This window comes from Megascapheus bottae, chromosome 8 (genome assembly GCF_031878675.1).
Source record: "Megascapheus bottae isolate mThoBot1 chromosome 8, mThoBot2.hap1, whole genome shotgun sequence".
NCBI lineage: Eukaryota > Metazoa > Chordata > Mammalia > Rodentia > Geomyidae > Megascapheus > Megascapheus bottae.
In genome coordinates this window covers 22603564-22747742 of record NC_143516.1, presented here as the reverse complement: position 1 = coordinate 22747742, position 144179 = coordinate 22603564, and the positions used below count along the sequence as shown (strand labels likewise).

The 144179-nt window shown below is 38.3% G+C and overlaps 2 protein-coding genes across 2 annotated transcripts; both read right to left on the bottom strand.

Annotated features, from left to right (window-relative positions):
* Positions 1–25961: 25961 nt before the first annotated feature.
* Positions 25962–86027, bottom strand: Moxd1 (monooxygenase DBH like 1). The gene is made up of 12 exons (XM_090337660.1): positions 85761–86027; positions 66522–66668; positions 64448–64615; positions 64217–64300; positions 41838–42017; positions 41237–41339; positions 39289–39455; positions 38130–38321; positions 35834–35893; positions 35483–35625; positions 28038–28206; positions 25962–27083 (listed from the first exon to the last, which is right to left on the bottom strand). The coding sequence occupies exons 1-12, from the start codon at positions 86025–86027 to the stop codon at positions 26919–26921; spliced, it is 1845 nt and encodes a 614-aa protein (XP_090193786.1). The 3' UTR covers positions 25962–26918.
* Positions 86028–112822: 26795 nt separating this feature from the next.
* On the bottom strand, positions 112823–143261 carry Stx7 (syntaxin 7). The gene is made up of 10 exons (XM_090338109.1): positions 143162–143261; positions 137374–137524; positions 122558–122627; positions 120710–120803; positions 119913–120050; positions 118835–118887; positions 118257–118353; positions 116206–116278; positions 114569–114651; positions 112823–113986 (listed from the first exon to the last, which is right to left on the bottom strand). Exons 2-10 carry the CDS (start codon positions 137456–137458, stop codon positions 113894–113896), a joined length of 786 nt encoding a protein of 261 aa, XP_090194235.1. The 5' UTR covers positions 137459–137524; positions 143162–143261; the 3' UTR covers positions 112823–113893.
* Positions 143262–144179: the final 918 nt, after the last annotated feature.

Sequence of the window (144179 nt, the reverse complement as noted above, 5' to 3'; positions counted from 1 at the left end):
TGATATAGGTGCAGTTACGATGCTTTTGAATAATCTAGCAAAAATAAGGGCAAAAGCATAAAATTCTTCTTGAACTAAAGGAGGAATAAGTAAATGGTAATAGAAATGCTTGGAACACATTTTCTCAAGCTACACAGTCCTTTCTGGACAAACTCAAAAAGTCAACTCCTTGTCTTCCACGGGAGGGGCGATGCCTGCCAGTAAAAACCATTTGCCATGCACTCTGTGAAACCCTCTGCCTTCCCCAGAGGATCTGACTCTGGGCTAAGAAACATGAGGAAGAGCAAATGATTGGGAAAGGAAACTTGTTGATGTCTCTCTCCCAGAAGTACTTCAAGCAGTAAAATGAATACACAATCTGTGTTTATTTTCTCTGAAATATATTTGTGAAAATATCCTCTGCTCCAAAATATGTGTTTTCAATTTTGCTTGCTATTCCCTGGCCATGAAGTGATGTATTTTATCCATATTCATAACCATGCACAAACTTTCTATTCATAGCACATTCTGCAGTGTAAATTCTGGCTGCAGGCAGGAATTTCCTTGTGTGGCTGGCATATGGTATTCCTTTACCAGAGACCTGGCTCCAAATTGAGATTTGCATTCCTCCAATGGCTCAGATTAAACATAAAGGAATGAGGTACTTGGGTCTTCCATCAAATAATTAATTACATTTACATGTTTGGAGAGGATAGGACAGTGTGTTCATAAACTCTTGCTAGCTTCAGGAATGTCTAACCTGATTTCCTGTCATAAATATTTGATTTAAAAAAAAAGCTTTACAAATATGCCAGGGCAAACTTAGTGTAGACCCTTCCAGCATGGTTCTCCGTGGTGATGGGAAATCAACCTCCCAGTCCCCAGTGCCCAGCGCTGGGGAGGTCAGCAGCCTCTCCATGGTCCTCTTTCTTAGCACCATGTGAGGGAAAGTCATGCCACCTGGGGGTTTCTACTGGGTGGTAGAGGGAGATTTGTGGGTGGTAGCTCAGTATGTGTTTGCTAATGGGTGGCTTCAAAACTTGCATAGAGAACTTCTCTGTCCCCAGGGCTACCCTGGATGAGGAGAATAGGCCTTCAGTTCAGGTAGCAATCTTGGTTAGAGCTCCCTCTTTGAGTCAATGCTGCCAGCTCCTTCCCTTTGCCCTGTGATGAGGTGACACTGGCTAATCCCAGGTTCTTTCTGGTGCCCCACTTAAAGGGCATCCTGCACAGCCTACCTGGGGGCTGCTATCTGGCATAATCTGGAGTTGGGAGGCAATTGAAGAATGGCTAAACCAATGATGGTAAGCGGTTCACTTCTCTCGGTTCTTTACTCAGTCACATCTTTCCACTTGGCACTGGTTCCTAGGGCTGCCCGTGAACTGCAACTGAGGGCTAGGAAAATACACAAAGGACAGCGAGGCAGAGGAAGGGCATGTGTTGTTTCTCTGGGATCCAAAGTCATAACTCTTCTCCTCCCCCCTCTCTCTCTCCCTGTCTCTCTGGTTACTTGTTCTGGCCTTTCCTAATTTGGCAGTCCTGCCCTCAAATCAGATATCCTCCTGTTTCCTTTGATTTACCTCTACTGGGAATGCAGGATAAACTTTGAGGAGGAAGCAAAGGGATGTGTTTAAACCCACAAGGAAGCAAACTCACAGAGAGTGCCTTCTTTCCCACAGGAGACATTCCTGTGAGGTGAAACAGGAGAATTTGGGTGTTTTTATCGTACATTTCCCAGATGCAGTTCTCAGGTTTCCCGCAAATGCGACTCAGGAAGATCCTGTTTTTCCTATTAAACTTGGGTCCATTCATGTAGAGTTGTTGCAATCACTGTTTTGACCGTTTTCGACCCTACTGGCATAAAGTTAGGAACATCGACCAAGGTTGCCGGTGTCAACAGAAGCCAAGCAATTACTGAATGGCAAATTTTTATAATTCTTGTATAATGGTGGGTCAGTTATTACCATTACCAACAGATAGTGAAATGTTGTATATGTGAAAGGCAACATCATCAAAAGTGTCATATTTCTTAATTGGAGTGTATGTCTTTCCCCCTTCCCCCCTAAAAGAAACTAGTTTTCCTTCTTCTTCATTCAATAGTTACACCTTACTCATTTATGTAAGAAAGGATGGGTGGCATCTACATTTTTCTGAGGTCACTGTGTCATGCACAGGAGATAGAGACAGAAAGAGGTGACTTTACTCCTTTACAGTGTAGATGAAAAAACCAGCAGCTGTAATAATACAGTGCTATACATTATAGGGTTGGAGTCTGCTTAAGATACAGTAACAGTAAGAGATGTATCTAAGTCAGATTGAGAAGTGAAGGATCAGGAAAAGAATTCATTTTAGATGAGAACTTTAGCTGAATCTTCCTGAAGGATAGGATCTACCAGGCTTAGCTGGGATCGGGAGTGTGATAGGATAGTCCGAGCAAAGGCATGAATATGGACAATCAGAACACTTGTCAAATTGGAACCAAAGTCCAGTTTGAACATTTGATGATTACATATTCTCTGGCTTTCCAAGAAGGAATGGCAAGACTAAGAAATTTCTGGTAATGCAAATTAACATGGATGAATAATTCTATTTTTGATGCCTTATATGGGAATTGTAGGCCCTTCTCAATTTTTCTTACCAAAAGAAAGGAACATTAATCATTCCAATGACTGTGACTAACCACAGGGCACCCTACAAGTTAAAAGAAAGAACACTGCATTTATTATGGCCTGGAGTATGGCTTGGAGACCCCATACCTATTCTCAATTCTGTTATAGCACTGGTTTTTCTGAACTACATCACCTTGGTTACAATTGTTCATAACTTCCAAGAAAGAAGACATTTACTTGAAGCTGAGGAATGTCCAATTCATATTTGTATTTTTTTCTTATACTTTATCTGTAGTGTACTAGAAATCATTTTAGTGTAATTTTTAAAGTTTTAGAAGTTCTCCAGTCTTTCATAACATACTTCCTAAATACCATCCAATAAATAAAAAATTCACAAATCAAGTAGAATGGCTCAACAAGTTTCTGCAAAGCAAGATTTAGAAATGCTTATTTATGGGACATTTATTTCTTGGATGAACAAAGTTTCCCATCATTCTAGCCTAAAATATTAAATTACCCAAATCCATATTTTCCATCTTAAGTCATTAAAGACTTTTTGGCTTCTTTGATGAAATCACAGGTTGTTTTTAAAAGAAAACAATGACATCAGTATATTAATTTGCAGATCATGTACAATGATTTTGTTGCTCTGAATTTTAATAGTCCAATTAGCATTTGTCTTCCTGTTAACCATTTTAAAGATATGATCTATTTACATGCTGTAATGTTTTTAAGTTGCCATAGTTCACTTGGGCCCCAAGTCTTATGTCACTAAAAGCATTACAACATTACAGAATGATTTGTATTTCACAGAGAACAATCCATGGTTTTGTATAGCACCACTAACTTACATCTGAAAATCTAAGAGTTGGGGTTTTCTCAGGAAGTGCTAAGTTGATAATTTGACAGCAAAGCAAAAGACTGTTTCTTAGGTGCCCAATTAGAATAAATTAAGGTAGTACTTTATTAACACTGATATAAGAAAAAGTCTAGGTATTCAAATGGAAAAATGTACAATTTAGGTGCTTTGGAAGGTTTACATTTCAGAGTATGAATGCTCATGTTCAAATTCATGCCACATAGTTACTTGCTTTTGACTCTGAATCTTAGTTTCTGAAACTATAAAATTGCACAGAAAATAATTCAGCATTCTTGTGAGACTTGGAGATAATTTGTCGTAAATGCTTTGCATATCAAAACATTTCATGTATTGGTAAACTGCTATTGTTTTTTGTGATTGTAATATTTCTCTATACCCCTAATAATAAGACACTTTGTACCTAGCTGTTGCTGGGTCTTTTAATGAATAAGATTATGCACTGTTTTCCTTTATTTTTGACTACTATTTACTAAGAGTAACACTTGGCTGATACTCAGCTACCATTTGCCCAAAGATGATCTCATATAATTTTCAAACCAACCCTAAAGAGAAGGAGCAATTATTATTCCTACTTTACACAAAATGAGTAGAGAAGATAAGACAAACTGGCATAGGGGTTAAATAGTAACATTAGGCTTACAATCCAGGTTTGTACCCTAATTCTAAAACTAAAGATATTAACTAGTATATGGCCCTTATAACCACTGCTCTATTCTTTTCCTTTCTTCCCTACACCACCCCCAGAGTTTCTTACTTTCCTTGAATGGAGAGAAGACAAAGATTTATTTTTTAGGCAACTCTTTCACTCACACATTACCCATGATTTCCTTCTTGAGGGTTATTCCTGAAAAATCGGACTTCTATTTGAACGTCTTGGGAGAGATCATATTTATCAGGAAAATAATATTTGAGAAGTGATCTTTTTATTTTGGACTATTAAATCTCAGATCTGTAAACTAGTAATGGGAACAATACACGTCCCCAAAGAACAGCAGGGCTATCCTTTCATGCCCAGACTTTTCTGTGAGCAAAAGCAAATCAACATCCTGCAGGGGATATTCCAGGATGGTTTCCATTAGTGTTGCCCTGCTCCAGCAATATATGTTGACAGCCAGATGGAAAATATTGAAACACTAGCATGCTCTTCCACAAAGCTAGAGCCTGAGGAATAACCTTTGGATACGGGTCCTCCTTCCTATACTTTCCCAATTCTTTCCGTTCAAGAAGGGAAGAGCATGACCTCAATGTATTGAGCTGACCAGTGTCAACTAGCTTAGTTGAAATGGATCATCAAGGATAGGCTGTAACCCTCGACATTTTAGATTCCTAAATACTCATGGACTCTTTGCTATGTTTTATGGTGGAGAAGAAAAGGTGCCTGTTAGGGTGTAGTAAACTATGGGGCTGTCTTCAAGGGTACTTTAAAAAGACAAAGGGGGATTTATATCAATTAAAGGAGAGGGGGTAGGAGGAAACTATGTCTGGCTTTGAGAGAAGGAGAACTCTGGGCTTGAAAGAAAATGCTTAAAAGCATGTTCCCAGAATATCAATTTCAAAATACCCAAGCTCCTTTCCTTCACCTCTGCCCAACTCCTACTCCTTTACTGCTTTATCTTCCTGGGCTCCAATTCCCTCCTTACCTTACCTTAGTTCCTTCTCTTTTCAGCCAAGCTAGACTCTTCTTGCCACCTTGTGGCAATTCTTGAAAACGTTTTAAAAGGGCATTTCTGGCTTCTTTTAGCCCAAAGTATTCCCAAAAGAACTCCATTGTAGATCCTTCTTTTTTTTCTTTTCTAATTGAACAAACAAATGATTTTCTAGTCTTTCTCTGAAGCACTGGGGATTCAATACAAGACTTCACACATGCAAAGTAAGCTTTTCCAATGTCATATACAATTACTCAAAAAATGTGTCAAACTCTAAATTACATATATACTATACGGTACTGTATTATGTATATGTGTATATATTTAGTCTATGTATTATCCTATACTGTAACTCAGCAGCATGAATTGTTAATCATACCTTGTCATCATTTGTGCTTATACTATTAGTGTTTCTTTTCTTTCTTTCTTTCTTTCTTTCTTTCTTTCTTTCTTTCTTTCTTTCTTTCTTTCTTTCTTTCTTTCTTTCTGTTGTTGTTATTGTTGGTCATGGAGCTTGAACTCTAGGCCTGGGTACTGTCCCTGAGCTCTTCAGCTAGTGCTCTACCACTTTAAGCCACATCACCACTTCTGGTTTCCTGGTGATTAATTGGATATAAGAGTCTATGGACTTCCATGCCCCGGGCTGGCTTTCAACTGTGATCCTCAGATCTCAGCATCCTAAGTAGCTAGAATTACAAGAGAGAGCCATCAGCTCCCAGCTGTTCATTTCTTATTAACAAAATTTATTCAACTTTTCAGTTGAAAAACCATAAAATAAAACTATGAAAATAAATATGTAACATTATAATAATGTGAAATTTTTAATTCTTAAAATAATGCAGTCAGTACTCCTTTCTTATCTGTGTGTTTGCTTTCCAATTATGGTTTAGAAATAGAGTTAAGTTCAACTAACCATGAGAAAGGGAGAAATCGTATTTGCAAATGTGTAGCATAACATACTGTCTTGGTTGTTTTATTTTATCATTGGTTATTGTGGTTAATCCCCTTTGGTGTGCCTACTTTATAAATTAAATTCTAGAATAGGTATTTGTGCTTGCGAATTAAAGAGTATATAGAGAGCCTGGAACTGCCCCTAGGTCCAGCATCAACTGGCTGTCTTGGAGCAAATCATTGGCAGATGAGTGGAACTACTAGACTGGGCTTGCTGAGTTCTCCTTAGAATATGAGAATATTAGTGATGCATGCTGCCTCAGAATCTCCTGCTCACACATCACAAGGAGGCACAGAGAAATGAACTGTTCTCCCCCCTTCCTGTACGAAGATTTCTTTAAGTAGTTTGAAACAACCAGAATCTGTTGCTATACTCTGCTTCCAAGAAAAACTCTTCAAGCAATTGATAGTTCCCAGACTTCACTTTATTCCCAGAAATTAAACTAGGACACGCATAGAATGTGTCCTGGTTTGAAAAAAAAATGTCTCTTTAGAGAATGAAGAATTTTAAAGCCTTATTCCAGCACTTGGATTGCATTCAAGGGAGAAAGGAATGTGAATAAATAGGTAAAAGTGTGAAGGTAGCCATGAAGAAACAGAGGTGTCAACTTTAAAGAAACCAATACAAGAAGTTTCCAGATTTCGAAGGAAACTCCATACTCTCATTCATTAGTAGAGGCAATTAGAAGACATAAGCAAAGACCATCTATAGTTTATGGGTACCAATGAGGTACAAGAGTTGAAAAGATTTCTTATCCACAGCTCATTAGACGTTTCTACAAGGGAAATGGGAGGTATTTTAGGGTGCTGAGATCATGCCAGTGAAGCAGCATGGGAAAGCAATGGCCAGCTTCTCCTTCACAATCTAAATTCAACCAGATGTTTTGGTCTAAGTTGCATATAATGCATGGAGTTGTGTGTACAGAGAAAAGGACATGTTGCTCTAAGAGTTCCAATCATAATGGCAGATAAATCAAGCCACCTTGTCCGGCACTCCCCAGTGACTCTGTAAATAAAATAGCAAGGACTACTTTTGGATTTCTTAACAGACACATAAGCAAATTGCAATGGATTATTAGCCTATGCATTACTTATATATGAATTCTGAACCTGCTTTACTCTTGGATATACAGAAACTGCAGACTCACTTCTCTACTGGGCATGAGACACCCTGGACCAGGCTCAGAATGATATGTATAGTAGCTAATGTTCCTCTTGGCACACCACTTCTATCAACGCTGTGGCTGCTATCCATTAAAAAAAATCTCTCTCTGTCATGGATATCAGTGGCACTTCTACTTAACTTTGTAACTAGAAACACATTGGATGTGATTTTTATCATCTCATGCCAAGGAGCTTTCCCTCTTGTGTTACATATAAAGCTTTTTATTCACTCACTTGAACTTGTACCATGTTTGGTACAATATATATGCTATATTTCATACACCTGCACTTGGCTAAAAGAAAGACCCAACTGGGGCTGGGAGTTTGGCCTAGTAGTTAAAGTGCTTGCCTAGCATGCATGAAGACCTGGGTTCGATTCCTCAGTACCACATACATAGAAAAAAAAAGCTGGAAGTGGTGCTGAGCCTCAAGTGGTAGAGCTCTAGCCTCGAGAAAGTCCAAGGACAGTGCTCAGGCCCTGAGCTCAAGCCCAGGACTGGCAAAAAAAGAAAGACCCAACGCCACCTGTAATCATCACCTTTTCAGCTTATGGTACTTTGTGGACTGCAATCACTCTTGTTGAACACAATAGAGGCAGGCATGCTGGGGCATTGTTAGCGCTGTGGTGTCAAGGAAGAACTTATTGCAGGCTGAGGCTTGATTTACTTTGAAACTAGTTTCCATATTTTTAGAGACATGCTATGAATAAATGGATTCATGTTTTAGACTACCAAAATGTAATAGATGGGAGAGACAACATGAAAACTTCCTGAGCCTATATGATGGTAATTCCTATGCATTTCTAGAGTTGATATATACCCAATAGGAGTTGGATCTAATCTAGAGAAACATCGCATTATGATCTTTACAACTTTATATACTTTGGTATGTAAAGCCTAGGGAATGGAAATAGTAGTTAAGCCGAGTGCCAGTGGCTCATGCCTGTAATCCTAGCTACTGAGGAGGCTGAGATCTGAGGATCAATGTTCAAAGCCAGCCTGGGCACAAAAAGTCCGTGAGACTCTCATCTCCAATTAACCATGAGAAAACCAGAAGTGGTGTTGTCAAGCATGAGCCTTGAGCTGAAGAGCTTGGGATAATGCTCAGGCTCAGAGTTCGTGCCCCATGACTGAAGAAAATTAAAAAAGAGGAAGGAAGGAATAATAGCTAAGTATTTGGCCTTTTGAGTCATCCCTCCATAGATTTTCATTATGTAAAACTGGAATACTTGTTGTTGAGATTTGTTATAATTGTTAAATTATATAATGCAAGTAGAATATTACTCAATACAGACATAGAACATTCTTTAAACAAAAACTATTACCTACAAACAACATAACATGACTGATGCTAATCATCTGGACTTTTTAAAAAATGAGAATAAGATAACCATCTAGACTTATTGAAAAAATTGAGGATCTGAAAATAATAGAAATAATTTGTTGATTTCCTCTAATTTGGAAAAACATAAATCCTTACATTGCTTTCTCCAGATACTAAAATGCTTAAATTGCTTTCTCCAAATACTTACACTTCACTGAGGATATACAGTATGGTGAACTTCCATGTAATTCAGTAGTATAAATGTTTATATAATAAGTGAATAAACAATACAGTTTTATGCATCATATAAAAATATTTATTCTCTGAAACATCATGTAAAAAAGATACCAGTTGGGGCTGGGAGTCTGGCCTAGTGGTAGAGTGCTTGCCTAGCATGCACGAAGACCTTGGTTCAATTCCTCAGTACCACGTATATAGAAAAAAAAAAAGCCAAAGTGGTGCTGTGACTCAAGTGGAAGAGCTGTAGCCTTGAGAAAGCCCAAGGACAGTGCCCAGGCTCTGAGTTCAAGGCCCAGGACTGGGGAAAAAAAGGTACCAGTGAGTATCCTCGTCTTCCCAAGAACATGTGGGAACTGGACTTTTTTGCTTCTTTGGCTTTCATGTATATAAATGTGCTCATTCCTACTGCCAATTACATTACGCATGATGATAGTATCTTATTACTATAGTCTACCTAATAGTTTTTAAAACACTTTTCCCAGGAAATATGTCATGGGTGAAGTAGAGTTGTCATACATAAGAGAAACAGAAACAATGCTCATCTTTGTTTATACAGTGAGTTAAATGAAATAGAGAAGTGTTTACATATGACTGAAGCTCAGTCCATGCTGAACGGATGTGCTGATGGCTGGATGGAGAGCTGAATGGGTGCATGGGGAGCTGAATAAACAGCTGTATATACTCTCATTCTGTTACTTTTCCCACTACTTCAAAACAAAGAGATGAAGATTCCGTTTGTTAACTCTTTCTAGATTACAGTATTACATTTCCTGCATGCTTATATCAAATGCATCATATTTAATTATCAAATTATTCTGTGAACAAATAATTGTTTTAGGACTCCACTAGACACTAGGCATTGGCAATACAGCCGGGAGCAAGGCATTCATGTTTTCTTTAGAGTCTTGTGAGTTTAGAACATTACATCAGAAGGAAATACTTTACTCTTTTTTAGTTATTTAGAACTTATGTAAAAGATAAAATGAGGTAATGTGATCAAGAGTAGAATATAGGACATAAAAGGAAATTGGGATATTATAATAAAAAGTAGAATACAGTATATACAGGAACACTGATGCTCTGTAGGGCTATTGGGAAAGCCTTTCTGAAAAGATAAGGAAGACCACAGTTGTGAAGATGTGGAGAGAAAGTGATGATTGGGAGGGGTTGGGGGAGGGTGAGGGAGACAAAAACATGAGAAGGGGTATCAAGATCCGGAAGTAATATACTCATTACCTGACAAATGTGACTGTAACGTCTCTATACATTATCCAGACAATAAAATACAATAAAAATTATAAGTGGATATAAAATATTTGTTATGGTTTGGCTCTTAAGAGTAGCTTCTCTATTAGTGCCTTTTCATTGATGGAATAGAAAGCCTGGTATAACTTAAAGTGAGAATTATTTAACTTAGCTCATGGATGCAGAGGTTTCATTCTACAATTTGTGGTTCTGTTAATTTTAGGCTCCCAGTGAGGCAGAATTTTGTGGTTGCAGGGAGTATATGGCAGAGGCTACTTAACTCATGGTAAACTAGAAGCAGAGAGAAAAAGAGAGACAGAGAGAGAGAGACAGACAGACAGACAGACAGACAGACAGAGAAAGAGCCAACAAAATACAGACCCCAAGGACATGTCTCAGTAACCTACTTTCTCCAACTAGACTCTACAACCTAAAGTTTCCAGAACAGTCTCAAGACACCGTCAGCCATATACCCATATCAATAAAAAGGAAAGAAAATGTCACATAAAAGAGCCCATGATCAATATTTTCATTTCAAAATGCAGGAATAAGAGAACGGCCAAGAAGACTGGCCGAGGTAAAGCTAAAACCCAACGGGGAAATCTTCAATCCAAAAGTCCTCATCTGGCATGTAGAGAAAGTGGTAGCACACTGGCCCAGACAAGCCCACACCTAAGGCCTTGCCATTTACAATCCATACGGCCTCTCTCTGAAGCTGGCTTCACTTCTTGTGGCTCTACTAAGAGGCTCTGCATTTCCTGCTGTCTCCTCTACTTGTTTAATCCTCAACCTTCCAGCTTCCCACCTCACCCCATGAGGGGTTTCCTTCTGGGACTTTAATTGCTACATATACCTGCCTTTGCATGCTTTCCTTTGAAATCTGGGTAAAAGGATTCCTTATTTTTATTTTGCAAGCATTTTTCATGCTTAATTAGTATCACATTAATTTCCATCCATCACAAGGTCCGCAGGCAGCTAGTCAGACACAGTTTGTACCACTGTGACATTGGCGTCTCACTGCCTAGACAGCTGAACGTGATTAAACAAATCCTTGGGGAAATCATTTCCCAAGCAGTGTTGTAGGAGAAGCAGACACTTTAATTCCAAGGAATCATTTTCAAATAAATTTCCTTTTATACCCTGAACCTACAATAGGTAGGATAGAGCCAATTTCTGGGGTACACATCCTTCCCACTGTCCTGAGGCCATAGAAGAGCATTTCCAGCCCTGTAATAGTTATAATGTCTTTGCAAATAATGCCTTCTTTAGCTTCCATTTATACTGGCTTTTCTGACTATACTGCTGTGCTTTTTGCTTACAGGTCTCCCTATGAACCTGGATAAAAACACCTCGTAATAATCCATGCCACTGCCTAAATTCTGATTGACCGGACAATAGTTCAGATTCATTCATTAGTTTATCCTCTTTAACCTCATCTCAGAGAGTCCCATAGAATCTCAGAAAGCACAAAATATAGGTGAGTTCTCAGAATGTAGCATGAATGCTTTCTTATCCAGATCTCAACAAAATCCTGGCTCCTGTCTGAAACCTTATGAGAAGTCTACTCTGCACATTCTTTGCATTCTGATTCTATTTCTTCTGTCCACTATTTCCTCTGATACTATTTGAGACTTTACAAATATTCGCATGTTTCTAGTCACCTGAGTTGGCTCTAGTTATTTCCTTGCTTGGATAGATATTTCTGAATCCATTTTAGTAAGTTGTCTTAAAACAATGTCCACTTAGTATCTCATAGAAAAGCTCAACTAAGTTCTCTTCTGAGAGTTTCATAAAGCTGAAAGCAGATGCCAGCTGGGTTGGGTTCTTAGTCTGGAGTCTTGGGGTAGGGGTACCTACCGGTAGAAATAGCTATCAGCTTATTTCTGGTTGTTGCTGAATTTAGATGTTTAGTTTCAGGGCCAAGATCACTGAGTTCTTGCTAGATATTAGTCTTTTCCCACCTCTAGAGGCAGTCCTTAGATTACCCTCTCCATCTTTAACCAACTGTGGACAGTCCTTTCCATGGATCTGTTGGGTATTTATTCTTCAAATCTCTCTAAACTCCTCTCTTCCTACATGCAGCCAGAGATTGCTTTCAGAGCTCAGGCAATTAGACTAGAAGAACTATGTAACTCCCCCTCCTCCTTGCTATTGAATATAATATATTACAGAAGTGGAACAATAGGAGATAGAGGCATCTTAAATTGCTGCTTACTATACTTTCATCTCCATTAAACAGTCAAGATTCCCAGATTTCTCACGTTGTCTCTCTGACATGATAGTTATGTGATAATGGATGTAGTCAGTTTGTTAGGATGAGAAAGGAGGGATGAATGAACACGAGCTCCACCCAGTCAGTAATCCAGCACCTCACGAGCATTTTACAAATCTAGAGGTGAATATATATATATATACATATATATATATATCCCATTTTTGAACTCTAGCAGTATTTGTTTGGAGATACTATTTAAATCTTTTAAAAATTAAGTTATCAGGCTAATACCCATGTATTTCTAACAGCTGGACTTCCTGTGATGCCTGCTAGGCACTTAACCATTCTTAAAGTTTCCACAGGTATTCAGTGCACTAATGAGTCTATTAATCTCAGGGAAAATGACATAACCATGGATGCCATTGGTCTTTCTCACGGGAATATGATAATACCCAGACATATTTTGTCTCTGTAGATGAGTCGTTGCCACAGGTTTGAGACCATAACATGAGATGTGTTTCAGTGCTTGAGGTATGGTCTAGAAATAAAAAGCCTCAACAATATATTAAAGAAAAATATATCCCACAATTAAAACTAAGACTGTTCAAGTAAAACAAATTAGTCTTTGATAATAAGCCCACATCATTTAGAAATTTCCTCAAAGCATTTATTTGGGATATAATACCATTATTTTGTTTGTTTGTTTATTGTCAGTTGGGGCTTGAACTCTGGGCCTAAAAGCTGTCCCTAAGCTCTTTTGCTCAAAGCTAGCAGCTCTAACACTTTGAGCCACAGCTCTGCTTCCATAAATACCATTCTTAAGATTTCTACAATTCGGGGCCGGGAGTTTGGCCTAGTGGTTAAAGTGCTTGCCTAGCATGCACGAAGACCCAGGTTCGATTCCTCGGTACCACATACATAGAAAAAAGCCAGAAGTGGTGCTGAGGCTCAAGTGGTAGAGCTCTAGCCTTGAGAAAGTCCAAGGACAGTGCTCAGGCCCTGAGCTCAAGCCCAGGACTGGCAAAAAAAAAAAAAAAAAAAAAAAAAGATTTCTACAATTCCCTAAGCTATAATATTGGATAGTTTAGCACATGGTCTCTTTCTTCTATCAGAAATCTTCATCTCTTAATGTACATCATCAGTCCCTAACACCCCAAAGAATCTTCCATTCTCCTCTTTATTAGTGACACACTTGCCTGATTGTATTCAGAAATCTCTTCAAAACCTTATTTAAAATTAAATGTTTTATGCTTTCAAAAATGTATATAATACAATATAATACATAATACAATAATTAATAATGCAATCACATAATTGTATTCTTTTTTGTCGGTCACAGGGCTTGAACTCTGGGCCTGGGTGTTGCCACTAAGCTCTTCAGCTCAAGGCTATCGCCCTACCCCTTGAGCCACAGCACCAGTTCTTGTATTTTTAAAAATACTATATAGCAAGCTGGGTGCAGTGGCTCATGCCTGTAATCCTAGCTACTCAGGAGGCTAAGATCTGAGGATCTCGGTTCAAATCCAGCCTTGGCACTAAAGAATGTGAAATTCATCTTCAATTAATCACTTGAAAACCAGAAGTGGTGCTGTGGCTCATGGGTAGGGTAGTAGCCTTGAGCTGAAGAGCTCAGGGACAATGCCCAGGCCTATAGTTCAAGCCCCATGACCAAAAAAATACTATACAGCATATAAACATGATATATATATATGTAACTATACAATATAAATTTTGTAAATATATAGTGTGTATATATACTACATATATATATAGCAATGAGAATTAAGAACATAAATAATAAGTGATGAATTACTGAAAAGTGTTTTTTCAGTTGATGGTATAAATGAAAACTCCACCACATGCAACACACTTTGAATATCTGAGCTAAGCATCAGGCTCATGTCCTTGAACCCTCAGACCTACTTCTTAACAAAGCAAAGAACATGTGGTCTTGAGGATGCTCAGAAGCTCTCAACAAAGAAGGTAGAACTGCCACTTCTGCTGCTATTCTCAAAGAAAAATGTCATCCAGTGGTGTTCGTAGAGACACATCTGGGCATTTGCAGTTACAGTGTCATCATGGTATCATTGACTACTGATTGTCATTAGAGCAATCGCATCATCAATATTGTTGGAAAAAAAAGATAAAAGATATAGCCCAGAGCCTGTGTTTCATGTCTCTCCTCAGGAGGCAGAGATCTGAGGATGGTAGTTAGAACCTAGCCTGGGCAGAAAAGACCCCAGTACAGCTAAAAACAACAACAACAAAAAGATGTTAATGTTTACTATAGAAACAATAAATTCAAATTAGCATACTACTAAATCTGGATGGGTCATTAGCCATTAAGTGGCAATTATCACTTCCTCATTTGAAATCTCCAATGCTCTATGAAAAGAATGACATTTACCAACTAAAAGGAACTGAATTCTTAAAATTATAAATTTAATTCATATTTTGTAATAAGATGTCACAAATTTTATTTTGGTTATAAAACTAAATTTAGATACTTAACACTAATGTTTAATACCCCAAGCCAATTGAATTCATGCTGACTTCTCTAGAAAAAAAATGAAACAAAATGTGTTATTTAAAGGAAATAAATCTCACATCATAAAAACCAGCTGGTTTTCAAATAACATTAATTGGTTTTTTTAAATGTAATCTATTAGATTTTCCTTTACTTCCATTTGAAGATGTTTTCACTCAACTATAGTAACCAGAATCTACAGTTTGGCTCTCCTGCCTCAAGGCATCCTGAGGTCTAATTACCACTATTTTTAGCTTTAAGCAGTTGTTCCAAGAACATACCTTTTCTCAGAAAGGGAGTATTTTCTCTACCTTCAAAGAGGAAACTTAGAAAAAGTTTAGAAAATTGAGACTTTCAAAAAAAATCAATGTGGGCTGTTTCTCAGAACTGTCTTGAGTCTAGGACAAAGACAGCAGAAGAATGTGTCTCTTTGACTACGTAACCCCAGACCAGAGTCTACTAGGTTTCTGCTATTAACTAACTTACCCTGTTCTGGAACACTCTCTCCCCTTCAACTACCCTTTCTCTCTTTACAGGATGGATTTTTGCTATGTAGCCCAGGCTAGTCCTGAACCCCTGATCCACCTGCCTCTGTTTTTCAAGTGCTTGGATATAGGAATGTACCACCACACCAGCCTTTACTATGCCTTATTGTTTAGACTGCTGCTAAACATCTACAAAACATTGATCCCCGAGATTTGGCTACCTCCTCCCGTTTTCTGTTGAAGGAACCTGGGAGCTCAGCAGTAGAATCCTAACAGACCTCCTCGAGGAGGACCTGGGATTACGTGAACTGATGTTGGTGACAGTAATGACATTGATAGCTGTGAAGCTGTGATTCCGTGAGTTACAAATGAACAAGAACAAATCATTCTAGTATGAAATACCTCGCAAAGTCAGGAGTCCAGGGTTACTGACAGCAATTTTAAATAATGTCCATAATTAAAAATAAAAATGAACGAAGGTTATCTTATAGGTGTTTGGATAACTAATAGTGACAAAAAAATATTTCTGTTGTGCTGGGCAAGGGTAACAGACTGAAATTTGGATGTTCCAAAGTGCATGAAATGTCGATAAATGATTTTCTGGGCTTAACCTTGAGAGGAGTGTTAACCTGTGAGACACGCTGGAGTGCTTCCAGAGAAAGCACATGGGTGTCCCAAGCCCAGCCTTCAAATGTCATGTTTCCCAGTGATGTTCTTTGCCACTCTTCACAGAGGTTCAGAGTGAGGAACACAGAATAGGTGCTCGGAAATGAGAATCTGTTCTTACTAGGGAAAGATGCCTCACCTACAATGAACTTTCTGAGAATGAAGCTTCTGCTCCATTACCAGTACTCCAACCCCAGAGGTTTACTACAACTGCTGCTACACGTGTCTTTATCATTCTGTACATACAGTCAGACGGGAGATGCCCAGAGAAGAGAAAAGAGATCAGTATGTAATGAAAATCGAATAAGAATGGGGAATTGATTCATTTCAGGTTATTTTCAGAGTATAGCTATGAAAATGCACTGTGTCATACCTCACCTTTGGTAAAATGTGGAATAAACCCAACAGCCAATCTAAAGCTTTAATCATTTTCAAATATTCATTCAAATGTCATTGCCATGTGTAATTTCAATTGACCCACCCGTGTCTCAGGCAGTCCGTCAATGTGCGCCAGTCTTCTGCACCACGTACCCATCACACATCCAACAGAACTTCTAGAACTTAATGCCTGAATTATAATCTTGTTTTGAAAATGTATCCTGCCCATTAGACAATAATCTACTTTCAGTTGGAGGCCTTTCCTCTATATTTTTATAACCCCTAAATTCTAGTGCTTTGCCTGGCAGGTACCTAATTAGCATTCAAACAATGTTCATTAAAATGAATTAATCATAGGAGCCTTACAGGAGCAAGTAGGCTTTTAAAGAACCTCTACCACCACCACCATCACCACCACCACAAAAATCAGAGAGAATGATGGGTAGGAAAATTAATCTTATTAGAATAGCAATTAATATAGACAGTGCTTTTAGCTTATTATCCAGGGTAAGGGGTACTTTGTACATGCATCTAGTTATATGGTTGTGTGGCTATTATTTTCTGGATACCCCAATGTCATACCAAGATTATTTGTTTTTCTTGTTCTCATGCTCTGCAGCTGCCTAATAGCTTACAGTAGTGGCTAGGGAGTTTGAGAAAGGAATTAATGATACAAAAAAAGAAGTTAGATGAGTGAAAAAAATAAAACAGTAGAAATTTAAGACTGGGTTATAAAATATTTTTAAATGGGGGCGGGGAGTTTGGCCTTGTGGCAGAGTGCTTGCCTAGCATGCACAAAGACCTGGGTTCAATTCCTCAGTACCACATTTACACACACAAAAATATTTTTAAATGGGATGTGTGTGTGTGTGTGTGTGTGTGTGTGTGTGTAACTGAAATATCCAGGACAAATTATGGCTCTTAGACATATAAGTATTTCCAAGTTGACAGCAATTGATCCAAAAGAAAAAATTGTTATTTTCTTATCTCCTCCTCACTCCTCATGTACCACATAGGCGTCTGACCCACGTCAGAACAGAAATCTGGATTGCTTATACAAAAATGTTCTGGCAGGAGACTCCCATGACCTTTAAGAATCCATCACTGCCAGTGGGCACACAGTCAAGAGGAAATGACCTTCAGCTGGGCTCTTGCTCTTCTACATATGCTGGCAAAGAGGCAGACATACAAGTACAAGCACCACCATTTCTGTGTTCAAACTGCCTGCCCAGACCTTCCAGTATTTTCCATAGCTTTCCTGCAGAAAATAACACGAGCCCCAGAACTGAACAGGATGTGAAAAATTCCTTCCATGTCTCAAGACAATTTTCCCTTCTCATTTCAACCCAGTGTGATTTGCGTAAGTGATCCTAACAGCTAGATACCAAGAGCAAATATTGGCCTTTCTTCTTCCTGTGTTTTTAGTTATCCCTTTATCCAAGTCCATCTGGCAATGCACCGAAATGCAAAGATACCCACTAGCACTGTGTGGATACACTCAGCTCAGCACCCTTACTCACTGAGGTTTGTTTTTAAATCGATTCCAAGTTTAGGGCCCACCTGCCTACCTCTAGAGGCATAGAGCAGAGGATTAGAAAGTGAATGCAGAGCCTATCCAGACCTTCAAAATCAGACACAGAATGCAATTTCTAGAATAACACAGCTTTGACAATTGTCAACTTATGAAGTGTTTGCTTTTGAAGAGTTAAATGGAAATGAATAGCTTCTATTATAAAGAAGACATATATATATATAAATATATATATGCCCAAGTATACACAGATGTGCAGACACAGACACGAAAACACACACACACACACACACACACACACACACACACACACACACACACACCTGAATCTTCCCATAGAAAACAAATTTTGTTTGTGTGTATTTGGAAAATAGGAAGAAACAGGAAGAGTGAAGTTGCTTTTTATTTTTTTAGTGTATAATGATTTAGGGTTTTAAAAAATCTGGTACAGTGCTATCAGAATTATACTATAATAGGTTATGGGTCATATACGTGTGTGTGTGTGTGTGTGTGTGTGCGCGCGCGCGTGTGTAAGTTTTAAAAATGAACCTAAGCAAGTGCCTTGTCAGCGCTGTACCAGGCAGTTCTCCTGGACATAGACTTCCCCACGAGCTGATGAGATGTAGCTCTCACTGAAGAAGATGGCATAGCCGTCAGTAACAATCTACTATTGAAGATAAAATACTCCTGATCAAAACTCTACTCTGGACAAACCTGTAAAAGGTAACACATACCGTAAGCCCACTTGATTCCTAGATTTATTACATGAAGTTACGAGAAAACTTTTCCCCATAAGGTTTATCTCATATTGTTACTGTATCTGACTTTGATACTTGGTATATTGTATATGTGTTTATTTGTGTACTTGAAAAAGGGAAGGTGAGGTTAAAAACAAGATGAGTGGGAGAGGGTAGGGAGAGAGAAAGCAGGAGGAAAACATGGGAAGGGGTAACAATGTTCAAGAAATAATGCACCCACTACCTGATGAATGTAACTGCAGCTCCTCTGTATATCACCCGACAATTCAATAAAATTTTAAAAAGATTTATTACATGAAGTTTTGACCAAAATGCGAACAATTCCTACAGACACAGTAAGTAGTTCAATCACTCTCATTGGTGTCAGTTGTGTTTCTGAGACTGTGCGGCTTTCTTGAGCAGTGATCTCCTTAGAATCATGCTATGACCTTTAAAAAAAAAAAACAAAACAAAACTGATACTGGGCCAGGAGTTTGGCCTAGTGGTAGAGTGCTTACCTAGCATGCACGAAGACCCAGGTTCTATTCCTCAGTGCCACATACATAGAAAAAGGTTGGAAGTGGTGCTGTGGCTCAAGTGGTAGAGCTCCAGCTTTCAGAAGAGTCCAAGGACAGTGCTCAGGCCCTGAGTTCAAGCTCCCTAAGTGGCACAATAAAAACAAATAAAATAAATGGATACTAGCTTTTCTTTTACATGGATCATAGGTGAATAAGTTCCACAATCTCTTAACATTAGTTTGGGGTGATTTAGTGGGAGTGATTCAACTTTCCTGCCCAGGCTGCCTTCAAAAAGCAATTCCCCAAATCTCAGCTTCCTTCCTAGCTAGGATTACAGGGGTGAGCCCCTGACCCCAGGCTATCATTTGTTTCTGTTAATAAAATATGTGATTTGCGTATGATTTCAGTGTCTCCCCAAGGCTTCGTGTGATGGATGGTAACAGGGGATGGTAGACCCTTCATGAGATGGCTCTAAATGCAAGCTAATTACATTATGGAGAGAGGCCATGTACTGTGGTATGAGTGCAGAGTGAAACAAAGTCACTCACCAATGGCCAGGAAGTAAAAATGACATGGCAGGGATCCTATCTCCTTCAAGGACACGTGTCTCCAATCACGCCACTCCCTTTCAAAGTGTCACTGAGGAGACATAAGGGAATGTTCCAGACCCAAAGTATAGTCACGAGTGAGGCTAATGACTACTCTTCTATAGTTCTGTAAAGAAAGGAAAAGAAGACATCCCTTCACTTTTCCAGCCCTATGAGTCACCATGTTTTCCGGAAAGTTAATACTCTAGAAATGACCCAGGTCCTGGAACAAAATAGTGCCAGAGCTGGAGGGGTCCTACAGCCCTGGAAGAAGCACATTCTGTTCCCAGGCTTGAGAAGACAGATAGACAGACTGACAAACTAGGAAAGAGGCCTCCCATTCTGCAGGGCTACATTCCAGTGTGGACTGGAAAGGGGCCCCAGGCTGTGTGCGTTCCTTACTGGAAAATACGAAAACCCGCTGTACAGTTCCTGAAAGCTGGCGGAGTGGACACCAGTCAGCAGCACTCACCCACACCTCCACGCCCCGCTTCCTGATGACCTGGAGCTCGCTGTGAGTGCCATTTTGAAAGATTTAGCCTAACTGTGGCTTCAATGTCTAAGTCTCTAAGAATGATGGAGTAGTGGAAATCTCAATGAACAGAACTTTGCACCGTATACTCATTCCAGGGGTGGGCCACAACTAGATTCTTTCTGTGGTTTCCTGCTCCTCCTCCTCTTCTTCCTCCTCCTCTTCCTCCTCCTCTTCCCCCTTCTCCCTCTTCCTCTCCCCCCTCCCTTCTTCCTGCTCTTGCTGTGGCCTGGGAAGATGTCCCACCTTCTGCTGTTGCCTGGCCCTTATGGGCTCATGGGCTCATGGCCAGTGACTCTCCTGTTCCGTACAGACCTGTGTTCTGCTTTCCTTTTGACCCACGCCACTGAGGCTCAGTGGTCCTTACTTTCCAGTCTCTAATGTCTTTCGGGATTGTTCTTCAACAAGACTTATTACATGATGTATATACATCTTTTAGCACTGAGCCAGCAACCTGATGCTCTCTTGTGTGTTTCCTATTATGATGGCATTTATCCTCGTACATCCTGGAAAATGAGTCTTGTGATTTGCTCTACCAAACTGGGCTCAAAGTCCAAATTCGGAAATGTGGGGAATTGAAGCATACCAAGATCTCATGGAGATTAGCCATGCTCACCACCAGTTTTCCCTCAGCAAGTTAGGAAACTGCTCTGATTCCATACATAGAGCAAGGCTAATAATAGTGAATTCTTCAGTTGTTTTGAGGTACCTGTATAGCATTTTAGAAAATATCCAGCATTTCATATATGCTTAAAATATAATGTTACACTGTAATCCTATCTGTACATCACCTTTATAATAAAATAAATTTCACATAAAAATATAATGTTACAATTTCTACTTAGAATTTATGCTACTTGGAATATCTGAAATAAAAATCCCAAGGCAAAAAACATTTTTTTTTAGTGTTTCAGAGCCAAGTGTTTCCCAAACATTACTTAAGAACCATAGATTTTTCTAGAGGTCTGTGGGAAAGAGTGGCTAAGGAATTAAACCTTTTAGAGGTGTGTGTGGCTTTCAACAGGACCCTCCTGGTGACATGTTTTAATCCAAGGAAATACTTAAGATCTAGAAATTCTACCTGGACTGCTGGCATAATGGCTCATGCAGAGAAGAAGACATATTGAAGAACAGAAAGAGCAAAATCAGCATCTAGTAGAGAGTCAATAACAAATGCACACCAGAACTTCCTAATGGTATATAACTAACAAGAACCCAAGTCTTGACATTGCTTAGGAAATTTGCTATTTCTCCTTGCAGAAAAGCAGGCTGCCACAAGAGGGCACTGTACTCATGGTTCGCTCTAAATGAAAACAAAAACCATAGTCTCAGTGACAGGACAGTACTCTCCGTCCTCCTCTTCCCAGAAAAATCCCAACTGTTTGCAAAAGCAACATGTGCATATGTCTCCTGTATCTGGATGGAAGTGAAGTAGAAAACCCATTATGAGGTACCCAACTCCCAAAACATCTGTGGTAACTATTGACTATTAGTCATTATTTTTATATGCCACACGATGGCGCCTTGATCTCAACTGTGATTGCCCAGCTGGGAACTGAGCCACCTGTCAAACTTTCTTTTTTGGAATTTAGGATTTCCAGCCAGGGCTGTCATTTCAAAAATAGAGCATTTCTGATGAAAAGGTACTGTAACAAGTCACTGTTTAGTTTTCTTTTCTCAACTACTTACTGGAATGTGCTGCTTCTAAATCACATGTTCTTGTTACACAATCAAATGTTAGAATGATGCATTTTTGAGATCTTCACGAATTCAATGTAGATAAAGTTTTCAGTCCTAGATTTAAAAAAGTCTTTTAACAAGAGACAGAGAGTCTTCAATAATACATCGATACCAATTCACATATACAAACCACCATGTAAAAGATAATGCTGTGGGTTTCGTTTTGAAGAATGTGGTTTCCTTATTTGATGTTGCAGTTTGGTTTTGAACTCTTGCTGGGTGATTTTCAAACTCAGTGCCGTGCTTAGCTGGTGACGTTGGTTGTTGGCTTCTTGAGCTGAAGGCATTTCAAGGGTCTTCCCTTTCTTGTTACCCAGGTGGGGTATGTTCTCTTTTTGAGAACAGCCTGGGTGTACGAGGATATCTGTGAGAAATGTAGATTGAGACTGTAACTGTATGAATAAAAATGTGTATACACATATACACACACACATGTAAGTCTATGTGCATGTATACAAAAATTCATTGTATTGCTTTAGTTAACCAGGTGTGAGCAAACAGATGTGGTGTGGAAGCTCTTCCCCTGAGACTATGTGGTAGTAAGAATGAAGTAAGAACTTGACCTCTGTGTTTTTATATTCCAAATGTTTCCAACTCATAGCCAAGTTGGGGAGTCATTCTCAAGGAAGTGGTGGCAAAAGACCAAAGAAAAGATATTCAAGAACTTGAATTAAATACCTAACAGTGAACCATGTCACTTAAGACACAGGGAATGACAGGTTGCAAAAAAAAAACAAAAAAAAAAACAGAGAAATTAAGTGTAGCATATGAGAATTCCAATTTCAGCTTAGATAAGACTGTGGTACTGGGTGACTGATTGACTTCAAAAGGAAATAAGTAAGAATGTGGATTTATAAACGCAAAACATCATCTTGAAGTACCTGTACAAGGGGTTTCAATTCAACATGTCAGTTCGTGAGTTTAATGCATGTTGATCCATGTCACCACTCCCACTATCTCCCTCCCGTCCAGCCCCAGGCAGCCCCTGAAGCTACATGATGTCATTTTCACATAGGTACATAGGAACACGTTTGAGCTTCCCAGTGTTCATTTTGGTAGACTGTTCATTAGCTGAAGAACCTAGACTGTTTCCTTCCATGGTCTATTGTTTATCTAGGCTAATTGGAGATCTAGAATGATCAGGACACAATTTTTTAGAAGTTATATTTAATTTGTTTCTTTTGTTCTAGTGTATTTTATTGTCAGGGTACAATTCTTAATCTTGAGAAAAAGAGGAAGACCTGAGGCCTCAACACAAAGCCAGGAAGCTGCTACTACTAAAAAGAAAACAAAACAAAAACCACCGCCTTTGAATATTTTTCATCTAAAATCCCCAATCACTATCAGTGTTCCATACTTAAATCAATGAGCACTCTGTCTTTACACAGACAATACACAGGTGTATGTATGGACTCTTGGAAGGTAAATAAGGGGACTAATATCAACATCCACCATAATTCTTGTAATTATACATGATTTACAACTCAGTTGCAAGGTAATGCTGAGATAAGAGAAAATTTCCATGATAAAAATATTAACTGCTGAGACTTAGGATATAGAAAAGAACAGCCTTGAGGAGGGAGTTTGGCCTAGTGGTAGAGTGTTTGCCTAGCATGCACGAAGACCAGGATTTGATTCCTTGGTGCCACATACATAGAAAAAGCTGGAAGTGGTGCTGTGGCTCAAGTAGTAGTGTGCTAGCCTTGAGAAAACCCAAGGACAGTCCTCAGGCCTTAAGTTCAAGCCACAGGACTGGCAAAATATTAGAAAGAAAGAGAGAGAGAGAGAGAGAGAGAGAGAGAGAGAGAGAGAGAGAGAGAGAGAGAGAGAGAGAAGGAAGGAAGGAAGGAAGGAAGGAAGGAAGGAAGGAAGGAAGGAAGGAAGGAAGGAAGGAGAAAAAAAAGAAAGAAAGAAAGAAAGAAAAAAGAAAGAAAGAGAAAAGCCTTGGGCTGAGAATATGGTTTAGTGATAGAGTGCCTGCCTAAGCATGCATGAAACCCTGGGTTGGAATCCTCAGTACCACATAAACAGAAAATGGCAGAAATGGCGCTGTTGCTCAAGTGGTAGTGCATTAGTCCTGAGCGAAAGAAGCTCAGCAACAGTGCCAGGCCATGAGTTCAAGTCCCAGGACTAGCCAGAAACAAAAAAGAAAAGCCTTCATGCACAGTAATAAGGGTTTGTCTGTGTAAACAGCACAGCAAAATTGTATTCTGTTCGCAAATACCCATTTGGTTGCCCAGCCAGCTATTTGGATAAAGGTCAAAGTTCTTAAAATATCTGCCTCTGTTAACTGCACTGTGTACTGCTTCCAGGACGCCTCTGGCCCTGCCTGAGCCCCGTTCAGATACCCTCAAACCTTCATGAATATTGACAAAATGACTACATCATGCTCCCTGCTTCCTAATATGGAGCTAGGAACCAACATAGGGACCCGATTCTCTCTCAGGTCTCAGGCATTCTTGTGGAATAATCGTGGAAAGTAGATAACATTGACTCAGTACAAGTCAGCAACACAGAGTCACTGGGATAAAAGCATCTGTATGAAGTCTGGATGTTCACAAAGGTCTACTCAGTATGAGAATAAATGACTTAGAATATGGTCAGAATTCCAGAGAATTCCCAAAAAACATTCTATCCCTATTTCAATGAAAGTCAGTTCCTCAACCTTCTTCATAGTGATTTTAATGGGAACGATTTCTCTCTAACATGCTTACCGCTTTCTGTTCACCTTCCACGAACAATGGAACCAGATAGAATATTATTTTATTTCCAGTGGAAATCACTGGCCTTGACACCACAGGTTCAGACATTCTAAAACAGGAACACATATGAAATTTTAAACAGAGGCTATTGGGGGTAACTGTGTATTTCATTTAAATATTTGAATGAACAAAAAATTCACAGAATCTGAAATAGCTTTACTACAATAAAAAGAAGTAATGTTAGTTATAAGATCCATCTCGGAAATACTCCAAATGATTCAGAAATGGACAAGTAAATTCTAAATGTCAAGAAGAAAACATGTATAACATGTATTTAAAAGACAATATAGTTTATGCTGAAGCTCTTGTTTGTTTGTGGGGAAGAAAGGCTATAAGGTAGAATAAACTACACTTTTCTTATTTTTATCATTCACTATAAGTACTTTTTCATATTTTTTTCTAAATAGGAACTTTCCCACTTGAGTCATGTCTCTTGCCTTTTTTGCACTTGTTAACTTTTTGTTGGTCATGAGACTTTAACTTGGGGCCTGGTGCTGTCCCTGTGCTTTTCTGCTCACGCTAGGGTTCTACCACTTTGAGCCACAGCACCACTTCTAGTTTTGTGGTGGTTAATTGGAGATAAGAGTCCTACACTTTCCTGCCTGGGTTAGCATTGAACCATGATCCTCAAATCTTAGTTTCCTGAGAAGCTAAGATTATAGGTGTGAGCCACCAGTGTGTGGATGCATTGGTTATTTTTAAAATAGAATATCCTGGGGATGGGAGTTTGGTCTAGTGGTAGAGTGCTTGCCTAGCATGCACGAAGACCCGGGTTCGATTCCTTGGTACCACATACTTAGAAAAAGCCGGAAGTGGTGCTAAGGCTCAAGTGGTAGAGCTCTAGCCTTGAGAAAAATCCAAGGACAGTGCTCAGTCCCTGAGCTTAAGCCCAGGACTGGCAAAAAAAAAAAAAATAGAATATCCTTTATGCCCTGGGCCTGCCTGGACTCAGATCTTCCTCCTTGTGCTTCCCCTATGGCTGTGGATGGCAGGCATTAACCACCATACCCATTCATTGCTTCCCTGGTAGCTGGAATAACAGGTACGCTGAGGTGGAGAGAATACCTTTGTTGTTGTTGTTGTTGTTGTTGTTGTTGTTGTTGTTGTTGTAGTACAGGCTTACCAGGATCACAGCTTGAGCCATTGCTACCAGGTAAACATCTGCCTTCCTTAACTGATTTTATTGACAACAAACATTTGATGTTCCCCAGGAGCATAAAATACATGACACAGAACTTGGCTTTCACTCAGTTTATTAATATGATCCAAGCACACGTAGCTTAAGAAAGGAGGATAGAACCCATAATAAGATTGGGGTGGATTATACAAAGAGAGCTCAAAGAATGCCAAGATTTTCCATTGGTGGAGCTTCTGTATTGAAAGTTGTCTGTTACTAGTATGAAAATACATGTGCAATAGTAACTGTGACTGGTACTGAGTCCGGGGTGAAACACTGGTGTGAAACACCCCTGCACTTGGTGAGATGGGGCCAGCCTACGCTGGCTGCTGCGCCTGCTCACGTGTCCTTTCGATCTGGGATCTCCCTAAGGATCCTTCTCACACCAGTCAGCAACTCCCTGTTTTACATCTCTCAAATCCTTTCTCCTTTTAGATAGTGATAAGAGGTAAGAAAAATTCTCAGCAGAGGAGTAGGAGGGCACTTTGAGTTGAGCTGGGGGTAGCTGAGGAGGCAGTGTAGAATTAGGAAAGGGAGTGGAGTCGAGCAGACAGCAAAGGGCTGTAAGAGAGACATCCATGGGCAAACCCAGAAAAGACAAATGGGGACACTTGGAAGGTGATATTCAGAAATAATGAAGAAGAAAGCTAGAGTGGCATGTGTTTCCTTGTATCTCGTGAAGGTAAAATGATATATGCAAGAAACGCAGATTCTCAAGTGGAGAGTAAACATGTCCATGAAGAGGCCTGTCAAAGGAATTCACACTTCTTTCTCCTTGACAGTCCGAGTTTTACAAGTGGTCATTTCATTAGACATTTGCTCAGAACTTTCGATGAGTCTGAGGAGAAGCAGAGAATGCCAGGGACTGTCCATAGGGAGGCTGGCAAGGCAGGGCGGGGTGGGAAAGGTACATCCCCTCTAGGAGCCCAGGATCGGTGATGCACTCCCAAGTGGACTGGCTTCAACCTGCTGAAGTGGCAGGCCAGCTCTCACACACCGCCATCACCACGTAGAACTCGGGTACCATCAGCAGCAGCTGGTACTCAGCATGCTTGCGAGGAGCAGGAAGCCCATGAGCCCCTGGAGAGAGATGCTTCTGTGCAGAGAATTAGATGAAGAGGTCTTGCACACCCACGGCTCTGCTTTATATGGTCGTTCGATATCTGGTGGTAAGGCTGTCATCCCTTGAATCTGCAACGGACAGAGCAGACGGGGCATGGTCAGTGCAGCCAGCTCCAGACAGCTCTGTGGGGCTCAAAGAGACCGTGGGGTTGCTGAGCAAGCCAAACGCCTGGTGAAGTCAGACATTGAGAGTTTAGGAAGAGAGGCAGAAAAGAGGGCAGCACACTCTGAGAGAAAAGAACCACAAAGAAGGCTCTGATGAGTTTTGTCAGGGTTCTGGTTGTTTTGTTTTGATTTGTGCAGGTACTCGGGCCTCATGCTCTAGCTGGCTGTGTTTGCTTGTTTGTTTTGTTTTGCTTCCTCAACACTGGTACTTCACCACCTGAGCCATACCTTCACTTCTGGCTTTTTGCCATTTAACTAGAGATAAAAGTCTCATGAATTTGCCATCATGGGGTGGCTTTGAATCACACTTCTCACTCAGGTCTCAGCCTCGAAATAGCTAGGATAACAGGTGTGAGCTATGTGATGTTTTTCAAAGCTCTTATCCCTTCATGTCCCCACTTCAGTTTTAGGTAAAGTTTCTTCTTCAAAGAGAGTTTTCAAGAATCAGTGTTCAGTCAATTCAAGCAATCACTGAACAAATAAAATATTATATATATATATATAAGAATAAAAGTGTATTGGTGGCTAATGCCTATAATTGTAGCTACCCAAAGGCTGATAAGATCTGAGGATCATGGTTCAAAGTCATCCCAGGCAGGAAAATCTGTAAGACTCTTTATCTCCAATAAACTATTCAGAAGAAGCTGGAAATGGTACTGTGGCTCAAAGGGGTAGAGCATTAGCCTTGAACACAGGTTCAGGGACAGTGCCCAGGCCCAGAGTTCAAGTTCCAGGACTGGGGGAAAAAGGAAGGAGCTTTAGATGTATAGATAGATGTATAGATGTGTGAATCTTCTGTTTTGTTCCAGCAAGATGTGCCTGTAATGTTCTCAGATAATGAATCAAAGCAGGACTTACCAACCACTCTGCGTTGTCTGTCTTGGAGCATCTCACATTCACTGGCAGACTAAGGACCAATTTATTGAAGGAGATCCCTTCCTTCTTAGTCCATTTGAATTTATTCATTGCATCCATGAAGGAAAGATTTTTGTACTGCTTGGGGCTTTTGATAATGAAAGGCCATGTGCTGAAATTAAATAATCACAATTACATTCAGAAAACCATTACACATATCTTTTTTTGCCAGTCCTGGGCTTGAGTTCAGGGCTTGAGTACTGTCCTTGGACTTTCTCAAGGCTAGTACTCTACCACTTGAGCCTCAGCACCACTTCCGGCTTTTTGCTGTGTATGTGGGGTACCGAGGAATCGAACCCGGGTCTTCGTGCATGCTAGGCAAACACTCTACAACTAGGCCAAACTCCCGGCCTCACATATCTTTTTTTAAAAACAATTTCAACATAATAAAATACACTGAGTAATTATTCATTCTTACACCCACAGATAATTCCTTCTAAAGCATTTATGAACTCCTTACTGGATGCTAGATTAAATGAGCCTTTTTAAAGAATGCTATTTCTTGTTATAAAGAATATTATTTTTAGACAAATGCTTTTGCCTTATAAAGCTTTAACTGAGTATCATAGTTCTAGTTGAACATTCATCTGATAAGTATTTCTTCTAGTGGAACATTCAACTGATAAGTATTCCTTTCTGAAGAGTAAATGCAAAAGATGGAATAAGGAAACATGTAGATCCTTGAAAGCGAACTTAACAGATGTTAATCCAGAGCCTTTAGTGGAAAAGACTGACCCCCACTGGTAGCTCTGTTCTGCTCATCTATGTGAAAAGATACAAACTATTTGAATTTGAATCAGTTATTTGAAAGTAACTGTGCCAGACATAGTCTTCTTTCACTTGTCCCTCTTATAGAAGCATGTTAAATCTCCAAGGAGGACAGAAGAGGACAAAGCCTGCTCAGCAGCTACCACTCATTAAATGTTTCATGCCTTGGGCTTCAAGAAAAAGAAAAGCACAATTACTGACACATTAAAAATGGAAACAAAGCAATCCACAGATGTCACAGGAGATTATCATGGGTGCCTAAAATGTGGTTCTAGTCTTTTCCAGCACCCAAAATATACCTCGAGCCTGGGAGTCTTCATTTAAAATATTTCATTGTCATTATTTATTTGTGTCTTTATTTTCTCTCTTGTATGCATAAAGGTTCTCAAGGAGACTGTACATGATCTTTCTCAGTAAGTGCTTTGAGTTGTATAAATGAAACTTAATGTCAGCACTGAAACGTAGATCTTCTGTGCTAGATGAGAAAGGTAGTGAGCAAAGTGTGAAGGTCTCTATATTCTGCAGTTTTTCAGATGATGTCAATATGCCTTTGTTGAGTTTTAAATGCATTATTTTATACAGATTCTAAAATTAAATAATGAATAAAGAACAATGACATTCACATTATATTAAACTTATGTAGCAATTGCCTAAAATCTGTGACATTTCCTGATTACATTACAGTGAGATACAGAGATAGTATCTAAAATTAGTACAGAACAAGAAAATAATTTAAAAGAAGTCTAGTGTACATGCCTGCAATGGTACTTTCAAATGTTCTGCTAGATTTTATTAAATATAATTAATTTAAAATATTAAAATAATATTTACTTTTCCAAGATAACATGCTTATTTTGAAAAGTCTATAAAATGAAATGAAATAAAATGAACTAGAAAATGATCAAAGGAAGGGAAAGAGAAATTTTCCATCTGCAGACACCTATTACACCACGAGGTGGCGAATGAGTTTCACTGATTTTTAAGGATGAACCCAAACCTTTCTTTCTTTTTTTCTGCCTTTCTTCCTTCCTTCCTTTCTGTTGGGAGCCAGAGTGGAATCAAACTGTACTTTGATTTGCATCAGATAATTGCTTGGTTGTCTTATTGTTTTTTGGCCTTCTCCTGTTCAATTGATCTGAGATTTACCATATGAATGTAACCCCCAACAGTTCCCTGATTAACCATCTGGATGTAACACCTGGCAGTACCCTGGTCTCAAGAAGGGATATAAGCTTTGAGATGATAATAAACGGGGCTGCAGTTTTTGCCTGGGCTGCAGACCTCCCGGACCCGATGTGTTTGTCTCTCTTCTATTTTTTCCAGTCCCTGCCCCCTATTTCAAGAACCCCAATTTGCTGCCGGTAGGCCCCGGCACCTTCCTTCCTTCCTTCCTTCCTTCCTTCCTTCCTTCCTTCCTTCCTTCCTGCCTGCCTGCCTGCCTGCCTGCCTGCCTGCCTGCCTGCCTTCCTTCCTTCCTTCCTTCCTTCCTTCCTTCCTTCCTTCCTTCCTTTCTTTCTTTTTTTTATTTTTTTGGGGGGGCAGTGGGTCATGGGGCTTGAAATGGGCCTGGGCACTGTCCTTGAGCTCTTCAGCTCAAGGCTTCCTCCCTACCATTGAGTCAAGCCCCACTTCCCATTTTCTAGAGGTTAATTAGAGATGAGAGTCTCAGCTCCTTTTGTGCCTGGGTTGGCTTTGAACCTTGATCCTCAGATCTCAGCACTATAGCTCCCGGCAACCCAAACTTTTCTTATTTGTCTGATAAGAATGAACACTGTAACCATGTACAGTGATGAAATAAATCAACAAACTAGTGTTTATTAAGACTTCACAGCACAAATAACCTGTTAATTTGTAGTCTTTGGGAAAGCTCATGGTTCATTTAACTGAACTCTGTCTGAGGATGGGGAACCTGAAAATGGACTCTACAATAGACTTTGTCTAATATTTTTGTTCTTTTCTACTCTTACTAATAAATTTTCTGTTTTTCACCTTTGAATTTTCCAGCTAATTTAGCACCACACTTTTGGATTAACTCCTGGTGAACACAAAACAAAAGACAGTAAGAAGAGGAATCTTTCAAAATAAATAAATAAATATGCTGTTTAGTTGTCTTAATGTTAAGCAAAATAAACTCTAGGATATGGAAACAAAAGGCTTTTCTTTGTGGTTGTTGTTTTTAATGTACTACGTGAAGTTATTTCTTTCTTCTTTTGTTTTTCCCCCCCTATGGTTTTTTATCCCTGTTTCACTGTATCTGATTTTGTTACCTGGTGAATTGTATATATGTTTATTGGAACTGGGGAAAGGAAAGGGAACAACAAAATAGTGAGACAAAGGACAAAGGGCAAGCCAATGTAACAGCAACATACACATGGTGCTGTGCTGGAAATGAACTTTACAACTTGGGGAGTGGTATTGGGAGGGGAGGGAAAGTGAGAGAAAAACATGGCAGGGGGAATGACGTCCAACAAGAAATGTACTCACTACCTTAGGTAAGTAACTATGATCCTTATGTACATCACCTTGACAATAAAATTAGTTTTTTAAAATCTGAACTTTAGACCAGAACCAAGGAATTGCTATTGCTGCAAGCAGATAGTTTCATCTTAATTTGCTCTCTATTAGCCTTCCCTCTTATGCTTTGCTAGACTTAGGGAAGGCAGGAGAAAATGGCATCCTCCCCAGATAAACAATCAAGATGAGACAAGATGGTATTGTATTTGTTTTTCTACTGACCCACTCTCTGCATCCTGTCATTAGTACAGAATGTTTAAACTTAAATGTAGCACCTAAGAATTATTTTAATGTATTTTTATTGTAATTAATAGAAGGGTTACATTGTATTCACCAGTTAGAAGGTGTATTACTTCACAAACATTGCTACCCTTTTTCATGTTTGTGTCCCCATTTCCCTCTCCCCACCCACGCCCCCATCTTGTTTCCCCCCTTCCCTATCCTTTTTCTTTTTTTTTTTCTTTTTTTTTTTTTTTGCCAGTCCTGGGCTTGAGCTTAGGGCTTGAGCACTCTCCTTGGACTTTCTCAAGGCTAGAGCTCTACCACTTGAGCCTCAGCACCACTTCTGGCTTTTATCTATGTATGTGGTACCGAGGAATTGAACCTGGGTCTTTGTGCATGCTAGGCAAGCACTTTAACCACTAGGCCAAACTCCCGGCCCGATCCCTATCCTTTTTCAAATAACCAAATAAACATATATACAATATATCAATCAGATAACAAGGTGAGATACTGTAACAATATAAGATAACCAAGGGACAACAAAAGAGATGAGAAATACAGTCATACATTAAGAACATCAATGACATATTATATGGCTCTTGTTTCTATATCCTGGAAGTCCTTTCAGTTAGCCTCATCCTATATGGCCTTATTTTAAAAGCTTATTATTTTCAAAGCTCAGAATAGAAGATTTGGGATCATTTATAGTGTTCTGTTTCTTAAAGAACAATTAAAAGAAAAACAAAACCTAATCCAGTGTGTCTTCCAAGACTTGAAGCCAAGACCTCCCTGGCTTGGCTTCCTCTATCATTTATGTCACTGTGATGACAAACTGGATTTGGAAATCTGATTTCAAATCTAAACATGTTTATTTTGTTTTTTAAATAGAGAGGTTGTCTCTATTTTTGAAGAATTAATTTAACCCTGAAATTAAATAGTTTTTTTCTGGGCCATGACAGCTCAAAGCAGGCCTTGTTCTGTGTGGTGATTCTCCTGTCTTTCCATGTGATGGAAACTCGACTCCAGCATCTCCTGGAGGAAGACATAAGAGAAGCACCCTGGCAGAGTTCACCACGAAATGAGAGACAGGTCCTTTCAGAGAAAAAGCCACTCAACTCCAGCACAAAAAGTGAGCCACAGAACATCTTTCCTTCTACAGTTTTGAATGTCTGTTGTCATGTTCTCTCCAATAAATCCATGCTGAGGAAAATTGCCTATTCAATAGATAAATTCTATATGAAGAAAAGCTTTCTCAGGCTAAATAAGGAACAATATAAGATCCATCAAGTAGCACTTGCTGAAATGTGCCAGACCGAAGGTTTGATCCCCAGCATTACAACACAAATCAAAATTAAACAAAGAAAAAATCCCCAGCATAGTTTTAAGACACTAAATGCCATTTTATGTGCTGTTTTGATTTCTGTCAATAGTTTATTCATTAGATGTGAATACTTTAATCTAATTACATCAGTCCCTTTCATATTGCAAAATCCTTATTACCAGAATCTTCTTCCACGGAAGGAAGTAGAACACACTCCTATCTTTCCCATTTGTTATACTCTGTGCCATATTGAATTATGAGTCAGCTTCTTTACTTTATTAGCTGCTGTTTTCTCTGTAGAAGTATGGTTGTGGGCTGCAAGCATGGCCTACTGGTAGAGTGCTTGCCTAGCATGCACAAAGCCCTGGGTTTGATTGCTTGGTACTACATACACAGGAAAAGCCAGAAGTGGTGCTGTGGCTCAAGTGGTAGAGCACTGGCCTTGAGGAAGCCAAGAACAGTGCTCAGACCCTGCGTTCAAGCCCCAGAAACTGGCAAAAAGTGGGGTTTGTGTGTCTTGATATACCATTATGTTATGTAGAAACAGATTCATGGTATTGAAACAGATTAAACTAAAACATGCATGGGAAAATTCGTTGTACTACAACCAAATTTACCAAATATTTTGTTGCTTGTGCTGTATTAATAACAGACTTCTATTCTGCTGATCATTGAGTGTTTAGAAATGAACCAAGTAAAATTCATTTATGGATAATTAAATTATAAAAAGGAATGTTTTTAGTATACAATGTATAATCCTTGTACATTTATAAGCAAAATTAGGTTCTATTTATAACCATATCCTCTATGTTTTTACCTCACTCTTAAAAATAGTCTCCTAAAAATCTGAGTATATTTGTGTCTAATGACACAAGTCCTTACATTTTTTTCCTTCTTTTATTTTGCCAGTCATGGGGCTTGAACTCAGGGCCTGGGCACTGTCCTTGGACACTTTTTGCTCAAGGCTAACACTCTACCACTCGAGCCACAGCTCCACTTCTGGCTTTTTCTATGTGGTACCAAGGAATCCAACCCAGGGCTTCATGCATGCTAGGCAAGCACTCTACCATTAGGCTATGCTCCCAGCCCCAAGCCCTTACATTTTTTAAAAGTCTTAATTATTGGGAAGTTCTTCTGTGCCAAGATAAACTTTCCATATCAACATTTCTATCAGCCATTTTAGTTCTTCATATTGATATCTGTTTATACTGATATCTGTAAAAACTAGTAAAACCTTTTTCACACACACACACACACACACACACATACACACACACAAAGGACTGTATAAAGAGGTTTCAGTTCACATGGCAGTTTATAACTACTGGCATCTACTTTAATTGTCTTCTTCTCTTGATACCATGTATAGAGTTTTCTTTCTCTCTTTGCCTTCACTGAGATACAAACACTCAATATATCCTATGGGAGCTACTTTCAAATGATGACAAAATGTAATCATCTAGCCTCAGCTCTGAGCTTGATCATAGTACCCTCATTTCTCACCTGGATAGGTGGCAGTTTCCTGACCAGAAGTATTTTTTTCTTACTTTGCCCTCTCATAGCCCTTTCTCAGCAAAGTGATTTTTTGTCACACGATATGGTGGTTCCTCTTTGCACTTCTCCTAACGTTTTCCATGTTCTACTCCTTCTTGGTCTTCTCTCCTGAACTTCACCCTTCTCCAGACAAAGGCACCCTTTCACTGTCCCTTAAGCACGCTGGATTAGTACCCACCCTATGCTCACCACACATGTGCAGATCTTGTTTACAGGCTCTTCAGCATAGGAAAGCCTAACTAGAAATAACTATACAGTTCCTTCATTGTTTTTGTAACAAGTGCTGCTTTTGAAAATTCTATACCCATCAACTCATTTTCTTTCTCCAACTCCAGAATAAAACCTCAAGAGAAAAAGAATATTTACCTTATGTATCATTGTAGTTCAGGCGGCTTCTGCGATAGGCATTTGTGCAGAGCTTATATGACAGGCATGGATACACTGTTCTAATAAAGACCTGCTTCCAAGCTTGAATCCTGGCTGTTGTCCAGGAGTATAAAAAGCCAATGATTTCCTATACTACTATCACATAATCTCCAAATGTTTGAAATGACTCAGTATGTCTATAGGGTTTTGTACAATCCGTGTGCATTTTTCGAAACATCTGCTTTCTTAATATCAAAGTATGGAATTTTGGTGAATATTAAGCATAGAACATGTATATCTCTGATTTTTAAAAAAAAGTGAGTAGTGAGACTCAAATGAATTGATAGTAGCCAATATTTCATACAATCACAGTTCCAAGTCAGTGGAATTCAGTGCATTTAGCCATAAGCACAACTAAGCACTAAGCCCTTCAGGTCCTCATAGCAAATCATGGATCCTGCAGATAATCTGCTGTTCCCTAGACACAGCAATCAAGAACTTTACTACATCTCCCCAGTGACAAGTAATGAAACAGAACAGCCTATAAAATTATCCCATCACACAATAATGACACATCAATCTGGAAATCAAGCCCACCCTATTTTAGTGTATAACCCAACCACAAAATCCTTTGACCACTTACGTGACTGGTCTATAAATCTCCTTCACACCAATGAACTGCAGCTGTTCCATAATGTCTGGAATACTGGCACATCGGGTAAGATTAATTCTTGGGTAATAAAGCAGGTATGAGAGACACATTTCATTCCTGGTACTTAGTCCTCCCTGAAAATGGAGATATTTAATTCAAACAAGTTTATGTTCTACCAGTACTGGTACATAGATCATAAAAGCCACCAATATCCTGGAGTTCCTTCTAATTCTGAGGTGACTTAAAGCTGAAAAGTAATAAAGTGAATGATTGCTTCTCTTGTCCTTCAAATTAAAAGTTCCTTTCATTAATGAACTTTAATAATGAGAAAAATGTTCTTACCCAAGTCATCCCGACTCTATCTTTTGTGTTGTAGCGACACTCAGTGATTAGATTGTCTCCCTGAAACATAAAAGTAAAGGTTTTCAGGTGGAAGTTTTATTTTCATATTTATAGCCCAATGATTCATGCATTTGATTCAGGATAAGACCTTTGATCTCTTATAATCTAGGCTAGCTAATGTAACTAGCAAGCAAACTAACAAATACAGCTCTCTATGTCAAGCCAGATTTAATATACTTTGTTCAGCTAAAAAAATACAAGGATTTATCATCAGGTACCAGTGACTTCTGTAATTCTAACTACAGAAGGTTGAGAGCTGAAGATCACAGTTCCATACCAGCTGGGCAAGAAAGTGTGTGAGACCTTTACCCTCAAGTAGCCACCAGAGATAAAGACTCAGGAGTGAAGTTGTCACTCAAGTGATTGAACATAACCTTGAACAAAAAAGTTCAGGAACAGTACTCAGGCTCTGAGTTCAAGGCCTGGGACTTGCATAAAAATAAAGAAACAAGCAAATACAAATACCACTTATCTCTTAACAGCTTTTGTAAAAACGTCAAATAACACAATACATATTTAGTCCTTAGAGATTAGATGTTAATGTGGTTACAGATTCTTTTATATTATTTCCTTTAAAGCTCTTTATTTTCTTAGAACTGAATTATGAAGCAAATTAAAAATAATTTATTATTCTAATGCTTTCCAAGTTTGGATCTTTACAACTCATGGGAAAATATTGATAGTTTTATGGTTCTCATGCAGATAAATGGATGGAACAACAGATCAGGTACCATTTCTGGCAGCAGTCCTAGACTTTCCCTCCTTGTATGGCTTCTCAGAGGGGCCAGACATCAGAATCTCAGCATGTTTCTATGCTCTAATCATGGCAGACCAGTGAGGAAGTGCTAAGATCACACAAGCAAGCTCATTAGAAAGCTCATCATATTAGAAATATAGCCCTTCAGTGTTATGTTTCTCCAATTTCATAATTTTGCTAGTCTCAGTGTATAGCCAAGAGTTTCTAGGTGGTATACAGATTCCAAGCTGTGAATATAAAAAAGGACAATCCTTAGAAAGAAGATGTCTCTCTCATCTACCCAAAGTACTTTGTGTGTGTGTGGGGGGGTGTTTTACAATTTTGCTTACACCCTCTTACACTAGGCTTTCTCCTGAACTGTCACCACACCTAAAAAACGATTCCCAGAATCATGTCAAGAATACACTACTGCTAATGTCATTGCTGTTTCATATCCTGTATAAGAATATATAGCGTTAGAGAGTTGATTAGAGGTAGGAAATTCTGTGACTATTGAGTTTGATGTCTATAGAATAAAATGTTGAGAAAAAATGAAACATCATAAAACTGATGATAAAAATGGCCTTATTACTGTAAAAGATAAGGTCCTCTTCTGTGATAACCCTAAGTGTTACAGAATGATGAAGAATTAATGTTCAAATACCTTTTGTTTTTATGACATCTTATTAGTATATTTTAGTTGCACAAAAATGTATAGAATGTATCCCAGTCAAACTCACCTATTCTCATTTCCCTTCACCTTTCTTCTGAGCTCTTCAGCTGAAAACTACGGCCCTACCCCTTGAGCCACAGCACCACTTCCAGTTTTCTGGAGGTTAATTGGAGATAAGAGTCTCATGGACTTTAGTGCCCGGGCTGGCTTTGAACCATGATCCTCAGATCTCAGCCTCCTAAGTAGCTAGGATTACAGGCGTGAGCTACCATGCCCAGTTCCTCCCCACTTCTTAACCCAAGTTCAATGGGATTCATTGCTCTGTGTGCATATATGCAGATAACTACCTTCAACCATATATCTTTTCTAATGAAAGAATTATTCTCAAGTTCTTTTTTTAACTGAAATGAAACAGCTAAAACATGTCCTATCAAAGGGACAGAAAGAAATCTCTGATTTTATCTTATTAGAATCGAAAGCCAACGAATCATCAACTATTGAAACAAGCTTTCTTTAAATTAAGAAGAAAAAGAAAACAATCACATATGTGTACTGATTGGAACCTAAAGTTGGTTTGATTTTATTTATTCTTTTTTTTAAATAGAGAGTTTGTCTTGCCCCTGGCAATAGTAAGAATGGTAAGTTTACATATTGGGAAGCAGATGAAACACATTCCATCAGCATTGTGCAACATCTGTGGTGGGCGTCTTTAAGAATACAGCCTTGGTGATATTCGTGTCACTGATAGAAACCTTACTATATCTTGGCAGATATAGCTCATGACTCTTATAACATTTTTCAGTGAATGAGAATAAACAAGTACATACTGGTAAGATCGTTTGCTCTTCCTTTAGATACTGAAACTCCTGGAAATTGAAGTCGAAGTCGTCATCATAAGCCAGTAATTTCATTTCCTGCCCCCTGCGAAAATGACGCAGCCTGATGCCTCTGCCAGCCAGGTGTGCGTGGAGGAGAACTGCAAACACATGAATCCCACTCGGCTTTTCAGCTTCCAGAGCCTTCAGGGAACAGCAAGGGAAGAGCCAATCAACCCCAACAAGTGCCTGTCCAGACAATTCATGTTCACACATGCTGGGAGGAACCATTTAGAAGAAAATCCTAAAGCAATTTAAGCAAACAGTTGATCTGCCAAACCTGTTGAATTGAAAATGTTGAATGTTCACTTGGGGAAGCAAAAATTTCCAGGACACAAGAAAGGAAGCCTACCAGATCACTCCTAAATTTATCTTTCCTTTGTCCTCTTTTAGGAGGCAAAGGCAGTCATCAATACTCCTAGAAAGCTGACTGTTAGCAACTTGAAAAGCAAACTCCTTATAGGAGAATTTCCCCTGCTTTTCCAAATAAGGAAGCCAAAATGGTTAATAGAATTGATGAATTATCCACGGTTCCTATCATTATCAAATGTTCTCATGGCAATTGGAATCAAGGTCAAAATCACTCAGCAGCATGTCACTTCACCTGACTACCACCATCTTCTAATTCCCAAAGGGATATGGTCCATGTTGAAACACTCTGACTCAAAGGAGAAATTATCCATGGAAATTGTTATTAAATGTCTATCCTTTGCTTTCTCATGTACAATATGTATTTTACATTCGTTATTTACTTATAATTGATTAGTAAAAAGGAGAAAGTTTTAAAGTAAGGAAAAGAAACAATAAGTAACAAAGGGGAACACAAATGCAAATAAAAGGTAAAGTACATGAGAAGAAGCTAAACAAAGGTACAAAAATTGAATAGAATAATGTGTCCAATATAGGAAAGGAAGAAAATCACTGAACAAGTTTTCTTTCTAGAATTCCACTCCCGTAGTGTTCAGGATTTAAAAATTCAGCCATGTCTTGATAAAGTGACAATCACAGCTTTAAAGGAGCCATCAAGAAGAGAAGAAATGGTTAACATCGGGAATGGGGTCTAGGAACATGGGCTAACTGATAGGAGCGCCCAAACTTCAATATTGCATACCTCCTCTAGGCATTCCAGAGTGCAGTGACCCTCAGAGTGGAACTCCCGCAAGCCTGGAGGGATGGTGTGGAAGAGGCTCACCCAGAGGCCAGCCTCGATCACGCCAGCATCATACTTCCTTATGTCTGTCGTATGAAATAACCTCAGCCCAGAGCTATCGATTAAGCCTGGAACAGAAACATCTAAGAATCAGTTTGAATTCTTAGAAAAGAAAAAGAAAAGCTTTCACATTCAGTTGACTCGCTCATATTCCTTAAAAGTTCTCCAGAAAAAGAAAACAGAGATGATTTGTTAACAGAAATGAAAGCTGAATCCTCCTCATATTGTCTGCAATCATTGTAGATGCCTGTGGCATGTGCTGGGGGATTAGGCCAACAAGAGCCTGGCCCCAAGATCCCTACCTGATATATAGTTCACAACTAGTTAACGTGAAGAATGAATGAGAATTTGAAGTTATTAGATGATAGAATAATCCCTCCCAACAGTATGCTATAGTGTTTTCAAAAAAACTTCAATAAAATTCTTCCATTTAGAAACCATCTACTAACAGAGAAAACTGCCAAAGGTTAAATTTCTTTCTATTAACATTTCTTATCCTTTCAACAAATAGTCATTTGATCAACAAATCTTTATTAATGATCTATGTGGTAACCAGTAGTACATTAGCATTGTGGGTATAAAAGATAAGATAGATTCCTTGCTATGATACAAGTGATACAAGTATAAGAAGAAAGAATACAGACCCTAAAACCTTATAAATCTATTACACCAACTTTGCAATTCATTGACTTCTAGGAGTAAGGAAACCTGACATTATACTTGCAGCCCTGAAAAAGTTGCTTTTCCAGGGAAGATTCTTTAACCTACCCACCATGCACCCCCATTTACAACAGGTCACCAATGAACTGCTCCCATAGCATCAGGTATGTTTTCCTTGTGCCAATCGGAAATCATATAATACAAAGTAATATTTTAGTATCATTTTATGTGCTAGTTTTGTATTATTGGGAGGATTATTTGATTGCATCTCTTTCCCACTGGGTGATTTCCACTTGCAAAGACAAGAGTGTATAATCTTTCATCTGTCTTAAATCCTCAAGTTTAGGTATGGCACATTGTGCTCTAGTGCTCCTGCTTGGTATTTGCTGCACAATTACACAAAGCCAAATACTATGTTTATTTGGAATTCCATCTGTTAAGGAGTTGAATCTGTTGGTTTTCATTTGGGACTATTATGTAAATAGACTCAGAAATCAAAGGCATCGCCTTATACCTGCTCTTCAAATCAAAATCATATTACACAGACATATTTATGGAGTGTTTATTATACAACAAAATGCTTGATAGTTTTTACTTATTTGCTTGTCTGACTGTTTGGGTTGGTTCTTGGATTTGAACTTAGGGTCTTGCACTTACTTGCTAGGCAGATGTTCTAGTATCTGAACTGTAATGATCTCAGCCCTATTTTGCGTTAGTAATTTTTTTCCTTTTTTTACCCAAGACTGGCCTCTGACTGCAATCTGGCCTACACTTCTAGTGGTGATGGGATCACAAATGTGCAGCATCATACTCAGCTGGTACGTTGAGATGGGGCTGAACAAACTTTTTGCCTGGGCTGCTCATAAGTCACTTTCTGCCCATCTCCTAAATAGCTGGGATTCCAGGCCTCTTCATGCAGTTTTTAGTATAACAAGTGATAGGTAACTTTTTCTGATCTACAGTTAGAAAGAAAATGTTTGATAAGCACTATGTACTTAGGGAAAATACATAACAAAAAGGAAACAACTCTATCGATGCCATTTTTCTGATTAGCATGGACGTGGCTTATAAGATGAGAAACTCTGTGCCCATTTGGCCAGTTAAAGCCTATTATTATCCCAGTGAGATTCTGAATAGAACTCTTCTCTAAAACACAAAATAGTAACAAATGTGTAGAGAATGAACTCACCTTTCTTGTGCATCGGGTTATCATAATGGACTTCCAGAAGCACATACTGGGGGTCTAATGGAGTGCCCAGAGATAATCCAACATGAGGTGGGTAAGAAAAACCCTAAATACAGGAAATTCTGTGAGACGACGTTCTATGAAAATGCCTAAAGGGTCTACTCCATGCCCTGAAACATTCCACCCCGGTACTCAGAATTCAATATCTCAACCTTCTTGGATTCCATCAGTCAACTATCAGTCAAATATCATCACTTGAGAAAAGAGCCCTTTCCAATAAAAAGAGAAATATATTACACTCCTATCAAAAATAATACATAAGAACTTTATGGGAAGAGTGGCCTAGTGGTAAAGTGCTTGCCTAGTATGCACGAAACCCTGGGTTCGATTTCCCGGTACCACATACACAGAAAAAGCCAGAAGTGGTGCTGTGGCTCAAGTGGTAGAGAGTTAGCCTTGAGAAACCTCAAAGACTATGTTCAGGCCCTGAGTTCAAGCCCCAGGACTGGGGGAGGAGGAGGAGGAGGAGAAAACTTTATGTATATGTATCAATACCATATTTGTGGGGGAATTGTGATCTGTTCATTGTTCTTCACCATCTCACCTCTCCCCCAATGGCCCAGGCAAAAATCACTGTCTCGCAGGTGAGGAAGGCATCAGGCATGTTTGGGTGGTAGCATTCATGGCCATGGTCCAGAACGCTGTCGTTGAAGCTGCTGCTGCACTGATAGAGCAGGATGTGGTGCACCATGCTCTCATGGCCTCTCTGTATCACCGGCTCAACCTGCAGAAGCACATGGGAGAGGAAGGGTGGTGATGAGAATGTCCTATAGTGTCCTACCATGCGAGCAACTGTAGTTCCCAGGATTATGGAATCTCCAAATGCCTTTTCTTTTCAATTATGAAAAGAATATGTAGTTCAAATAGAAGTTGTTCTGGAGTTCACTGCTGGTAGATGGAAGAGGTGATGATGATGATGATGATGATGATGATGATGATGATGATGATGACGACGATGATGATGGAACCACAAAAAAATGAGATGACTATTTACTTCCAGATTCACAGGACATCACCAATCTTTTGTCTTCAACTCACCTTTGTGGCTTTTAGCATTCTGCAGAGCAACTACTTCAAAATGTGTTTCCTCCCTCTCCCAAGCCTCATCTTGTGATTTTTCCACCCCTTTCTTACTTATTTTGCCACATAAAAAAGAAGTCAAGGTTACAGGCATAACAAGGGGTTCAGTCTTTCTCTTTACCTCAAATTGTTATCTTTCCACAACCCAACCTAAGGTGACAGAGGATGTCTTACTCATCCTTGTGTGTGCGTGGCTTATGAGGAAGTAGGGCTTGGAGACAGATATACTAACTTTAGTGGTAAAGATCCTATTCTCGTAAATGTTATTGTTAGAATATAAAGTGGGGAAATATTGTTAGTGATGGGTTTCACTGATACTAATGGAACTGGAAGACTGGAAGGAAAGACCAGGTATTATCTAATCAGCATGCAGGAAGCACTGGTGTTGGAAACATGATCCAATTCATTTCTTCCTTCCCCTTGTCTCTCTGTAGGCAGCCTTCCTAACAGCTGTCTGCTTCATCACACTGAACTGAGCACACCTCCCAGCCTCCCATCATCAAGATGAAATGGAAGCCTGGGCATAGCCTTGCTGGACCACTTCTCTGGCCAGGAGTTACTGAAACACTTGATAATAGATCTCCAAGAGTTTAGTTGTCTTGGAGCTTAACAGCACAGACCCTAAAAGCAATCAACTTGAAACTGCTTGCTCTATTTAGATTGCATAGTTAGACAAAGTGTTTAAAGTATATTTTCCCAAGGCCTAATTTCTTATTTTCCATAGATTTTCTATTTTCTTTCCATGGAACATTAGCAAACAAGACTTCCTATACTTCAAAAAGGAAGTACTCTGGAAAAAATCATATCAATGGAAGTAAGCCAGACCCAAAGGAACATAGGCTCCATGCTTTCCCTCATTTGTAATAATTATTATACGTCTAGGATTCATCTAGCAGAGGATCAGAATAGCTCAAAAGCATGTACATATGACCATGTAGAATTAGGCTAAGATAAATGAACTGTAGGATATGGAAACAAGAGGTTTGTCTTTGTGATTGTTGTTCTTAATGTACTATGTGAAGTTATTTCTTTTCTCTTTTTTATCCCCTTATGGTTTATTTCCTGTTGTTACTGTATCTGACTTTGGTACCTGGTATATTATATATGTATTTTCGTTTGTTTATTTGAAATAGGGAAGGGAAGGGAAAAACCAAGATGACTGGAAAGGGGTGGGAAGAGGGAAAGTGGGAGAAAAACATGGAAAGGGGTATCAATGTTCAAGAAGTAATGTACTCACTACCTGACACATGTTCGTGTAATCCTCCTCTACCTCCCCAGACAATAAAATACAAAAAAGAAAGTATTCTAATTAAGCTTCAAATAGCCAATTACTTTACCATTGGCATCTAAGAAAAAACAACTCTCATTTGTATTTAATTCTCCTGTGTTATGCCCACTTAAAATCAAGAATATGACCTTTTTTGGAAATAAGGTCTTTGCAGGTGTAATTAGTTATGATGAAATTGTACTGGATAAAGATGGATTCTAAGTTGAATGATTGCTGTCTTTAAGAGAAATGTAAAAGAGATTTGGACACACACACACACACACACACACTAGACTTAGGCTCATGGAGATAACTTAAAATCCTAATGACCCAAGCCAAAAGAATTACCAATAGCATAATGAGCAAGGAACTGTTCTTTTCTAGAAGTTTCAAAGAATCTCCGGTCCTGTTCTTGCCTCAACTTCAGATGCCCATCCTCCAGCACTGGGAAAGGATAGGTATCTACTATTGCAAGATGTCCAGCTGCGGTCAGCATTTATGATAGCACCTGTCCACAGTTTTCACTTGTACATGATTTTCAGTCTATGTATTTATATCTTGGCCACGATTGTATCTGTGATTATGGTACATACTTACAAAAATTTGTCCTTTAATGATTACTAATTACCTTTATCTATAGCTAAACACACATCTTCCTCTAGATTTTAATTTGTGCAACAGGAGAAGTATCTTATTCATAAAAGCTAAGCTCCATGCAGGAAACATAATACTCTTTTAAGCAATGTTCCTATACTCACTCTTCTGAGTCTATCCATTTAACCTGTTGAAACATGAGTGGAAAAGAGGAATATCGCTCTCCAAAAACAACTTGCAACTCAGTACATTAAAATTTAAAATAAATGGGAAGAGGTAATGAGAAGATATGCTAATGAGCTGGAATTTTTTAATCCCTATCATTTTTCTTCTTGCTTATTCTTGCTCCTGGCACATTACTTTACATAAACACCCTAAAGGCCCAAGTTTCTGTCTACATAAAAACCCATAAACTCTCTCTGACAAAGGGCATCCAGAGGGTAGCAGGCTCGTAGTGTGGTGCTGCCTAAGAGATTTCAGATAGAACTGGCAGTATAAGAGGGTCTCTACAGTCAAGAATGAAGAAACAGAGGGACAAAGAGAGGAGCCATGTGGGAAATAATTCACTCCTTATAGCAGTTCCAAATTCCATGGGAACAATCCTGTACACACACACACACACACACCCCTCTGCCCTGCAGTCACACAAGCCAAGGGAAGGGAACTCAAACTTTAGTCTCTTTCTTGGTTTTTTTTTTTTTAAATGTAGAAAAGAATCCATCCTTTTGTAGATGCTGCATGTTGTGGGTTTCAACAAGCCCAATTTCTAGCACTTAAGCCAGTATGCATTGATACACAATATTATCCAACTATCTACCTATCTCACAGCGTTGTTAGTAAATAGAATCTCTAATGATATCTGTACAATTGGTGTTTATAATGTAGGGTTTCTTTTTTTGCTAGTCCTGGGGATTGAATTCAGGGCTGGAGCACTGTCCTTGGGCTTTCTCAAGGCTTGTGCTCTACCACTTGAGCCACAGCACCCCTTCCAGCCTTTTCTGTGTAGGTGATACTGAGGAATTGAACCCAGGGTTCCATGCATATTAGGCAGGCACACTACCTACCACTAGACCACACTCCTGGCCTAAATGCAGTTTTTAAGCACACATTTTGTCCCTTAAGACTCAGTGTTTTCATGTAGAAAACAAATTGGATCCTTATCTGTCTCCCTGCACCAGAATCGACTCCAAATGGATCAAAGATCTGGTCAGACATCCTGAAAATTTTACAGGAAGAAATAGGAGACCCACTTGGGCTCCTTGGCATGGGTCAAAACTTTCTTAATAAAGACTCAGAGGGCTGGGAGTTTGGTGTAGGGGTAGAGTGCTTGCCTAGTATGCACAAAGACCTGCGTTCGATTCCTCCGTATCACATGCATAGCTCTAGCCTTGAGAAAGTCCAAGGACAGTGCTCAGTCCCTGAGTTCAAGCCCAGGACTGGCAAAAATAAATAAGTAAATAAATAAAAACAAAGACTCAGAAACACAAAAAAAAAATCAAAAGAAGTTTGGACAAATGGGACTGCATTAAGCTGTAGAGCTTGTGTATGGCAAAGGACATAGTCAGCAAGATAAATAGAAAACCCACAGAGTGGGAAAAGATCTTCACTTATCATACAACAAATACAGGACTTATATCTAAAATATCCTACAGTTCAAGAAATTAAATCTTCCAAAAACAAACCCTCAAAGAAACAACCATCCATTGAGAGGTGGGCTAAAGACATAAAGAAAGACTTCTCTGAAGAGTAAATAAAAATGGCCAATGGACACATGAAGAAACGCTCCACATCTCTGGCCATAAAAGAAATGCAAATCAAAACAACTCTAAGATTCCACCTCACTCCAGTTAGAATGGCCAGGATCAAGAAATCTAAAACAACAAATGCTGACGGAGATGTGGCCAGAAAGGATCTCTTCTGCATTGTAAACTTGTTCAACTACTCTGGAAAGCTGTATGGCACTGTAACCTTATCCAACCACTCTCGAAAGCAGAAGGATGATTCCTCAAAAGACTCAACATAGAGCTCCCCTATGACCCAGCAATCTCACTCCTGGGCATTTACCCAAATGTCCAGAAACAAAGACATAGTAAATCTACCAGGAAAGCCATGTTCATTGCAGTATTATTCACCATAGCTAAGATATGGCACCAACCCAGATGCCCTCAGTAGATGAATGGATCAAGAAGATGTGATATATTTACACCATGGAATTCTATGATGCCACCAGAAAGAATGACATTGCCCCATTTGTAAGGAAATACAAAGACTTGGAAAAAATCATATTAAGTAAGCCAGACCCAAAGAAACTTAGACTACATGGGTTCCCTGATTTGTAACAATTAGTATACATTTAGCATTCTCCTAATAGAATATCAAAATAGCTCAAAAGTTATGTACATATGTCCATATAGGATGAGGCTAAGCAAAACTAACTCCAGGACATGGAAACAAGAGGTGTATCTTTGTGATTGTTGTTCTTAATGTATTATGTGAAACTATTTTTTCTTCTTTTCCCCTTAAGGTTTATCTCATATTGTTACTGTATCTGACTTTAGTGCCTGGTATATTGTATATACATTTATTTGTTTATTTGAAAATGGGAAGGTAAGGGAAAACAAGATGAGTGGGAGGGCTGGGGGAAGGGAAAGTGGGAGAAAAACATGGGAAGGGTTTACAATGTTCAAGAAGTAATGTACCCACTACCTGATGAATGTAACTGTAACCCCTCTATCCACCCCAACAATAAAGTTAACTTTAAAAAGAAGAACTCTGTTTTTTACTTCTTTCTGATTCATTGTCTAGAACAGACATTTCCAAGACTTTTATTACTTCTGTCTGTGAGAATATATGATTAAAAAACATTGTCCACGAAGATAAGAGCATGCTGTCCTCTTGACATACTGTTACAAGTGTTTTTGTAAATATGAGCTTTTTTTTAAATGCTAAAATGAATTTTTAAGTTACATTGCAGTTTAAATTGTGGGAATTCAAAGAATCAAATGTACATGCTATTCACAGAAAGTAATTATATATGCATATAGTTTTTCTGCTCATATAAATTATACATATATAATTTTACTATTTCATACTATAAAAATGGTTCCATGACCCATTTTCTAACAACTCATTTTGTTTATTTTTTTCCAATGTATGCTTTTCAAAGCAGTATGTCAAAGGGATGAATGCTTGTCAGTCCTACACAGAATGGGTAGATACACATAGAAAAATGAATTTTACAGACTATAAACTGCAGATATAGACACCTTCTTACATAAACATAGTTCCGCATCCCAAAAGGAGAAAGGAGAGAATGAGGGAAATGCATGGCAATGACAGCTTTACGTGGCCCATCCTCCTGTGCCAGGTTACTGAGCTGAAGGTAACAGAAGAGCTAGAATCTTCCAAGCAGCCCTACTGCTAGCCACCAGTCCACACTGCTTCCCCCTGGACACATCTCCTGCAAGAAGGACAAGATCTCTTTATGCTGCCATTTGCATTTCTCTAGACTGTTGTCTGCTTTTAGACCTCCATGAAGATGTAGTCACTGGGCTGTTTCTTGTTGATTTGGGGAGTATATTTACTGTAGTTTATGATTTCAAGTCCTAATAATTCCCTCCACAAAAGGACCAAATTTAATCACTAATCACAAACAGATGATTCTCATGATAAAATACCACAACACCAAATGAGGGGGGGGAAGCAAAATTTTTCATTTAGTCCAGCAAATTAAACAGTTAAGCACCTCAATTTAATTCTGCAGGTTTTAAAACTAACTTCTTATATAAAAAGCTGTTATTTCCAGTACTGGGGGCTCTTGCCTGTAATTCTACTACTCAGGAGGCTGGGATCTAAGGATCATGCCTCAAACCCAGCCCAGACATCAAAATCCATGAAACTCTTATCTCCAATTAACCACCAGAAAACTGGAAGTGGTGGTAGACCACTAGCCTTGAGCTGAAGAGCTTAGGAACAACACCTAGGCCTAGAGTTCAAGCCCCCTGGCCAACAATAACAACAACAAAAAAGCTGTTATTGCATCCTGAACCTCCTAATACTTGCATTTATACATACTTCATCATAATTTTATCAGTGTTAATAAGCCATACTATTTTAGCACCTATTCATCACAATTTAAAAGTTTTATTTCCTGGAGAAATCTAATTAATGAGGCATCTTTTGTTCTTCTCCCAGGAGAAGGGACCTAATTTGTATTCCTTTGGGTATAGTCTAAATATTAGATCTAATTGAAAATAATATAAATAAATAACATTGCATCAGGAAGAACTCTATGCTGAGTTTTACTCAAAAGCCCAGAATCTATTGCTCTTTCAGATGCTTGCAAGGAAAACTTTTATTCACAGCAAAGAAACTAAAACAAAAAAATAGAAGTAACTAATGTCAAATGCATTTATTTCTGGTTAAAAAAGTTCTTTTTGAACTGATCATTGTCTAGATCTCCAAACCATACTATATTGCATTACTGCACGTAATTTCTATAAGTCGTGCAGCAGAACAGTTGTGCTTAGCCCTTCAACTTATTTCTATACAATCCACAGTGTCACTCTTTTTTTCTGGAGGTAGTAGAGCACACATGCTCTACTACTGAGCTAGGCTCCCATCCATTTTCTGCACTAGTCTTTCTTTCCTGTGTCTGTGTGTTTGTGAATGTGAGTGTGTGTGTTTGTGTTTGTGTGTATAATTAACAAGCATACACAACCATGCCCAGCCACCTGCTATTTAGGAGTCTTGTGGATTTTCCGACTGGGACTGATATAAAACTTTAATCCTTTCAATCTCAGCCTCCTACATAATTTAGCTTGCTGTAGTACTAAGCTATTGGGTGAGAAGGAGTCTTGGGAGAAAAAAGTAAAAGATTTTTGTCATTCTGCTTCTTCTTTGTTTTTCTCTTATTCTTGACTTGTTTAAAAATAGAACCCCATTATTTTTTTTAAAAAGCTCTTTGTAGGACAATTCCTTGGGGGAAATAAAAGAAAAATAACAACAGAACCATGTATATCTAAGTCTATGGCTGAGCTAAGTGTGATGTCCATGTCAGTAAGTGAATTTCCACTCTCATGTATGATTTCTACTCCACAGAGTCTGTTTTTCTTAGCAAACTTGCCTTTCCAGACCTTTAAGGTTCCTGCTCCCTTCCAGCTGTTTGAAAAATAACTCTCCCATAGATGTCAGTTTTTTGAAAGCAGGGAAATTTTCTTATTAATATCCAGATTGCCTGCACTTGATTTTGTTAAGTTAATACATTAAGAAAATAATACGTTTGCTCATATAACCATCACCCAGAATTCATTAACATATTGCCATGCTTGCATTATTATTTGTTGTGTTTCTCAGTCCAGCACATTTTAGTGTTCTCAGCAGGTATTCAAATGGTAAATTCAACCTCCAAGTTCTTATATCAAGGCGAATGTCAAGAATAAACTCAGTGATCCATCAGGATTCATTACCTGATCTGTTTATCTTCCTAATTGCATTGGCTACCTCCATTAAATTAAGTCTAAAATAACTTACAGGTCTTCAGCCTATAATAACGTTTTTAAACAGATCCATTTATGGGGAAAATATGAGTATGAGTAACTCATTCCATATTTCCTCGGTCATAAAAACAAATTCCATATACGCTTCACAGGTCACAATCTACATAGGCACTAAAAAGAAAAAATTACAGTTTTCAAAACGTAGCTAATCTCTTTTCTTCACAGATGAAAAGAGGCTCAAGATCAATCAGTCAAGTTATGATCATGGTTCCATAAAAGAACTCATTGTCTTCTCTCTCCTGCAAATAATCATTACTTTTTAGATTTTTTTTACTACCAGTCTTAACTTCTAACATCAAATTTGTACTCCAACCCTGGGAGAGCGGGGGGCATTCACTCATTTCCAAGACCACTTTTTCAGTCTTTCCTCTCACCACACATAAAACCAAACACCTGACTCTAATTATCTAAAATCTCTGTAAAACATCACACCATTCCTTCACCCTTGACTAAGACAAACTTATTTGTTGGCCTAGTTTCCATGTTCTCTGATGAGCCTAACATCAGGTACTAGCAGGAGTATCTTTTTGCAGTGTCTTTGGGTATAATGCTCAAGCATTCTAAATCCCAAGACTAGAAGAATAAATCTCTACTCGGGAAAAAAAATACTAAGACTAGATGAATTCACTGCATTACATTATATCACAACTTTAAAAGAACAACTAAACACAGTGCTCCTGAAACTACTCCACAAAATAGAGGATCCAGGCATCAGTTATTCATACCTGCAATCCTAGCTACTCAGGATGAGCATCTCATCTCAAAGTCAACCAATGCAAGAAAGTCTGTGAGATTCTTGTCTACAATTAACTACCAAGAAAGAGCTAAAAGTGAAGCGTTGGTTCAAGTGCTAGAGTACTAGCCTTGAGCAAAGAAGCTCAGAGACAGCAACCAGGCCTTGAGTTCAAACCACAGGACCTGCATGCACAGATGTGCGTGTATGCGTGCACACAAGCACACACACATGCACACACAAATTCACAAAATGAAAAATAGAAAGAGGAGAAATATTACTTATCTCAACCCATGAGACCTTCTTTCCAAGCTAAATAAGGGCATAAGAAAACAAAGACTCTAATGTTCCTGATGTACATACATGCAAAAATTTTCACTAAAATACTCTCAAATAAAATTTAACAACATAGCTTTATAAATTCATAATCCATGGTCAACTTTGTTTCATTCCAGGGATGCAAGGATAAGTCAACATATACATGTTAATAATTGTAACACAGCACATAAATAGATTCAAAGATGAAACACAACATGCCCTTGAGAAAAATTCAATCTCCTTTCATAATAAAAGCTCTAAAGAAATTAGGAGTAAAGGAATGTGCTTCAACAGAATGAAGACTATAGATGGGCACTTGTAAGCAACATGATACTAATTGGGAAGAAAATACAAAATTACTTCCTCTAGAATGAGGAACAAGGCAAAAGTGTCCAATCACCTCACTCTTATTTAATATAGTGCTTGAAATCGTAGCCAAAGCAATAAGACAAGACAAAGAAATAATAAGCTATAAATATGAAAGGAATAAATTAAGCTATTATTACTTGCAGATGGTATGATCCTATATCTAAAAGACCCTAAAGATGCCACCAAAAAATATAATACATGCTAAACATTTCCAGCAAAGTAACAAGATTCAAAATCAAAATACAAAAAAAAATGGTAGCATTTCTGCAAACCAACTATGAGCAAATTGATAAATCAGGAAAAAGTCCTATTCACACTAGCTTCAGAGGAAAAAAATATCTGGAAATAAAGTGAACTATGGAAATATAAGATAACTACAATAAAACATGTAAAATATTGAAAAAAGAAACTGAACAAGACATCAGAAGCTAGAAAAACCTTCCATGTTCATGGATCCACAGAATTAATTTTTAAAAAGTGACTAGACTACTGAAAGTATTCAGTGAAATTCTCATCAAAATCAGTCTCATTCCTTCTACATACAAAAAAATCACCGAAAAAAAGTGAGTTGAAACAGTCCTAAGTGTTATAGTATTCGCCCCCCAGAGTAAATGAATTTAATCAACAAAATGCCCACTGCTTAAAATACAGTGAATAAAGATCCACACAATGCTAGTATATGCATTTAGAAAGTAATGGATAACATATCATAATTTCTAATGTGCATATCCTTGACTCAATACATTCAGTGCATTTAGCAATATGTCCTAGAGAAATGTTACCCAAGAACATTCATTGAAATACTATTTATAATAGCAGAAAAACCTTAAAATCACTATCCATCTGCATCAATGATAGATAGCTGCAGAAATGATAGTTGGCATTTAATAAACAATATAAATATGAGGTTAATGAGTTATTATACTTTTACAAATAAGATAGTCATTTGATAAGGGTGATAATTACAAAAATCAAATTTCTCTTTAGACACTATGTTGAAATTAATTAAACTCTACAACTTGTGGGAGGGGGCAGGAGGGAAAACAAGGGAATGGGTAACTGCTTAAAAAGAAATGTATTGTTTATCTGATTTATATAACTCAACCCTCTGTATATCACCTTTATAATAACAATAAAAATGCATGAAGAAAAAGAAATTTCAACATAACATATTATATTGATCCCAAATTTGTCTTTTCAAGAAGGAATATTAACATAACTAACACCCAGATTTCACTGTGAGTATGTTCTTGAGCAGAAAGTTATAGGATGGAAATAAATGTGTTAACATGGTTTAAATAATGTGAAATCTTGAGAAAATAAGACATCAGTAATTTTCCTTCCTAAAAATATTTTCATACTAGAAAAATTAGGTATTGTCCTCTGTTGAGAAACAAAATTCAGAACAAATCTGTAATCTTCAAATGATAAGGACTAAAAATGTAATAACTGTGGCCCCTTGCCATTTTTAAAGGCTAATCAAGGACTATATAATATCACATATGACCTTTATATCAGTCATGCCATATGATTACTAATTCATATGATTATTAACTTAAGTGGTTGAAAAAGATTATTGTATAAGGTAAATTTTGGAATAAGTACAGTCTAAACTAATGTGGCCAAACCAACAATCCTGTGGAAATTTTTAATGGTCATATGAGTGAAAAATATTATTCAAGATACTGATATTTCCTGTTTATCATTTAAAAAATGAGAACCCTGACCTTGTAAATTTGATTTGATTGTAAATCTTACAAAACCTTACAATGAAAGACTGGCTTATATGACAAAGTTGCCTTTGGCAATCTCATTCTGAAAAGAGCGCAACATTATCTTAAAAGTGAACACAGAAATAAAAATTAAAGATAGTGAAAGCAATAAACTCCAAGATAGAACTGATATCATATAAAATTCAATTCTATCTAAATAAACATATTTCAATTTTCTTCTGCTCTTTAAATGCATTGAAAATGTCAATGAAATCAAAGTGAATTTCCAACTAAATTATTAGATAATTATATCCAAGTAATTTAGTTTTTTCAGATGCTCTGAAATTACTTAATTATAGATTATTAAAATATGATAGTACAAAAGGATATAAATCTTAGATATATTTCTTAACTTGAAATTCTTTTATATTTCAAAGGTTGAATGAGAGACATAGATAAGAAATAGGAACTTATGGCCAAAATTTAAATCCCAGCTTCAATTAACACTGTTAAAAAAGGAATTTTGCTCACTACACTTCATTTTCAGCAACCAAGAAATAAAACATTGATGAGAACAAACAGATGTTTTAGATTGCTAGGAGAATTACGTATACAGGAAAATGACAGTATTACATTTATCATACCTCAGCTGTTTTCTCTATGTTTTTAAATAATCTTCCCAGTAATGTTATGAAGAGATAGTATCTCTTTAGGCAAGAGGAAATTATGATTCAGACAACTTCTGTAAGTTCCTTCAGGTCTCTGAGCTCTGACTGGTAGAGCCAGTATTTGGAAATAGATCCACATGGCCTTTGAAAGATTCCCCTCCCAGTAAACTAATATAATTTAAATACACTGTTCAAGTTCACGGTACTCCTAACCTCTATGTACAACACCAAGAGAATTCAGGCATCGGGGTCTGACCAGGCTAGGATTCTATTCCACAATGGCATTAGAGAAGGAAGCTCAGTTTGCCTGCTCCTCAGTTTACCCATCTGAAAAATGGCACAATTAGGAAGTATAGTATCTATGCAAATATCAATAGATATTTGTTTGTTAAGATCCAACATTTAAAAACACTTTTAGTGTACTTTTAAATTATGAATTATTTCCACCTTAAATATGAGTAGGTACCGACTCCATGATCTAAAATGTTAAGGAAATCAAAGTTGCATTCACTCCTGAGCCATGCTATTGCTTATTGTAATGAGAAACCATTGTGAGTATTCATCCCAAAGCAGATCCTAAGGTTGCAATCCTAAGGCCTCCCATAGTGTAGAAAGTATTTAAAAATCACTAATAAAAGTCATTCTAGAAGACTTTTCTCTCGAAAACCAGAGAAAGAAATGTGCACTTGTTAGAAGATGCCTTTAAGGCAGTATTTATTCAAGTGCTGGAAAATAAATACATCACTCAAGACCTTTTCAGTCAATAAAGGGAAGAGCTGAGTGATGCACAATTCTTCTAGCCAAAGGTCTAAATGCATTATAGACATTTTAACTACGAAAAAACCAGGATTAACCTTGACAGTCCACGGGGACGTCACTCCAACAAACCCATGTCACCAGCCAGAAGGAAGGTCCCTTCATTTCCACAAGACCACCCTCTTAAGAATTGCCTGCAGCTTGATAGTAAACAGTTATGTACACACATGTGTATGCTTGCACATGTGCACATGCAGGCACACATGCTTGCAGGTAAACAGTAGCCATGATTCCTACTTTGGAAAGTGTGATGCCATGTACCAGAGTTTTAACCCTAAGCAAACATGTTAAAGCGACACAATGGTAGCATTCAAGATAAAGACCACAGGCTGTGGTCGGCAGATCCTTGGACTATTTCACACATACACTAGGGGCTTCTGTGTGGGTAAGGTGATTGTGGATCAAACACAGGCAGGTCCCCTGACAATAAGTAACTGTCTAATTTGACATACTAGAGCCATGGATTTAAGGTTGAGCCCACAGCTGCTCATTAGCTGCAGTATAAGCTGATGCGCATGGTAACATCAGCTATCATTCACCACAGATGGAACCAAATGGACCTTCCTTCTAGAACACTTCAGAAAGGTAAAGATGGACTAAAGCTCCTGGGTTTCATTCAATAGGTGCTGCTTTTCCCAGATCTAAATGTCAGGTTGTGAGACTAATGTATAGAAAGTGATTGTGTGCATTCACATTGTAAATACACTCTCTTCCTCAAGAAAGGATGCCAACTGGAGAATTGTTGGCCATGGAAAAGTCACTTAGTCTCGGGGCTTCAGTTTATTATAGTTATAGTTTATTATGTTAATGAGGATTGAATGTTGGCTCTTATGTGATTTAAGTCCATGGACAGAGCTTGCCTTCTGGCCATCCTTATCAGGTCAGCACATCCTCTTAACCCCAAGTCTTCTCCTTTGCACTCCCTCCGCCCAAGTTACCTTGACTATGGCATGGAAATAGGTCCAACTGTGACAATTCACCTGTCCTGCCTTTACTGTGGATGTGGAGTTTGACACAAATGCTCATTTGCTAACTGTGAGGCTTCTCTATTATTGGCATATGTATCTTTCTCTCTCTCTCTCTCTCTCTCTCTCTCTCTCTCTCTCTCTCTCTCTCTCTCTCTCTCTCTCTCTCTCTCTCTCTCTCTCTCGTTGTTGCTGTTTCTGTTCATTGCGTCTGGGTGCTGTCCCTGAGCTCTTCAGCTCAAAGCAAAAGTCCTCTACCACTTTGAGCCACAGCACCACTTCTGGTTTTTTGGTGGTTAATTAGAGATAAGAGTCTCATAGACTTTCATGTCCAGGCTGGCTTTGAACCAAAATCCTCAGATCTCAGCCTTCTGAATAGCTAGGATGACAACTGTGAGCCCCCAGCCCCCAGGAAGGCACATTCATCCTTTCTCCTCATCTACTCAGTGTGAAGGTCCACCTGACTATTCTGTATCATCTCTCTCTGACAAAAGACATAGCATGAAATGCTGCCTGAATCAGACATTCACCCAAACATTAGTTCTTCATGATTTAGAGCTGTACAGTGAAAAGATGTTTCTGGCTAATTAAGACATGTAGTGGACATATTGAGTACATTTCTAGATCATGCCTGAGGACTTCCTCAGGTAAATCTAAAAGATGAAATATTAGAGGCAGTGTGTAAATGCCTACTAACAGTTATTTACAAGGTCTTGCCTTTGCTTTATATTGAAATTCAGTGGGATTTCTCCTTGTCGATAATGGATTTCATTTTTAAGACAAAGATGACCCAATGTACACAGTTTCTAAACTGATTCCACTATATTAGAAACATTAATGTGCAGATTTAACTCAAGCCAGCAGAATGCAAATCATTTTGCCTTCATAGAAGGAAGTGTCCCTGATATCTGAATCACGCTAAATTTTAAAATGGAAGGCAGCTGTGACTTCAGGAAACAGCTGGTCTTTTTGCCTCTCTACTTCCACAAAGGAAAATGCAATGCACTCAAGAATAAGCTAAAGCCACAAATACTTAATTCTTCCTCATGTGCAGACAAAATTTATCCAGGTCATTTTGGTAGTATAATCTTTGCAATGCGGGCAAACTAAAATAATTTGTAATTATAAAAGTATGGTAAAATAATATTTAATATGAATACTATATCTTGCTGGGTACAGCACAATAAAACAGTAAATATAGTGACTTTAGGAATTTTAATAACTATACAACCTTCTAACATTTTACTGTGGTGAGGAGGGGTTATGAGGACGAATGAGAGGAGAGTATGATCAAGGTTTGTGGTATGCATCTGAGGACATGTCAAAGTAAAACTTAACTGTACAAAGAATTGATTCTAATGAGAAATGAAAAAGAATTCACTGAGAAAAAGGCAAGAGTGATTCTCATAAAAAGGCTTGGTATGCGGTCACTTGAAAATTTTCAAATGATAGCAATGCCCAACATTCTAAAAGTCTAGACTCCATCCTAAAGCTGACTCAGGGGATCCTAATGTAAAGTCTAGATATGAATCGAGGAAAGAAGTAAAATGACTCAAAGAAGCAAGAGGTAACCACAATATCCTGGATATTAGTGTGATATTTTTAAAAAAGGAGTTATGTTGCCAAACTCTGAACTGTTTATATAGAAATACCTTCTCAGTAACTAGACCCAGAAAGCCTTGATAGCTTAATGATGGAGGGTTTTATGATTTGTCTTGTTACAAGCAACTGTCCTCTAATTTGAGTTTCTCAAGCATGAATTTGAAATATCTCATTTGCTAAAAGTGAGTTTTCCCACTGTAGAAGTAGATATTTTTCCAACTCATTACTAAAAGCTCATCACAAAAGCTACAACTCATTGCATCAATGGAATAATAGATATAATTTTCTTACTGAATAGGGACTGAAAGGTATCTGAATTCCTTTTATAATTGTTGTTGTTGTTGTTGTTGTTGTTTTAAATTGTCAAGAGGTTTGAATTCTGGGCCTACGTGTTGTCCCTGAGCTCTTCAGCTCAAGGCTACCACCCTACCCCTGTAACCACAGAACCACTTCCGGTTTTCTAGTGTTTAACTGAAGATAAGAGACATGGACTTTAGTGTCCCAACTGGCTTTGAGCTTCAATCCTCAGATCTCAGCCTCCTTAGTAGCTAGGATTACAGGCTTGAGCTACTGTGCCCGGCTCTCTTCATAGTTTTTAAGACAACTTAATACAGTTTATTTTACCATATACATTTATGATCATGTAAATGTTCATTCGTATATTTATAAATTTATATATTACAAATTTACAGCTTTGTCAGTTCTACTCTTTAGTGGAAAAAGTCACCTTAATTTTGTTTTTTTTGTGGGTCATGGGGTATGAACTCTGGGCCTGGGCACTGTCCCTGAGCTCTTCAGCTCAAGGCTACCACCCTACTCCTGAGCCATAGCCCCATTTCTCATTTTCTAGTGATTAACTGGAGATAAGAATCTCTCAGTCTTTAGTGCCCGGGTTGGCTTTGAACCTTGATCTTCAGATCTTAGGCTTCTGAGTAGCTAGGATTACAGGCATGAGCCATTGGCCCTTAGTTTTTTTTAGGGATTCCATTTCACTTGAAACAAGCTCTGAGTTATATGAAATTATATTCTTTGAAAGGTATTGAATTTAATCTCCTGACAGACACAGTGACACAATCACCCTGCTTTTCAGATGACCAGTGGTCCTCTAGGATTAGAACCTGGGATCTCAGCCTGGTTGTAGGACAACGCTGAGATGCTGGCACATATAGATTTTGTCACAAGGATGTGTCCCTTGTGATTTTAGGGCATTGTAGCAATTTTACCATAAACTTAAGTGTCAAATGAATGATGATGTTAGTATTTTTCCTCTCAGGGGTGGCTTTTTATAGACTGCTACGACGAAGAGAAGTAAAACAGTCCATTACTATTACTTTCATGACCAAGAGCATTTTATATCCGCTTTGCCAAAGCTATGCTGGCTTTTCCCCCTAAGGATCCTTATGTTACAAAATGCATCCATTAAGATTAACAGATTCACGACCTCCTTTCCACTGAAACTATCGCTAATTCTTTTCTCACTAACATCATCTCCGAGATTTAACATTCTGTCCCTGTTTGCAGCCATATGCACAATCATTAGTCTAATCATCTTAACTCTAATCTTAATCACAAGTGAAACCTGATCTGTGTCATCTATTGTTAGTGAGTTTTCAATCCCTAGGGATGAAAACATCAGGCTTCTTGTACTGTTTGCACTCAGTAGTAAGTCTGTCAGTAGTGCGCTCTGCTCAGGTAGCCTAGGAAATATGCACAAGACCTTATAGGTGTTAAAAAAGAACCACACACAATATAGAATTCAGCACTTCAACATTTATTTGGAGACTAAACATGTTAAGATACCAAAAAAAAAAAAAAACTACAGGGGAAAATTTGCATGGCTATGAATATGACTGGCCACTCTGATTTGGGGCAGGGATTCATGGGTGTTTACCTGTGCCCAAATGTATCAAATTTGCACATCGTTCTTTACATACCAATTATGCTTCCATAAGCTGTCAAAAATTAATTAGTACTATGGACTCTGAGAAATTGACTGCAAAGACACTCAGAGCTAGACAGAAGATCTTTCACACAAATTGTTGTTTATTGTAGCCTACAAATCTTAATAAAATATCACAAGGAGAGAGCTAGTAAAACTGTGCAAAGAAAGGTCACAAGTTTTGCTGGGGAGATCCATGTTGACGTCATGGCTCTGCTTCACACCATTTGCACAATGTTGAACAAGTTACTTAGGTGTACACATTTGGGAATTCAACTTACCTAGTTAGAGACATTAAAATTCTAGTAGATGATGCATATAAAGTAGCAAAAACAAAAGCATTCAGGTAAGGATTTTATATAAAGGTTTTCCTGTGTGTTCATATCTTACTCTTATGCCATGATATTCCTATTGAGAATTCAACACAAATATCTTGGCATTCATTCAATAAACTGCTGCTAATTAATCATTACCATTTCTATAGCCAATAAATTCTATTAACTGGGCTTATACTTCCTAATTTTGTTATCCAACCCTTTATCCTACTTGGAAAAGATTTGCCATGTTTGGAGTTTGAGTTGGGTGGTAGGGGAAAAACTATGGAAAAGAAATATCTTTTTTACATCCGTTGAAAATGGCATTATTTAAGGTCAGAGAATGGAAGGTTAATGGGTAACCTAAGAATGTGAATGAATATTTCCCAGAGGATAATCACCAGTTGGTTTTTATCCTTTCTTAGACAAGAACAGGAGGAAATTAGCTTAAATTTCATTTGGGTTAAAGTAATGGAAACAAGCTATGAAATCTAATTCTCAAGGAATCTTTTCTTCAAAATAAAAGAAACTTATTGCCCTCCAAGCTTTCAGTACAGCCTTGACTCTAAGTATGAGAAAAGAGTAAAGTTTTAGTCATTCATCTTTATAATCCTTTTCAAGGGAAAAAACCCAAGCAATTACCAGACTATTATGCAACAGGTGTTTTCACTTGTATTCATTTAATCTTCCCTGAAAGTTATTTTTCCTACTTTGCAAGTGAAGATGTTTAGTTTAGTTTGCCCAAAGGCATTGAGCTAATGAAAAGCAGAATCAAAAGACATTGTGAGCTGTACCAACCAATTTCAGTAAGTCTTTTCTTCTTAGAACTTTTTTCCTAAGGTTTAAATGACATTAACTTCAAGATTTAATGTTTTTGAAGAAACAAAGTAAATGGATTATTATGACTATCACTTATTGAGCTAAAATATATCAAATAAATAAGCATTCTACAGTCTTATTTAATTATGATAGATTCTATTTGAGGCAAGTGTTTTATCAGTCCTTTTTGAAAAAGGAAACCTGAAACTCAAAGTTAAACTGCTTGCTTGATATCACAGTGTGAGGGACTGTGGAGCCAAGATTCAAACCATGTGCTCTGACCCTAGCTCAGGCCAGGGCATAGCAAATAGATATTAGGAACATCGTAAAGACTTGTGGTTTCCTAGTTTGATTTAATGAGAATTTCTTATATTTTCATTATCATTATATACCTAAAATCAGATGCTGCAGAAATATAATAGTCATTAAATAAACATCAGTAACAAATTTTGGTAAGAGTCTGTGTATTTCAAGATTTTAAAAAATATTACTGTATCTGACTTTGTTACCTGATATACTGTATATACTTTTATTTGTTTATTTGAAATAGGGAAGAAAACAAGATGATTGGGAGGGGTGGGAGGAAATGGGGACAAAAACATGAGAAGGTGTGTCAATGTGTGAGAAGTAATGCATCCACTACCTGACAAATGTAACTGTAACCCTGCTATACATTACCCCGACAATAAATTATTTTAAAAAGATGTAATGTACCCACTACCTGATGAATGTAACTGTAACCCCTTAATATATCACTCCAACAATGAAAGAAAGAAAGAAAGAAAGAAAGAAAGAAAGAAAGAAAGAAAAGAAAGAAAAAAAAGTGGTTTCTAGCTTAGAAATAAAGTTTCAGGGCCTGTTTTCTGTTTTGTTTTTAAGTCAAGCACTTTTGTTAATAGACCAAGTAACCACAGATTCTTCTGGTTTGTGGTATATCTTGGCATGCACTAGAAAAGATTGAGATGCACCAAAATATATGCTAAGAAGCCCATGCCTGAAGGGCTAATGAAGAGGATTTTTTAACTCCAAGGGAAGCATTTTTCCCCTATGTTGCCAAGGGCCTGAGAAAAGCAAGTATGTATGGAAGTCAGACCAGAGGCCACCCAATCCCAGCACAGACTTCAGTTTTGTTTCAAGTCACAGATATTTAGAAGTAGAAAGAACCAATTGAGATCATGTGGACCAATCTCTTTATCTGACAGACAAGGAATTTGAGGAGCAGGCTAGGGTAAGTAGTTTCTCTAGGGTCAAAAAGCTAATTAGTGACAGAGTTAGCAATAAATCCTTTCCATGAATAGACATGCTTTCAAAGTGAATTCAATTACCTTGTACTCTAAGTGACTATTAGGAACACCCAGGTAGCTAGACATACTCAGATGTTTTCATAAGGTAGATGTAAGTCAAGAAGGGCTGCAATGAATCTCAATGTTGACCTGTGCAAATCAACCATCTCTAAAATATCCCACTTTGATTTAAATCATTACCACTTGATCTGGTGTTCCAACTAATTTTTCGCGTCTTAAATTATAGTTTTGGCCACAGGAAATGCTCAAGTATTTCAAACTCTTTAGTAAATAAAAGATATATAAAAATTCAGATAAAGTTCAGATAAATATGGGCATAAGGGATAAAATTATTTCATATTTGTAAACTGTAACAAAATTCCAAAAGACAATTTTTCCCTACAATCTGTATCAAGGGTCATATCTCTTTCAATTTGATTCCTTAAAAAAAAAACTACAGGCTATAATGGTAATCCATTAGCATTAGTATTAAAAACTTAATGACTAAATGAAGAATCACAAAGTACTTAAAGGAAGTGAAAGTGATTTTATATGTGGTATATTATGAATGTTAATTTGTCTCAACTTGCTCAATGGATCTAAGTGTCAAAGATATGCCTTTGGGGAACATAGTTAAAATTAGTAAAGGATAAAAGGGAAACATCAGTGAGCAAAAATAAAAATAAAATTTGAGGTTGAAATACATTTGGGGAAAACAACCAATTACTGAGTCTACAGTTAATAACAAACACCTGCCAGTCTGCCCAGACTAAAACCCAAGATATGAACCCATGAAAATAGGCCTGATAACAGGACAAGAAGCTGTTTTCATCAAGGCGGAGGAATCCTGATCAAGTTAAACATGTGGAATATCAATGTGCATGGGGGGGGAGGACCAGAGAAGAGATTACTTACAGAACTAGTTCTGATAATTGTAAAATCATATAGTTTGACACAGAATAATTAAATTGCCATGTTATAAGAATTAAGCCTGAATAGAAATAGAAACTCTTGTTCACACTTCACATTTGTGAAATCTGTGCATAAAGTTCTCTCTTAAACAGGCCCTTTTGTTTCAGTGGAGATAACACAGTGGGGAAAATGGATAAGATGTCTGTAACATAGCATATAATGGCAAACATTCAGGTTCTGTGTCTGAAATAAGACACCATTTTTCAAAAAAAAATTATGTCATGGCTATCCAGTATTCAAGCTTCAAGAACATTCCACAGCTATTCAATATTAATCATGCTTGGATTTTCTTGTTCTAGGAAACATTCTCAAAGTAAATCATTGAGATTTATGAATGCCACCAACAGAAGAACACAGCAGTGTGTCTAATTCCATAGAAAGATATTCTGCTCAGTCACAAATAATCAAACATAGTATTTTCCTACCTGAGTCTGTTAAGCATGCTAGTGTCATATTTTTTGCTTTTATTTTTATTATAAAATTTATTAATATTGATTTTTACATCATATTTCAAATGATGTACTTAACAAACAAGTATTCAAGAAGGGAATCTCTATATACAGTCTAGTATTGTATTTTTGTTTTGTTTTGCTTCTTTTTTTTTTAACCTTAACTTCGCAATCTCCAAAGCAGAAAAAATTTTAAGGTGACTTTCCTAAATGGAATGATAATAATCTAGTGTTTATTTAAAATCTATTTCTATAAAGGTCTGATACAGAATACTTGAGGAACCCAGAAACCCAATAATAATATGATCAACAAATTAGCTAACGTACAGTGGGATAGATGTATTAATTTAATTTTATTTGATAGACATTATAAGCCAGGCACAGTTCTAATACCTTACCAATATCAAACACATTTAGTCCATTTGGTACTCAATAACAGCCCTGTTGAGTCTGAACTTTCACTACCCCATTTCTAGAGGGAGAAAATGCAGCAGAGGAAAATAAATAATTTATTCCTAGTAAAATTAGCCTATTTTAGAACTTGGCGTTGATAAAGCTTCTATTAGCATGCTTTATTCTCTTCTGAATGTCCACAATGAAAAACAGTTCTTAGTAAAAAGTCATGGGGTTTATTAAGCATTTTCTGTATCAGGTAATGTGATGACTGAATAAAAATATTCTCTGGTTTAATCTTTAGTCTAAGCAACCTCTTAAGAAAGGTAGTGTTTCCGTTTTGATGATGACTAGTCTGGGGCAGTGACCTGAGGAACAGTCAACATGTAGGGTTGGGAAACGGCTAATCCACTGAATCCAGGGTTGAGGCTGTGTATTGCATTCATAAAATTAGAATTTACATTCCCCTCTCTCATGCATGAAGTACAAAGTAACTTTATACACAAAGGGCACACTACAACAATGATTTTTTTTTGTTGCACTACCATAAATGTTTAATGAAATAGGAACTCACTAAAAAATGTTGGCAAATGTCACTTTCCTGAATTTATCAATATTAAGTGTATTATTTTATAAATAATGACTTTTTTTTAAAAGGTGTGTGTGTTCAGCAAGCCAGTTATTTCTCCTTTAAATCATTTTGTGTGTGAGTGCACACATACACAGTGCCATTCCTAAAATTTGAAATCAGGCTGTGGTGCTGATTTCCTGAGTCCCTGAGCTCTTGTGCTAAGGCCTTACCACTTTAAGCCACAGCTCTGCTTCTGGCTTTTGAGTGGTTAATGAGATAAGTGTCTCACAGGGACTTTTCTGCCTATGCTGGCTTTGAACATGATTCCCATATCTCAGCCTTCTGAAAAGCTAGGATTACAGGCATGAACCACTGACCCTCACATAAAATACAGTTTTTATCATTAAAAACTGTTTCTATATTGTTTTCATTATTTTATTTTAAGGACAGCCGTTTCTTTTTCCATTCTACCTGAAAAGTTTAGCCAAGTGAGTCACCTACCTTTATGACATGATGCTTTTCCTGGAACGGAGGAATCTTAAACATTTGGCACCAATACGTTGTGCCTTTGTTTGGGATGGGAACCTGTCTTAATAAAAAGGGGAGAAAGACACAATGTCACGTTCTGTTGACATGGTATTAAGTGTAATTTCTGGAAGCAAAATCTCTCTGCGACACTTTCCGTAAAATAGTAAAACTATCCACACAGTCATAAAACCTAAAGTAACTTACGTCCTGATTTACGAGGTCAAAAGATGACAAGACTGTAGGCAATGTGCTGGTTTTCTGAGGATTCAGCAGACGTAGACTCTTGGTGCCTCGATGGGAGTCGTGGTACTTGGGACCATCGTCCGCCACATCTTCCTGATGGTAGGCCCAGATCACTCTCACTGTGCTATCCTGATGAGCAGACATGGATAAGTTATGTCTCAGAAGAGTATCTACTCTTGAGTCGAGTATAATGAGCTCTAATGAAAGTAGGATATGAACATGGAGAAAAGAAAATGATGACATTTGAAGTTCTCAACATGGTCCCTGATTTCACAAACCAGTGGTCAATTGTTAAGGTTTCAACCAGAGGAGATACTGTGCCTCTTGACAGGCAAGGCATGTGTCCCAAAAAAGACCAAAGAAAACCCGACTCTGAAATTACTTCTTTCATAAATGCGACAGTAGTAAATCTGTCACCTTCAAAATTCTAAAGTAGCAGCAAATAGTTACTAAGCAAATATTATTGTTAATCAGCAGCAACTTTAGGAAATTGAAACTTGTTAGAATGTGATGGGACATGTTAGACAAAGTATGAAATTAAAGTTACCAACGACTTCGTAAGAGGCTAATTTTCCAAGGCACTAGGCTAGTCGTGTATATGAATTTACAAATATGGAAGGGATTTTTGATTCTGGGTTTATTACATTGAAGTCAACTTCAAATCTCTTTCTGAATCCTGGGAATTTCCAAGGGGCAAAGGTACTCCCACTGAGGAAAACACTGTCAACTGAAACTGGTTTCAACCACCAAGAGAGATTGCCTAGAGGGTTGTGCGGTGGGAAACGTTTGCTGGAGTGTGGAGAAATTGCTGGCCCTCCCCCAGACCGAGGTGCTTTTGCCAGGTGCTTGTAATAAGAACTCTGAAAATAAACACACAGGACAAGCTCCTGATCTTAAGTGTTCTCTTTGCTATATTCTTTCTTAATAAGTCGGATGACTATAATTATTATTCCAATTAAAACATAATTGCACTGTGTATTACCTATGTCTTGGCAAGTGTTTTTATTCCTCTTTTACTCCTTACATGAAATGTTAATTAGAATTACCTGAGGTTTCTTTCATATTCTTTTTTAAAGCTGTAATGTGTTAAACAAAAAAGAGAATTTTATTGGCCTATACAAAATGAAAATAGTGCAACTTGTGGAAAATGTTACATTTGCACATGGCTTACATCCTGCAAATATTTGATAATTTAATTTTATTGTCCATAAGTTATTTTCTTTTTTTCCAATCCTGGGACTTGAACTCAGGGCCTGGGGACTGTCTATGGGCACTGTCCATGGGCTTTCTCAAGGCTAGCACTCGAGCCATAGCACCACTGCCGTAGTTTTTTTTTTTTTCTTTCTGTGTATGTGGTACTGAGGAATCGAACCCTGGGCTTCCTGTATGCTAGATGAGCATTCTATTACTAGGCTACACTCCAGGCCCCCATAAATTATCTTCAGTGTGAAATCTAAAAATAAGAAATCTCATAGAATATGGCAATGAGGGGTTGTAACCAGATTTTTTAAAATCATTTTTGCTTTGGAAATTCACAAGAGTGAATCAGCTAGAAATCACATGAATTACCTCTTAATCAATATCATAAATCTCCCTGAACAAAACATTTCTTCCAACCTTTATCCATTGTCTATTTACAAATTTGATAGAGAAGCAAAAGTTCACTCATAACTATTATTATAAAAACTTTAATGAGCTTTTCAAAAATGTCAAATTCACACATTAATACATTTATTGAAATTTACAATCTTAGATTGTCTTTGGGTTCTGAACCCGGAGCCTGGCTCTGTACTCAATGCTAGCTCTCTACCACTTGGAGCTAAAACTCCACATTGGACTTTCTTTGGTACTTAATAGGACATAAGAGTTTCATGGACTTTGAGTTGGTGATCCTCAGATCTCAGCCTCCTAAGTAGGTAGGGTTGCAGGTGTGAGCCACCAGCGCCTGGCTTTAAAGGTAACGTCTACGCATTTATCTGTTTTACTTGGCAAAGTGCCTCACAAGTCCATATCCTGTCCATCCCACCTGTCTTACCGTTATGATCTTGTCATGGATGTCACAGGTATGCAACTCTCTGGTGAACTCAATTACGGTGTGTGTGCTGTTTTCCATGGCATATTCTAGCTGGTAATCTTGCTGAGAGTCTTTCTTCAACGCTTTGTTTGTATTTGTAAAATAGTCCTGTGGAAAACATGAAAATGAAAAATCAGAACGGTCTAAATAATGAGTGGAAAAGAATTGAAGTCAAGTCATAGGATGTAAAACCCCCATTCGGGGTTTGCTTATTATGAAATCCTTTATCCAGACTAATTCAATAAATCCTGGGGCTTTCTAAAGGACTGCAGTCTTTCAACAGAACAGTCATTTATTTAGGACTCTGGTGTACATTTTAATTCAGGAAAAGACAATCAGATTTATAAATCTTCACAGATTAGCAAAAAAATGGATACTCAAGCTCATCAAATACTTTACTGCATTTGAAAAGCTGGACAACTGCAGCACCTGTGAAATGTTCTGCCACATAAGGAAACCACTAGTGAGCAGCTAAGACAGAACCAGCCATATGACCATCACTCTTTTCCTACCTTGCCTGGTGGAACAACTCCATCTTTCACAAAACCCAAAACCTGTGGGAAGGGCTTTAATGACACAGGCTTATGAGGATTGGATGTAATTAAAAATATGTAAAGAAATGAAACTAGTTAAGGATTGGAAGTGTGGTCTCGTGGTAGAGTGCTCACCTAGCATGTACAAAGCTTTGGGTTTGATTCCACAGTACCACATACACAGAAAAAGTCAGAAGTGGTGCTGTGGCTCAAGAGGCAGAACGCTAGCCTTGAAGAGTCCAAGGACAGTGCCCAGGCCCTGAATTCAAGCCCCAGGACTGGCGAAAAAGGAAAGAAAGAAAGAAAGAAAGAAAGAAAGAAAGAAAGAAAGAAAGAAAGAAAGAAAGAAAGAAAGAAGGAAGGAAGGAAGGAAGGAAGGAAGGAAGGCAGGCAGGCAGGCAGGCAGGCAGGCAGGCAGGCAGGCAGGCAGGCAGGCAGGCAGACAGGCAAGACTTAGAATGTAAGATACTGAAATGGTAGGAAAGTTGTGTTTCTGTGGCTCCTCTATAATTGTTGCACTACACTTGTCAGGTGGTATACACAACACTCTAGGGGGCACACGTGTGAACCAAAGCAAGCACAGGCTTTGAAATAATAACCCAGATCGAATCTCTGGCTGTAGAAAACTAGGGAGGGGGTAACAATGTTCAACAAGGATTGTACTCGTTTCCTTATGTAACTGTAACCCCCTCTGTAAAGATGATGTCACCTTTACAGTAAAATAAAACACAAAATAACCTCTGGCTCTCCTCTGAAAAAGCCTTTCTGGATTGTTGTATCAAACCGTGAGAGCTCTACTTGAACAGTAAAATAGGAGTTTTTTTTAAATTTTGAAAGAAAATTAACTGAAATGGTATGGGAGCTATCAAACATTGAGGGGGTTGTGTCCACTCAAAGTTAATTTCCTCCCTTCTTTTGCAACATATTTATGGATCTCCCTCCCGTAGCTGTTTTGGCATTAGCTTACTATAATGAGACTTACCAATGTCATGATATTCATTTTCATCACTTATAAAGGACAAAAATATACATATGTTACATCATTTTATTCAGTACCTATTTTATTGTTGAAAAATAATCTTCTGAAATGTAATTGTAGTTACTTTTACTAACATTACAATTGCATTTGAACAGTCAGTTGCTCTGCTTGACTGGAAAATGCGCGTAAAAAACCTTAAACTTTCTGTGAAAGTCACACTGAACTAGGTGGCAATTTTTGTTCCCTAAGATAATTACCAAATATGTGGACAGTTAGCATCTACATTCTAGATATTTCTACTGGGTAAAACCCCAGCGTTATTCACATTACACAGTCTAACCAACCCATCTTCACTGTGTAAACAATAACTGCCACTTTACACTATACACCAGATTCTGTTTCTACATGATACACATAGTAACTCACTTAATCTTCATAGCAAATCTTGGGGATTAAACTTGTTTTTTATTTACAGAGACACTGAGGATTAGCTAACAGGTAAATGTTACAGACAATATTCAAGCCCCAGCAGTCTGAATCCCATACTAGCATCCTTTCATAAGCTCGTGGTCACTGCTGAAATGAGATGAGTCCATTTCCTTCTCTTTATCTGTCTACTCACATCTGAATTTTACCTAAAATGTTATTTAAATACAGCTAAACTTGAGGTTTGAAAAAAAACTATCATTCTGAGAACCAGGCTGCAATTGAGAAAACAATTTAAAAAAAAAAAACACTCATGTTACAATGATCTGCTTATATTTATTATGCAGACATTCAATATACAAATGAAATAATGATGCTTATGGACAAAAAGAAGAATTAAATCTTCACTGTAGCTTTACACTGAACTTCCATTTAATTCCATTATTCATGCAATCAGTTTCTACAAACAAATATAATACAAGTCATAATCAGTTTGCAAAGCCAAATAATTTACCCCAGTCAGGCAAATGTTCTTCCAAAACCATTATTTCCACAAATATCCAGTGTGCTTGCCAATTTTTCATTCATCTTATTTCCACTCAACAGCACCAACTCTTTCCGGCTTTTTCTCTGACTTAACTGAATAAAAAAGAAAACTTCCCTTGACTTTTATTGAAGATCCCTTCAGCTCATCTGCCCTGTGTGAGCCAGTGAACAGTGATTATTTTGAGGAAAAAAAAAAAACCAGAGCTTGAAATGGTGGCATAATCCTGTGATCCCAGTGTTTGGGACAGTAAGGGGTATCTCTTGAAAGACCAGAACAACATAGCAAGACCTCAGCTCAAAAGAAATAAATACATGACTGAATAAAAATAAGCAATTAGGATCAAAAGAAGAAGTTAAAATGGCAGAAAAAATATGAGAAAATGCTCATTATCCATGGTCATAAAGGAAATGCAAATAAAAACAACTCTAAGATACCACCTTACCCCAATTAGAATGACCAATATTCTGAACTCAGACAATGACAAATGCTGGCGGGGTTGTGGAGAAAGAGGAACCCTACTGCACTGCTGGTGGGAATGTAAGCAAGTTCAGCCACTCTGGAAAGGTTTCTTAAAGAACTGAAAATAGACCTTCCCTACAATCCCACCATACCATTTCTGGGCATCTATCCTGAACATCATGACCCAAGATATGATAAGGACACCTGCTCAGCTATGTTCATCTTTGCACTATTCACAATAGCCAGGCGATGGAAACAATCCAGATGCCCTACTGCAGATGAATGGATACAGAAAATGTGATACACACACACACACACACACACACACACACACACACACACACACATACAATGGAATTCTACAGAGTCAACAGACAAGATAAAATAATGGCATTCACTGGGAAGTGGAGGAAGCTAGAGTGAATCAGGTTGAGTGAGATAAGTCAAGACAAAAGGAACAAAAGGTGCATGGTATCCTTAATTTGTGGACATTAGACCCAAACAGTACAAGAGGGATGACTCAATATTTGTGTATCCGATGCTATGGACACGGTATTGAAGATAAAAACATAACTACTGGCCGGGAGTTTGGCCTAGTGGTTAAAGTGCTTGCCTAGCATGCACGAAGACCCAGGTTCGATTCCTTGGTACCACATATATAGAAAAAAGATGGAAGTGGTGCTGAGGCTCAAGTGGCAGAGTTCTAGCCTTGAGAAAGTCCAAAGACAGTGCTCAGGCCCTGAGCTCAAGCCCAGGACTGGCAAAAAAAAAAACAACAACAACAACAAAAAACACAAAAAAAACATAACTACACAGACATAAAAATGTATGACTCTGTAGACATAATATTTTATTACATAGAATAATATGTATCTACGACATATAAACCCTCAGCTTAACTTTAATTATGTTCTAAAATCTAAGTGCTAGTGATTGTATATAGAGACTCCCTTCTTGATACTTGTTTGTTAAACATGACATTTGAAATATGATGTGAAAAACCAATGTTAATAAATTCTTTAAAAAAACAATACTAATCATACAGAATAACATCTCAAAAAATAAGAAATTAGGAAAAATACAACTGATTCTTTCAAAGTTCTGAGTTCCCAGGAAAATGTAATCATCTAAATGATATTTTTAAGCTTGATGTAGAAAAGTATCTTAACAAATGGAAATGTGGACTATTCATGTCTTGAAATTTCTAAGGCCTGTTTTGAGATTTGTCTTCAGTTTGAATCATGGTGTACCATACTATTCACATATTTCTCTCTGTTGGATCCTCATTAACAGAAATCCATACCTTAATCACATTGTTTTTCTGTGATTTCCCAAAAGTCTCGAACTCTTCTGTGTATAAGATGCCAATACTTCTTCACTCTTGGCTTATGATATCATAGCTTACTTTACTGAGAGGATTTTAGCTATTATACAGAGAGAAAACATCATGCCTTCTTTGTATCCTAGAAAATACCCACTATATTGAATCATAAAACTTACTCAATTTAGAAGCAGGAAAAATTGAACTGAAGGGGAAAAATACACATAAAGGAGTGAAAAGAGAAAAATATTCCATGAGACCATACATTGAAACTTTTAATTTTAACATTCAAAGGTGTCCACACTATGGACAATTCAGATGAAATATGAGTGTGTGTGTGTGTGTGTGTGTGTGTCTGTATGTCTGTGTGTGTGTGTGTGTGTGTGTGTGTGTGTGTGTGTGTGTGTGTGCTGGTTTGGGGGCTTGAGGTCAACGTCTGGGTGCTGTCCAAAGTAATAGTTGGTTGTGTGTAATTCATTCTGCAAAGTGAACTGTGAAGTACTGTTAACTGATGTGAATGTCTTAATGCTGTGAGTCTCAAAACCAGTTCTGACTCAAATACCATCATCTGAAATCTTCAGGCAGTTGACATCACTTAGGCTGTTACCATGAGTCTGTCACTTTCTTTTTGTTTTGTTTTGTTTTGTTTTGCCAGTCCTGGGGCTTGAACTCAGGACCTGAGCATTGTCCATTGGCATTCTCAAGGCTAGTGCTCTACCACTGAAGCCACAGCACCATTTCTGGCTTTTTCTGTGTATGTGATACTGAAGAATCAAATGCAGGACTTTGTGCCTGCTAAGCAAACACTCTACCACTAGGCCACGCTCCCAGGATCCCCACTTTCTTTAAAAAAGAAAAAATAAACCTCTAAATAGTTGCACAAGGAGTTGCCATTTAACAAAGCAGTTTATGAATACATTTTGATCCATGTCAACCTTTCCAACATTCTCACCCACCCCTCCCAATACACCCCTTCCCTTACTGTCTTGAGTTTGTAGTATATATTGCATTCTTGACTGCATTCACTTTCATTCCTCTACCTCTCTCCTCTTGGCTCCACTCCTACTTCTTACAAGTACCCATTTGCTGGTACTTATTTTGTGGAGTTTTGATTTTGCCTTTCTAAGGGATTATTACGCTCTTTGATTCCTCCCTTCAGTCTACCATATTGCAGCTAACGCGTTTGTAACCTAATACGTTTACTTATAAGTTTATAGGGCTAATTTTAACTTTTGCACATTATCAGGGAAACAATACAACTCTTACATCTCTGGCCCTGACTTGCTTCATCTAATATAATGACTTAGAGACTTCTCCAAAGTAAAAATAGCTAATAGAGATATGAAGAAATGCTCAACATCTCTTGCCATAAATGAAATGCAATTCAACACTGAGATTTTACCTCATTCCTGTTAGAATGGCCATTATTAAAAACAAACAAACAAAAACAGGGCTGGGAGTTTGGCCTAGTGTTAAGAGTGCTTGCCTAGCATGCACATAGACCAAGTCCTCCGTACCACATACATGGAAAAAAGCCAGAAGTGGTACTGTGGTTCAAGTGGTAGAGCACTAGCCTTGAGAAAACCCAAGGACTGTGCCCAGGCCCTGAGCGCAAGGCCCAGGACTGGCAAAACAACAACAACAACAACAACAGCAGATGCTGAGGAGAATCTAGTCTAGTTTCATCTGTGGTGGAAATGTAAGCTCAAAGAAATCAAACATACAGCTACCCTATGATCCAGCAAGTCTACTCTGGAGCATTTATTTGGACTAAAGTCAAGTCACCAATATAAAACCATGTTCACTGCAGCACTATTCACAATAGCCAAGATTCTGAATTCATCCCAGATATCCCTCTAATGAAAAAGTGATCAAGAAAATGTGCTATATACACAATGAGATTGTACTCATCCATTAGAAAGAATGATACTGTACTACATGTAAAAAAGTGTCACTTTCAAATTAAAATAACAAACCAAAAAGCTATCTTTGAACCTTTTGTGCAAAAACCTGATTACACAGATGTTAAATTGGTTCTCACTTATTGTTAGTATTTCTTCCTTCTTGCTGCTACAGAATCGAGCTGTGGCAAGCACTGTCTGTTACTCAGGGTGAAGTGAAAACTCTTGTGGGTGTAATAAACAACATGAATAGACTGGTTCAGCGTGGCGCCGTGCATGTAAGCCAAGCACAGCTGCAGGGAGCTCCTTGAGGACAATGTTAGCATCTGTCATCATTTCTCTCAACAGGTGCCTGCAGTTCTTCTTTTTCTAATTTTCAAAAGTCTTGTTTCTGCAAACACTTTGGTTTGTAATATCCATTTCTATAAGAAGTGTGATGATGGTTTCATATTATTCTTAGTACAATAACAAAATTTTTTGTTAAGGAAAAAGTTCCTATAAAATCACCAAGCTATATAAACAAACACAATCTTTAGATAGCAATAACTTTTAAAACATTTTAGAATATTTGCTTCATTTCAAAATAGAAGATGATGGGGCATTTAGAAGACAAGTAAGATGAAACCAAGTCTCTAAGTGTAAATAGAGATCTGTGAAATTCTTACTAGGATTCAAACACACAGGCAGGTAGCTTTCATTTTAACAAGAGAGGCCACTGGAAGTCTATTTTTTATGTTACCTTCTGCTACAAACATCCTATATCTTATTTTAATTCCATGTGGAATAATTAAAGTTTTACTATGACAATATAATAACTGCAGAAATAATAATAAAGCTAAAATTAATAATAAAATTAAAATCTTAATCCTTCAATCTCTAACCACTTCATCTGAGAAAATACCAGCTTTTGCTATTCAAATAGTATTATTTTATTTTTACCATGTCCCATCATTCTGACAATATTTAGATCACTTCTCTTAACTTTCCATGACCACTTTTTACATGGAATATTTTTTTGTGTGTGTGGATCATGGGGCTTGATCTCGGCCTGGGCATTTTCCCTGAGCTCTTCAGCTCAAGGCTACTTCCCTACCCTTGAGCCAAGCCCCATATCCCATTTTCTAGAGGTCAATTTGAGATAAGAGTCTCAGATTCTTTTGTGCCAGGGTTGGCTTTGAACTTTTATCCTCAGATCTCAGCCTCCTGAGTAGCTAGGATTACCCGTGTGAGCCACCACGCCCAGCTTACATGGAATTAATTTTGAGAAGTAAGTTGGCTTCTTCCATCTTTCCTTTCCAGTCTACCACCTTTCCTTCCTTTCTTTAGATCTCCCTTTTTCCTTCTTCTTGTGCTACTGTGTGTGTGTGTGTGTGTGTGTGTGTGTGTGTGTGTGTGTGTGTGTGTGATATGCTATAGAGGCTCCCCTAAAGAATAAGAGAAAAATAAGGGGTCATGAGGATTTTCACCCAGGAGTCTCACAGGAGTCCCAATGGTTTTAGACAAACAAGAAGTAGAAAAGCTGGACATAAGAGGAAATATTTTTAGATTCTACTAGAAGGAGTCAATAGAACCTAAAGATGGGCTTTAGATGCCACTAAAAATGGCTACATTTTTTTACTACAAAGAAGAAATGTTGGACTGGGAGTGTTGCTTAATCTTGCCTAGAATGCATGAAGCCCTGGGTTAGATTCCTCAGTACCACATACACAGAAAAACTCAGAAGTGGCACTGTGGCTCAAGTGATAGAGCACTAGTCATGAGCACAGAGACATTCAGACTCACAGAGAGAGCTCAAGGCCTGAGTTCAAACCCCAGCCCAGAATCAGCAAATATATATATATATATATATATATATATATATATGCCATTTACTGAGATAGGGGAGGTTGACAAGTAGACAAGACAGAGGAAAATCCAATAAGTTTGAGGACTTCATTTAAATGCTCAAATGGGCAGGTTAGAAGATAGATAAAAGTGGTCAATGGTAAAAAGAGTATGATTAAGAAACATTTATTTATAGTCTGCTTTGCTCTTAACATTTTCTAAACTCTTGCCTTTGAATATATATATATACATATATATAGTTAACTTTTCCTTAACTTTTCATACTTCAAATGTGTCCATATTCATTGTACATAATTTAAATACACTGAAATTGACAGAAAAAGAGATCCAATACTCTCATGACATTGTAACAGCTTAAAGTACATCTACCCAGGTGAATTTCTTGAGGCAATTTTTAAACAAAACAGGAAGTTTAACAGTGCTGTGTACATACAATATCAGAGTTAAGACATCTATTCATGTCTCAAATAATCTGGAAGCAGAAGTGTTTTCTTTTTTCAAAATCAAATGCTAATTGGAAGTTAATCTGAAGAAAATCTAATCTTGATCCCCACCAAGGAGGATTTTGCTAAAAACTATGAAGAGATGTTCACATAGTGTTTAACATGATGACAAACCTTATAGCCTTATAATCTCTAAGGGCAATCATTCTATTTTAATGTGTCTGTCAGAAATGTGTTTGTTATACTAAGCTAAAAATCTTCTACTTTTAATATATTGGATCTTTTCCCTTTCTCTGGGGCCTAATAGGTAGAATCTAATCGATATTTCTTTACAAATACTATCCACTATTTTATCTATAATAATTGTAACTTTCTTTCTACTTGGCAAAATTTCGCCAAAGATTTCTCAATCCTTAGGTATCCAGATTGAACCATCCTTGCAATCTTCCCCTGTAAATTTTCTTCTTTTTGTTTGTCTGCTTGTTCTTTAAAAGTTCTATTTGAAAGTTCAATTTCTATACAGGACATTCTGGTATAATCAGTGTAAGACAGACAGATCTGCCAGTATTACATCACTTGTGGACAGTAAATGTTATTGGCTAATATTATTCTTTTATTTAGTAGCTACATCATAATGAACTGTAAATAAAATAAGCTAACATCTTTTCATATGAACTCTTATTTAGAATAATTGTACACATTTTGTTCATATACATCTAATTTTTCTTTTATCAATGGATTATTAGTAAATAATCTATTAGTAATGAATTAGTAATTAATCATATCACTCACTATCTTTTAAGTACTCATTCTGTCACCTAGGATAGTCAGTCTGTTAATCTGTTTGGGTACTATAACTACTTCACTTTATTAATTCATCTACTACAATGGCATTCTTAAAAACTGCAATATTCATTACTATTTATTTAATCAACCTAAGGTGCAACAAAGTAAATACAAAAGAAAATGAAGTATTGGCTTACATGCTATATGCAGTAGTCAGTGCATGTCAATAGTGTTAAGCGTTCACCAACTAAATCAAAGTTTGCACTCAGATTTTCTGTTTGCTATATGTCTCCCCTCTATGTCTCCCCTCTATACATTTTTCCAACTGGGACATTTGTCTTCATGTTGTCTTCTAACCATTCTCAGAGTTCACTATTAATTCTTTACGATGAATCTCCTGTTTATTGAGTGCATTTAGCATGTTACATACTTGCTTAATAGCTTTGCATGCCTCTTTTGCTTAATCCTCATTGAAAACATGAATTACAGATGATGATCACCCTTTTGTACAAAAGGATATTTATACTGAAGAGAGATAAAAAGTTTGCAAAAGGTCAGAAAGAAGAAAGTAGCATCCATGATGGCTTTCACACCCAGCCTAAGAGACTTCTTGCTCTTCAGTGCATGGGAATTTAAGCCTTCCTTTCTTGAGGATCTGCCAAACACATAGAATTGTTCCTGGTACCTTGGGAAGACTGTTCTGCATTGACACAGTCACAAACCTGCGAATGTTTCATCCATGCCCTAATAGGATACTTATTATCTACCACTCCTATTTCTCTTTTATCTCTATCTCACTTGTGTGACTAGAGCTTAGAGGCTTATTAGTAACCTAGAAAAACAGAGTGGGAAGGAACAATAGATTTATTTATATCATAAAAGACACTGAGAACTTTCCAAATACAAAAGGAGTCTATTTGTTAATTCTAATCAAAGATGATCAATCAACATGCTTTTCTTGAAATTATCTGGGAATTCATTTATTTAAAAAAATGAAATAACATTTCTTTGCTATACTGTGACCCTCACATGGCTGATAAATTTTAGACTCTATGTGGGTGGACAGTCCGGTTGCTTAGAAATACAGCAACAGCTGGTACTAGTCAGAAAAAATTAAAATTAAAAAAAAACCTGTAGTTATGACAGAGGGCTGGGGGAGGAGAGAGAGTCTACTCAGCATATTCTGAATCATAATTTTATTCTCATGTTAATAAATGCTGATTTTTAAAACTCTTACTACCTAAGTTTTCAAAAAATATAATTATGGATAAACTCATTAAACTAAAATCAAAATCATTTCTATGCCAGGAAAAAAGAGCTATTTTTCTTTTTAAAATAATGTTAGATAGAGCACTGGTAGCTTATATCTGTGATCCTAGCTATGTAGCAGGCTAAGATCTGAGGACCTTGGTTCAAAGTCAACCCAGACAGAGAAAGTTTGTGAGATTCTTATCACCAATTAACTCCCAGAAAAATGTAAGTAGTACTGTGGCTCAAAGTGGCAAATCTCTAGCCTTGAGCAAAGATGCTCAAGGACAGTGCTTAGCCTTGAGTTCAAGCCCCATGACTATCTATGATGATGATGATGATGATGATGGTGGTGGTTGTGACGCAAATGGTAGAGCATTTGTCCTGCATAAAAACTCAGAGATCACACTCACGTAAAATAATAATGATAATAATGATAGTAATAATAATAATGTTAGATGTAGAAGCACAGGCTAATCCTTGCTTCTCCCATCAGATGGTCACCCTGAATGGTTCTGTATGGAATCCTGTTTCATATTCCATACCATTTACTTGGAATCTTCCAAACTGCTACAGAATGACTCCAATGATTTCCCCCAAAATCCTGAGTACATAGAATAAGCAGGTACCACACCTGCCTATCCTTTGGAATCAAGTGAGAAACCTCATCTCTGCTTGCACTTGTGTCCATTTAGGTGACACTACACTTTCATTAGCTTCAAGGAACAAATGTACACTGGTGTTTCACAAAGATACCCAAATCGTTGTAATGGGTAGATGACTGAGAACTTCTGACATGGAAATAGAAAGTATCTTTTCACTTATCAATTCTTGATGAACTCTTATGTGCTTACCACCAGAATGCAATGAGCCATAACACAAACCCACTCGGCCCTGGCTATTGATACAAAGGACCTGGGTGTCCAAAATTCTGAGAAGCCTACAATCCACATGGTTGCAGATACCAGGTATTCCTTTAATGTGGATATGAGTTCAGTGCATTCTGGGCAGACATTTTATTTTAAAAAGCAGCAATTTAGGGATTTTTTAAATGAAACTGATGTCTTAAAGCCTTCATTTAAAAACTGCATAAAAGGGCCAGGTGCCAGTGGCTCACGTCTGTAATCCTAGCTACTCAGGAGGCTGAGATCTGAGGATCACAGTTCAAAGCCAGCCTGGGCATGGAAGTCTGTGAGACTCTTATTTCCAATTAGCCACCAAAGACTGGAAGTAGCACTGTGGAACAACGTAGTAGAGCAGTAGCCTTGAGCTGAATAGCTCAGGGACAGCACCCAGGCCCATAGTTCAAGCCACACGACAGATCAAAAAAAAAAAAAAAAAAACAACAAAACCTGCATGAAAGATGCAAATCTTGCTCAGATACACAATTGTCTTGTTGATCTAGTTTCTCAAAGGCTTTAGCTCTCTATTATTATTGAGGATGAGAAACCATGTCGAATATAAGAGTAAAACACTTGACTGAGTTCTAAGAATGATACTTCTACACAACTCACATTCTAGAGTGAAAGACTCTGATTGCCCCGACCTGCAGGGTAGTCAACTAGAGCTCGAGGAGGAGTAGACCTGAATGAGAGACAAACCAGACACAAGGAGGGAGACCAAGACAGTATTCTGATCAAGGTTTCAAACTTTATTTTTACACAGCTGCTTATATATGCTTTAATGAGAAGGCAGTTAACACGAGTGGGCTGCTTAGTAACTATCATCATGTGCTTGAGTCAGGTTTGGGACCTAAGAGAGGGTCAGGCTGCTCTACCAAACAGGATATTAGTCAAGTTCTTTCTGCCAGACAAGATATCGTGGTTGGGCCATCGTGGGAGGTATAGAACAGATAGTATTTTCAATCAAAGTTTTACAGTTAACAGCTATTTGGTTCCCAGCATCTGATCAAACTGTTATTCTAGAAAATCTGTATGACAATGCCACAGAAATAATAAAAAAAAGAGCTCATGTAGTTTAAATGTTTCTGAAAAAAGCAGAACTGTATTGCATTCACCAAGTAGTTTCCTATGTTCAAGACTCTTATCTTCAATTAATTACTAGAAAACTGGAAGCAGCGCTGTGGCTCAAGGGGTAGGGCAATAGCCTTGAGCTGAAGAGCTCAGGGACAATGCCCAGTCCAGAGTTCAAGCCCCATTACCAACCCCCCCCCCAAATAAGAGTATATTTGTGACATTGGTAGTGGTGCAAGAATAATAAGAGAAATGGTATAATTTCGTGTAGCAGTCTATTGTTCTTTCATTCTTGAAGAAGAAAACTTGAATTTGCCTTTATAGAAATCTTTTGTAGAAGAAGGGTCCTAAATCAGGACTGAGAGGAAATAACTCCAGGATATTGAACTGCATGGTCTCCAACAAGCCATTGCCCCATGATTAGCCTTGGTTTCCTCATTTATAAAATTAGGGGTGAGGGGCCAGGAATTCGGCCTGGTGGAGTACTTGACCAGCATGCACGAAGACCCAGACTCAATTCCTCAGTACCACATACACAGAAAAAAGACGGAAGTTGTGCTGAGACTCAAGTAGTAGAAAGTCCAAGAGAAAGTCCTTGAAAGGGTCCAAGGACAGTGCTCAGGCCCTGAGCTCAAGCCCAGGAATGGCAAAAAAAATAAATTAAAAAAAAAATAAGGGTAGGAAAGTGGGGGAGGAGAGCAGAGGGAACCTCCCAAACAGTGGATTCATGAGCCATGGCAAATAAATATATAAAGGTCGACAGTTAACCTATAGGAGCAAAAATAGACTTTTCTCTATTTTTAGCTACATTAGATGAACAAGGGAAAGCCTTTCTAGTGACTTACATAACTCTTGGATACATAGTATCAGTCTTTCAGTCACTAGAAATTAACCATGAACAACTATTTTTACAGAAACCTTCACCATCTACTGTCCTTATCAGATTTTTGTCTACTCTAAAATTTAATGAAAAAAATGAAATAAATGAGTTACAGATAAAATATGAAAATGCAGCTTCTTAAAGAAATGTTTTCTGCTAGTTCTTTGCTAGTTATTTGCAGCTACAATAAAGAGCACTGTGAAGCGTCCGTGGGCAGATTTTTTTTCCTCATTACATATGGGTCAAACAGTTCCAGAAATATGATGATATATAATGAATGCATTGCTTTTGCCAGCAACGTTATTTTAATAGGGTTTCATTGCAGATGATGAATCAATAAACCACCATTCTGTTGCTTTGAAGCAGACTCTTGCAAGTGGTTGGTTGCCTGAAGCCTGGAGCTCTGTTTGTCCATTCAGGTGCATTGTTTGCTCGGTTGTGAGGCTGGCTTCTTTCCTTAGGCCAGTTATGAAATCCTCCACAGCTAAAGAGTATCGTTATATATTTGAACACTGGAGCGTATATCCTATCACTAATGCACCAAGCATGAAGCTTGCAAAGGTCTGGATTTCAGGGGACGTGATCCACAGACTCCTAAGTGATTCAGATGTATAAGGCTCCCGCTCAGATGCATCAGGAGTACACACTCCTCTCATCTTTCCCTTTAAAGCTTTCAATCTGCTTTCTAAACATTACTTTGTTTCAGTTGGCTGGTGTGTGTGTAAAAGAAGCACATCATTAACCACAAAGATCGCTCTCTCTTTTCTGTGATTTCACATCATTTCCAAATGCACTTCCTCCGAGGAGGAGCTGAGCAGCAATTACTCTGCCACTGAAGACGTTTCTGGACACAGAAAGGCTTCAGTTTTTGAGACGGCCCGCAAGCAAGCCTACAGCAAATGATGACATATGTGTCAGCATCCATTCACTAGCGATGTGTCCCCCATAGGAAGGGTGAATCCATTTTGGTGCAAATTCAACAGACACATCCAACAATACCTCTCTGTTCTGTCATTCACACAAACTGGGTATTCATCACCGGATTACTGGCCTCAAATGGACACTCAGAGTTGCTAAATGGTTTGGATGGGGGTGGAGTTGCTCTGTGTCAAAAAGGGGCAAAGAACAAGGAAGGGCCACAAATCCATCAGGGAAATGAAAGTTGAACTTATTCACTGAGACAAAACAGTGAGGGTCTGAAAAACCCCTGCAAAGAGATAGACTGTTTCCCCCAGCCCTGGCCCTTCTGCCAGAGACAGTGCAGGAAGTGACCCAGATGCTTCTACAAGTACACACCACTCCAGAGGAATCGTTCTAGCAAATGCACAGAGACCGGCTTCCCCTCCAAGCACAGCATTCATTTTGATTGTTCCTGATCTATAATTCACTTGAAGGAAAAGGTCTTCAGGCAGGGTCAAAAAGCACAAAATGAGCAGAGAAAAGTTCCATAACTGGACAGCCTCCAGGTTGAGATTGTTTGTTTACATTGAAACTGAGTCTTGCTATGGAACCAGGCTCTCATGGAGCTCCTACTTGTCATGCTTCAGCCTGCAAAGTGCTGAGATTACAGGCATGTACTACCATGTCTAGCCTCAGGTACAGTTTTAAGAGTGGTTAAACCTGATGCCTTTTCTTTTAAGCTCAGCAAGAATGCAAGCAAATATACTGCAGTCTTCAGATAATCTCACTGGGCTTAACCCAGAATTAGTGATCAGTAATCACTGGAAAATATGAGGTTGCCAAAGTTCCAAGATCTCTTATAAGGGAGAAGCCTAAGAGGAGGTGACAAGGAGGGTATGCAATAGAACATTGCAAAGGTTACCAAGTGTTCACTAGTAGAGTGGTGGAATGTGTCAGAGAGGGAGGAGAAGAAGGGAGCATGAAGAGAGTGGATCCATGTGGATAGGTGTTGGGAAGGAGACTGTGCCAATCCAATATGGTGGAACTAATGCTGTCCTAATGCAATCCATTCCTATGATGGTAAGTAGAGTCTAGGATTCCTCCTGAATCTGTGAGCCTATACCAACAGTTAAATATTCTACACACTGACTCAAAGGCTGGGTGCTCACATGTGGTACCAGCCACAAGGTTGTGAGGAAGCTAAGCAGACATGTGGACAGACCATAGTCCCACTATAGAACGTCCCAGGGCCATGCCCACAGCCAATACCAGCCACCAAGAAGACATTCAGGAGAGTTCAGATATTTCCACCCACCTTTGAGAAAAAGAGGCAAAGCAGAGCAGAACCCACCAATCCCTGTTCAAAATCCAAGTTTGTGAGCAATCCCAGAGTCATTGTGTTGCACTACTATGATTTAGGGGGGGTTGTTAAGTAAGAATCAATAGTGGAAACAACAGCCTTCAATACTAGTGTCATCTCCTGACTTGGAATAAACCCAGTGTAAAATGCAGCAGTGACACTCACTAGACACCATGTTGAAAATGAGCTGTACTTCTGAGGGAGGGAGGGAAAACTGTGGAGAAAATGAGGGAAGAGGCGACAGTGTTCAAAAAGGAACGTACTCATTACCTGACCTAATCACTGTAACCTCTCTATACATCACTTTTACGATACAAACTGTAAATATACATTTAACAAAGAAAAAAGAAAGGAAATGAGTCTTGCCTCTGCCTTTCATGGATTTTTATAATTTGGATTGATTTTTATATTGATTTTAGCTCTTAACTAATCTGGTACCAGATTGCTTCCACTACAGGATATATTATTCTACCCAAAAGTGTGTATGTGGACTCATGTTTTGTACATAGTTGCGTTGTACAAACTTGAAGTGTTGCCAGTATTTAGTAACCCTATGATTTACACAAACACACACACACACACACACACACACACACACGCAATGTTTATCTTCCCTCTGAAACAAGGCAAACAGAAGATCTGGAAATACAGAATTTTATTCCCCTATAACAGTAACGCAAGCACACAAACTTATTTCCCCAAGGCCTTCCACTGTCTATTGTACACTGACTTCTCAGTGAAGTTCCTGTACTTCCTCTATTTCTTCCCTGACACTTAGATTTGTGGCCTCTCTTTAGACAACCATTTTTACTTGCTTAGGTATAGACTGTCCACTTCTATAGTCATAGATAAGTTAGCACCATTTCAAAAGAAGAACTTAAGGTAATTAGAAGTGAAAAATAATAAAATGTACAGTTCAAGTCTAAATAAGAGGATGACCGACAAAAAAACAACAACAATAAGATATGCTGGGAACAGTGGCCTGTAATCCTAGCTACTCAGAAGGCTGAGATCAGAGGACTGAGGCTCAAAGCCATTCTGGGCACTAAAGTCCTTGAGACTCTTATCTCCAATTAACCACCAGAAAACCACAAGTGGTGCTGTGGCTCAAGGAGTAGGACCGTAGCCTTTAGCTGAAGAGCTCAGGGACAGTGCCCAGTCCCAGAGTTCATGTCCAATAAGAACAATAACAACAACAAAAAAACCCCACAAGATGCAGTGATGGGGGTGTCAGCTTAGGCTCCATCAAACAGCGTAATGCCATGCTTATTATCTGGCAGGTACACATCCACAGATACTGGAGGAGCCAGAGCCTTTTGTTCCATTGTTCCTGGAAAAGTCTGTGTTCACTGGGATCACAGTCTACTAATAATCCACATACATATAGTGCATCTAAAAACCTGACTTTTCTGGTGACAGTATTTTAAGACACTTATCGAACTAGTGTATGAAAATCCTTAAATAAATAGTTCATAGAGTGAAAATTCAATTTTGAAACTGGAAAATGGAATCTCTTAGTCTGGACCTATCTGGAAGTAAACACTTACTATTACATGTCTTATTTTTTTTGTATCTTTCATCTTTCCAAAGACGCGTGCGTGTGCACGTGCAATTTTCATCAAAGTTTGAGTGCTGTTCCTGGGCTTTTTTGTTCGAAGTTAGCATTCTGCCACTTGAGTGACAGCTTCATTTCTGGCATTTTTTTGGGGGGGGAGGTGGTAAATTGGAGATAAGAGTCTCATGGGTTTTCCTGCCTGGAGCTGGCTTCAAATCGCAATCCTCCTATTTCAGCTTCTTAGGTAAATAGTGATTGAAGCATGCATTACCAGCTCCTGGCTTCTTAATGAAGTTTTAAATAATCTCTCTTCCCAGTTAACTGATTAATATAATTTTACATGTCCTAAAATCAATGAGATACTTAAGAACATGAGATGCTAAGGAGTATCAGACAAGTGAGAAAATGAGGAGAAGTAAATAGCAAATAGAAAATCCTATTTCTTACTCATTCCATGAACAGGAAAATGTCCACATGGAATCTGTCACACAGTGCACATATTCACTACTTTAAGAGAAATTCCTGTTTCAATTTAAAAAGCACATAAATCTTACACAGGCTTGATGAAATACCAACAACCAGCAATGTAAAAACATTCTGTAGCTATCTGGCAAAATCTATGTGTGGTCAGCTGGTCATCTATGGACTCCACATTCTACTCTACCATTTGATATCAAATTTGATAGAAATTGGCCTCTTTTGACAAAAATAATATCAAGCTAACTTGTAAGGTTTACTCGGATGTATAAGATGACCACATTAATACTTCTCCCCCCTTTGCACTGAACACATAAAGACAGTTGAGGGGCACAGTACTTTCATCGATTTACAAAGCAAATTTAAAAAAAAATGATGGCTGAATTAGGCATTTATCACACACAGTCTGCTAGTGAGTGTTTGTATCAAATCCTTGGTTAAGAAATTTAATGTCTAAGAGCTTGCAGGAGAAAATGTATAGGCATCATGACGTCAGTATAGTGTATTCCTCATAAAACTTTATTTTATTGAGGTTGCATAGTACTGATTTGGGGAGGAAATGATTCATTTGTTTAAAAAAAAAGCAGACAATAGGACGGCTTTGAACTTTTTATTACTGTCACTTTGCTTTTAGCTCAGTGCCCAAATCGGAGATCAAATGCCAAATCAAAGTTAGAACTCAGGAGTAACACTGCTAAGAAATACACCCCGGAATCCCTGGAGAACGTTTTCATTCTACCCAAGCTGGAAGAAGATACACCAGAACAAGTGACGTTTCCATCTCGAGTTTTAGGAGAGGGTTTCCGGTGTGGGACAGATGGTGATAGATGACAGAGCGTGTGCCTTCATCTCTACCCAAATGTATGTGGGTCAGGATCAAAGATGTCCAGGAAACCTAGGCATCTGGTTAAGTATTCTACCCACTGCATGATGTTTGTTTGTTTGTTTGTTCTAAGCATAAAGACACCTATGAACAGGCAACTTTTCTATTCCAGCTGCCTGGTAGCAAGCAAATCGAATTCATTTTGCTGCTTATTAAAATAAGTTGCTACTGAATGAAAGATTCTGCCTGGGCGAGGGACGGCTCTCTTCACAAGGCTTCCCACACAAACTTGCTTAAGAAATTCATCAGGTCCTTCCTTCCCAGCCCGGGATTCAAAGGAGCCCTGGACTGGGCTTTTGAGACTCCCAGCCCTCCACCTCAAGGCTGCCCGCTGCCCGGAGCTACCTTCTCCAGGTCCCCAAGCTTCTCCGGGCCCTGAGCTGTCACCTTCCCGCCCTACATGGTGGCAGGTCATCCAGAGATGGAGGGGACCAGGCGAGATGGGTGTGTTCCTGGGGGTAGGGGGTGCAGTGGGGACTGGAAGGTGACCAGACAAGGAATTCCGGGGGGCTCAGGGGACTTGGTTTCCCGGGGGCGAAACCCCCTCCTCGCACAGCGCTCGAGGTGCTGTGGGGAGCGGACTGCAGGGCCACCCAGCCTGGTCGCCCAGGGAGGGGTGCGCAGGCCGGGATCCCCAGCCCGTGGTCCCCAGGACGCCTCGCACCCGCGTCTTGCAGCGCTTACCTGGAGGTAGGGTCTCCCGTGGGCCACTCCGGCCACGACGATGTCCGCGGAGCCCATGGTGCCGGTGGGCGAGAAGCCGAAGCCCACGTAGCCGGCGGTGCGCACCTCGAGGCGCACGGCGAGCCGGCTGCCCTGCTGGCCCCAGCCCAGCCAGTAGCGGCCCTCCGCGTCGAGGGCCGTGCGGTGCGGCCAGGAGCGGCCCGAGCCCCCCGCCGGCACCCCGGGGAGCAGCCCCCACAGCAGCAGCAGCCGCCACCAGCCGCGCATCCTCGGCGCCTCCGGCCCGCCGCCGCCGCCACCGCCACCTGGGCTCCTGGCACTGGGGGAGCGCGGGGCGGCAGGCAGAGCGGGCGGCGGCGGGGCGAGCCCGAGGTCTGGGACCGCCTCTGGGGCGGCCGCGCCCGCCCCCCTGCCCGCCCTCCTGCGCTTCCCGCCCGGGGCCCTGCGCGCCCCGTCTGGTTGTATCTTGTTGGCTCCCCTCTCCCCACAACACTTGGCCTTTCCCGGGATCCACCTGCCCCGCCCACCCTTGACTTGATCCTGAAGTTTTTGAGGAGCAGGAAAGGGGGGTGGAGGGTTTAGAGGGGGCTTCTTCCACGTCGGAGGAGGAACAAGCAGCAGGGGGAAAAGGGGGGCTAGAGAGTTCTAGAGAAAGGGAAGAGATTCCAGGGGATGGAATGGGAAGTGGCTGGGCTGGAACGTGTTTGGCCCTGGAGAACTATGCATCCATAAGAGGGATGCTCCACCCTGGGACGAGGGGCAAAGACAGCAGCTTCCCAGGATAACCTTGGAAGTCTGCATCCTTGTAGAATTTCAAGATCCCCTGGCACCCAGCGTCGCTGTACCCAAGCCCCTCCAGTTCACTTCCCTAAGTCTTTTGCCCTGGGGCCACCAAATCTTACAACAGGAATCAACCCGAGGCTGGGGTTTGGCTTGGTTTGGTTTGGTGGTGTGGTAATAAATGTTCAAATCCTGACCATGGGCATGTTTTGTTGTTCGTCTTGTTTCCTGACACATGGCACTGTCTTCGGAAAGCTCCGTTTGACAACTCTAAATGACCTACACTATTCATTATGGATACCCAGCCATCGTTCAAACAGAAAGTTCTAAGGTAGCTTGTAAAATACAACACAGGCAAATGAAGGTATCCGGTGAAAACTATGGCTCCACAAAGGCCACCTGCATTGGTGTTCTCATAGTCCAGCCTGCTTGTTTTCTTACTCCTGTTTTCTCCCTCCACATCTTGTCCCCTATCTACACCGAAGATAATCAGCAGGAATCTAAATTTGGTTCTTCTCGGGATTAAGCATGAATGGCCATGTGAAGGGGATAACTTGGGGCAAGGGTCTCCCTCAGGGACTTACCTGAAATGACTAAGATGCATAGACTTAACCAGGGGCAATAGGTCAGCTTTGGAGAAGAGTGGCATTGAACCCTTGAGTGCAGGTGAGAAATCACAGGCTCTGTGATACTTCTAAAGGAAGGAAAGATTGAGAGGATAGGTTCCTCCAGATTCTTCCACTCCAAAAGGACCCACTGGAGAGGTATCAAGGACACCGGGGTTCTGCTATCCAGAGACAGCAATCTAGGGGTGGCAGGCTTAGAACTGTGCTGCTACAAACAACAGGGCTTGGCTGTTGCTAATGGTTGAGCCATGAAGAAGAGGGGAATGTGGAAAACAGAACAAAATGGTGGACACCAAGGTAAAGAGAAGTCACCTGTGACACCACAGGAAGGACAATGATGTTACTGAGTAGCCTCTCAGTCTACTGGGCAGTTGGGGATATGTAAAGTATTTCCAATTATCAAAGCCTCTTCTTGTATTCCTAGCATGGATGAACCTGGAAGTCAATGCATCACTGCCATCTGCTTCTCTAGGGTCCCCTATATAAACACCCAAATCATATTTATCAGTACATGTTCTAGTTCCTTAAGAAAATGAAATGGCATCATACCTTCTAGAATTTGATCCTCACTTACTATTCTGAATTCACTTCCCATTACTTTCCTGTCCCTCATCGAATGGCCTGGAGATGCATGAACACTACCTCCAGACCCTCAGTGGAGAGTCCCATCACAATCCTATTTGAGAGTGCTTGATTTATAGGGTTTATCCTTCCTCCAATCTTTGAACCTTTTTTTTAATGATGGTGGTGGTGGTGGTGGTGGTGGTCATGGGGCTTGAACTTTGGGCCTGGGTGCTGTTCCTGAGCTCTTCAGCTCAAGGCTAACCCCCTAGTCTTTGAACCCCAGCCTCACTTCCCATTTTCTAGTGGTTAATTGGAGATAAGAGTCTCACATTCTTTAGTGCCTGGCCTGGCTTTGAACAGAGATCCTCAGATCTTAGCTTTCTGAGTAGCTAGGATTACAGGCATGAGCCACTGCACCCGGCTATAACCTTTGAACCTTTAAAATGTCTTCTGATCCTCTTTTCACACTGCACAGTCTGTTGATCCTCAGTAGTGCAGTAGTGCAGAGAATATTCTGTCCAGATGTTCCACCACACCAGGATGCCTCAGTGCACTATTTGGCTCAGCACTTGTTTTTCTTCAGAACTCTTTTTGGGTCAGGAGCCACATCTGGTGCCTGGTTTTAACTCCCTGTCTAGAATGCAGAAAGAACACACAGTAGGTGCCTGTCGGTATTTGTTGGAAAATACCCTGATAGTCACAGAAGCATTCTCTGTGTTCCAAGTTGGAACACAGAAGAAAAAATTGGACCCCAGATGCAAACCTTCTGCTCTGCGTTAGTGTTGAGGCGAAAATAGAAAAGACCACCCACAACTACATAAAAGAGACAGTTTTAAACTGTTTTCATTAATTCATTAAGATCACTGAATGTGAAGTTATTGTCTTTTGTTGTGACCACATTAAATCGAGATGCCCTGAATACTCAAGAAACATTAGAACTAATGTATTTATCTCAAGATTACATCAACAAACAACATTATTAGTGTAATGGAGACTCAAAAGGCCCACTCTGTTTTGGCTTGGAGTAACCCAGTAATTTAAGACAAAAAATGTAAATATGTATCTTGTGTGCTTTGTAAACTGCCTAAGTTCCCTGGATCAAACCAATTCTATACTTTAAAGGCACACAGGACTCAGTTTTCCTTCTTGGAAATCAATGACTGAATTGTTATTTGTCTTTAGTTTGTTAGGCAAGCAGGAAGAAGGCTGGAGGTGCGCCTCTATAGAACAGTACATATAAGGCCTTGGGTTCAGTGTTCAACGCTGGCAAAAGGAAAAAAAAGAAATCATTGGAAGGGAAATGGGACGGGGAGGAGGGTTGTGTTTTAGAGGAGAAGGAGAAATTCAGTGAAGGCAAAGACCCATGGAAAGCTCGGGGTATGTGACAGAGAATAAATAAAATCAAGGGCAAGGCTTTGAAATTTCTTTTTTTTACTTACTGCTTTTGTAAAAATGAAGTATGCTTATTTAAAGAGAAAAAGCCAGGAAAATTTTTTAAGTCAGTATGAATAAGAAAGTGAACTAATAAGATTTCATCTCTTGGGCCCTCACTCCTTTTGAATATTATGATACATAAGTTTTAAGAGTGACTTTCAGGTCATCTAAACTTTCTTTCTGCTTCTGGGGGTAAAGTAAGTAATAAATAATAACCTAGAGAAAAAAAAAGAAAGTAAACTAAAACAAAACAAAAAAATCTTAAAACCTACTGGCCAAAAATAACCCTTGTATGCATTCCTGGAACGTCATTCCAGAACTTCATTCCATTAAAGCCTTGGAGAAAGTGGCCTGCTGGGCAAAAATTTACAAAGAAACAAATGAATCAGATTTTTAAGTTCCACTGGAAATAAACAGAGTTACTGAAAACACTAGCTATAATCTTGTTGGTGATGGACTAGGGACTTTTGACACATGAATACAAAAACAAATAAACAATAAACAAACTTACCAATTCAGTGGGATCCTACAAAGGGATTCAACCAAATTACTCATTGTTTTTGTTAATTTTATTGTAGTTAATAGAAGGGTTACATAATATTCGTCAGATAGAAGCTGCATCACTTCACAAAACCTTCTAATGGTTTTGTCCCCATTTCCCAAATTATTCATTCTGAAGGTCAACCATTTCCTCACACTTCTCAATCAGGGATTTCAAATGTGGTATTTATTTTGATACCATATCCATCCTGATACACAACTTGCAATCAGGTGGTGTGACTACATCAAAGCTTAGATTTCTCATCTCAACCCCTGTGTCACTAAGGTTTATTTATATTTCTCCATTAGTCAACTGTGAGGGGCTGGCAGAAAGAGGGCAGGGAAAAAACAAAGCCCTGCAGACAGTCAGATGGGAGCAAGCCAGTGCAAAGTAGGAACTATGATGGTTTGAAATGGGTTATTTCTTCCTGTCTGCTTGTACCTAAGGTGCAACGATAATACTAAATATTTATAAAGTTCCTGTGTTCTTAGGAGGGCAAAGAAAAATATTTAAGTAAGTGATCTCAGCAGTCCTCCAACATTCAAATAGGAAATCTAAAGCATTTTTCTCACTTTATAAACTAAGCTACTTTTGTGGATAGGTGACTAGTTCAAGAACTACTATGAGTCAGTGGCAGAAAAAGATAAAAATAGAACTTGGGTTTTTCTCTCTCCATTATAAAACTCCATACTTTCTCTTAGCTCCCACCACATTGCCAATAAAATAGTAATCACTATTTTTTAAGCCACCAGGTCTTCATAAAACATTTTATCATGGTGGCTAATATTTTGCTCATAAACAAGAGGCTATCTATGAACTACTATTTTAGCGAATGTTATCCTCCTCAATTTAATAAAGGATTTCATTACTGATATCAGGGTTGTGGATATGAAGGAGAAGAGATAGTCTTATTAAGATAACCTTTGAAATGATGTGCCAGGTAGCACTTGCTCTTGCTCTGATGTGAGTAAATCACTCTTAAGCTCTTTCTTCCTTTAAGTAATCTCTGCAGGGAAAAGAGCTGCACTTTTAGTATTATCTATAAACTATACTGTGAAATAAAACTGTTTTGAATGCAAAAAGTCTGTAAAAGTAAAAAAAGCAAGCCTCATTAAAAAAAATCACTGAGATCTGTTAGAATTATATAGAAGCTCAGTGGGTATCAGAGCTGATTTATCAGACCTATATTACTGTGAAGTCATGTTTAAAAAGTTATCTGAGAGGTGTGCTGTGAGCCTAACGATTCTTAAGAAAATATAAATAACTTCACGTGTGCTCCTATCAGAGTGATCTCTAAAATAAGAAAAATTTCCAGCCGTATATCTTGGGAAATTTCATTTCTAGAGGGAATGAAGCAACTGAAGCTTCCAGTGTCTATAGGAGAAGAGATGTTGAGTAATAAAAACGTGAAGGATTATTTATAGGACTGTCAGCATTGCAAAAACTTGAGATCTTCCAAGATCTTACCTTATAGATACACAAGCAAGTCCTAGAGAACAGTGAATTATTACAGGCTATCATTTCTCAAACATACATGACAGAGTTGCCACCAACCCATAGCTCTTCCACGCCCTCTACTTAGAGGAAACTCCTTTGGGTATCTTTGGGTCTTGCTTCAAGTAGACATGTTTGGAGAAAGAACAAAGAGGAATGGAGTATCATGAACAGAGCCTTATGCTTCAAGCTCAGGACTCCTTAGAATTCATTCTTTTTGTTCTACAGTAGATATGACACTTGTTAACTTTGCCACTTTTATACTTCTAGGGTCATCAGTCAAAAGAACCCATGCTTATTTGAAATGAACAACCTGCACAGATTCAAAACCAAAAATGAATCTAACTCCACCCTAAAAATGATGAGAAGAATCAGCACAATGGGCTGAGAACCTGGCCTATAGTGGTAGAGTGCTTGCCTAGTATGCATGAAGACCTGGGTTCGATTTCTCCCTACCACATACATAGAAAAAAAAGCCAGAAATGGTGCTGTGGCTCAAGTGGTAGAGCTCTAGCCTTGAGAAAGCCAAGGACAGTTCTCAGGCTCTGAGCTCAAGCCCAGGACTGGGAAAAAAAAGAATCAGCACAACCCACTCCATTCCAAAATTTTACGTAGGTTTGGACATTTTAAAGAAATCTAAATGCAATAATGTAGAGAATATAAATATAAAATTTTAATTATCCCAAAAGGTTATCAAAGTCACACCACTACTACTAAGCATAATAAACAAGTCAGTCTGGAATAAGGAGTAATTATTTTCAAATAACTTCTGTCAAAGCATCGAAGTTCTCTAGCTTCAATGGATAAAAGAGAAGAATATGTATGCTTACCTCCTAAGCTGCAAGTTTTTCTTTCATCTCATCTTTATATCTAAGCACTGCCCTCCATTGTTTGGGCATTTCGACATCTGAAGTTCCAAATTAGGTACATATTGTCACATAAATTCAATTTCATCTGCAAAAAGAAGCCCTTTTTTTTTTTTTACTAATATTATTGAGTATATCACCACTTTCACTTGACTGCAGCAATTTTGTCCAGATGGAGTAAATCCAAACTTCAGAGCATTACAAGATTAGCCCTAATAGTAAAACCATCCATATTGATGATAATATTGGAAGTAACCAGATAGGACAATTTATCATGAGGCCTAGCTTGCATTTACAATATCTACTTCATAACATGCTTATGCAAGTTAATAGTTCGTGAAACAAACACACAAACAAAAAATCCATGCAATAGTAAACTTGAGACATCTGAAGAATGAAGAAGTACTTAGAACAGGATGTGAAAGGAGTCAGCCACTGTTAACATTAGTAGTAAAATAGTTACCATTAATATTACTAATAATACTGAGTGCTGCAGGCATGATGCATGTCTTATGTCATTTAAACCTCAAACTCTACAAGGTCTGTGCATCTCTTTTTCCCCATTGGAGGAAACATAAGAAGAAAATTGTATTTCAGGTTCTGTAAGAGCAAAGACAACAGGATCATTTCATAGTTGGGAAAGAAGCATTTTCTTAAGGAATTAAGTATCTGTACACTGAACCCCCCTAATTTTAGCACACTTTTATATCTTTTCCCAAATAATTCTCTGAACACCTCCAGCAGTGGTAGTGGTTTTTGTTGGCTATAAATAAATAAGCAACAGAGATTAAATCTACTATAGATATCTGGAGCTTTCCTTGACACAAGTTTCTAAAATTTTTATATGATTGCTGAGTCCCCAGAGCGGGGACCATGAAGAGTTGCTATATGCTAAACGTGGTTATGTGACCATGAACTTTAACCTGAATAAGGTTATAAAAGGAAAATTGCAAGAAGAAAGGAAATGATTTGGAGTGAAACTGAAACAAGACAGTCATTTTTTTTCTCCCTAAGTATCTTTCTATCTCTATTTCTCTCAGTGTTTCTGCCTCTTTATGTATATGTACACACACACACACACACACACACACACACACACACACACACACACGAAGTTTAGTTACCTTTGTTAAAGGGAATAGTTCTGACCTATCCACTCTTCTCCTCTTATTTTACAACATAGGGAAAGGGTAACTAGACATTTTGAAAGTTTAAGTTTTGAACAACAGAAAATGAGGGAGGATATGTTGTAAGAAACAAAGTTTTAACAAAAAAACCAATCTAGCATGCTTTCTTCAAGTATATAATCAGTGCTTAGAATTTACTGTAGCAAAAAAAGTTATGGAGAAAATTGCCATGATCATATATTTTTTAAATTGTAGGTTTATCTTGTAACATCAGAGAGGAAAGGCATTTAGATAACTCAGACCATAGATGCAGACATAGCATTAACTCATCAGTGGGTACAAAATATTTTGAAATCCTATTTCCATTATAATTATTTGATCATATTAGTTGTGCAAATTAGTAAGTTTCACTTCATATAACATTTTCATGAATGTCTTGACTGTGTTCATACTTCTTACTAGCTTCTCTTTTCCTCTCCTGTTTCCTCCCTCTCTCTTTCATCCTCTCTTAAAACCAAATTTTTAAGAAGAAAATTTGCCTTCTTTTAGTAAACCCTGACAAATAATGTTTTATTATTGATATTTATATGGTGGGAGCATTAAGTCAGAAAAACTTGATCCTATGCAGCCAAAAAATTACCCTTGTGCCAGGCGCAGTGACTCACCCCTGTAATCCTAGCTACTCAGGAGGCTGAGATCTGAGGATCGAAGTTCAAAGCCAGCCAGGGCAATAAAGTCCCAAAGACTCTTATCTCCAATTAACCACCAGCAAACTGGAAATGGCGCTGTAGCTCAGTGGGTAGGGCAGTAGCCTTGAGCTGAAGAGCTCAGGGTCATTGCCCAGGCCCAGAGATCAAGACAAAAAAAATTGGGATATAATCCACACAAATGCCAACATTGTTTTTGTTTCTTCAATACTGTTAAACAACAACAATGACAATTTTTCTTACTGACAAATAGAACTCATGCATTGACTTGAAAGATAGGTACTTTTGTAAGGTGTGTTGATCCCTGCAAATAGTATTTAGGAGGCCTAAATATTCAAGGAAAGGGGCTTTGAACTGACCTGTGGGAATTGCTTTGATCTGAAAGAGGAAGCCTCTTGACCTGCCAAAACAGACAGACACCTCCTGCTCCATTCTTCCTAGCCCTGACAGTGATCTTAAGTCAGTCTTGTAGCTCTTCCTAGATCAGTTTAGGTCCTAGGGAAATCCTAAACCCCATGGAGGAAAGGATGTTCACTTGCATTCTTTAACTTATGGTGAGCAAGACAAAATGACATGCAATAATTTTCAAGTTACTTGATGATGGCAAAGTTAGAGTAAGGCAGCCTATGGTAATTGCTATTAAAACACATTTACTGTCAATCCTGGACTACCTCGTGAAGCAAATGACACATTTAAGATAAAGAAGTTACCTGAGACAAATAACTATTTCGTGTGTTTCTCTGGTGGCTCAGAACAGGAAAGGAAAGAAATAGAAAGAGCAGAAGGATACCAGTAGCTCACCCCTGTAACCCTTGCTACACAGGAGACAGAGGTGGGTGTCGGGGGGGGGAGGAAAGGGGCACTCAGGCAAAAAGTTGCTGAGGGCAGGAGTTTGGCCTAGTGGTAGAATGCTTGTCTAGTATGCACGAAGACCCAGGTTCGATTCCTCGGAACCACATACATAGAAAAAAGCTGGAAGTGGTGCTGAGGCTCAAGTGGCAGAGCTTGAGAAAACCCAAGGATTAGTGCTCAGGCTCTGAGCCCAAGCCCAGGACTGGCAAAAAAAAAAAAAAAGAAGAAAAGAAAAGAAAAAAAGGAACACTACTACATTGTTGGTGGGAGTGTAAACTTGTTCTACCACTATGGAAAGCAGTATGGCAGTTCCTCAAAAGATTAAACATAGAGCTCCCCTATGACCCAGCAATTCCACTACTTGGTATTTACCCAATCATCCAGAAACAAGGACATACTAAAGCCACTAGCACAACGATGTTCATTGAAGCACTATTTACCACAGCAAAGATATGGAACCAACCCAGATGCCCCTCAGTTGATGATTGGATCAATGAGATGTAGTATTTATACACAATGGAATTCTATGTTGCCATCAGAAAGAACGATATTGCCTCATTTATAAGGAAATGGAAAGACCTGGAAAAAGTCGTATTAAGTGAAGTAAGCCTGACTCAAAGGAACATAGGCTCAATGGTTTCCCTCATTTGTAATAAGTAGTAGAAACCTTGGACTCTCCTAGCAGAGGATTACAATAGAGCAAAATGTAGGTACAAAAGGTAATATAGGATGAGGCTAAGTGAAAGGACCTCCAGGATATGGAAACAAGAGCTTTATAATGTGTGATTCTTGTTCTTAATGTACTATGTTATTTCTATTTTGTTGTCCCTTAGTTATTCTCATATTCTTATAATATCTTATCCTTTTATCTGGTATATTGTATATGTGTTTGTTTATTTGAAATAGAAAAGGGAAGGAAGAAAACCAGATGAGGGGGAGGGGTGAGGGGAGGGAAATGAGGACAAAACATGAGAAGGGGTAGCAAGGTATGTGAACTTATGTACCTTTTATCTGGCAAATATAATGGTATCCCTTCTATTAATTACAATAAAAAGTTGCTGAGACTCCTCATCGTATAGCTTGGCATAGTGATGCATGCCTGTTATTCTGCCTGTCAAGTCAGCAGCATGATAATAAGTAAGTGGATGGCTGAGGGCCAGTGGCTCACATCTGTAATTCTAGCTAGTCAGGAGGCTGAGCTCTGAGGATGGACGTTCAAAGCCAGCTGAGATAGAAAACTGCAGGAGACTTGTATCTCCAATACACTACTCAGAAAAAGCTTAAATGGAGCTTCAGCTCAAGTGGTAGAACACTAGCCTTGAGCACAGAGAGGAGAAACAGCATCCAGGCCCAGAGTTCAAGCCCCCAGGACAGTTCAGTCACCAGAGGAGGATGGCAGTGCAGGCTGGTTACACAAAAAGTGAGACTCTATCTTAAAAATAACCAGAGCAGGGCCAGGAGTTTGGCCTAGTGGTAGAGTGCTTGCCTAGCATGCACGAAGACCCGGGTTTGATTCTTTGGTACCACATACTTAGAAAAAGCCGGAAGTGGTGCTGAGGCTCAAGTGGTGAAGCTATAGCCTTGAGAAAAATCCAAGCACAATGCTCAGGCCCTGAGCTTAAGCCCAGGACTGGAAAAAGAAAAAAGAAAAAAATAACCAGAGCAAGGGCTGAAAGTGTACGTTAGTGGAAGAGTGCTTGCTTAGCCTGCATGAAGCCCTGAGTTGATTTCTCAGTATCACATTCACAGAAAAAATCAGAAGTAAGGAAATAATTCTGTGGCTCAAGTGCTAGAGCACTAGCCTTGAGCACAGAGAGGCTCAGCGACAGACCTCAGGCCTTGAGTTCAAGCCCTAGGATCAATAATAATAATAAAATAATAATAACAACAATAACAATGATAATAATAACCAAAACAAAAGGGACTGGAGATGTGGCTCAAGAGGTAAAGTACTTGCACAATAAGCATTGAATTCCTGACTTCAAAACCTAGGAATTGTTTTTAAGCAGATTAAATATATCTTAACAAATTGGAGGAGTGAAAATAGAAGGGCCAGGTGAATGTGCCACTCTGGAGTCCTGCCAGTATCTAGTGGCCACAGCTCACATGAACTCCACTTTGCACTGGTGTTTCATTGCAAGGTTTTGCCCCCTTGGCCACAGCCTAAATTTTGCTACTTGATGGTATTTCACCATAGAGCTTAGAAGCTGAAGAGCAGGGCCTTGAGTTGGTGATTACAACAGAAAATAGAACTTACCCTAACCAGATATCCCCCGACAGCTCTGTCCATGGATGAGTGGAAGAAGAGTAGATGCAAAAAGACAGTAGCAACAGAAAAGATTATCTACATTGGAAAGTTGAAGATTAAAATAAAACTTAAGAATGATAAGGGGGAGAAACCAGTTAAGTAGTTCTTAGTCATGGATAAAAATAGACTAATGAAACTGTTCATTTGTTTATATAAGGAAAAAAGGGAATGTAAGAGAACAATAAAGGGGATGAAGTTTGTCAATGTCCATTGTATAAATGCATGTAATAGCCCAATAAAAGCCCTGTGTATAATTGACATAAACTAATAAAAGTAAAGATACAGCCAATCATGGTGGCTCATGCCTGCCTGTAATTCTAGTTACTCAGGAGGCTGAGATCTGAGGATAAAGTTCAAGGCCAGCTCTGGCACAAAAGGACCTGCGACTCTTATCTCCAATTAACTTCTAGGAAACAGGAAGTGGAGTTTGGCTCAAGGGTTGGGTGGTAGCTTTGAGCTTGAGGAGCTCAGATACAACCCCCAGACCCAGGGGTACGGTGGTAGCTTTGAGCTGAAGAGCTCAGGGACAGCACCCAGGTCAAACTCAAGCACCATGACAAATTAATTAATTAATTAATTAATTAATTAAATACATATGAATGTGTGGGATTTGTGGAGCATTTTCTCTATGGTTCTGATCAGAAAATTCTCTATTTAAAGAAATTTCTGTCTGGGAGGTTCCTAAAGTTTAAAATCAGAAGTCTAGGGAAATCATAATTTATATGGAAAGAAATTTTCAAGCACTCAGATATTTAATTCAAGAAAATATTTACAGTATATATATATATATATCTATATATATTCAGATAGTAAAGATTTTTTTTAAAAACCTTTAGGGAAAAAATCTAGTCTATTTAAATAGTTACCAGGATTTTAAATTCTATGTTTTGAAAATCCTGGATTTTCACATAACTAGAGAACTTCTAAATAAGCAAACAATAAATAATATAAGTGGAAAAAAACCTTCTTAGAAAGCATATTGACACCATGCTGCAAAATAACATTTCCTCTACTCATTAGAATTAGCCCTGCCATATATTTTGTTCACTTAAAATTCATGAATTCTTCATTTAGATTGCATTCCAGGTTGTTAACTTTATTCATTTATTCACAAAAACATCTGAGACTCTCTTGTGCACCTACAGGTTTCCAAATATTGGAGATAGAATGCTAAACAAAGCCATTTTGTTCCCTTGTGGAGGTTAAGCATTAGAAACAGAAGCAAATAATAGGTAGTTACAAACCTGACAGTGCTTTTCCTTTCCTGAATTGGATATGGTACACATTTCTTCTTCAAAAGAAATGATTTTCTGAAATATTACCCACTTTCTTATTCTGAGCTCCATCAAAAGAAAGTACAAAATAAGGGCCTCCCTTCTCCTAAATAAATAAAGTGCTCAAGCATTTGCTCCATGTGGTAAGAATTATCGGAACATAGACAGTAACTAAAACAAAGCAAAAATTTGGGGGAAGACTATTTACATAAGAGAGAACTACATCAAGATACTCTTCACAGAGCCAAAAGGCAAAGTTTAAACCAGCATAAAGAAGTAATGCACTCAGGCGCTAATGAAACCAATGGAATTGTGCCATTCGAAGCCCCGCCTAACTATAATGTTCACTGTAGTATGAAAATGCCAGTGTGTTTTGTTACATGCTACCACAAACATAGATGTTTACACTTACTAGATTAATTTATTAGCAAGCTAGTTCAATCAAATAAATGTTTGCATACGTGGGCCACAAAATCACTAGCTTTGTTGCCTCACATTGAGTCAAATGGGTACACACATTCACCATCTTTCTTTGAGGTTCACTTTCCAGCTGCAGAATCCAGCCTTAGTTTCTCTGTAGAAAACCACAAAGTTGAAATGCATCTCCAATCTTCTAACACAGGGTACAACCATCCCAAGACATGGCTGCATACATCTAGGAACATCTTGCTAATTAGTTATTGGGCCTAGTTTTTCAGAAATTGAAACTCAGTCATTGAATGTGCATTTTAAAATAGAATATAACTTTTTAGGAATAGCAGAAACTGAAACAGTCTCTTTTTTCCTTAGTAAGCTAAGGAGATGCTTCAAAATATCTTTTAAAAATATGAGGAAATAACTCTATTCTTTTATAATCATAGCCTATTCAACAAAGTAAAATGTTTGATTTGAAGTAGATTCAAATTTTAATGAGTCATTTCACTGCTTTCAAGTACAGACACATTTTGCATTGTAGAAAATATGAGATAATGCTGGAAGATTTTTCATATGGTATTTTAAATATAACCTATTGCAATAACATGTAACTTGTAATGATGGTAAAATGAAAGTGACTACTCCCTGCCCTCCCCAACACACACTTCTTATTGCATACATACTTTATTTCTGTTTTTCCTTTCTTCCTCCTTTCTTCTCTCCATTTCTTTCTTCCATGTACATTTTCTAACGCAGAATATACCTACTGGTAACAAGATATGGTACCAACTTCATTTTTTTTAAGACAGGAAAAACAAGAACTTTGGCATAGAGGCCATCTGGAACAAGTCTCAACCCTGCCACTTACAAGGTCTACAGCTTCAGGGGAACTTCATTAACTTCTCTGTGCCTTACTCTTATCATTTAAAAATTGTGGATAAAATTAGTACATATCTAACAAAACTAATAGAAACAAGTAGTTTTTAGAGCCTAGAACTAGAAAGCACGACATAAATATAAGTAGAATGAACAGCCTAAAGACAAAATTCCTCATGCACCTAGAAATCCTTTGTCCTGAACAGAAAGATAGAGTTAGTGAAATGCCATCCATGGTATTACTGTTCTTGCATAACACCCATATTCTAGCTCAAGGTTACTCATTTTTGCCTATCAAGCTCATGTTTATAATAAAAGAGAAGTATACAAAAAGATAAATCAAAGATCATTCCATAAGTCACTACTAAAGAATAACAGGATAATACTTTATCTTCTTATTTTAAAAATTATCTTTAAGTAGTTGTATGAAGGAGTTTCGATTATGACAGGAGAGTTCTGAAATTAGATGACCTTAAAGAGGTAGGGTCGAAAGAAAGACAAATGCAGCAAAACTGATCAAGGATGAGGCTCGGGTTAACAGAAGAGAACATCTGTGAACCCTGTAATTAAAAGCAGAGTATTCGGCTAACCTCGGCTGACTCCTAGAACATGGTTACAAGAGAAATAATCCATTTGGGAGTGTTATTTGCCATAAATACAGAGGTGAAGAGTTCCAGGGAAAATAACATCAAAGGCAAAATGAATGTGTGATGGACCAAAAGGCCCCACCCATTTCCCCTGAATGAGTTGAGTTAGACACAATTTTCCAGAATATTAACCAAACCAGCAAGTAGTTTAAGTGTGAGTTTTATGCAATCTCTGCCTTGTGAGCCTACAATTGATATTATAGAATTACAACCAGACCATTTATTCCCCTGTCTTTTGAGAATTTATTGTGTGGGACCCTTAAATTTGACTTGAATGAATAAAGCTCCCTCAGACTTGTAGATTCACCCTAAGGGTTTTGACATCATTCTCAAAACACTCCCCCTCTGTGAACTATATCATGTTGACCTCTGACCAAACGGGAAAGCCCTCTCTCATTCCTGAAAGAGTTCTGAGATAGCTATTCATTTGTAAGAAATTAAGAAATTGAAATTACAAGTCTAAGGGCCTAGAGAATCTGCTAGAACTAGTCATTAATTATTGGAACTTAAAATGTGACAGCTATTTTTACTTCTCCATAATTGCTATTTTTTTCAAAATCACTGTTTAATAACTACTCTCTAAAAACAGATAAATATAGTAATGTGAAAAATATAGAGCAAGGGAAAAGCCAAGGAAATGTTTCCATTTACATTTATCAAGAAAGGAGTAATGATTTGTTGTGATCAGAAGAAACTTCTCAGAATGGTAGATGAAAGTGGTTTTCAAGGGCTATGCTGATGATACAGGGCCATTCTTGAAAAATGTAATCCTTATTTTCAACAAATAATCACCAATCTTGCCCTGAATGTACCTATTTCTGAACATGAAATTTTCCAAGAAATTAAACTATGAAAACTTTTCTGACAAACAAAAAAAGGTATAAGAAATCTAATAACACACTTTCAAATAGACGTGGTGATTGAACCATCTTTGTACTTCACTTGCCTGGACTCTCTCAAGAAGTTCAGCAACAGGGTTACAGGGCCCTAAATCCATGAAGAAAAAAGACGTTAAGATGAAAACCACAGCTAACATTGGCAGGTATAATGTACATATTATATAAGATGTCTGTGCTGAGTAATACCAAAGCAGTAAAGTTTTCTTATCCAAAACATTAATTTGGGAAGATAGAAAGAGCTATCAATCCCAGAAACTCTCCCAGAAGTATGGAAGATAATCCACTGGGCCAACAACAAAAATAAACCTACAGCAAAAGATATCATCATGAAATTGTGCACACAACTGGTAATTATCTAAAATGTTTCCAGAGAAGGAAAAGATTTGAATGAAGAAATAAATATAGGATGGCTTCTCAATAGCTCATCATGAACCTGAAATCCCTGGAACAAAGCCATTACATTTCATACAATTTTGTTTTTGTTTCTAAACTTTATACTCAATTTTCAGTGAAAGATGGAAGGGAAACATAAAATGTTTAGATTTAGAAAATCTCAGAACTTGATGCTGAAGCATCCATTCTAGAGAACCTGCTGGAATAAGAAAGAGAATGATCATGGATAGATGGATTAAAGTTTCAAGATAGGAGAGACTAAATGGTAAGCCTCCAAAAGCTGAATAGAGAGAGATTCAAAGCAGACTATTTAGAAATTGAAAGAAACTGATCTATACTGACATAGAATCAAAGGTACCAAGGCAACTTTTAAAACAACAAAACTAACAGCATACTTGATATATTTGAGGACCTTTACATTTCTGAGAGTTCTTAAAGCCAGATACATGCCAAATACTTAGAAAATTTTAGCAACAGCACAGAGCAATATTAAGATTTTTAACTCATATCTAGGATCTGTCTCAGTTGTTTTGTGTATGGTATGAAATGGACTCTACATCTCTCTTTTTGTATGTATCATTTCTAAACATTCCATGCATAAAAGACTACTCTTTTTCCACACATTTATTCTTCTGTACTCAGAATTTAAAGTTATTTCATGAGGCAAAGAAAGTTCATGATATTTTTATCCAGTAAAAGAAATAAATTATTGAGCATGAAGTAAACACATCCAATATATACTTGCCTCAAGTTTCTGTGTGTGTGTGTGTGTGTGAGAGAGAGAGAGAGAGAGAGAGAGAGAGAGAGAGAGAGAGAGAGAGAGAGAGAGAGAGAGAGAGAGAGAGAATCAGAATCATGCATGTATGCACAATCCTTGACCTTGACCTCAGGATCTGGGCACTGTCCCTGAACTGTTTTGCTCATGGCTAGCACTCTGCCACTTGAGTCACTGCTCCACTTCTGACTTTTTAGTATCTAACTGGAGATAAGAATCTCACACTTTCCTTCCCAGGCTGGTTTCAAACTGCAGTCCTCTGATTGCAGCCTCCTGAGTGACTGGGATTACAGAGTTGAGCATCAAGTTTTATTTGCTTGGTCCCTTGCTTGGCCATCCTATCTATAATTTAATCCTCTGTTTATACTTCCCTACCTCCTTCCTTGTTTGCCCTTACTACTAACCACTACTAAACACACTAGTAATTTTATTTGTTTAAATGTCTACATTCCAACTAGAATGTGTCTGTTTATTAGAACAAGAATTTTATCTCACTGTCATGACTTAGAAGAACAATACCTGGCAAATGAATAAAGGAACAGGTGAAATTTTAGCATGAGCTACAGTCCGATTATCATGGTAAAACATTATGCTCTCCCAATATTTTCAATTCTCAGAACCATCAAATGTGAGGCCTCAAGTCTCCAGATTAAGAGTAAAATGTTCATTTCTAATGTTCTTTCATCTGACTCTTAATCATTGAGAATGTTTGGCTATTCAAATTTCCCCAATTTCTAATTTTTCTAGACAAGATTTAATTTGACTCAAGTTTTATGAATCTTCTCTGCTTCTTGAATTTTATTTAGACACAGGAATTGCTCTATATTGAAAAAAAATTTCTGAAACTCTAGCAGTTGAAAAGCAGGTAGATTCCTTAACTACTTTCACTTACATGGGTTTAACATTTCTCCCATCCCTTTACTTCATTTTTAAACTTAGGAAATATGAATCTGGTTTTTTATAATATTAGATTTAAAAAAACTATGAATCTACACGAAGTAACATCAAAAAACTTCAGGAAGGAAAACAAATATAAAGTTCTGAAGAGTTTTATTCCCTACCCTTGCATACTAGTTATTCTAGTCTTTTCACAAATGCCACAAAAGAGTGTGCTTATTTGGTTGTTATTCACAAAAAGAAATACGAAGAAGAAAAAGAAACAAAAGAAAGTTGTGTTTGTTATTATAAATATTAGAGAAGAACGCTGGTTTCCAAAGAATAAGGATGGGACCTAATTAGACTTAGTCCTCCCTCTCTTCTTACAGATTTTTGTCATGCCAGCAGAACCCTGATCAAAGCCTGGCCATTTGGTGTAGTAGAAGGAATACAAAGGAACCGTTGTTTTAATTGAAGCAATACTGCCTCAAGAATACAACTAGGCAATATTTGCTTGGACAGAACATGGGAGGGAGAGGTTATTTCTGGTTCTTGGAGCATGTGAATGTGTTACATATGCCATGAGACTGTCATATGGATGACTAAAGTCAGATCTCCACATGGAAAATGAACTCAGCCAATTACCCAGAAAGTGTTCCTTGTCTTGAGTTTAATTCAGCTTGTCAGGGTGATAGAGCACAGAGGATCAAGAAATAGTCAAAATTAACTGTCTATCAAAATCATACACCTTTTTTGTAGTTCTCACACGACAATATGAAAATGTAAAGAGAAAACATGGATTTGTTTCCTATCGTGTTTTCATTTGATCGTTTCTATGAAATGCAGACCTAAAATCTCTCAAATTCTTTCTTTGAGATAATCATAATGTATTGTTTTAGAGACCAACTCTGAAAGGAGCTGGGACAGTCATCAGTTTCACAGGGAGAAAGATCCCCCACAGTGTTCATGGAATAAGATATCGGGGTGCATTGGAACACTCTTGGAGGCAGGGAGAGAATGCAGCTTGGTATTTCTTTCCTCCATTACTCTTCCTGCAATGCTGAAGTTAAACCATCAAGCTCCTATGCAGTGCATATAACAGCTTTGGCTGAGATTCACAAAACCTATGTGCATGTGATTTTTCTAGCAAAAAGTTCTCAGTGCAGTGGTGACTGTATGTTCTTCTAGCAGGCATTTAGGCTATTGTCTCCAAAGAAATGTGAGCTAGGTTAATTTAATAGGAGGCAATGGGAGAATTGATATAGAGATACTAATATATGATAGCTGGTCCTACAGATGGCAGTTGTTGAGAAGACAAAGAGACTTTCATTTCAATGGAAGGCAAATGGGAAAAGACACAGAGACCTAACTCTTAAAGTGGAGTAAGGAAGATGAACTTGAGTTGACATTTTCTCTCCTACTTTCTAGTATGTAACATTAAAGACCAATACTTTGGAAGGGAGAGACTAAATGCAATGGAAGTGGAAAGGCTGTCAAATAGGAAAAGAAAACAAGTAGGACCCCATCTTCATAAGTGAAAATACCTGAGTATTGATGGTACCAGACTTTTGCATGCTGCTTTCACCAAACATAAGCCTGGGAGATCAAGATGTTTTCTTCTTGGGATATCTTTTGAAGTACAGGATAAGGTTTGGGAGTCCTTTATGTCCACCCATATCTGCATTCAATACTACTTATTCCTAGCTCTGCATCTTGTTCTATAATGGGAGGATGGAACAGGAATGCTAAGGCATTGTGTCTACTCAACTACTCTCTCAAAACTGAAAATAATCTATCAACTGACTACATACTACTCACTAAATGTTTGGGTACTTGAGGAGTATAAAGGATCAAACTATAAGCAAAAAACCTAATCTCTGACGAAACATATTCATTACAGTTTAATTTTTTAATTGCAGTTCCGCACTGGTAAAACATTATATATTGTCATACATAAGATTGGTTATCATATTCCACATTAGAAATTTAATAGATTAACCAAATAAGAAGTTTATTTTCTCTCTTTGACTATCCACCATATGAATTTACCTCCTTTATAATCTATCAACTGGTTATGGTTCTGTTGATTTTTAAAAATCCTTTCTGAATGAGGAAACGCTTCAGGCTTAAGTATAATGTGAATGAGGATTGTGATTGTTGTTTGTTTTGGAAAGTGTTTATAATCATTGAACTTTAGGACAAAATATAAATGAAGGGAATATGAATATAAACAAAGTTCACTTGTTTGTAAATCTTTTTAAATTTAATAAAGACAACCTATAGTGAATTTCCTTAAATGTAAACAGTGCTCATTTTCAAATGTCAAAAGTTGCTCATTCACGCATATTTTTCTGCACATGGCACCAAATGGTATAGCAATCACTATTGTATAAAATTGGTTTAAATAAAATATTAAGGTACAGTCACGTATCTTTATTTATACTGTGATTTATAAGTTAAATGTTCTAAGGTTTAGGAAACAAGTTTAGTACTTAATATTTTATCCTATTTTATGTATATGTGTGAAAATGGAGCAATGAAGTTTGAGATTGTTCGGGACAAGGGTTGGGAGAATGAGGGCACAAGAGGGAGGAGATAAGTCTGATGAAGGTACACTGTGTGCACATATGGACACATCATAACAAAATAGCCTTGGTACAAACAATAATTAAAATGTGAAAAAATATTTTAATAATCAGTATCTCTTGGTTTAAACTATGCTTTTCAATATCAGGATATGTTATTTGCTTAACAAATCTTGCCTGTTTGCTTATTTTTCCCTTGAAATGTCTTCATTATCATTATTTTATGTGAATAAGAATTTCTTTTGTAGGTGCTCAGCTGTGAAGTACCTGCCTGGCAAGACTGAGTTAACACCCCCCAAACCACTAAAAAACAAAGAAAAGACATTTCAAACTTTTGTTAGTACTGGGTTTGAACTTTGGTCCTCACTCATTTACTCACTTGCTTTTCTTGTTTATGTCTGGTATTTACCATTTGAGTCACATTTCCAGTGTTACCAGTGATTTGGGGGATGCTGTGTGATGTACTTTTGTGTATAGGTTGGCTTGGAACTGTCATCCTCTAGAACTCAGCCACTTGGGTCACTAGAATTAAAGTCATGAACCATTGGTACTCAGCACATGTGAGACATTGAATGAATAGTTTTGAATGGAAACACACAAACATGTCATTTGATGTTTCAAGATCCAATTTACAGAAACTATATTGTATATTAGGTTAGTGTTAGGGATACTCCTTTTACTCTGATGGTATTGATTTTTGAGACATAAATGTATTCAAAAAAGTACCACAGGTTGTACCTCCAGCTGTTTCAGTTGAGAACCTGAAGTCAATACCCACTGGAAAGAAACTAAATATACTTGAATCCTTTTTGCTGATATGCATGCCTTTATTTCTTTGTCAGAAATTCATGTTCCAGTGAAAAGGGGTAATGCTTTATATATATTAACATTATAAAAAAGACAATTTTTGCTAATGGATTTAGATAGTTTATAAATAATCCTAAGGAGAGAAATAAAAATTAGATTTAAAAAACCTGAACTGTCACTCAGTGACAGTACTATTTATATTTAATAACTTGATATGACAAATGTTTTCCAGTTAATGATTCACCAAGATTGAATGAAAGAAAGAGAAATCCAACATTTCTTTGTTTCAGAGAGCTCAGTTTCTAGATTAAAAACTAATCATCAAATGTCAGATTTGAATCATTCAGCAGAAGCTGTGAGTCCTTTAATTTGCTCTTAATGCCATGATAAAAAATAAGGAACAAAATCAAATCAAAAGAAAAATCTTGACAAATCATAGACAGCTTTGAGAATGAAGAAACAGTAGACTTTCAAGCATTGTTCTGTATTTAGTCATAAACCCCTGTTGAATCTCACCCTCCTCTGTAAGGCACATTCTACCAAGCCTTGGTGACTAAACTAGAACAGAGCAAACACCTGGCCTTTTGAATCAGCTCTTCTCACCTAGACGTTTTCTCAGAGCATGATTAATTGAAACAAAGCAGTCATGGAGATTAAGACCTAATGTTGGGATTGGGATGTTAAAAGTCCCTCTAAAATGCATATGTTGAAGGCTTAGTCCTCAAATGATAGCACTACTGGGAGGTAGAGGAAACCTGGACCAAGTTGGAGTAGTTAATGGAAGGTGTGTCCTTGAAGAATGCCTTTAGTTCCTTTCTCTCTTCTTTTTTCCTAGCTTCCTAGCAGCTTTTCTCTCCCTTGTTTGATCATGCTTCAAGCCCAGAGTCAAGCAATCCTGGGCTAAAAACCACTGAAATCATGAACTAAACTAAGCCCTTTCTCCTTTATCCCAGGTATTTTGAAACTGATGGAAAGTTAACACATCTGCACTGCTTTTCTAAAAATATGAATCACTTTCTCATTGTACAGCTCCATATCAGACCAGTTCAAGAAGAAAATAAGCCTAGAAGAGCCCAAGTCAAAGCAAACTGCTGTAAGTGATTCAATCCCTCCCTAAATAACATTCTTCCTCTCCATGTGTATTTTGGAAAATTACAGAAACATTAGTAGATACTTGCAATGCAATCAATGCTGAACTATGCATACACAGAAATGACTAAGAAAACCTGAAGTTTGATGCATTTATTCAGGTTATTACAGAAAACTCAGCTGAATTCCAGGATTCTTGCAAAAAAAAAAAACCTAAATCTCATTTTAAATTATAGTTGGTTTTCATCATTACCTTTCAGTGTTCAACATAATCTTTTCAGTGTTCAAGACTTCTAAAATTCTCAACTCAGCTCTGAACACAACACTAAAGCACATAAAGTTAAGGCACCAACTCTACCCTATAACTATTTATATTTCAAAAGCTTTGCCATTCTGCCAGAACATGAAGTTTCCCAAACATTAACCTCTCTTTACAAAGTTATGCTTATTAGCTGGGATTTGTAGCTCAATAGCAACACTGTTCATGCTAGGTTCAATTCAGATTATAATTTCTCTTTAAACTACCTGACCCTTATAATCACATGGTGAGTAGGTCTGCTCATTCATCTTCCTGGTCTGAACACAGAGCCATTTGTGTTTCTGAGTCCTCTCAGGATCAGGATGATTGGGGTTAAAAAAAAAAAAGTCTTGATTGAGGAGAGTTAGAATCTTTTTTTTTTGTACAATGTTTTTATTGTCTTGTTCATTTATTGTATTTTTTTCCTGGAAGTAAAACTCCTGATTGGTAAAATGAAAACCTTCCTATATGGTATTTTATGAAATCATCTTTGTATCTAATTAAACATGGGAACCATTAGCAATTTTATTGTTGCCAGTATCAGAATATGTTGAGATTTTTGCTTCCTCTAGGGCACAACATTCATTACACATTCAGTAAATACTAATGAATGGAAGAATGACTCTAGTATCCTAAGGTAGTTGTCTCGAAGATATGTCTTCCCTGATAGGATTAAAAATATAGGACAGAAGGAGTGGCTCAACTGATAGCAATTGTGAAGCCTTGAGTACCCAGTACCACAAATGACGTTGTAAATATAATAATAATAATAATTCGTTTTAATGTGAAAAATTGTTCATTAAAGCTGGCTTCACTTCCACAGCACCCATTCTACACATTGCCCTAATTGGATTAGAGATTGGGGACAAATCATTATGATTAGACTGGAATTTGGGCCAATTCTAAACCAATATCCAAGGCAAAACAAATAATAGTGCACACCACATCTAAAGACAGCATGGTGTCGGGTGTCTCTATGGCATCATGGCATTCCACCTAGGCAATACTGAAGTGGTAAAGTGCCTACCTAGCAAGTGTGAAGCCATGAGTTCAAACACCAAGATCTTCAATGACAATATTAACATAATATTTAATTACTATACATTTTAGCATATAGTAAGTATAAATCTGTACCATATATCAGCATTACATATTTGCATATAACATATATAATACTTATATAATACAGTGGCAATTGATGAAAATATCTCATATCAGGTGAACACTTTAACTTTGGCTCATTTATCCATAATATGTAACATGATTCTCACTCAAAAATAAATATTGCGGGACATCAAACAAACAACTGGGATAAATCTCTGAAGCAGGGAAATTTATGATTTCAGCTATGTAACAGATTAGGTTTGACAAAGATTGAGGAGGGGTGAAGGGGGATGAGGAGATCTGTAATAGAAAATGCTCAACATGGGGCCGGGAGTTTGGCCTAGTGGTAGAGCGCTTGCCTAGCATGCACAAAGACCTGGGTTCGATTCCTCTGTACCACATACATAGCAAAAAGCCAGAAGTGGTGCTGTGGCTCAAGTGGTAGAGCCCTAGCCTTGAGAAAGTCCAGGGACAGTGCTCAGGCCCTGAGCTCAAGCCCAGGACTGGCAAAAAAAAGAAAAAAAGAAAAAAAGAAAATGCTCAACATGGAAAAGTGCTATTTCTTTCTCTTGATTGAACTCAGCATCTTGGCTGTGACACTGTATTATAATTTCCAAGATATTCACTTTGGAGAAAACTGGGTCAAAAGATGTAAGAGATCTCTGTATTTCTTATGGCTGTATGTGAACCTAGTCACTGTAAGTGAAAACTTAATGTGAAATATTAGCATTAAATATATTTCATACATTAAGGAGAATGAGTTATTTCAGATGCAATATTTTAAGGAAAGCACAGTGATTTCACCTGTATCCTAGGCATAAAAGAAACTTACAACTTAGAAAATTTCTAAATTACTAAGAAAAATCTTCGGCTATACATCATAAAAAAGGATGCTATAATTTTGAACAAAAAGTATACCAATGCACTAATGATAGACTTAATAGGAATGATATAGAAAAACAATTATTCCATGAAATTCTGGTTTATGCTCTCTACCAAAAATAGTAATTAAATATTAAAGCCGTAGGATTTGGAGCATTCAGTTTGACTCAAGAAAGATATCAGGCACAAAGTAACTGCCTTAAAACATTCTCAAAATGATCATAGCACTTAGGTCTGTTTTGTTTTTTTTTTTTTTTTTTTTTAAATTTCAACTGGGCCAGGAATTTGGCCTAAGGTAGAGGACTAGACTAGCATGCATGAAAAGCTGGGTTCAATTCCTGAGTAACACAAACATAGGAAAGCTGGAAGTGGTGCTGTGCCTAAAGTGGTATAGCACTAGCCTGAAGGAAAGCTCAAAGACAGTGCCCAGGCCCTGAGTTCAGTCCCCAAGACTGGCAAAAAAAAAGCAACTGTATTTTCTCCACTGAAGTTTGGCTTTATGTTTCTAGAATCACTACTGACAAAAAAGAGCTGCGATCTGAAAATTTTTCACCATCAAGTCTTGAGTCTTCCTTGGGTTAAATTCCTAATTTCTAGGAAAGATGTTTTCTTTTTCCTACTCTGAGTTCAGCTTTTCTTGCCATTAAACTTCTGGTATAAATCCCAGCAGGTACTAGAAAGTAACTAGGTGTCAGTAAGACTCAGTTGAGGCGAAATAACTACACTGCTAAGTTTCCCATCAACCCAAGGTTTGGGGAGTCAGAAGCTACTATCTGTCAGTACTTACAGTAAACACTTAAAAATTTGTACTTTGGGTTGACCAAAATGGGTGTTAAAGTCCTTTCAACTTTATTTAAAGACTGTTCAGTTCTAGAAGACTCCCTTTGAAACAGGCTGGGGTGTTATGCATGTGAGGACAGTGCAGGAAATTGGGGTTTTGCCTTTCACCACTTACAATTTCAACAGGAATGCCCTCCTTCACAGAGCTTATAGGAATCAGGTTCTGAGCAGTTACATGACCGGCCTCTTACAAGGGAGTCAGGAGCAAGAGTGTCTATGAAAAGCTACTTAGTGTATTTTGTCCTATTTCTGCATTTGAGAATTAGGATTTGGAGAAAACATAATTTTCATGTTAACCAAATGATTACCAAAACAATAAACAGCACTGAAACAGCATTTGAATTATGAAAAAAATGCACTATCATGAACCATTAAGAAGGCTTTCCTCTCTATGTATGGTTTTTTTCATTAAGAAGAATTTCTAACTAAGAATTTCTAATTTCTAATTACAAAAAACATAATGCAATAGAAATAATTAAATAACACTGTCACCATTTTCTACAGCACCCTCTGCAGCTCAGAGAAACAAATACATTTCCTAAATTTCCTTTATTGTCTAGTTTTCAGTAAGAGATGACCAATCAGATTTTCCTCTGAGATCTGGGGAGGCCATCTCTCCTGAGAGGCTGTTGCAGGCAGATGTGAGGAGAAGCAGTGGACTTTAGCATCACAAAGTTTCAGAGTCAGTACTTCACCAGTAAAAAGCCAGAAGTGGAGGTGCGACTCAAATAGAGCATGAGCCTTAAGTGGAAAGAGCCAATGTGAGTATGAGGCCCTGGTAACAGCTGCGAGAGACGGACAAGTCTGCATATCACACCAGAAAAATAGGGCTAGTCAGGAAGAGCTTCAGGATGTTTTGAAGATTCACAGGGATTCCTTGGCCTGGACTCCAGAGACACTAAAGTGCTACGGACACCTTTCATCCATACCTCCCATACTACAAGCCTCCAACTCCCTACATGGAAAAAAAAACAACAACAACAGAAAACTTTCTGGGAAAGAATCATATTAAGTGAAGTAAGCCAGACTCAAAGAACATAGACTCAATGGTTTCCCTCATTTGTCATAATTAGTACAAACCTTGGACTTTCCTAGCAGAGGATTACAAAAAAACCTAGATACATAAGGCCATATAGAATAAGGCTAAATGAAAGGACCTCTAGGATATGGAACAAGAGCCATGTAATGTGTGATTGTTGTTCTTAATGTACTATGCTATTTCTCATCTCTTTTGATGTCCCTTGGTTATTTTCTTATCTTACCCTGTTATCTGGGATATTGTATATACGTTTATTTGTTTATTTGAAATAGGATAAGGGGAGAAAACAAGATGAGGGAAGGGGGTGGGGGAGGGAAATGGGGACAAAAACATGAGAAGTGGTATCAATGTGTGTGAAGTAATGCACCTTCTATCTGGCAAATATAACTCTAACCCTCCTATTAATTACAATAAAAAATGTGCAGAAAAAAAAACTTTCTGCTTTCAGTGTATTAGGTAAATTTTTTTTCCATAATGAAAATAAAAGTGGATATTGGGCCGGGAGTTTGGCCTAGTGGTTAAAGTGCTTGCCTAGCATGCATGAAGACCCGGGTTCGATTCCTCGGTACCACATACATAGAAAAAAGCCGAAAATAGTGCTGAGGCTCACGTGGTAGAGCTCTAGCCTTGAGAAAGGCCAAGGACAGTGCTCAGGCCCTGAGCTCAAGCCCAGGACTGGCAAAAAAAAAAAAAAAAAAAAAAAAAAAGGAAGTATACATTATCATTAAGGAGGAAAAGTTTCCCGATTCTGCAAAATCACCTGAAGGAAAATCATCTTTGTTTAGCATCCAGGAAGAGTCCTCAAACAAAAAAGTCTGTGCAAACCAGATCTAAAAAGCTGCAGTCTAGGTGACCACAGAGGATGGGGCTGTAACTCCAGTACTCAGATTTCAAGTTCAAAAGTGTGAGAGGAAGTTTAATCCATCCCTGAGAAGCAGAGTCCTCATGAAACAGTCCTACCCATACACCTTTTAAATCATCTTTATTTTGGTTTCAAATGTACAATTTAATAGTTAATATTTCATTTGTTCCCATTTAAGGTCTCAAAGTTCACATGAAACACTGACTTCAATATCCGACTGCTATAAGAACATTATAAAATTCAAATGGTAAGCTAAGATCATCTTTCCTTCATGCATTCAAACAATATTGATTTAGAAAGTGAGTCAGTTGGTAAACATTCATTTCCTGATGAAGGATGGTACAAAATGGTACTCAGTATAAACACTAAATTGTAAGTGTTAAATGCTGAAAAAGTATCGTTGTAGAACTATTTCCTTTAAGTAAGTCACACCCAAAGATATGTTTGTGTAACCATTACTCTACAGAACATAAGGGAAACTAAACAATGGCCCACAAATCCAGACAGTATTGTTAAAATTAGTGAGAAAACAGGTTGGGATCTTTAGAATCTGACTTCCAAACTACTTTATCATCCCTAGTAAACATCAGGCTGTAAATAGACCACATGCGATGTAAGCAGTCAAAGCAGTGTTGTACAGGTCTGGGAGATATGCTGGGAAATTATTCATTGATTCTTATTTTATTCAAAGAAATTCAACAGTAAAAGTTAAACAATGTAGGCTATTACAAACCAGAGGAAATACACATACAGACATGTTAGCTTTTAAGTTATTGAGAATATTTTTTCTGCTGGCCAAATAAAAATTAAATCTGAGAGTCTAAATCAAAGTAACACAAAAATCTGGTTGCATGTTAAACCATGACGGAGACACAGAACACATACACTTTTAAATTGACTAACTTCAAAAAACTAAGTAAAATAGGAGAAATAAATTATAAGTGAACATTATATACAGTTGGGCAAAATACTAAGAGCTACTAAATCAAAAAGCATGGAAGTTATGCCAGCAATGATATTTAGAAAAACTTTCAGTATTAGAAAATACTGTATTTCTCCAAAGGAACCTCACCAATAAAAAGAACAAAGTATGGGAACCATCCATTAAGCAACAGCTTTAGAACAGTAATAGTAAAAACATGATTGCAGGAGTCTCCTACATAGTGCAACAGTTTCAGTTTCTCAATCCCCATATGAGGGCACCAATAATCACGGCTCCAATGACAAGGATAAGAATAATGATGCACAAGGTTTTTCTGGACTTGCGCTGCAAATGCAAAAACAAAAACAGGTTCATATCTCTACAGCAAATGAAAATAATCTGATTCATTTCTAGCCTGACATAAACAGTAACTTACTGACATCAACATTTCTGGTTTTTTTTTTTTTTTGCTTTACAAAATTCTCTAACACCAATATTAAATTGGATAGTATGTTTTTGACCCTTCTTCTATGGGGCTCCAAAGTGAACATGTATGGCTACTTTAAAGGGATAACACCCCTCCACACATACTTTAAGTCTATAGGTTATATAAAAAAAATGTAGCCAGGCACAGTGGCTCACACCTGTAATCCTAGCTACTCAGGAGGGTGAGATCTGAGGATCAAGGTTCAAAGCCAGCCTGGGCACAGAAGAACCCGAGACTCTTATCTCCAATTAGCCCTTAGAAAACAGGATGTAGGACTTGGCTCAAGGATAGAGCAGTAGCCTTGAGCTGAAGAGCTCAGGGACAATGCCCAGGCCCAGGGGTAGGGTGGTAGCCTTGAAATGAAGAGCTCAGGGACAGCACCCAGGCTGAGTCCAAGCCCCATGACCCACAAAAAGAAAATGTACTAGTGTTTGCGTTACCTGATAATCTGCTGCTCTTGACAGCTGCTGATTTGCCTGCTGAACGTGCACCTCTGCATTTTCTACGTTAGCTTCTATGCTATCTTTAAAAGAAAACACACTCACACATAGAAAACTGTTCAATGTAAAGTGAAGCTCTGGTAACATATCATCAGTTTCATTTGAGGTTGGTTGCATATGTTCATTACGCAAAGCTTAACAGTAACATATCACAAAGTTTACTGCTGGGTATAATCCTTCCTTATACCACTTCTTTTTTTTCTTAATTTCACTGTAATGGTGATATACAGAGGGGTTACACTTACACAAGTAAGTTTATGAGTTCATTTCTTTTGAACAGTGTTACTCTCTCCCTCATTTTCTCTGCCCACCTCAGGACTCCCCTCGCTGCAACAAATTGTAAAGTTCTTTTTCCAACACAGTGTCTAGTGGTGCATTGCTTTACCCTTTGTCCCGCCATTTCTGTGATTCCCCTTCCTGTCTCCAAATCAGATAAACTTACATGCAAGACAAAAAACAATCAATGTGTGAGAAGTAATGCACCTACTATCTGGTGAATGTAACTGTAACATTACCCTGACAATAAAAAATTGAAAAAAAAAACAGGAATAAAAGAAAGAGGGGGAATGCAGGAAGACAGAAAAAAACTTGTGCAAACAGTACACTATAAAAACCTCTTATTTCCATTTCTTGGAATTCATTTCGATATGAGCCTAGCTGTTGAGCTATTGTGGCCCTCTGCTAAGACTATCCTAACCAGCCTAGCGATTACACTTCTCAACCGAAACTGCACACAAGCAAAAAGGATAACGCTAGTCATCACCAAAGTAGATATACAGAGACTCAGCACCAGTCCGTAACTGCTCAGCTTCTTCTTATCCAGGCTAATGTGCAAACCAGAGATCAACCCCTTTCCTTTCTGCTACCAGAAGCTTTTTTCATCACCATCAGGAAAAATCTGTGCACCATATTTCAAAATGATAAAAAAAAAAATAATACACACACACACACACACACACACACACACACGGAGTGATCAGGCAAATAGCGGTCTACTTCCCAGTCCCCAAAGACAAGATACTATGTGAAACTAGAAATGTAAGTTCCATTCAGGGGCCGGGAGTTTGGTCTAGTGGTAGAGTGCTTGCCTAGCGTGCATGAAGACCGGGTTCGACTCCTCGGTACCACATACGTAGCAAAAAGCCAGAACTGGTGCTTGGCTCAAGTGGTAGAGCCCTAGCCTTGAGAAAATCCAGGGACAGTGCTCAGGCCCTGAGCCCAAGCCCAGGACTGGAAAAAAAAGTTCCATTCAAAGTCCTCAACAGGATGAGAATTAAAGCAGGGTAAGAAGGAAACCCAAGGCCCTGGACTTGAGCTTTCTAGTGTCTGAGCAGCAACAGACCTTGACTAGAGTATGGGTTGTGAAGTACAAGAAGCTGTGAAGTGCTTGAGTTAACCAGCAGGCTCCCAATTAGGGTTTTAGAAACCGCCTAGGAAGAGAGGCTGTTGTAAACACTATACTTTTTATACCAGAGAGCCCAATATGGCAGGGGGGAGGGGAACTATTACTGTTGCTTAAGGAAGCTGCTGCAAATAACTCCCTCCCACCTTATGCAATAAAAAACCACAGGACTCACCAATCACATCTCCTTGTTCATGAATCATCATTCCTAAGTCTTTAAATATTTCATTAATGTCCATAATATCAGCCTAAAAAAAAGGCACATATTTATTAACAGAAATCCACTCTCCACAATACAGAAAGAGAAATGTTGAAAAAGGCAAAAATCCTCCCACTCAGTAACTTTGTACTTTAGAAAACTAGAAGATTAATGAGATAAAGTAATTCACTTAACCCATTTGTTACAAGAGCTTAGAATACAGTAGGTACTTACTAAACATTATTCAGTCACAGCATTAGCACATTCCTTTTTTGTGTGGGTCATAGAGCTTGATCTCTGCCTGGGCACTGTCCCTGAGCCCTTCAGCTCAAGGCTACAACCCTACCCTTGAGTCAAGCCCCATTTCCCGTTTTCTAGAGGTTAATTGGAGGTAAGAGTCTCAGGTCCTTTTGTGCCTGGGCTGGCTTTGAACCTTGATCCTCAGATCTCAGCTTCCTGAATAGCTAGGATTACAGGCGTGAGCCACCGCACCTGGCATGACTAGGACATTCTTATGGCACATTTCTTTCTCTTTTCTTATTGTAATGTATAGAGGGGTTACAATTACGTTTGCCAGACAGAGGGTACATCGCTTCTCACACATTGACACCCCCTCTCATGTTTTTGTCCCTATTTCCCAGCTCCACCACCTCCCAATCATCTTGTTTTCCCCCCTTACCTTTCCTATTTCAAATAAACAAATAAGCATATATACAATATACCAGGTAACAAAATCAGATACTGTAACAATATGAGATTAACCACCAGGCAACAAAAAAGAAGAGAAATAACATAGTACATTAAGAACAACAATCACATAATATAAATATATCCTGGAGATCCTTTCATTTAGCCTCAACCTATATGGCCTTCCCATTTCTATGTAAAAATGTATATATTTGATAAGTTAAAAATAAAACACCAGCTAAAAATTTAAGTCCTACATCAATAAATTAGTACAATGAATTAATAAAGTTATAAGCATCACTACTAGATAAACAGCAAATATATTTGATTTTATAATGTTTTAAATTTCATTTAATCAAAGACTATTAGTTTAAAATGTTTTAATTACATCAGCAGTAAAGTTTTGTGTTTTTTTTGTTTTATTTGTTTGCCAGTCCTGGGCTTGGGCTCAGGGCCTGAGCACTATCCTTGGGTTTTCTCAAGGCTAGAACTCTGCCACTTGAGCCTCAGCACCATTTCTGGCTTTTTCCTATGTATGTATACTAAGGAATTGAACCTGGGTCTTTGTACATGCTAGGCAAGCACTCTACCACTAGGCCAAACTCCCAGCCCATACATCAGCAATGAAGTTTATGTATTCATACTGACTTTATTTTCCTCACCTAGGAAATAATTAGGTTAACTATTTCACAGAGTTTTTATATGAACTAACTGAAATAATTAACATAAAGAATGAATCACTTCACGCCTGTCTTATAGAAGACCCTCCAGAGATTATAGCCATTCTTAGTAATTAGTGGTTTACATTCTGGGAACTAGCAGGATTCCCCAGGAAATGAGACTTAATAAATTCTTAGACCTCTCTGATATTGAAAACATACCAAAGAGAAATAAAATGTTGCAAAGTCATTTTAAAAGGCTTAATTATGTATGTAAGATGTTTTTATGTGCCATGAGATGTCATTCAGTTTCCTTCAACAGACCAGACTCTCTGGAGGGTCCTAAGGTGACCTGTAGACAACAGAGTTAAAAAACAGGAAGTTGAGTTGTGGCTCAAGGGGTGGGGTGGGGGGGGTATCCTTGGGCTGAAGAGCTCAGGGATAGCACCCAAGCCCAGAGTTCAAGCCCCATAACTGAGCAACAAAACAAAACAAAACAGCTGGGAAAAGGGAGTGTGTGCTCATGTCTTAGAATCAACACTATCATTATTTTATTATTACAATGTATACAGGATGAAAAGTTAGTTTTCTTCCTCCATCCCTTCCAAGCATTATCTAAGCGTTTCAAGCGCAGACTCACTACGAGCAGAACAGCAGCGGAGATCTACAAAGAGGGCTTACTTCAAGTTGCCTGATGGAAGACTCTCTTTCGTGGATGAGGCGCAGGTCATCCTCTGTGATCTCTTCATCCTGCACCTGCACCTGAGGTTGTGCTGGGCTAATAAAAAATGGGAAGCAAAAGACTGATTTCCCACTTACGACACAGTCATTAACTAAATATTTTGGTCTTAAAGTGGATACTGCTTATCTTGAAAAGTACTACGAATATAATGCATATATTGCCCAAATTTTATTCAGTTTGTAGTCTCATTTAAACTTATTTAATTCTAATTTAAGAGAATAATCGATATGAAAAATTAAGTCAGTACATATGTAGATAATTTACTTTTCTATTTTATAAAAGCCATTATATTTTATAAAAGTATTCTTTATATAAAATATAGCTAATATATTTTATACAAAATGTATGTTTATATTTTATATTACATTTTTATAAAAACTATGTTTCACAGTTATTTCAAATAATTTTTAGAATATTCACTCTGCAATGTATGAAATGCTTTAATTTTACTCTAGGGACAATACTGGTAAAAACTGAAAAGTTATTTCTGATCTTTAATATGTTTTACATTTCTTACCTTTCCCAAGATACAAGATTCTTTTCTTTCAAACTGTCTTCAGGAAAACTGCCCTAAATAATTTAGTAACAAGATGGATTAAGAAGGAACAAATAAAATAGGAACAGTAAAAAATACTTACATTTTCCCTTAAAATCATCAAAATTTATATATATACTTATATGTATATATACATATATAACATGTGTGCATGTGTGACAGAGTGTGCATGTGTATATGTGTCCATGTTCTAATTTTCTAAGATAACTGCTTCAAGTAATTACATCCTAAGCTGACAAAGAAGGGATTCATTAAATGTTGACACGGGCCAAACAGTAAGTCTTATTTGGCTAAAATGTAATAACTGTAAAATTTCAATATGAAAAAAACAAGGAACAATTTATGATAGTCTCTGAGGGAATCTATAATTAGATTAACTTAAAATTCCACTTTAAATCCTCCTTTCACTTATTTTCTCAAGGCTCATGTTCATTCTCAGTATTCCCATATTTTATTCATTTGGTTTGTCTTCATTTTCATGGAATGGGAGTGGGCTGTTTGCTCTAGTGTGCCCGCATATGTAAAGCCTCAGTACTAAGTCTATGTAAGAACACCACCAGGTCTGACTTCTACTCATTCCATTCTTAACAATATGGGTTTCTATGTTTTTATATTATCTGTGATCTGTTCTAGACATGGACCAGATAACTACAGTGATATATAACCATCATCCTTTTAAAATTTTTCAGCAGAAAAATAAGAAAGAAGCATGACTCTATGACTTAAAAAAAAATCACTCCCACAGCTAAGCATGGTGGCTCCTGCCTGTACACATAGCTATTCAGGAGGCTGAGACCTGGAGGAGCACAGTTCAAAGCCAGCAAGCACAGAAAAGTCTGTGAGGCTGACATCAACTAACCAGCAACATGCCAGACTGGATATATGGCTTAATTGTGAGTGAAAAAGCTGAGGAGTAAGGGAATGAAGCCCTGAACTCAAGTCCTCATACCTGCGTGCATACAGTCATGATGATGTAGGCTTCTACAGGCTCCTTAGAAAGTGTCAAGTTTATCTTTACAATGCTGTTTAAAATACTTACAGATACTCTAGAACTGGCTCTCACTCGAGCAACAAATTCTTTTTCTCTCTCAGCAGCTTGCCTCTGGACCTTTTGAAAGTTTGTCAGTGCTGTTGTAAATTCAGCCACTAAGCGATCCTTCTGTATTTTCCTCTGACGCTGGAGGAAAGGGAGAAAAAGGCCTACTAGAATCAAGCTGAGAAGTTCTATACACTTGGTAATAGTTCTTTCATCACTAGCCAGTTCTTTAATCCTGAATTCCACACTCATTCTCAAGTACAGAAATTTACTGATTGAAATCTCACTAACAGATAGTATGTTCAAATACTGTACACATTTATTTTGAGGCAAAAGGTTCACCCTGAGGAATTTATCACCACATATTTTCAAAGCTGCTAAGAGAAACAGGTCATAATTTTGAGGTCACTTTAAAGCAGTTCTTTGAGAAAAAAAAAAAAAGCAAATAGAACCATACACTTTTACCTAAGTAGCAGCCATTAAGTAGGCAAGAAGATAAGTGCATGCCCTCAGGCACACCAAGTGTACATATGTGCATGCTGCATAGAATCAGCCCGCAAGGCTGGAAGTATTTACTCAGGAAGCATTTTCTCAGCACTCACTTAATTATGGGTCAGGGTAACTGCATGGAAATAATGTGTGCTTTATTGAACTCTACTACCTGAGTAACTAAATATAGTTTTACGTTCTGGAAACTAATCTCAAATACTATTCTTTCATTCCCTAATTTCCTTCCTAGCTTCACAGTTCAAAGAACCTACACATTCAATATATCAACTATGTGTCTTAAAGCTTAATACCTGTTCACTGGGGGTGGTGGGCAGAGATCCAAACTCTTTAATGTACTTATCTGTTTCTTTGGCAAGCTGGTTAGTATACTGCTGCTTCTGTTGCCTAAAGTGAAAAAACATGCATTACAGCCAAAGAACTAATATGTTTTCTTAAACTACAACTCTGCCACTTAGATTCAACTCTGATAGCTCTAGAAAAATCACTTTTTAAGCTGAGCATGGTGGCTCTCCACCCATAACCCTATCTACTCAGGAAATGGAAATCAAGAGGACAGTGGTTCAAGGTCAACTCAGGCAAGAAGCCTACAAAACCCACTTTGACCAGATGATGGGAGGTTGAGGGGGAGGATCCTTGTTCCAAGCCAGCCTGGACAGATCCCATCCCAACAGAAAAGGATGGTATGGTGGTACACACCTCTCATCCCAGCCTGGTTCTCACTGTACAAAACTGAGATCCAGGCCAGCTGAGGGCATGAGATGCCATCTCAAAAATTACCAGAGTAGAATGGGCTGAAGACAGGACCCAAGTAGCAAAGTGCCTACCTAGCAAGCATGAAGTCTTAGTTCAAATCCAAGTGCCAACATCATCACACATACCCCACATACACACAAATGACTTTTTAATCAAAGTATTTATAGTTTGAAGCTGCAATTATAAAACTACCTGTATGTTTTTTATAAACTGGTCCTAAATTTCTTCTACCAAACTGAAATTTTCAGACCTTATTTTTGGATAAACACTAAGTATAATATGATATGGAAAAATCTTCATTGATACAAGATAACCAAGCATACAGAAATAAAGACCAACAACCACTTAGAACTGCAGATGACTCAAGCCAGAGAGAATCTAACTTAGAGACTGTTGGCTGTCTGGTCCTTTGGTCTGAGATATGAGAAGTGAAGAAGCTTTTTATCTGTATCCCAGTTCTGGGAGGTCACTTGAATAAGTAAAGATCGACCAAGGTTTATGGACACCTGGTCTCCATTTCTCTATGTGGATATTTATATCCCATAGATATAAATGTTTTTATAGATATAAAACCTGGAGAGAGGTGATATTAGTATGCACACAATAACATAAATAATAATTAACAATTACAACAGTATTATTTGATAGTAACAATTATTCAATTAATATAGTATACAATAAAATTATATAGCACAAGTAACATCATTATATATAATATGGCATATTATATACTATATACTATGTACTCTATAGAGCATGGTTCTATAACAATTATAAATAATTATTATTGTCTCATTCAATGAGGCAAGTTCTTACTACGTAGCACAGGCTGGCCTTGAGCTTAATGATACTTTTGCTTCAACCTCCCAAGTACAGAGATTACAGGTATAAACCACTCATAAAAATATGAATTGCTCCTACTTATTTTGTCATTTCTTCTGTACAATTTACTCCTATAGCTAATGTTGTTTGAAGATGTGTAGCTACTATAGCACCAACGTTTTTAAAGTAAGGTTGCAAATCAGCAAACTCCCAAGAGTCAGGTTTTTCTTATGAGCAAATTGAAAATGTACTAGATCAAGAAAAAAATCGAGTGGTAAATTATATAAATTGAGGTTAGAGGTTTAGTATTTCAAAAGCTGTTTTTATAAAACCCTGTTTAAAATATACAAGATATGCTAACTTAAGATGATTTTCTTTGTTATTCAGTACTTTAAAAAAAAGAATAATACCTACTGTAAAAAATTACATAAAACCCAGCTACAAAAGCTTTGAATGAGAAATAACCTTATTATCTTTTCATTGTTTTCTCTAATAAACACACTCATGGAAGGCAACACAATCATAGCATTAGGCTTCCTTTCTTATTTTTTGTTGTTACTTACAGTTGTTGCCTCAATTCAGGTGAATCTTGAGGTGTTCCAAGTTGATTCAGAGTCCTTTGTATCTCCGCAGCTGTTATAATGGAAAATTAATATATAATTGTTAGAAATGTTAGGGCTACAGAAATCATTAAGTTCAAAGCAGTGAGAGTAATTAGCTTTAAATGACAAAAAAAGCAGAGATAAAAAAAAAGTGGTTCATTTAAATCCAATTGGCAACAAAATGATTTTATTTTCCAAAGAAAATCCGAATGTGAGCATTAACATGAAAAACTGCATTGACCATCCAAAAGTATTATCTTCCCTATTCTGTCAGAAGGCAAATAAATCTGTATGATCTACACAATCTATAATTTATATAAAACTATTTCAGGTAAGAGTAAATAAAAGATGCTAAGACCAAAGGACATTGACACAACCTCAAAGCATTAGAAACAGTTGACTCTAGGGAATAACATTATAGAGAAAACGGTTGCTTAGAACATATGAACAAATTTAGCACTGAATGAGATAACTGGACAGCATGACTCTCCTGATGTAAATAAGGAAGTCATGTCTTTTTTGTTGGCAAAATGTCTAAGCTGAATTCAATTATGAGGAAGAAATCAGACTAATCTAGCTGGTGAGATAATCGACAAGACAACAGGCTTAGACTTAAAATGTGAGTAACAAAAAGGCAAAGGGGGGGAAAAAAAAGCGAAGCCAAGCAAACCATGACTGCTAAGGCACAGTGCTTTCTAAGTGAAAGAATTAAGGTTCCCAAGAACTAATCACCTCATCCCCCAACCCAGTGAACTCTATGATCATCTTTGCTGGATTCTCAAGCAAGAAAATGTCTGAAGAGTTAGTGGAAATAATGAATAGAATTTTGAAGATGTGTGTGTATACGTATAAGCAAAAGTTTGAAATCGTCTGTATTCAAGCGAAGGAATAGGAAAATTTTATCTTTCTGTAGGCTTTATTTAGAAAATTTAAGATGAAAATTCACGATTCTAAGATCATGCTAAGCTCATCAATGCAGAAGTCTATGACTATTTTAATTAAAAATATGTAATAATTTCATGCACATGTATACATACATAAAATGTCAAATGGAAATAAGCAGAAAACCGATCTCACAGAACTTTTACATTTCCAAGTACTTTGAGGGAAAAAGAAACTCATCCAATCTTTTTATTTAAAGTTAAGTGTTTTTTTTTTTAAAAAAAATTATTGTCTGGGTAATGTATAGAGGGGTTCTAGTTATATTCTCCAGGTAGTAGGTGCATTACTTCTCACACATGGATACCCCTTCTCATGGTTTTTGTTCCCATTTCCCTCTCCCACTCCCAATCATCTTGTTTTCCCCCTTCCCTTTCCTATCATAGCTAAGCTTTCTTTACTTTTCGATTTAATCTCACCACACATTTGAGCTAATGCGTGTAAATCTGTGCCAGGAAAAGTTAGATGAATTAGGATGTCCTGTTTCCTTGCTCAGAACTCTTGAGACGTAACATGAGATTCTGCTCCCTGTGTGGGGTAGCAGGCAAGGAGAAGGGGAAATGTACTTCGTACGGTGTATAATTTTATTCCTGTCAGCAGTCAAATGTAGTCATTCTACCATACACCACAGGGGAGGTCACAGGCGGGGCTTGGGATGTTTGCTACCCAGTCCCTTCCATATGCGTTTCCTCATGACCCATATCTGGCTGACCTCAGGGCCCTTGCACTTGCTGTTTCCTTTACCCAGAAATCCCACCTTACTCCCTCTGACTTTGTGGCTACTCAATCTCGTGACTTGTATACTGGTAGTTACCACAGGGAGAGCCTGGGAAGTGCTCAGAAACCACCAAGAGAATGAACTGCGGTGAAAAGGAAAGCAACCATAACTCTAGGGCCATGATAAGTGTGCAAAGAACTTGTGGGACTGGAGGGGGAAAGGATGCTGTCTGCCTTTGACCTGTGGTGACAGGAGTGTAGGAGTACAGCCTTGGAGGGAGGAGGGCGTTCTCCTTAGCCATGCAAGGAACAGCATTTAGTTAAGTGGGTTTTTAAATAGTCCTGAAATGCTTTCTTAAAAGTGGCCACTATTTATTTATGAGATCAAGGGAATGATGAAAGCTTTCAAAATATAGTTCAACTTACTGCAGATTATCCACTGAAACATCTTAGGAAAGAAAACTGAAAGATATGAGTACTGAACAGAAAAGAACAGCAACTACTATCAATCAGTTAGCATCTGAGAATTACTTTCAGCTTTTTGGTAGTGGTCAAGGTAGGGAGACATTCTGTTAGCTCTATTTTATCTATGGTTGATACATTTCTCTCTCAACCTCAAAAGATATTCATTGGACTGTTGTATACAGGTCTACCCATTTTTTTTGCCAGTCTTGGGGCTTGAACTGAGGCCTGGGCATTTTTTTCTCAAGGCTAGTGTTCTGCCACTTGAGCCACAGTGCCACTTCTGGGTTTTCTTTTTTTTTGATGTATGTGGTACTGAGGAATCAAACCCAGGGCTTCATGCATGCTAGGCAAGCACTCTACCACTAGGCCAAACTCCTGGCCCAGATTGTCGGTTTTCATATGGATAGTTCAAACTGTCCTGTTGGTCTTTATGATAGGGATGATAGTTCTGTTAATTCTAGAGTGTCCTACATGTAATATATGTACAAATTTTATTATTAAATTTCTAACTGATTCAGATTTCCAATGTTGTTTTTTTTTTTTTTTGCCAGTCCCGGGGCTTGAGCTCAGGGCCTGAGCACTGTCCTTGGGCTTTCTCAAGGCTAGAGCTCTACCACTTGAGCCACAGCACCATTTCCAGCTTTTTCTGTGTCTATGGCACTGAGAATCAAACCCAAATCTTTATGTATGCTAGGCAAGCACTGTACCACTAGGCCAAACTCCTGGCCCCTGCTTTTCTATTTTCACCTGTTTTCCTACATTCTTATCAGCATGAATTAATTTTCACATATTTAATCAGCATTAATTAGTAATTAGAATTAAGGCGCCTTCACTGGCAATAGCTGTAGGAAAAAAGGCACACGTAAATTCACTGATACTCAGAGGAAGATGAACACTGTCACCACCTTGAGCCAACCTACAGCAACAGCAGTCACAATCACACCCGACTGAGTGTGGTGGGGAAGTTCACGAGCACTGAGTCGGGAGGTCAAGAGTTCAATGCCGGCCGGGCCTAGGAACTGAGCTAAACTGTGTGCTCCTATCTCACACAAGCAAACAAGTACGTGTACATTTCTGCTACGGTATCATCCTTGGCCAGACTATCTGTCAATCTCCACAAGCAGAAAATAAACCCTAAAAAAAAAAAAAAAGAAAGAAAAAACAGAAAGTAAACCCTAAAAGCAAGACCTAGGACTAGATTATATTAATTTTTCTGTTTCTCCAATTTATCATGCTGTTGATACAAAGAATATTTTAATAACAGGACTATAAAAGAGCACTAAAAAGTTCAAAATTTATGTAAGATGTAATACACATCTTTAAAGAATAAGGCATAAACAAGTAAGAGATGAGTTATAAAAGCATGACGTGTACTGCTATTATTCATTAATTGATTGAAGACTTATTAGATGTCCAGTTTGTACCAGGGGAAAATTCTGGACATAAGCATTAATTTGACAATGTTCTTTTGCTTAGAACACTGAGGATCAACTAGAGGCAACATTTGGTAGTTATGAAAGCTCTATGGAAACATAAACTATCAAATGCAATTTGAAAAGATTAACAAGTATCACTTCAATTGTGTTTTACAAACTAAGAAACTGCAAGCCAAACAGAATAAATGATTTATCTAAGAAGCTGCGGCTATGTACTAAAACAGAATTAGAGTATAGATTTCTCAGTTTTTCAAAAGAGTATTTTCAGTGCTACAAGAACTGAAAGGAAGCCTTTTAAAAACATTATTTCATGATGCAGGTGTGTGACAGCTGCCAGACAGAAGGCAGAAAAAGAGACCTAAATGTGTCTAGCTGAAAGAAGTAACTTCAAGTTGAGCTGCCAAGCTTAGATGCTTCCAACTGTGTTTCATGTATGCGTCCCCGCCCATGAGAGGTAGCAAGGTTATTTCTTGTCCAGCTGAAAGCAATGAAAACATGCATCACTGCCTTTGAACTGGCAATTGACCAAGCAAGTTGCAGAGGTACTGTTTTAGTTTCGACTGGCATTGCTCTCTAACATGTGGGTCAGAAAGTGATAGCCTATAGCTTGGTTTCTATATAGCCCTTCAAGCCAAGAAAAAAAAAAGTTTAAAGTACTCAGTGTTGAAACTCAATGTTCTTGCAATTTTCAAAAAGAACATGCTATCAGAACATCATAGATGCTATCTTGAATATGTTATTTTCATCTGTTGCTCACTTTATAAACAAAATTATAGTTACTGTACATTGTATTCAATAAACATCTTGGTATTTTACTGTCCTATTATTGTGTTGCTCTCTAGTTTGGGATTCAGCAATTTTTCTTTTGGAAGGTAAGAAAGTTAGAAACGTGGTTCAAAGGATATTTTGACACGACACAGCTGACCATGTAAAAATGGCTTAAAAACAAACCACCAGAAGACAGGAGGTTCCAAGGCAGATGGAAAGCAGGAAAAGTGGGAATCCTCATAGTTACTCCCGTCTTGTCTTTTAAAAAAAACAAAAACAAAAAAAAATTCTTTTCTAGTCTTGGGGGTTGGTAGTCTATTGGGAGTCATATGCCATTTCAATTGACACAAGTTCAATTACAGGGAAAAAAAACTATAAAACATGAAAACTAAGGAACAGTTTCAAATTATAAAAACAATTATTTGGCCATAAACAGGTTTTTGATGTATTTATTGAGTGTGTAGAGGAAGGATTAAAGGAGCAAAGCGTGCTTCTGCAAAAATAAAATTATTTTTGCATTATCCACACTTCTTTATTATTTGCACAATTACTTTCAGGAAGGCAGGTTTTAAAGAACACACTTTGTTTTTTCATAACAAAAAGATAATACTAATTCAAGACACATTCAAGAAAGGTATATCATTGGTTCATCCAAAACAAGTCTTGTTCGTGGTCAGTCGGCATTGAAGACCCAACCTGCTCTGTAGGAGTTTGCTGCCATCTAGTGGAATTCTTAAGAAACAATACTTTCTATGACAAACGGGTTTTTTGGGGGGGGAAATGGTGATAGAACTGCAGGCCTGTTGGGATCTGGTGCTACAGAAACCTGAAGCATGTCCTAGATGACAAGAGAGAGTGCTGGGTTGCAGAAGCACTGCAAACTGACACCACATCCTGGGCTGGGAGTCTGGCTTAGTGGTTAAAGTGCTTGCCTAGCATGCATGAAGAACGGGTTCGATTCTTCGGTACCACATACATAGAAAAAAACCGGAAGTGGTGCTGAGGCTCAAGTGGTAGAGCTCTAGCCTTGAGAAAGTCCAAGGACATTGCTCAGGCCCTGAGCTCAAGCCCAGGATTGGGGAAAAATAAAAAAAGTAAAGCAAAAAGGGACGTTAAGCGCAAACTGACACCGCATCCTTAAATAGCCAAGCTACCTTTTTGTTTAGCAGAAAACACCTCTATTCAATACAAAAATAACGGAGTCATTTACAGCAATCTCAGAACTGCAATGGTAATTAAAAAAAAATTCTAGCTCTGTCTGACATTATTCATAGAGGAAGAATAGTTTGAAACTGACTACCAAGCCATCTTAAGAAGGAGTAGGACTCAGAAATTCGATTTCCTTCCCTGCTGCTGATATGGGACAACTTACCTAATCTCTCCAAGCTATAACCGCTTCAACAGTCACACACACACAGAACCTACTTATTTCAGTCATGAACTCAGAGAACAATGTAATAAGCATCTTGTACTGGATACCATAAGAGCTTGATAAAAAAAGAAAAGAAAAAAACAGTAGGAAGTTTATGGTTTTTCTTCTGAAAGTCAGAAATGAGCAGTAAGAATATTCTTACTGTATCTTAATAGCCTCAAGGTTGGGAATAAAAGAACTTATTCCACAATATGCTGTCAGAATTATAGAGATGATGATAATAATAGTAGCAGCTGGAATAAGATAATTATATCTCACCATTAGGAAAGTCAGCTACTGGCAGTGACATGTACCCAATAGGTGCACATCAGAGACACAGCGCAATGAACTCACAGTAGTAGTAGTAGTAGTAGTAGTAGTAGTAGTAGTAGTAGTAGAAGAAGAAGAAGAAGAGGAGGAGGAAGGGGGGGAGGAGGAGGATGGAGGAAGAGGACGAGGAGGGAGAAGGAAGTGGAGGAAGAAGAGAAGGAGGAGGAGGAGGAGGAAGTAGAGGTGGCAGCAGCAGAGGAGAAGACTAAAGAAAGAGAAAGCCTTCAATGTCAAAAGGAACAAACATTTCTTAACTTCTCTAACGATATTAAAGTTTTAGAGTATTAAACAGGATGATATATGTGAAAATATTTGGTAAGTGGTATTAATCTCTGTGAGAATAAAAGGTTTTATGATTAGGAAGTTTAGAGTTGGACTAGAGCTTTAAGGTTCACAGGAAAATGTAACACTTAAAGTGTCCGTCAGTTGATAATTATGTAAATTATCAACAAAACCAGTTCTAAGAAAAGACCATGAGAATTTGGTCTATTTAGTATATGAACAGAAATGTGCTGCAACTCTACAAAGCCTATCACAAGAGGAAACATTTCCTGGGGTATCTATCTGAAAGAGCCACTGAAATCATTGTGGCTATTTTTCAATGTGCTCTCTTGTCTCCTGCTCCGTCTTGTGATTGAACAGGAAGCAGGTTATCATCTTGGTGGTCAAAGCACTGATGCAAGGTGTGGAATTTCTACAGTCTAGAGGGGAGAAGCTTAGTTTCCAGAAGCCAAGTCTGTGGGCTTCTAAGTGCATTCTGCTTCCCAACACAGAATTCCTGCAAGGCAGGCCCACTTGTGCAAACCAGGCACAAGCACAAAATACGTTCAAGTTCTTCGTGTTCTTCCAAGAGACTTCAAAGGCAGAAAGGCATACAGGTAAACAAAGTAGAAAATTAGGGCAGATTAACAAAGGGTTAACTTTGTGGACATGGTGCTAAACAGTAAAACATAAAACAAGTCATTTGAAGACTTATACATAAACAATAAGTTGGATCCAAATGCCCCAAATATCCCAAACTATCCCTCTTGGTAAAGATATTCAGTGCTCATATTATACTACCGGGACCTTCTGAGTTCACCTGCTCCAAGGCAGATTGGAAACAAAAGCAAGGAAGGCCTGGCCTTGCAGAGCGTGGCTTCTGCTCTCTGACTCATCTAGGAATGTTGATCTTGCTGTCAGTACAACGCTTGACCTATACACAACTCAGAAGATTCATTTGTGAAGAAAACATATAGCAACAAGATCCCAACTTACTACACTCAGTCTTAGAATAAAATGTCCATTAACAAAGGATTGGTTACAAGACATATATTATATCCATACAATAAAAAAAATCCAGCCGATATAAAGAAATACAAACCAGCAATAAAAAGATACACATTGCATGAGCTCATTTCCACCCAAAATTATGTGTAAATACTTTTGTGGCTAAGATATATCAAAACATTTCCCTTAACGATTGGCATTTCAGTAGAGAACATACAAAAAAAGTAACAATAATAAGATTTCAATCAAGGCATTATATAAAAGCAAGCCAATGAGAAAACAACTAAAAAACACAAAATGGTCAGGGAAGTCATTCCTAAGAAGCTGATTTTGTGCTGATAAGTGTCATGCTTAAAAGAAGCCCTCCATAGGACCGACTGCAAACACATCTGAAGCAGAGCAGAACAAGTGCAAAGGCCTTGCCGGGGGAATGTCACTTCAAGAAGCAGGAAGGCCTGGTGTGTGTCAGGAAGAAAAGGATCTGACTAGAAAGTGTTGTGGGGCACACCGGGTATTCACACCTGACTACAAGTGCCATGTTGTTGAGTTTTAAGATGTAGGATGACATGATTTAATTTATAGTTTTACAAGTTCTTCTCAGATACTTTGTGAAGACTGTGGACAGGCCAGTAGGGAAGCAGGGCAAATAATTCACAGGCTGCAGCTACCTAAGGAAACAAGCTAGATGAAGAGAAATGGACAAGCTGGCATACAATAGGACTGGCGCTTAAATGGAGGGAAGTCATCCACTACCAAAATATACAGGTAAAAACCAAGGTTAAGGAAGTTGGTGCTTGGGACTGAACCATGGGGAAAAGCTGCCTGAAGCACTCTGGCTGGAGTCATGGGATAAATATGTTAAATATTTAATTCATAAAACAAATAAGCATTCACCCACATTCCTTCACAAACAGCCCTCTGTTCAGTCACGCACAAGTCACTGAAGGAAAACTTGTCACTCACCAGCAAAACTCCACTGGATAAGAAGTGAGTTTCATATCTATCATGTAGATCGTATCAACAACTTGAGAATGAGAAAATTACAGTAAAGCAAAGCAAAGCTAGCTACTGCGGTTTTCTCCTCCAGGGAGAAAAATAATCAGACATTTTCAGATTGTGACATTAGAAGTAGATCTTGCAGACAGTGTCTTAGGTGGGAGGGATGATGTACTATACTTATTTTTCTTATAAATTGCCTTATTTCCTAGGACCAATCCAGTGTGGAGGAAACATTTCTCAATCCCGAGGAAAATTAGTTAACAACTGAGGCTGCTTTTAAAAGAAAAGTTTGTAGTAACATAAAAAAAGAAAAGAAAAGCCAAGACATCAGCTTCTCTTTAGTGTGGTCATGTGTCAAGGTACAAGTGTTCTATGCCTACTCAGATAGGGAAGAAAAAAGGACATGGAGGGTATGATAGTGAGGTCATCAGATCATAATGCTCTATTTCTTCATGTGTGTGGTGGTGTGATGGAAAATTCACTGAACTATATTCTAATAACGTGTGCTACTTGATTATAGGTATTTCTATTTTTAAAGAATTGTAAAGCACTTCATTTCATTATGTTTTAAATTTCAATGTATTTCTTTTTTCACAAGCACAACTTTTCTCCTTACACAATGGTTCCTATTTGAACAAGGATGGAAGATCCATGCAAAAGTATCCGGGTCTGGTTTATCCCAGTGATAGGCTCTGACACTACATATCACAAAAACTCTTTATCCTTATACTGTGCATCATAGGTAAGATTTTACCTCAAATAATAAACTGAGGGCTGACACAGAAGGTAGATGTTGGTTATCGCTAATAAAAATGTTACTTCTAAACATCAAAGTTTCAAACTAATTAAATAAGGCATTTCTTAGTTTCACAATTATCTTCTACACCTGGGATAACCAATTTACTGGCATGCCAACTCTAGTCTGAGAACAGTTGCCTGGAAGCCCAGATTATAATGACGAGTTGTGGAGTGAGGCCAGGGAGCAAGAATAATCTGCGTGCTGCAGTTACAGGATGGAGCACTAAGAGCACAAATGTCTTACTGAATATGTCAATACTACAGAGGTTAAAAATATTTGTTTAATTATGTAAATGCACACAGAAATCAGAAAGAAAGTTCTCAATTTTTACACCAATTTATTTTTTCTTTAAAAGTCACATTGTAGAATAGAATATATAATATTTATACATATTATTGATGTAGACAATATAACTAAATATTCTGTTTCCTATAAATTATATCACTGAATGTGTTTTAAAGGCTTTATTGAGGCAAATTCCTGATACTATAAATTATCTTTAATATGATTTTACTACAACAAAGATTACATTTAAGTTTTAAAATATTTTCCTTCATCTACCCTGTTTATAAAATGAGACTGTCAGGATATAACACTAACAAAATAAAATAAAATTCTAATCTATTTGTTATTCTTGGGTTGCTCTTAAGAATCAAACTCTTTCTTGGTGGATATTCTCTGTTTTTTTGTTGTTTTTCATATATTTTTATTGTAATTAATAGAAGGGTTACATTATATTCACCAGATAGAAGGTGCATTACTTCATATTCTCTTCTTTGATATGGACTAATTTATATGACCAATAAATTTTCATCTGGTGATGCCCAGCACAAAAATAATTTTTTCTAGTAACTACACTCAGTCCTTAACCTTCAGAGTCTTTTGCAGAATGAGATAATTTGCACTGACACAAATTCAAAACTGGAAACGCTAGCCCCTAAGTGTGGTGCACCATACCTTTATTCAATCACATCCACCCTGTATTAATAGCATAACCAGACAAAGGTGAAAAGCGAACTGAAACTTTACGCTTCTGCCTTTCACTTCCGCATGACTTCTGCACAATCTTTATCAGGAGAGTAAACTAGATTTGAACAGAGCACCCTGTCTAAGTCCAAACTCCTTTTTATGTAGATATTGAGCCCCCGAATCAGAAAAAAAGATAACAAGAGTAACAGGTTCCATTAAATGCATAACCAAGTCTTAAGACAGTACTCGGCCTGCCAAACTCTCCTCAGCTTAACCCTGGTCTGCCCCCATCCTCCACTGCCCTAACTGTACGTAGTCCACTCTTCCTTCCATGAGCTTGGATCTCCCAGCCTTTGCCTCACAGTTTCCTTAAAAACAGTCACTCACAAAAGAGCTCTGTCGTCTTTTTCCACCATGTTTCTACCCACCCCCACATGACACCTCCTACAGGGACCCAGGGGCACACCACTCACCCCCTCCCAGTTCCTTGCCATTTCTTCTGCAATTCTACTCTCCTTAGAATCTGGCTTTTCTTGGTAGAAAAATGCAGTCGACTGCTGTTCTGACCCATTCTCCTTCCAAGACTGTCATGGAAGTTAGTGTTAGTTACCTACTAAATGCTGCTGTTACCCGTTGTTCCTCAAATGGAGCAATCCCTATCTGGCAGGACACATGGTTTCCATTCTCCTTAGCGGAAAAGATGTAGCCATGACGTCCACAGCATGAGAAGAATTCTGTGAAGACTTTTCAAATGGACAAAATAATTCCTGCTTCCTCTGTACTTGCAATATGGACAGGAAACTATTCGGTTCAATGTTAAGAATTTTGTGGAATTCAATTCTCTGCTTTTATCCTAGCCCTTCAGCAGCATTAGATACAGAAGATGTCTCAACATTCCTGAAACACTTACTAATCCAATATATCTTGCTTTTGTTTTTATCTCGCTTATACCTTCTTAGATAGCTACCTATTTTCCTTCCTTCCTTCTTTCCTCCTTTCTTTGCTCCCTTCTCTTACTTTCATTTCTCCCATTTCCTTTCTTTCTTTTCTTTCTCTCCCTTTCCCCCTCCCTCTCTCCTTGCTTTTTTCCTTCTTTATTTTAGAGGTATCAGATTTGAATTCAGGCCCTTCCACTTGCTAGGCTGGCATAATACCACTGAGCTGCACTTTCAATCCTGCTTTTCACTTCAAGCTTCCCATCATTTCTCAGATTATAGATATGTACTACCATGCCTAGCTTCTATCTACAGAGACAAGAATCTCAAGGACTTTTCTGCCCATCAACTTAGCTACTCAGTGCAAAAAACTCACAGTTACGATTCTTTCATCAGTAGTCCTACCAGCTCTAAAATACATCCTTCACTTCTCTCCATCCTGATTGCTATTAAAGGTGACAAGCCAATATCTTCTCAATGGATTTCTGCAGCCACCAGTATATGCCCCATTCATCGAGTCTATTTTTTTAAGTAGTTAACCAATACAATCTCTGCAAAATAGACTAGTGTGTCTCCCTCCCTGCTTAAAAGCTTCCAGTGTTCTCCACTGCCTTTTAGAATGAAATCTGAACTCCTAAACAGGTCAATCTAAACAGCCCACACAGCCCAAGGTGACTCAGTCAACCTCCTCTCACATTTCCTCTGTCCGCTCTCACTTCAGGTGCTGGACTTTGAACACACTGCCTTGTTCTTTTTCCTACCTTCTGGGCTGCTTGAAGGTTTCTACTGCTAGCAATACCCTGGATCTGAAACGCTCTTCCCTGTATCTTCTCAGCACCAGCATGTCTCAAGTCCATGAGGGTCCTCTAAGCTCGAATAGCAGCCCCATTACTTGATCTCTTATCACTTTCACTCTACTGAACTGTCTTCAAAAAGGATGCTGCATTGCGTATTCATCTTAACATCGCTGGTCACCCCTGACGCTGTTCTAAATTACATGATGTCAGGGTTTTAGATTTTGTTTATTACTGGATGTCTACTGTGTATAAATATATCTAGCACATAAGAAGTGTCCAAGGAATCATTTATTTGTGTAATAAATCAAGATGGAATTACCAAAAGCAACGGTCAGTCTGAACCATTATTCCAAGGTTCAAAACTCTGAATAACAGACCTGAAAAGTACCTGAATGGTTTCTGGTCACTCGCAGTAACCACGCTCTTATTCCTCCTGGGGGAGGCAATGCCAGCCCCTAATGACCTAGGTTCTCCAAAATCCCTTCCTCTTTCTCAAACTGAGCATGGAACACAGGTACAGATCCCAGTGTTCACAAAGAACTCGTGGCTTCTGTCTTCCACATGGCAGCTTTCTCTTGACTTCATGGTCCCTTCCCTATCTTCTTAATAGCTATAAACATAGAGTGGTTAGGGGGTACTTCTACATAATCAAAAATTTCCCTAGATTACAATGTAATTCTATCAACCATGCTAAGAACATTCAATTCTGGCCCAATTACCATTTCTGATCTGTCAGATCAACTGAGTTTTTGTTTTGAGAGTAATACCTCACTGAAGTTCACCAGCATCTCTTTCCACTTCAGGTCTATATACAATGTCTACCTCATGGCACCTACAATAAGTGCCTTGCCAAGATTCTTCTTCATCCTCTTCCTAAAACTCCTGACAGCATTTAGCACTGCAAGCACAGGAGGCATATCTCATTCCTAGTCTCAGGAGGAAGGCTATCTTAAAAGAGATACTTATTTTTCACATGTGTAAATTAAGATTATTATAAGTGCTCTTATTTTCACACAAGTGGGTAGAGTCACATGACACACACCTGCATTATGTCTAACTAGAAGCAGGAGAATCACAAAAAGGAGAGGCTCCTCTGAGGTCAACCTCAGAACGTAACTACAGCTAGAAAAGCAAGGCAGGGAGAGCGTGTTTGTCCTGCGACAAACTCAATCAGTCCCTCAGTCCTTCCTTCCCTCCCTCCCTTTCTCATTCTCTCTCCCATTTCCTCTTCCTCTCCACACTGCCACTTCCAGCTTTTTGCTGGATAATTAGAAATAAGAGTCTCAGACTTTTCTGCCCAGTCTGGTTGTGAACCATATCCTCAGATCTCAGCCTCCTGAATAGCTAGGATTACGGGCGTGAGCCACCAATGTGTAACCGACTGGAAGTCTTGATGAAACATTCTTAAACTGCCTGCTGTAGAAGACGTTACAAAAAAAAATAGAAGTTAACTTCAATTCTGAATAAAGGTTATTTCAAGAGACTGGGTAAATTAGTACCATTCTAAAAGGATCTACAATCTAATGTTGTATCATTTGCTTCCAAAACATATTGGCATCTCATTTAAGCCATTTGGGTAGACTCATAACCATTAGGAGGTTAGTAATTACAAAGCACTATGTATGTGAAGACATTCTGTATTTTAGCATGATGTTAATATGTTTGTAAAATTGAGGAATAAACTGTATTTACATATTCTCAAAAACTGCTGGCAATGTCCTAATGGATCAACACTGACAAGTAAGATGACTAGAATAACCTGTGGTATGTGATAAAGAAATGGCAAATACCAGGCACCTGCGGCTCAGGCCTATGATCCTAGCTACTCAGAAGGCCGAGCTCTGAAAATCAGGGTTTGAAGCCACCCCAGGCAGACAAGCTACTGTGAGACTCTTATCTTCAATTAACCACTCAAAAACTGGAAGTGACACTCTGGCTCAAATGGTAGAGCAGTAGCCTTGACCACAGACAGATTCAGAGACAGCACTTAGCCCGTGAATTCCAGCCCCACAACTGACCAAAAAAAAAAGAAATTAAAAATTTACAAAAAAAATCTGTAGGCACTAATCTACTACAATAATTTCCTTTAACTTGAATATATGGTCTGAGTAAATAATTTTTAATAAGCTGTCATACTGGATCAGTCTGTTGGGTTGCTGTCTCTGACAAATGTAGCAAAGAATAATCTGTGGGGAATTTAGGCCATTAACTTCTACATATAGTATGCCTCATTAGATACTACTGTCCCCTCCTATTATCGTCTGAATACGTTTTTTCCCCTCAAAACTCCTGATCCCCAAAGTGTCGGTGTTGGTAGGTGTTTGGGGAGGTGACTGGGAGATAGTAATGCTTTGCTCACTCCCACAGGTGCTTCTTCAGCTCACTTTCTTGCTTCCTCTCTTGCATATGATCTCTTTACCTTGAGGCCTTCACCACAACCTGAAAAAAGTTAGTACATGTTCTTCACCATCCAAATTGTGAGCTCAATAATTTCGTTTATAATCTTCCCTTCCTTGGGTATGTTGTTACATCGACAATGAAAAAAAGAGTGAAGATGCCTGCTTATTTTTTGTCTCTTCCTTAATTATATACACCGAATTTGTCAGAAAATTAAGCTAATCAATACCAAGTCAGATTTTATAAACATATATTCCTCAGTCTCACTGAGAGTCAGAGAGGTTTAAAGCAAATATGGATTATCCTTTTAAATCCTTACTTCATTAATGAAATAATGTATTCTATGCCTGTCCTAGTACTCAACAGGAAAATAGTGCCATCTCTTTCATTATAATCATCTCTTACACTCATTCTAAAATGGTTCTAGCTCTTAAAAAAAAACTGGTTCTCAGAGGACTGTTCCTCTCTCTCTCAATCACTGGTTTTATGTTCCTGAGATTCCATCAGAACTGGAAGAGTGAAGTCAACATGACCCTCTCTACTCACAACACTGTGTGATCTTCTGGATGTTGGAAGAGATGCGCTGGGCCAGCTGGGCAGGGTCCCCGCCAATCCCTGGAGTGTAAGACATGGCTGATTTGCTGACTGACTAATTTCATCAGATGTTGGTGTGCTGTGTGGATTCCTAAGCAGTCACCTAAAAAACATAAAAGTCATACAAGTGTATCTTTAAAGTTCATGGCTCACATTTTTCCAAATTATCAATCTGAATTCAGGGCTGGTATCTAGCGATGTAACACATTTAATAACAAAACTTACGTGTCCATCAAAAAATGGATTGTTTAAGGAAAGAGTTAAACATCTCAGGGTAGAAGGCACAGTTTGGGAGCTGCTGCAAGAGGAAGTGCACACCACATCACTCAGGACGTGGAAAGGTTGTCATAGAGTGCTGGTGTGCATAACAAAAAGAAATAGGAAACTATCTCCATATCCATGTCCCAATAAGTTACATGGAAATATGGAAACGTTGTCAGGGTCAATGTGTAAGCCAACTCTACTGAAAGCCTGTTACGTATCCCACCATTATATGAAGCCCCTGGGGTATATAACACAAAATAAACAACACACAAAGACACAGGATCTGAAGCTAGATTGGCATAGCAAGACCCTGTTCTCAAAAACAAATAGAAAACATTAGATGTTCAAATCCAGTTTGTCATTTAGAAGAAAGGAAAAAATTATGTGAACCAGTGCAATCCACTCTAAGTGAACGAAAGGTCATAGGCTAGGCAAAAGTGATGGACTACAGAAAGGACCATGTCTAGAAAGTCTTTGTGGGACTGAAAGTTAAGACTACTAAAGGACAGTGTTCAGTGTTCAGGCCCTGAGTTCAAACCCCAGTCTAACAAAAAAAAAAACACAAAAACAAAAAACTTCTCTACTGCACGATTGAGGGAACAATGAAAATTTCAAAACAAAATTCTGTCCAGAAGTAATTAAAAATTATTTTTGATACAGGTAGAGAAGAACCTCAGGATATGGAGTTAGCTGTGTTTGTCCTAAGGACTGTAAGAAGAAGAAGTAGAATATATATATATATATGCACACACATACACATATATATGTACATATATGCACACATACATATACACATATAATATATACATATATGTACATGTATGCATTCATACATATATATATATACATGCATCTGAACTAGTTTAATTAAATTTTCTTCCAGGAAGCCTTGGACTTGGGCCCACAGACACTTGAAGATCTGTGGCTCAAACAGAACAAATCTAGAACTGAGGAATCAATCATGCCAGCATTTTGAGCATCCTACAAACCGCCAATTGGATCTCAATTTTGCATTTTTATAAAACAAAAACAGCATTCACAAGGATAAATAGTGTATGCTTTACCTAATATGTAGAATCTAGACCCAAAAAGAAAATACTATGACATGAGTTTAAAAGTGGGACTGAGGGGGAGATAATCAGCAGGTAAGGAAGGCAATGAGGAGATAGACAGGGTGGTTATTGGAGGGTATTAAACTATGTATGTTAAAGTATGTAAGAAAATAACATTATAACCCCCCCAAATGATTTAAAAGTTGGTAATATAATCTGATCAAAATAAATGTAACAATAAAGCTCCTTCATTAAGCTTTGTTAGTAAGCTATTTAAAATAAACTTTATTAATGCCATACAATTCCTCCATTTAAAAGTGCACAATCCAATTAATTTTTAATATAGTAGCCAAGTGGTACAGCCATCACCATTACACTTTGAGAACATTTTCATTATTGTAAAAACAAAACCAAAACCCATCCTGGATTTCTTCCCAACCTCTCAACCAAGGAAACTGTCAGTCTACTTTCAGGTTTGCCTATTTTGTATATCTCATGCAAATGGGATTATATCCATGTGTTCCTTAGATATGTTCTTTATGACTGGCTTATATCTTTTCATATTTTCGAGGATCAACTGTGTTGTAGTATCAGTGCCACATTCCTTTTCACTACCAAATAGTATTCCACCAAGTGGATAGAAACAATAGTTGTTTCACTCAATGATATCTTACTTCTTTCTTTTTAGTAATTATATCTCTAGGAAAATTGCTTTTGAGCCAACACAAACACACTGTGAATGTGAAAATGTTGTTTGTTATTAATGAACTCCTTTGGGGCTCCACCATCTACATAGATTTCAACCATGGAAACAAAAGAATCTCACATCCACATCTCAAAGTCCTTTTCATTTCTTTTTAATGTCTACAAGTGGTTGTGACCAACTATAATTTACCATCTGCCTGTTCAGCTGCCAGTGCAACGGGCAACTATAAATCTCTACCTTGGGCAAGAGACTTAGCATCTGAGCCTCCTGCCAGGATCCAAATGAGATAATGAATATCCAGGAACCAAGCGCTTCCCGACCCTACACAGAGGAAAGTTCTGAGGTGCACTTGTGTCTTCAAGGCATACATCAGAGCTGTATAATCACACAGTCACCTGCAACCTGCTCCCGCCTTTCCTCCATATCCCCCCCAACCAGAGAACAGCATCACAGTCCTGTTCACTTAAACCTCAGCTGAGTTATGAGTGAAGAGGGAAAAGCAATTTGTGAAAGGATGTATTTCTACGTTTTCTGCTTCTAACGTTTATTTTCTTGGTTCTACAACAAGTCTAGGAGGTCAGTATAATTACCATTGTGATTTCTCATATGAGGAAACAAAGGCATAATTACAAGAAGGAAGTTGCTCAACATAAGCCAAAGAGGCAAAATTTGAAACTCAACTTAAGTCTGTTATGTTCCTAAACATTAGCCCATACTGCTTTCTGCATAACAGAAGTACAGATGAATCAACACAACTAAAAAAGCCGAGTGCTCTTCCCTTCTCAACCCTATATCAAGTTTTGCTATCTATAGTCCCTAAATGAGTTAATCAAGGTAACCTTCTTTTCTGAATTGATCTACTAATAAATAATATCTAAAAGTGAACTATGGTTGGCTCTTCTCATGCAAGATGAGAAAGACATGAGCCAAATGGCCAACTTTACCATAAAAATATATAGATTAATGAATATATAAGCAGCTAACTATACAACTTAAGGTAATGCAGGAAAGCTAAACTAATGTGAAGTTGTGAAGTTTTTCGGCTGTTTGCTTTCTATACCCTTCCCTGGTCCCTAGCCTGGATGCTGCGCACAGAAGTCTTCTTCTTGAAAGCTCACTTGGAATTCCTGGTGCCACTGGTCAGGATAATTACCTAACTTATTATCTATACTTCACAGTCTGTTACTACCTCCATGAGCTATTAAAATGAAAATTAAGTTAAATCAAAGCCACACTCGTCACCTTTCAAGTATTCAGAAATCGTATGTGGCTGGTAGCCAACAATGCCGCCAGTTCACTTACACTGTTTCCATCACAACAGAACACTCTATTAGGCAATGTTCAACACACCATCTCAGTAATTATTTCTTTTAAGATATATGAGCATTCTAAAGAGAAACAGGGAAAGGAAGATCAAAGTGAAATACTCATGATAAGAGTATTCTCAGGGCTGCTTCAGAATATGGACTTGCAAGCACTACTCCCAGTCACTAGTATAGCATCCTTAAGATTTTCAGTAAGCATCAACTTCATATATGCAGTCTGGGCAAAGGACATGATCAATTCCACTTTCATAATCATAAACATTAGCATACAATATCGAATTTCTTTACCATGTGCTCTAAAAGCAGGGGAGGGGAGATGTGATTGTCTCTGTCGTGGACCTGCCCTCATCTTAGTACTTGGCTACGAGACTGGTGATAAACAAATGTTTGTACAATGAATAATTACCTATGTGGCACCAGCCCACACAGTCTGAAGGTAAAGATTATCATTCTAAAACAGTGAATTCCATGACTTCTTGTGATTGAAATGATCCAGGCATTGACACCTTGGGCCTTTCTGGGAATCATTTCTTATCTCTAAAAAGCTCTTCACATGATGTTCATGTGACTGGCTCCTTCTCCCACTTGCTAGAGACACCTGATCAGAATGAAGAAGTCACCCCCTCTAGCACTGAAAACCTACCTTCACAACTAGTCCTTAACCCTTGTCAGTATTTAAAATGATCCAGTTTCTATATTGCTTATTACCTATCTTTCCTTCCAGAATACAAACAAGAAATAACCATGCTAAGTACATAGGAGAAGCTCAGCTAATTTGAGGGTGCTCAGTCTGCAATGAGTGTTCTCTAGACAAACTACATCAACTGCCGTCCATAGCTCAGTTCCTCCATTATTCTCCACTACTTAACTACAAAGCACCACAGCCTTTCTCCCATCCCTTCATGCATTAAGCTTTCAAAATACATTGAACCATTGCAAACTTTACTCAGACTGCAGTGTTTTTAGATGATTTATTTTCCAACCACCAGAAGTTTGATAAGTTAAGATTGTTTTAAAATTAGCAGCAGTGTAAGTAAACTATCTGAAGAAGTTAATGAGAGATCACATTAACTTCTATAGACACTTTAGAATCACAACCTAATCCTTAACTAGTCACAAGCCCGAGGCCAGATTCTCAAAGCAGTTCACAAGTTCACAAAGGTTCGCCTAAGACACAAATTAACATTTTTATCAGTTTCTGCTGGGGAGTACAAGAAAGAAAAGAGAGAGAGAGAGAGAGAGAGAGAGAGAGAGAGAGAGAGAGAGAGGGAGGGAGGGAGGGAGGGAGGGAGGGAGGGAGGGAGGGAGGGGGAGAGGGAGAGGGAGGGGGAGAGGGAGAGGGAGAGGGAGAGGGAGAGGGAGAGGGAGAGGGAGAGGGAGAGGAAGAGGGAGAGGGAGGGAGGGAGGGAGGGAGGGAGAGAAAAGAAGGAAGGAAGGAAGGAAGGAAGGAAGGAAGGAAGGAAGGAAGGAAGGAAGGAGAAAGGAAGAAAGGAAAGAGACAGAAAGAGGGGGAAGGGAGGGAGGAAGGAAAGAAGGAAGGAAGGAAGGTAGGAATGAAGGATGGATAAAGTGCACCTCCAACATTACCCGCAGCACAGCATTTCATAATCACTTCCTTTTTCTAGACTCTGGGCAACCTCAAAATTATATATAACCGCAGTCACCGCTTGGAAGTGGTGAAAAATTCATGTACGAAAGACACAAGCAATCGTAAGAAATGTGAAGAATCTGTCTCTCTATCTCTATGTATGTAACATTTGACCAGAAGGGCATTTATCCCTTTTTATGTCTACACTTCAGAAAACTTTTGTTTTGAATGCTTGTTGTGGGGGGGGGGTGAGAATAGCAAGTGGGTTTGCATTTTAAAGGTTTTTGTGCACTCTAAAGGCACGTACCAAGGTTATAAAATAAAAGCCAGACTGGAGGGAAAAGGAGCTACCGTGAGCCTCTGAATAAAACAGTACAGGGCTCCTGACGTGCCATGTTTTCAGTTCCTCAGCAGGACAAGTTGAAAGCCCTTTCCCCCCCCCGGAGTTCAAACCCGGAGCGGGTCGGCCGGCCGCCGGGACCGAGGCGGGCGGGCAGCCGGGGAGGGGCCGGGCCGGGCGCGGCCGGACCGCGGCAGGTGGGTGGGATGCGTCCGGCTGGCTGGCAGGCAGGGCAGGGGCCCTGGCTGCGGAACCAAAAGTTCCGCGTCCGGAATACGGAACGCGGCGGCCCGGGGTCCGTGGGCCGCGGCGGACGCTCGCGCAGTAGCGGACGCTCGGGCCGCCCCGGCCCGGCGCCCCTCCGGAGCCTGCGGCGGCGCGCACACCCAAGGGACGGCAGCCCCGGGAGAACTGAGCCTCCCAGGCTCCGGCCCAAGGACGCCCTGCTATCCTGCCGCCTCTTACCCCAGACTTCCTCCGCTTTCTCCTTCTCCTCCTCCGGCCACGGACACCCAAGGGGCTCCCCAACTCACAACAGCAATTCTCAGCTGATGGGCGGCGGCGCGAGGACGCCCACTGCGCATGCCCACTGGGCCACCCAGGGGAGGAGGCGGGGCTCGCTTCTCTCCTATTGGTCTGTTCTCCTGAGTGACAGCGGCTCTCCTCCGCCCCCCTCTAGTTCTAAGCTAAGGAATGAAGGTACCAGCAAAATTGCTAGGGGTTGGGCTTGGACACCTGACAAGCCATGGTGAACGCCTGCTCGCCAAGGAGAAGAGGAGGAAAAGCGAGTATCTTTCTTTTTTCCGTGATCTCAGTCTCTCGGAACTGGAGTCTTCATCAGCTGATGAGTTCATGCCTATCCTGTGTTTAACCTTTTTTTTTTAAAACTCTGCCGTACACATTAATTCATATTTACACTTAAAAATGAAAATGCAAATTCGCAATCCTAACAAGAACCATGAAAGAATAAGTGAAGAATCACTGCCGGGTACCCACTTGGTAAAATATTGTAGTACATACAAATTCTAAGCATCCTCAAGAGGCTAGGTGCATCCTTTCATATCATTTGCAAAGGCAGTAGATTTATCACTCCAAACATCATCTAATCTTGATGAAAAAGGATCATTGATTTAGGTGAAAAAAATATCTCCCTACATTATTTAGAAAGTAGTTTGGCTGACAATTGCCTACATTAAGCCAGCTTTTTCTGCTTTTCTTTCTTTCTTTCTTTCTTTCTTTCTTTCTTTCTTTCTTTCTTTTTTTCTTTCTTTCTTTCTTTTTCTTTTTCTTTTTGTCAGCCGTGGGGCTTGAACTCTGGACCTGGGCACTGCTCCTGAGCTCTTCAGCTCAAGGCTACCACCTTACTCCTTGAGCCACAGTGCCACTTCCAGTTTTCTAGTGGTTAATTGGAGAAAAGAGTCTCAAGGACCTTAGTGTCTGGACTGGCTTTGAACCACGATCCTCAGATCTCAGCCTCCTGAGT

Bases quoted from the DNA above. Each gene is read 5' to 3' on its own strand.
- Moxd1 (XM_090337660.1), bottom strand. From the start codon at position 86,027: ATGCGCGGCTGGTGGCGGCTGCTGCTGCTGTGGGGGCTGCTCCCCGGG. The intron at 64,301-64,447 runs GTAAGTTACTTT...TTATTAAGACAG, and splicing joins TTGACCTCGTAAATCAGGAC to GTTCCCATCCCAAACAAAGG. The intron at 28,207-35,482 runs GTAAGTGGTCAA...ATTTAATTTCAG, and splicing joins GAGATTTATAGACCAGTCAC to CACATGGCCTTTCATTATCA.
- Stx7 (XM_090338109.1), bottom strand. From the start codon at position 137,458: ATGTCTTACACTCCAGGGATTGGCGGGGACCCTGCCCAGCTGGCCCAG. The intron at 118,354-118,834 runs GTAAGAAATGTA...ATTTTTTATTAG, and splicing joins AATCTTGTATCTTGGGAAAG to CCCAGCACAACCTCAGGTGC. The intron at 113,987-114,568 runs GTAACGCAAACA...TTGCATTTGCAG, and splicing joins CAAGAGCAGCAGATTATCAG to CGCAAGTCCAGAAAAACCTT.